The sequence below is a fragment of the Coptis chinensis genome, chromosome 8 (genome assembly GCF_015680905.1).
Source record: "Coptis chinensis isolate HL-2020 chromosome 8, ASM1568090v1, whole genome shotgun sequence".
Classification (NCBI taxonomy): Eukaryota; Viridiplantae; Streptophyta; class Magnoliopsida; order Ranunculales; family Ranunculaceae; genus Coptis; species Coptis chinensis.
In genome coordinates, this window is record NC_141463.1 from 5,204,940 (window position 1) to 5,349,118 (window position 144,179).

Sequence of the window (144,179 nt, forward strand, 5' to 3'; positions counted from 1 at the left end):
GGAAAAGCTTTTGAAACTGAATTTAGGACTTTACTGCTTTTAGTAAAACATGATTCCAACAAAAGAGAATCAATAGTACTATGTGGCCGGGGCATGATATGTTGCAAAGAAATCTGCTACGTTAACATTTTAAATGATACAATTGATTTAGTAAAAATAGAGTAAATTAAGTTGTATATCTTGAAATAAAGCAATATGAATTGAATACTTTGATGGTGAATTTAATCATGTATATTTGTTACTAGGAGAGTGAACAAGTAGTCCCAGACCTAGTATGCCTATGTAAAATGCGAACAGCTTCTTCCAGCTTCAAAGCACTTTTTTTGTGGAAAACTTGTTCTTGAATGTCTTTTTTCAACAATGGAAAGCAACCATTATTATAAAAGGAAGATGCCAACATATGATAAGTTCTTAGCTTCAATTCTTGCACTAATATCAAGGGCATTGTGAAGGTCGTGCAGTATGGAGGGGCATCATCTCATGGCAGAGCTATACAAGGCCTTGATGAAACGTGACAAAGATGAGGTTATTAGGCTCTATAGGTCCAGAAATCTCTCTGGAGAGTACCCACAAACACCGCACCAAGACAATGTCCTTCACATTGCTACCGTTTTGGAACAAAAAAAATTGGTGATGGACCTGCTAACAGAAATCTCTGAGGACGATCCGACGATACTGAAGAAAGTTAATATAATTGGAGATACCATTCTTCATGAAGCCACTGGCACTAATATGACCGATGTGGTGGATAAGATGCTGGAAGCAGTGCCAGAGTTGCTAACAACGCGCAATAGTTTTGGTGAGACACCTCTGTTTCGCGCAGTTCATTTCAAACAGACGAAGATGTTAAAGCATCTAGCTAAGACCTACGGGTGTAGTTTATACAATGATCTCCAGAGAAGGGGAGATGATGCTACTCTTCTTCACATTGCTGTCCTGAATGAATCCTTTGGTGAGTTTCTCATTGCAGAATCCTTTTATTAATTCTTATTATTTATAATTGAATAATGTTTTGATCGATTGGAATTATTTCACTGTAATTGAATGGTTCTGTTTCTCGTTTGGTCCTCCCCCGAGGAGTTTAAAAAAAAACCGTTGACCCATCATCTGGTAGGGTACCCGGTTTTCACCCGCCACCCAAACCCGCACCGACCCAAAAATGGACCCGCCCCGCCCCGCCACCGTTTTTACGCGGTCGGGCTATGGGTGTAGGTTCTATACTCAAACCCGACCCGTCAAGCCGCCCGACCCGTACCGTGTCAAAAGTTGTTGACCCAACCCCGTTGACCCACATAATTTCAAAACTCTAACTCTAATATTTTTGTATTTTGTTTATATTTTCTTTTAACTTTTGTAGAAATTTGGGAGATATGAACACAAACTTATGAGTTCAACATCAATTTCAAATACTCAAGTTTGAACATTGGGCAAATATCAAAAGCTCAAATTCAACTTTCGAATTTTGGAGAAGATGAATCATTCATCCTTGTATTAATTTCGAATTCTTTTAGTTTATATTTTATTGTTTTGTACCATAGATCCTCACTCTCATCTTCATTTTATCATGCTATGGAAAATAATCAATTTACAAATAAATCACGAGAAAGAAGTTTCAAATTTGCAGATATGATTTTGGGTTCAAGTTCAAGTTTTTTTATTTTTATTTATTTTTTATTGATTGATTCCATTTTTTTCTCTATATTGGGAATTGGAAATATATTACTTGCAGAATTAGAAAGTTTTTTTTAGGTGAAATTGGGATAAAATGATAATTTCCACCCGACCCGGATGACCCAAAAATCCGCCAGTAAGTTTGACCAACAGTAGGGTGATAGTACTAAGACATGACACTTCAACCCGCCCCGTCGAAGACCACTGGATTTGTATCCCCTAGCCGCCCCGCCCCGCCCCATCACTAGTTGACCCGACCTGCCCGTATTACACCCCTACCTCCCCCAATGAAACCAGAATCTACCTTCTGCCATCTTACCTAGATTACTCTTCATGTCATTTTTGCTCCCACCATTATGGATACATTATGGACGACTCTTGAGCTTGTAATCCACCAGACCACCAGGGATCACGAGGTGTCTCATTTATTTTGTTTGTTTCATAGTCAAGAATGTAAGAAGTAGATGGTCTCGATCAAGCCAAGAAATATTGCGATATTGGGCTGCAAGTCTTTCCTATTCTAGAGATTTGTAATTATAGGAAGTGCTATATTGTAGGATCTACTCTAAGGATCCTACACTATATATGTAAGTGTTCTCAGTGTAAATATTACTATGAATGAATGAATAAAAGAACCCTAATATTCAACATGGTATCAAGAGTGAGGTTTTAAAACTCCTAGCCGCACTCTCGAATCAGTGTTGCTAGGGTTTGATTACCAATATCCCACTGCTATAGAGATATGGGATGCCCTCTCAAAGGCATTCTATGATGGAAGCGATGAATTGCAGGTTTATACCTTGAATCAAAAGGCCTTTACGGCCAAACAAAATTGAAAAACTCTCTGTTTATTATGGAGAGTTAACTGAGATTTTTCTTGAGTTGGATCACCATGATAAGGTGGTTATGAGGCATCCCGATGATGTTGCAGCATATCGGAAGGCGATTGAATGGCTAAGAGTGCATATATTCCTTGCCGGATTGGATGGTGAGTTCGAACAAATTCGTGGCGAAATTTTGCGCAAGGAGCCTATGCCTGAATTAGAAGAATGTTATGCACTGAATCGCCGTGAGTCTGTTCGACGCGCAACAATGAATGGAGAGGCTGAAAATACTGAAGCTTCAGCCATGGTATCCCGCAACCGCCCTCCTCAAAAGCAACAAGACCGCACCAAGCTGAGCAATTCTAATGGTGCCGACAAGTCCACCTACAAATGCACTCATTGTGAACAAATTGATCACACCAAAAGTCGATGTTTTGAACTTGTGGGGTGTCCAGAATGGTGGGATCATAACCGTGATCCACGGAAGCCAAAGTCCACGCAGATCTCCACTGCTGCAATTGTTGAAACAAAGACAGAGGAGGCGAATGTCACTGGAAAGGCCTCTTCTCTTATAGCAGCTGCAGGTAATGGTGGTAAGGTTTTACATACGTCTGCATCTATTTCTAATAGTGCGTGGATAATTGATTCTGGTGCCATAAACCACATGACATTTGATTCTAGACAGGTCTCATTTTTTAAACCATCCTCCCAAAAGTTTGTTTCCACTGCCAATGGTACTCCAACCCCGATTATTGGGGAAGGATCCTTGCCTCTCACCAACACTTTAAACTTAGATTCTGTTTTAGTTGTTCCATCTTTGGATTATAATCTCTTGTCAGTTTCCCAACTAACCACTGCCTTACATTGTGTTGTAATTTTTTGGCCTGAATTTTGTGTGTTTAAGGACATCCGAACGAGTCAAACGATTGGTTGTGGTGTTAGGCGAGGGAAGTTGTATTACTTAGACTTGGTGTCAATTAGTTCAAACAAGTTGCGTCAAGCCTTAATAGTGGAGAGCTCTGAGGGGAAGAAGAAGCAATCTGACATCTGGTTATGGCATCGACATCTGGGTCATGCTTCCTTTGGTTACCTGAAGAAATTATTTCCTAGTTTATTTGAAAAAATTGATGTTTCTAGTTTCCGTTGCAATGTTTGTGAACTTGCAAAGAGCCATCGTGCTTCATTTCCATTAACTTTGAATAAAAGTCCAGTTCCTTTTATGGTCATACATTCTGATCTTTGGGGTCCATCCAAAGTGCGTAGCTTGAGTGGATCAAGATGGTTTGTTACTTTCATTGATGACTGTACTAGGATGACGTGGGTGTGCTTGATGAAGTCCAAAAGCGAGGTGAACTTGTTATTTCAAAAATTTCATAAAATGGTTTGTACTCAGTACAATGCACTGGTTCAAGTTCTCCGTAGTGACAATGGAGGTGAATACTTAAGTTCTGAGTTTCAGCAGTATTTGGAAGCCCACGGAACTATCCATCAAACTAGTTGTTCCACTACACCTCAACAGAATGGGGTGGCCGAGAGAAAAAATCGACACCTATTGGAGGTTGTCCGGGCTTCGTTGATAGAAGCCCATATGCCCTCATCTTACTGGGGAGAAGCTCTTACCTCTGCAGCGTATTTGATCAACCGAAAATACCCTCCAAAGACTATTGATTTCCAGACACCATCCCACGCTCTCACTGAAGCTGTTGTTGCTCCAGCTATCCCAAACTTACCACCTCGAGTCTTTGGTTGTGTAGCCTTCGTACACCTTCATAAACATCAACGCAACAAGTTAACTCCTTGAGCAGTGCGATGTGTCTTTCTAGGATATGCGACTTGTCAAAAGGCGTACCGATGCTATCATCCTCCAACCCAAAAAATGTTTATTACATTGGATGTAGTTTTTCATGAAGATTCGATGTATTTTTCCTCTGAGCCTGAACGTCAGGGGGAGTACCAGAAGGAAGTTCAGACTCTAGACTATGAGGTTCGCATCTCTGAAGAAAGTGAATGAATTAGATTTGAATAGTAGAACTAGTGCTGATGAGGTTCAAGCTACTGAAGTTGAACATCCATCTCTGTCCGACTCCTTCACACCGCATGCAGCTGATACACCAAACTAATCGCTTACCGAGGATGTTCCTGAACCATCTATAAAACAACTACCACAACATCACAACAGAGGTATCCCTAAATCCACATATGAACCCGAAATCTCTAGTAAAGTTAAATATCCCATGAGTCATTATGTGTCTACCCATCGTTTGTCAGAATCAAACCAGTCATTTGTAAATCAATTATCTACTATATCTATTCCTAACAATGTCGCCTTAGCTGACCCAAGGTGGAAAGCCGTTATGAATGAAGAGATGAAATCCTTGCAGAAAAATAACACTTGGGAACTCGTTGACCGTCCACCAGGCAAGAAACCAGTTGGATGTCGGTGGGTTTATACTGTGAAGTACAAAGTTGATGGTACAATTGAACGCTTTAAAGCGAGACTGGTGGCAAAAGGGTACACTCAAACCTATGGGATCGATTATACAGAGACATTTGCACCTGTAGCTAAAATGAACACAGTTCGAGTCTTATTGTCTCTTGTTGTGAACTTGGATTGGCCATTGCAACAGTTTGATGTGAAAAACGCCTTTCTACATGGCGAGTTATCAGAAGAAGTTTACATGGATCTCCCGCCAGGATGCATGATAGCATAAATGCATAGTCGGAAGGTGTGCAAATTGAAAAAATCATTGTATGGATTGAAACAATCTCCGAGAGCTTGGTTCGGAAGGTTCACGAAATCTATGATAGCCTTCGGTTACTATCAGAGCAATTCAGACCACACTTTATTTCTGAAGAAATAACATGGTAAGATCACTGCACTTATTGTCTATGTAGATGACATGGTGGTTACAGGGAATGATCCTGAGGAAAGGCAGGCCTTACAGAGTTACTTGTCCAGTGAATTAGAAATGAAAGACCTCGGTTCCTTGAAATATTTTCTTGGAATCGAAGTGTCGAGATCTGATAAAGGGATCTTCCTGTCTCAAAGAAAATATGCCTTAGATTTGTTACAGGAAACTGGTATGTCGGCATGTTAACCAGCTGATACACCAATGGAAGAAGGATTGAAGTTATGTGTTAAATCTAATCAAGTACCGGTTGATAAAGGACGATACCAGAGACTCGTAGGGAGACTGATGTACTTAGCACATACATGACCGGAACTTGCTTATGCATTGAGTATTGTCAGCCAGTTTATGCATAATCCTGGTGAGCAACATATGAATGCAGTTATGCGACTTTTGCGATATTTGAAGTCTGCTCCTGGAAAGGGACTCTTGTTCACTAAACATGGAGATCATCAAATCGTGGATGCATATACTGATGCTGATTGGGCTGGAGCAGTCGATGATAAGCGATCTACTTCAGGTTACTTCACCTTCGTAGGTGGTAATCTTGTTACATGGAGAAGTAAAAAACAGAATGTTGTTGCACGTTCAAGTGCAGAAGCTGAATATAGAGGTATGGCATTTGGAGTTTGTGAAGTTCTATAGCTAAGCCTTATCTTGAGGGATTTGGGCTATCCGCCTAAGCAGCCGATTCGATTATATTATGACAATAAAGCAGCACTTGATATTGCTTATAATCCGGTTCAACATGATCGTACCAAGCATGTGGAAGTAGATAGATTCTTCATCAAGGAGAAGTTGGATGAGAACATTGTGGAATTGCCTACGATTCGATCAGAGGATCAGTTGGCCCATATTCTCACCAAAGCAGTTTCAAGTCAAGTATTCTCCAAGTTGGGCATGTGTGACATCTATGCACCAACTTGAGGGGGAGTATTGCGATATTGGGCTGCAAGTCTTTCCTATTCTAGAGATTTGTAATTATAGGAAGTGCTATATTGTAGGATCTACTCTAAGGATCCTACACTATATATGTAGGTGTTCTCAGTGTAAATATTACTATGAATGAATGAATAAAAGAACCCTAATATTCAACAAGAAAGAGTCCATGGTAGAGAAAATATCTTCTTAACACATTATTTTGAAAATGTTCTATGGTTTCCCAAAATGCAGAAACAGCTATAGAGTTGTTGAAGCTGAACCTTGCTAAACCTGAATCGATAGATGGGAGTGGCTTGACTTGTCTTCAGCTCTTAGCCAACATGCCTCTGGCCTTTAAAAGCCGAAGCAACTTGGGCTTATTGAAGAAGCTCATCTATTTCTGTATGTACCCCCATCTTCTTTATTGATTTTATAGCTAGCTTTCCATTACTTAATGGTCGTTCTTTCCAAATCATTATGCTGAATAATATAACAATGAACTGGTTTAAAATGTTCTTAACATATCTTCTCTTTTATTTCTGAAATGGTTACCACACTTATTTATTGTTAGATATTGTAGTATAGGATAATTAGTGTCTTAATATAATCGATTTCCTTTTACCTTTTTACAATGTTGGCGCCTTGTTAGTTACTTTAGCCAGAGCTTCGTCCAGATTAAAAGTACACTATGTTTGCACTCCAATAGAAGCCCACCACAAAATCAAAGAGGAAAAAATTTCTTCCACCGGGAAACTCTTAATAGAGACGAAAAATTTGATGTCTTGCATTGATTGGGGAACGTTTTTTGCGTTTTAAACCATTGTACTGGTATCATGCTGCCGCTGCTAATCAGATACATCAATGATTTTTTTTTTCAAATATTATATTTAGCCAACTCCGTAAAAATGCTCTAACGCAACTTTTAATTATGTGAAAAGGCAACGGGATCGGACATGAGGTCGTGAATGAGTCAGTGCTTAGTTCTGCCTTTGTGTAGTAATCCTGGCTGAAGAGCTTGGCCACAATCCAACTTTAAGTGTAAAAAAGAATCTTAGAGGTGGATTTGGCGGCCAAGATAGACCACAAACATACAGTACATAACTGTAATCTGCACACATAAAAGGCAATGCCAATGCTATCAGATTGCACACCTGGTCCTCAACTTCTAACCGAGAAATCCACAGAGAAAAGTGTTGTAATTGTTCATCTTTGTACAGGTCTTCCTTATTGTGAAAGGGATGAAGCTCCACATAACAACTATGTGGCCAGAGACGAGGAGACTGGAATAACTATACCAACCTCAACAACATGTTACGTTCGCTTTTCTTCTCAACTGAGACAGGGTCAGTAACTGTCTGAAAACTATAACCATTGCTTATTATTTCTATTAATTATTCTTATCAACTACAAGTACGTAGTGCTTATAAAGCCAACAACTAGTTAGAAATGTAATGATAAATTGATATATCCTCTCCTTTTGCATGTCGATCAAATAGAATTTTTCTCTAACTGTGAGCTGTGAATTACTTGATATGGCAGTCATTTTAAAGATTAACATCCAGCTTCTGCGTTTTCTCTCACAAGGTGAGACTCTTCCCTGTTTCTACCCCCTGGCATTAGGCTCACTTGTTATCTGCCTATTATAATTGAAAATTGGATGTTTTATGAATGATATTGAAATTTGCTTTGAATAGGATGATTATATAGTTAAGACTCGTTTTTAATGTTTTTTTCTTTTCCGAACATTATTTGATTTAAAAAGTCTATGTTTTCTTTGGTAGGCTGGCCAGTCATTCAAGTTGTGAGGGACTTGAGGCAAAAGCATGAATCAGCATTAGAACTAGTAAAAACTTTAGTGAAAACAGACAAATCATGGATGGTCCCCTCTCACCACCATGGGATGTACCCTGGAGACATTTCAATCTTTCGAGATGATGAATTTGTGCAACAAAGCCTAACTGGTGCAGAAAGTCGAAATAATCACTCTAAGCAAGAAGAATGTGAACATTATCTAACACAAAAGAAAGAGATTCCACTACTTTCAGCCGCGAGACATGGAATCACAGAGATTGTTGAAGTGATTCTGGGAGAGTATCCACAAGCAATTGAATATGTAAATGACAATGGTGCCAATGTAGTGCATTTAGCGGTAAGACACCGCAGAACCGAAGTTTTTGATATTTTACTGCCTTTCACAGAATGTCTGCCAAGGTGTATGATGGGGATGGATAGCAGTGGGAATACTCTCTTACATCAAGTGGCAGTTGTCGGAGACTATCAAGCCAAAGAGAGGCCAGGGGAAGCTCTTCATATGCAATGGGAAATCCAATGGTTCAAGGTGCTTTAATAAACTCTCATTTTATGTTAATTTTTTTTGTTTTATCCTACCTTCAACATGGATATTAGTCTTTAAGTACCTCCCCTGATTCATTAATAAAACACAAGCCAAACTAATGCATCGTGTCTTCATCATATCCCATGAGAACTGGAACAAACTAAACATTTCAATGCACAATACATGCATGTTGTACACAGAAGGGCTTCCGACCAGTTTCAATCAAAATTGCAATCTTGTTCTGAATGCTTACCTCATTCAGTTTCTTATCTTGCAGAAAGTTAAGAGAGTTCTGCCTCATCATTTCTTAAACCATCTTAACGGAGAGAGTCTGACATCACAGGAGTTTTTCACGAAAACTCACAAAGAATTGGTTAAGAAAGGCCGAGAGTGGTTAATGCGAACCTCTGAGTCATGTTCAGTAGTTGCAGCCCTCATTGCGACCGTCGCTTTTACCTCAGCCTACACTGTTCCTGGTGGTACTAAAAAAAAGACTGGAGAACCCGTATATCTCAACAGACGTCCATTTATTGTCTTCACCATTGCAGACACCATATCGCTCTCCTTTGCCTTAACATCATTAGTAGTATTTTTGTCCATTATGACAGCACGATTTCATGAGCAGGACTTCCACCGTTCACTTCCTTTAAGGCTGGTTCTTGGCCTCACTACTCTCCTTTTTGCCGTTGCATCAATGATGGTGGCCTTTTCTGCTACTCTTGTGCTTACAGTTCAAGAGAAGTTACACTGGGCTGCTATTCCCATTTTCTTGACTGCTTGTTTTCCAGTCACTGTTTTCCTTGTGCTCCAGCTTCCTCTATATGTTCGTGTTGGTTGGTATACTCTACGAGACTTGTCGAGAACAATGAAGCACTCACTCCCAAATCGAAAACTTATCACAAATATTACGTCTTACTTTGGTGGCAAAAAGTAGTACTACGACTTATTAGGTTATACACATTAGTCTGTGTATGATAATTCATTGATATTATTCACTTTCAGTAATTATTTGGCCTTGATTATTTTATGTTGTAATAAATATAATTTGAATTAAGATAAATTGGAACATAACTCAGTTGTTAAAATACATTTAGTCATGTTACCTATTTGAATTACATTTGGAATGAAATAAAGATGTAGCTAGGATATATAGTTGCAGGACAATTCCTTTGGGAAGCGTGTATAGTTTAATCTGCGTAGTTACAGGTTGGGTTCTTCCTTGACCCCAGCAAACTTGTCAATAACAGAGAAAAAAAAACTGCTGGTGAAGTTGATCGAATCTGAAACACCAACAGATGATTATGGTTCTGAAGGTAGGTATATGTAGAATCTAAACAAGAAAAATATAACACTAGCATAAGAAGGTAAGGTGATTGTCTAATGATCATACCCATAACCATTGCTGGACTAACAACTGATGGCATTCTAAAATGGAACGATGGTGATAGAGACACTTATTTGGTGCCCCGACCTCAAAGGGAAATTCAGTGTTGACTCGGCATTTCAAGAAATCCGCAGGAAAAGAAATGTGAATAGTTGGCACAAGCATATGTGGAACTCACACACTCATCCTAGAACTACAGCTATAGCATGGAGAATTTGTCAAAGGGGCATATCAACTGATGAAGCAGTCAAAAGAAGGGGCGTCAAGCTAGTTTCTTACTGCCGACTTTGTGGAAATAATGAAGAAACAAATTCTCACCTTATATGGGAATGCTCCTTCTCATTACAGATATGGAGCTAGCTCAGACAAAAGTTTAAGATGAGAGGAAATTTCAACAAGATAAATGATGCCATCAAACTCTCTCAGTTCAGAAGTCCACTAATGAAACAGCTATGGACCTCGGCAGTGGTGGGCACTATGACCATCATTTGGAAACATAGGAACATGGTTGTGTTTGAAGACAAGAATCTAGACATCTTAAAATGCTTTAGACAAGTCAGAAGACAAATTCATTGTTCTTCCCACTTATCCAAGGCTGTCATGTACTCAGAAGACACTCAAATTCTCAGCAATTGGGGCATTCAAGGGAAACTAAGAACTGCTCCCCGAATAGAGAGTGTTAACTAGGTTGCACCAAATGCTCCAACCATCAAAGTCAACACTGATGGGGCATCTAGGGGTAATCCAGGACTTGCCGGGATTGGATCTACTTTCAGAGATCATAACGGAGATTTTCTCTTAACTTACTTGCAAAGGCGGGGAGTAACTACGAAGTTCTTGGGTGAGTGTTTGGCAATCATTGAAGCCCTTGAACCGCAGCCCACTAAGGGGTGGTCTGACATTTGGGTTGAAACAGACTCTGAAGCAACAGTCCAGGCTTTTCGATCTTCACAGTTGCCACAGGCCTTTATGCACAGATGAAAACATGTCCAAAATATGCTACAAAAGTTTGTCATCACTTCAATTTGGAGAGAAGCAAACTTCTCTGTTGATGCTACTACAAGAAAGGGAGTCACACTTACATTCAACATGGGAAGAACATATCTTGGTAGACCTTCATGGATTACAAGATGGGAGCATCCTGATAGTACCTATTATAGATTTAGATAGTGCTTTGCACTTTTTTGAATCTTTGTAACGACCTAGTGCTGATTCTGAGTGAGATGTGAACTTGTCACAATCCACTCACACCATTTTGTTGTTCTTTTTTTCCTTTTAATACAATTGAACGAGCTTACCCAGCAAAAAAAATATTAAGCCAAAGAAGATAAAAATCATAAAAATATTTGAAGTAACAGAGGGAGACTGCTAGAGAGATAATGATGTGCGGTAGATCATGAGTAGAACTGATAAGGAAGTAATATGATTTTTTGTTTCTAGTAGTAATCCTCCTTGAACGCAATTATTTTACAAAAGATCCATTTTACCGTCTTCTAAACCGTTGCATGTACTAATAAGAGGGATTTTAACAAAAAAAAGATAGGTTGCATACTTTCTACTAAAGATCGGATATATCGACCCTTGCTTTCTCAATACGTATCGTGGATATATCACTCTCTCTGTTGATATTTTACATTGAACCATGAGATTGAACCATCTGCAAGTATTGTTGACATCTAATTGACGATATATCACTTTATATTTACTATAAATGTAATAGTAAATAATAAATGAAATTAATACTGTCAATCAAAATCGGTTGATATCATCTATATGTCGCTATATATCCCAAATATTGTCAGCATCATCGATATATTATAATATATCAACAAATATCACCGCCATTTATAGTGGAATACATCAAATAGCGTATCATGATATTTATTTATTGTTGGCTGATTTCTAGATAGATATTTTTTTACTATGGTCAAATTAGCCTGCCCTCTATTGTTAATCAAGTCCGTATATGTATTGTCTGTGAGTAAGCTATATATATTGGTAAACTGGTCATTAAATTAATTTTTATAACGGCAATGCAAATTTAGTAAGCTTGTTTCTGAGAGACTCGGTAGAAATCATAATCGATATGATTTGCTCAATTTTAGAAATGTTTTAATTAGCACTTAATTTCTGAAATATCGTTAGAAATTTTGATTGAATTTATGAAAGTTTTAATTAATACATTTGAAATGACGGTATAAATTCCTTACTTGGATTCTTGAAATAATAACAGTAGAAGCTTTAATTGATTTGCAAAATTTTATTGAAAGTTTAAAGTACATTTAAAAAAAAAAAAAATTTTGCTATATTATTAGACAGTTTTAGTTACCATTTAGTTCTAACACAAGTTTCAAGTTTCAATATCCAAAATGATATGATTATATGTTTAATGTGAGAAGATATGATTATAAGAGTGAATCGGCCATCACACAAATACATGCTATTGAAGACCTTTTTGGGATATTCACTACGATTAAAACACCTAGAAGCGTAATATTTCTTATTATAACAAAGACAATGGAAATCATTATGAGTACCATCAGAGTCATGCTCATTGTCTTGGTTGTAGCTTTCGCTCCCATGTTCAACCAACAACTTACGAAGTGTTGCTATGAGGGAGTTGACAGTCCATGTTGTCTTGAAGAATATTAATACGGTTAAGTGGTTTTATCAAATTGTGTCCCTATATTGTTTTAATTTAGGACTGAAAATTATGTTATTTTCTTTTATTCAATTCGGTGGGAAAAAAGAATAAAGTAACTAACACGAAATACTTATTTAAATAGATCTTATACACATCTTTTTTCCTGCATAGTGAGATAATTTTATCACGCCAAGCTAGTTATATTAGACTATAATTGAAATGTGTACTATTGCAATTTACACGTGTAAAATAAAACAAGTTAAAAAGTGTCTTTTACATAACACAAATTACCTTGTTATCCACTAGAAATTACTCAAGACTTCATTACGATTCGGTCGACAAGAAAAATACATAATTCCATAACAACAAGTACTGTGTAAACCAATTATCTCAGCTGTAATGTAATGATTGTATAAATCCCGTATCTTAACGCCTCGCTTAGTTTTTGGTGGGCCTACCTATCCAGGTGTATTATAAGTTTGATCCCACTTTTTTCATTAATTCATTTATTAACCTCATTTAATGAAGGCTTAAAGCCCTTTTGAAGCTTCAAGAAAGGCCTTTAGCAAATAATGAACAAGGAGATCAAAACAAAAGAAGCTTCAAAAAGGATATCAAAGCTCTCTAAACTGATTTTTTATATCCGCAGTCTCACCCTCACTGAAATGAATGACGACAAGCTCTTGAAGTCCTTAATTGGTGAAGAAGAAGTTTTCTCTTTCACTTGGTTTAATCGAATTTCGGTTGTAGTTTATTTATTTTGTTAGGGGGGGGGGGGGCGGTTCTTTTTGGACCAAGGCCCAAAATATCGCCGATATATCCGATATATATCGTTTTTTTAGTACACCGACATGGATATATTCGATATATATCCACCGAATATTGAATCTTTTTTTTTCGATATATATCGGAATTTTCGATATAATGATATATATATATATATATCTACCAATATATCCGATATAAATTGTTGACTTTGACCGATATTATTGACTTTGACCAAATATTGTTGACTTTGACCGAAATATTTCCGATATAATCGACGATATTTCCGATATATCGACATACAAAACAAAATTTTGACTGGTCAACAAAAAAATAGATATCTCCGATATATATCGGTTTTGGATACATCGAAATATTCACCGAATTCGATATTTTAGGCCTTACTTTGGACTAGTGATTTGGAATTGATAAATTTAATCTATAAAATTATTTTATTCAATCACCACTGGTTTTACAACGATTAAACTATTAATTCCAAGTCTTATCTTTGCTACACCTATAAGCTAAAGTTACATTTGCGATATCTATTTTGCAATGTTATTTGGAGAATGTTATTGATGAAGCATGCATGCATGGCTTTAAAAGAGAAGGTTGTTCAATGGAAGAAACATGTGTGGTTTTTGTAATGTATATGGATTCCTATATGGCGTGTTGAAAGCAGAATTGAATCTGCGCAAGCATCCCCAAATCTGAACCCCGAAGAATTGAACCTTCGTCTTTGAAAGGGAGGAGGAAAGTTAGAGATCTCCTTAGATAGCTTTTACATAGTTTTCGTCATTTTTGTTTGAGAGGGAGGATAAGGTGAACACATTCGTATAAATATCAAGACAGAGATAATAAGCAAAAGGTAAGAACTATCTTTTTCGAGAGGGGAGAAAGAGAAGGAGATGGAGAATGTTATTATTATTATTATTTATTCAGTTGAGTTAGGAAGGAGATAGATAGAATAAGAGATGTGGAAAATAAATATGGTTAGAGGAGAGAATGAGAGGAGAAAGGAATCGTGTGATTTTCGGGTTCAATTTGAGAAAAGAATATGAAAATTACTTGTCTACCATTTTCTTTGTTATTTAGAATGTAGACGTGTCCGTTGATTTCATTTGATCAGGATGGTTGAGATTTGAGAGAGGTTGTAAATTTGAGCTTTCAAGGTCATAGTTCAAAATATCGCAAATAAAGGGATATATTGATAAGAGCCCAAAACTGTAGTTTTAACCCCTTAATAATCATACTGTTAGACCAATTATATGAATAATAAGTAAGAGTTAATACTGATTAAGTGTTTTTATGCATTTCAGGCTTCAAAGTCCATTATGTGCAGAAATGTGTCACTTTAGCGAGATAAATGAGCAAAAAAGTCGTGAGAACTTCCAATGCCATATCTTTGGACTCAGACCTCGGATTGAGGCCTACCTTATGTCAAAACGACCGGCTCGGAAAGAGCTTTGCAATGGTCCAAGCCTTGAGCCAATAAGAGAAGCAGAAGTGGACGAAAAGTCTGTGGAAGCCAACTGCAGCTGAAGAGGCCTTTTTTTGATCGAAGAATTGGGTTTTGGGCCGATTCTCTGGCCCAAAACATGGCTCCAAGCCCATGCACGATTTTTGGATCTGGATGTATAAAAACAAAAGCTTGACTCAGTGTTAATGGCAGAAAATGGCAGTTAGGTTAGGTAGATAGCTTAGAATAGAAAGTAGCCATTAAAATAGCTTCTAGATCTAGATTTAATTGTTTTATTTAATTAGTTTCAAATCCTGTATTAGATTAAACCTTTGAATCTTGCTCTTCAATTTGATTAGATCAATAAAGTAGTATTCTTTATCAATTTCGATTTTTGTCATTTCCATTTCTAGATCTAATTTCAATTCTTGTTCTTATTTCATTTTAGTCATTAAATTAGATTTCATTATTGTTTAAATTAGTAAATTTTAATGCTTATTATTATGTGTAGTTTTAATTTAAATGGAAATGATTGCGGAATGATTCAAGGCTAACCTCCATTAGAGGGGGTTGAGAAGCCTTGATGAAAGCTTGATTCCGTTTATCGTAGAGTCGTCGTAATTTCTATTCCACGCCAGAAATAATTAGTTCACCATGAGAATGGGTTTAATTGTTCACATGCTAGTTATAAATTGGTAGAAATGCCATGTGTAATTAGGGATTGGAAGAACCGATTGTTACGTGTAGCAGTTCAATTCGGATTACTTAACGACTTCGTCGTTAGTGGATTAAGTTGAGTTAAGGTGGAATCAATCCCCCCTCTAACTCCTTATCATCGAATCAACGTAGCATTCCCTTAGTTGTCTGATAATCGACTAGTTGCATCTTGTGGGTAGTTGCACCGTAGTTTAGTTGCCCCTTCGTAAAGCTCTCATTGACTTTAAGTAGAGTATTGAGACTAGAAAACAAGCATACGGAAGGACTAAGAGTGGAACGAATCACTCTACTCCACTATATCTCATAGGATTGAGAGTAGAAGAATTATTGATAATTGAGACTAGTAAAAAGACATAGTTTTAGTTTACTTACGTTGTGAAAGCATCGTTCATGTCGTAGGTAAACTATTCATCATTTCACTCTTATCATATATCGACCCTTGATTTTTTGGTATGTAACATGGATATATCACTCTCTTTAGTGATATTTAATATTGGAGCATCTGCAAATATCGTGGATAGATAAACAAATATCGAGAAATATCATCTAATGTAATGGCTTGGCATGATATATCATATATCTTGATATTTCACTTATATTTATTATAAATATAATGTCGAATAGTAAATGAAATTATTACCGTCAACCAAAACCGGTTGATATCATTGATATATTGCCATATATCTCTAATATATATCGTCGATATATTGTAATATCTCAACAAATATCACAGCTATTTAAAGTGGAATACATCAAATAGTATATCATGATATTTATTTATCGTTTGCCAATTTCTCGATAGATATCATAATATATCGTGAGTGGTGTGAGTGTGTGTGCTGCTGTGGTGTGTGCTAAGCAGTTAAAATCGGATTTAAGCGGTGAGTAATCGTATATCGGGACTGGAGCGAGATGTTTTCGACCGATTTATCATTTAGTACTCAGTTAGCGATATATTCGGTCGTATCGACCGATATGACAGCACCGATTTATCGGGCCAATTGAGAATAAAACAGCGCCGATATTATCGGAACCCAACTAGAATTAGAAAAATAAAATAAAAAAAACCCATGAACTCACGAAATAGTGAAGTACTGAACACTTCCAATTCCAAAGCTTGTCTTCATCTCGATCTTCTGTCCTCTCTCCCCTCTTCAACTATGAAGTGATCAAGTAAATAAACAGGTATTATTTTTTGTTCTTCTTTATTCTTTGACTCTTTGTTTCCCCTTCTCCTTTCTCCCCTATTTTCTTTTGTCTTTTCCATTGTTGTTTGTTTGTTGTAAGGTAGTGTTGTTTGTTTGTAGAGTAGATATTATTATATTTGGATCGATGGAACAAACAACTTAGCACTTAGCAGAACGCCATAAAGTATTAACCTTTTAATAAAATAAAATCTCAAACAAATTCTTTAAGTTTGGTTAGAGAAAACTAATTTTTTTAATTCATTTAAAGAAGTCCTTGTTTGATAATTGAATGACACAGCCACATGACCAAATGTATGCATATTGATGGTTTCTCTGCCCACAATTTAAATATTTATGAATGTTTAAAAATTAATGAAATGTGCTTCTAAATGTTGATATGGCTTATGCATATACAGATTACAGAATGAGTACTTTGGGACCTTCAACCATTCCAATTAGTACTCCAGTAGACTCTACAAATCCAATGAATTCTTTTGGAGCTTATGCAAATCCCATTAGAGGTGCGAACTCTAGAATGTCCGATGATCCGGCATGGGACTACATGTTTTGTCCTAATTCCAACAATAAAAATAACATAACATGTAGGCTATGTCTTAAGAACTTTTATAGAGGGATTTCAAGAGCGAAAGAACATCTTTTGCATAAGTCAGGTCAAGTTACGGCATGTCCTAAGGTTACGATTGAGATAATGAAAAGAATTAGTGAGTTTGTACAATGTAAGACCAAGAAAAAGTCTGACAAGAGTAGACTTAATAGTATTTTAGAAGGGCATGAAAGGTTTCTGGATGCGGAGATAACGAATGAAGAAGAAATCCAAATTTTAGGAGGGAGTGGGAGTGGGGGTCCATTGCCCACTACTAGTAAGAAGAGGAAGACGGTTAGCACTCATAGAGGTCCAATGGATTCCATTTTGATACCGGATCACGATAAAATGAAGCAAAAGCAAATGGAGCGTTGTAATCCATACAAAGAAAAAGAGAAAAAGGATGCTTGGAAGGCTATTGCTGAATGGGCATATGAAGTTGGCTTATCTTTTAATGTCGTGCGTGTTCCTAGTTTTCAAACCATGATTTATGCAATTGGAAAATATGGAAAATGTATTGTTCAAGCTTACTACTCATTTTTTTTATACGGTACTATAAATGGTATTGCATTTTATTTTGTATCTACTTTAGTTTTCGCTTGATAGTTGATATATCATTTGTTATCTTATGATTGTCTCTTTTACCTTTTAGGTATGGAAGCACCTTCCTGCTATCATATGCGGACTACATTGTTGAAAGATGTATATGATGATACAACTAAGTTTGTTGAAAGCTTTAGAGTTCATTGGAAGAAGTAGTATGGATGCTCTATTATGTCAGATTTTTGGACTGATTGTAAAGGGCGAAGTCTGATAAATTTTCTTGTGAGTTGTCCAAAAGGAATTGTCTTCTTAAAGTCTATTGATGCTTCAGAGCATATTAAAGATGCAAATTTAATTGTGGGAATGATTGAAGAGGTGATTAAGGATGTAGGAGCAGAGAATATTGTTCAGGTAAGTGGTCTCTTATTAATTAATTAGTTATTTTTTTAATATCCAAGCTAAGAGACTATATATATATATATATATATATATATATACTAGTAAACGGGCACGTGCGTTGCACGTGCTAGGAATGAAAAATGGGACGGAAAAAATGAGAAATGAAATATGTGTCACGGAGCCAAATCTTTAATATTCATCTGACTCACGGTGAGGGTAACAAATTATTTCATTATTGTCACCTTCTAATTTCATTTCTAAATAGTGCTCATCCAATGTTTCTAAATTTGTATGAATGAAACTTCAATAAGCGAAAAAAAAAAACACTTGAATACGTTAGTTTTATTTTTTGTTCGATACGATTTTTGCTGCTTTGCCATGCTGCGAATAAATATATTTGAAGACATGGACCCTCCTGTAATTTAGTTAGTATGTAATTAGTATTGTATATGCCACAAACTAATTTACCTAAAAAATAGATATTATGTTGAGGAAATTCACCTTTGTGCTGCTAGTTGTGTAATTCTCTTGTCGAGCATTTATATGTGATGGAGGAACATTGTTGGATTCATATGAGTGTACTACCTGTAAGATATAAGAATACTACATCATGTTGTGCAACATAATGTGTATTCTTAACTGAAGATTAAAATATCTAAAGAAAAATGCAAGAAGAATAACATTTTTCTTATTATTGTCTTCAAAATGATCTAGCGAATCCATTAGCAATTGTTTTTTTGTCGTTGAATATTTTGGTCTGATTAAATAAGTAAGTAGGTTGGACAGAGAAAGAAAATGTTGCTAGCTAAAAAAAGCCATTTTTTTTTTTAAATTTAGAAACGTTCACATTTAAGTCGGATATAATATGTGAACTAAATTGAATGATTTTCAGGATTTAGTCACTATTTTAATGATTTTCATATATAAATGTAAAATATAAATTAATTTTTAGACATCAAAATATAAATCTTGTTAAAATGATTTGGGTTTTCAGATATTCGGGTCGGATTCTAATCACAAACATAGAAACCATATCCGTTAAAATGGATTCGGATATGGTCGGATTCGGGTCGCATCTTGTACCATTTCCAGCCCTACTAAAAAGGCTACACACGCCAGAAAGTAAATAAAGACAGAATCAAAGACACCATCTAAAACGGGACCATCCCTTTCTTCCTCAATTTGTTATTCCTGCTCTAGCAACGCTGCAACATCACGATTGCTCACCACCAATTAAACTTCATCTTCTAAATTCTTCACTTCTACTGCATGTATAAATGAAAGGAGTTGATTGAAATAATGTTTAACAAAACATATAAGTGGAGGTAAAGTCCAATTGCCATTTTTGCAAACATTTGAAATCCTAAACGACCTCCAAATCTTGTTCACTCACCTTTCGGCATATCTTTGGTTTGAACAACCAATTTAGCATCATCTTTCCATGTTCTTTTGAATTTTTTCAGTATTGAAGATGGTACGTAGGCGTTGGAAATTGTTGGGTTCCGATATTAACGGTGACTTTTTGTTCCTCGTTTGTCCGAGATGTAAAATACTTAAAATACTGAATGGCTTTATGTCCGGCTTATATTCTTATCTAGAGAGGAATAAAGAGCTGAGTCCACTGCTCAAATCCAACTTTGTAAATAAGACATGCTGAAGCCCAATGATATTACTTGCAAGAGTTAGAAAAAGTTCAGTATGGGAGAAATGAGGAAACGATTTACACTGAAGGCAATCCAAAAAAAAAAAGGAGAAAAACCTTCATCAATCAGGATTCAGGACTGCTTAATGGAAAAGTTAGTAGTAAAAACCATCAAAACAGCTTTAGAGCATTATTTTGCAAGTGCAAAATGCACAAACCCAAGAGGTCATCACTCGTGTAGTTCATTAAAATAAAAGCCTAATTAAACACTGGCCTCTGCAAGGTGTGGCTACCAAGAGGCGCTGCTTTTCGTGGATTTGCTTTCACAAAGACGAAGTTTGCAGCGTGGGGAATTCTCTTGAGGGAAATTAACCTTAGCTTTGTTTCCACGGATCCTCGTGGTGCCTCAAAGATCATAAGCTCTTGCGGCTTCTTCGCCAGTGTTGAAGGTTCCAAGCCACACCCCTCGACATCAAGACTCTTCCCCGGTCCCTGATCTCTATTGCCCATTTCCCCATGGACGCTGTATGATACCTCTATAGTCTGTACTAATACGTCCTTTTTCTCTTTGCGGACTTCTCAACATATCCATTGAATTCCACATTTTTCAGAGCAGCAGATGTTTCTACAAAATCGAATAAAAGCAAACAAATTCATATACCAGGCACCTTTCTTACAAAACCACGGCTAGCCATAACAATGAAACCACCCATAACTGTTTCAGGATATAATATGATTCCAATCACATTATATCCCAAATATTTCCGGATATAATATGATTCCTCACATACGGAAAAACTGCAATATGCATTATATTTTGTTTGTTTTATGTAATATATGTTTCCTAGGGGAAATGGGAAAAAGTTATTCATAACTGTCAATATTTCATAGACGTCAGGATAAAAAAAATTCATAGTGCTCCTCACGACTGGTGAACCTTCGTATTCGTTCAGACAAAGCAGGAGCATCCAATCCACACACGTGGTATAGTCCATATATGCACTGGAGAAAAAGTGGGAATACTGTGATAGACTGATAGTGGGTGCACATTTGTTATTGGCACTGTGTTGCTCTCCTCGTACTACATGGGATGATGGGAAATGGAATTTGAATCTTGATGGCATGATGATGATTGCGTTTATAACGACCTGAGGAGACACCAATGATTGGACACTAATTAGGCAATTCGATAGTCACTTCCCAAGTTCTAATTAAAAGGTCGAGAACATGCTATAAGGGCATAAGTTAAAACAGATTTAACGCTGATTATGTGCGGCAGAAAGCGGCTATTCAGAGAGGAAACACTCATACCTGCGCAGAGATACACTGCATGATAATAAAATGAAAGAATAAAAAACATGATATTAACTCAAACAATGATTTTGAACAAAATTTTCAGCTGTGTGCAGTCAAAGAAGCTAGATAGAAACGAGCTATAACGCAAAGCGAAGGGACTAATTTCCCCAATATTATCTAAGTTAAAGGATTCGGCCAAAGGGAGCATCTAAAGCACAGCTGAAGTGCATCGTCGTATTAAAGCGTTGCAATGGTAGACTGTTCCTTGTATTTTGTTTAGTCTGAAGCACAATCCATATCCCATACTCTGCGACACCAATGATTCTATTGGCCTCGTCAGAGTCGCAATCCATTGTTAAGGGAAAAAAAGTCAGGCGGACTGACCTGCTTATTTTGAACAAACTGCGCAAAGTTTAAAAGAAAGAGATTAAGACGTGGAGAATATAAGGAAAGCTGGTCAGATGATGTGCCAATAGAACTATACTAATTTGGACTCCAAAAGAGGTCAGTCCACATTTCGAAGGGAATCTGCATAGATCAATTTAAAAAAAAAAAGTCTTGTACAGAGTTAAATTCTTAATTAAAATTTGATCAAAGGGTAAAGGGTTTTCTCTTTCCTCTTCTGTGAACCAAAACTGGTTAAATTGACATATTCACTACTTCATCTAACTGAGTTTTCCATTTCCAATGTGAACTCCTTAGTTGAGTTATTTTTACCCCCAATTACTCTATATTATCGAAGCAAAATCTAAATATTTGTTGCTCCACCATTAAACAATGTTGATAACTTAAGGCAATATATTTTGATATATTCAATAGAACAGTAACAGACTAAGAAGTGCATCCCCCAAACTTGAAATAATTTATATATGTAGCCCAAGTAAATGGGCACATGCGTTGCACGTGCTAGGAAAGAAAATAGGGGTGTAGAAAATTAAAGGAATGAATTCATGTAAATTAGAACTTGTACCATAGTGGATGTCCCTGGAATCCAGTGCTCTTCCTTCTTTCCTTGCCATGTGTTCAGAAAGCTAAGGCAGACCTTTCCGCAATCATATAAGTTTGGATTTAATCGAAGGTAACCTGAATAGTAGAATACTTGCTAGAAGCAAATATTGCATGCCTATCGCTAATATTATAATTAATACAACAAAATGAAAAAGCATACCGGTGGTACATCAGGATAGGCAGATGGGAAAAGAATATCGAAGAAGAAGAGACCATCGTGATTAGGAGTGCCTGGAGTACCAATAATGGCAGCTCTAAAAAGCTGATCCATTCTCTCTTCATAAACTCTAACAAATATTGTAGCTGCCAAAGAAAAAAAATGTGTCAACCCCAGCCAGTATCAGCAAGGAAACATGATTTTAGTTATTTACCACGAACCCAACAGTAGTGGGGAAGCTTGAATAAAAAAAAAATAGCCATTAAAGAAAAATGAAGAGAATGCGTACAATCTTGTTCAACTGTCAATTAAATGGTTTATTTTGTCCATGTAGAATCATATGATTGTCACTCGCTTCCTACTTTGGTTAACCAATTCTAAACAATATTAAATATGTTGCCAGACCAAGATACAGAACAGGGTTTTGTGTACTTACTATCATACACCTAGTAACATACTAACATGTCAAACTTTTTTGTCCTAAAAATAAGGAAATTGGATAATTAAATGGTTTATTTTGTCCATATAGAATCACATGATTGTCACTCGCTTCCTACTTTGGTAAACCAATTCTGAACAATATTAAATATGTTGCCAGACCAAGATACAGAACAGGACTTTGCGTACGTACACCTAGTAACATACTAACATGTCAAATTTTTTTGTCCTAAAAAAAGGAAATTGGATATTCAATAGATGAAAGAAATGATGGTAGAAATAAAAATAAATTAAATGAAATAACTAAACGAACGTGTCAAAGTTCTAGGACAAAAAGAAAAACAGAATTATAGTAGTGCTTCTAGGTTTATAACATTTTATCCGTTTACACTCTTGCCATACCAAATGTCTGATTCACACATCTTACATCTATGAACCTCTAAAGAAAAAAAATTGAAGAAGAAATTGTGAAAAGAACAAACTCATTGACAGGCCGCATATTCCTTATTAATCGTATGTCATGGAAATGTAAGTGACCTTATAACAATGTAAGTAACCTAAAGCAAATCCGGCAGCAATTGTCAATGTGTAGCAACCTGGGGGAGAAAACATTATGAGTATGTGAGGGATTAGAAATGAAATCTGAAATCAGTCAATGAAGAATCCATACCTGGAAGAATTGTTGAAGATGGAGCCGCTACAGAAGAGTTAGAAGAAGAAGAAGGAAGTTAGAAGTTGAATAAATTGATGATGCATCATCTTAATGGTGAGGGGAGTTTAGGAGTTACAAAATTAATCAAGGAGAGAAGTTAATGCACTTTAATGGTGAAATGGGGAGAGTGAGGAGTTCACACTGAATTGGGGAGCAAAGCCATTTCTTTATTTTTTCGTTAAATAATTTATAATGGAATTAAGTTATTTTAGTGTTTTAAGTTTTAACACGTATGGAGGGAGAAGCTTTGGGTTTCAAAATGTAACTGATTTAATTAATTTAGCAAACAATTAATACAATGGCGAATACCACTCTAGATAGCTAGTAAAGTAATTAATTGGCAAATTCAAAACGATCCCAACCGCACACGTGTCCCCATCCAACTCAGATCTCCACGTAATCCCCACCAGCCTTTGTCCATCCATTTTGTTTTGTTATAATAGATGTGCTTAAGGACACAAATAAAGTCATACAAATAATTGAGCAATATTTATAGCCATTACCCATTTCATTGTATTGTACTAAATTCAACAAAGAAATTTTGAAAATTATATCTGGCAACATCGAAGGCTTGAAATAAGATGAAAAACAAATAGATAAAATGGTATGGAACCACAATCCTTCAATAAATCATAAAAAAGTTTTAGCTGTTTTTTTCTTGTATACAGTAGAATTTTAATAAATAGGCACAGATGTGAAATTTTAAGAATGTGAAAATCAAAATTCATTCTAAACATACCTTTTAGAGTGGCCCCTAATCCCAATCAACAGATATATACCCTACCAAAAGAAATAAAGTTTTGGATCAACCCCAAGAAAATAGAATACCATAAAAAAGAAGTCCTCGAGGATTGCTAAGTGAAATTATATCCAAAGAAGTTTTAGAGCAATCTAATCATACTAATGCAGTGGTGTTCAAACGACTACTAAAGTAACGTGTAAAAAAAAATGTGCTCAAGGACAAACATCTCCATTTAGTACGACTTAAGTAGCTGATGCAATGTGAAGAAGGAATTCAAGGGATGCGTTTAAGCTAGCCCAAATTAAGCCTAAAACACAACTTTCTTAACACTACTTTCAATATATATTGAATGCAACTCAATATATATACCATGAAAAACAAATTGTTCAACTCATCAACGAAAGACTCCCAAAATGTGACATTTTATATAACTGTGTACACCATCTCTACCATGAATTTACCAGTAGTAAACTTACCTCTACCAGTAATGGTGAAATAATGTGCTTTTCGACAGCAAGCACAACACCTTCTTTCGTTTTCAAACCAATTACACAAAAGACGCATAAAAATCAAAGTTTGACACAACCCTAAACAATGAAAATAAAGTACGTTACCTTGATTGATTGCGCTCCATCCATTGATCAGTAAAATGTAAAAAATCTTTTAACCTTTTTTCAATCTTTTGAATGTTAGTAATCTATTAAGGTTAGTAATAATAAATAGGTGGATTAAACAAAATCGAAGTGGAAGAAGATGGGTGTAAAACCCAGAGAGGAGTGGAAGTAGCAGTGGGGGGAAAAAAGACGTAGGATTTAATACCTATAAAATTAGATCGAACCCAAAGCAAGATAGATAAGAAATTTTCACGCTAATTGCTTGCTTATTCGTTGTTCAGAAATGAGAATTGAGGGGTGGGGGAAACCGGGAGAGAGAACGAATGGGTCTTCACAATTATGACTCCCAATTAAACTGAGAGGTGGAAGGAGAGAGAACCAAGAGGTTTTCACTATTAAGTTTCAAGCATACCACATTTGCCGTTAAGTCATTGGTGGAAGGGGTCGCTGAAGGGACCTAGTTGGTTTATCTGAGTGTATCTCTTGATCGCGACTTCGTTTCCAGATTTGAGGGGTCCTTCATATACAACGCCTGACGCTTCTTCACCGATAATTCTTTTTCGGTAGAATCCTCCTGCAGCTTCTTTTATCTCAGTAAGTGAGAGTCTTGATGGTAAAGTTCTGACAATTTATCGAGTTCTATTGCGTCCTTCAGTGCTCCTATGCCACCTGATATTCACTTATCTTTCATTAGATGATAGATAGAATTTGACAAATAAAATTTTCGAATATTATAAATAGAATTCCAACAGATACTACCTGAACCAAAATCCTACGACAACAATGGAGACCAAGAGAAATGATGTAGCTCCTCCCCCCAAACCAAGACCAAAGTCTCCTGCCTTACTTGTTTTTCTTTTTTGTTGGACATGAAAACCTGTATGTATGAGATCAATATCTGCTAAGCAAGTCAAGCATTCATCATCTTCTTCTTCCCCTCTATCATAGTTAAATGGCGATGAATGAAACCCGTACGTCTTGAATTGCCAACTTTGTAGAAGATGACGTGCATAACCCAATTGTTGATTCGAATTGAAGCAGAGAAACCAATGTGCATAAATTCTATCACTACAGGCTCCGAAAGATCAATATAAACAGAAAAAATTGGATCAGAAGGCTTGAATGGTGAGTAATTAACCCGCACACTCATCATCTTTTTCTTATCTTTATATTCGATCCAAGATATAATGTACTTCCCACTTTTAAGATCAATCCTCACTGAATTCATTGAATTTGCTTAAACAGACATAGTGTATTTTCTTCAGCTTTTATATATATAAATGGTGACTATTTCCAATAGTCAGAAAACACTCACACACATATGTCAGACAACAATATCTCAACTCAACCTAGAAATGGAAATGATTAAACCTCAAATAGTCTTGACCCATTTGCATTTTACCTTCTATTAATATTATCAGCAATACTCAAATGCTTAATGCGCCTAATAAAATATTCATCTGTCAGAAAATAGTAAAATTTACGTCCACAACAATATCTCTGACAATATTTCTACTCAACTTAGAAATGAAAATCATACAACCACAAATTGTCTTCTAAATTCGACACAACTTAAAGTGTATTTATAACAGACAACACAAAATAATCATTGATATTCCCAATACTCAATGAAAAGAGATTGGTTGCATCAGGTACGCAACTGGGTAACCTTTAGGAGTTTTAAAGAAGTAAGAGATAAAGGCATTTTACAAACCTTGTAAGAGACCATATATAGGATAGTTTCTCATTGGGAATAGATACATATTGCTTCATAACATCTGTTGGCTACAGAACAGCTTAAGTCATGGTATCACTTTGTGTGTGCTTACAATGATGTTGTATGTGGTTTGGCTTGGGCTCTTAGCTACTTCCGCTCATAGATGACAATATGCATAGTACATAAAAGAAACGAATACCTAATTGAGTATTGCAAACAGCTTATTGAGTTGAAAGGGCAACAATGTAGATAGTTCATAGAAGCGGTTTCCATTTGTGCATGCCACTCACCTTAGATTAAGTGAGCAGAGTTCCGAATATTAGCAATTAGACATGTCAAGTACTCTCTGATTGCGGTGAAATTGTAATGGTTACCTGTGACAAATTAGAGAAGGGGGGGAGGGTCTTTCAACCATGTCTTCTTTTCCTCAAAGACCCTACAATGATTTTTTTTTTTCCAAATCAATGGCAAATGGTAAAAAAAAAAACCTATTTTTCATGCACTGTATAATATCCACAAACATGTGTAAAGCTTTACATTAGTAACAAAGTTTTTCATTAAAAAGATTGAAATCCAGATATGGACATACGGTTAATGCAATATGAGAAGAAGTCCCAAAAAAAGGTTGGCGGGCGGAAACTACAATGCAGTTAATGGAGAAACAAAGATAGAAAGATTGGAAATTTGCTTAACAAACAAAAATGGTTTAGAAACTACAGGGCTTCTAATAGCAAAACAAAGACAAATAAGATTAGAAACTGGCTAAAAAAAACAGGTATGGTTCGATGGTCAGAAACTGCAGTGATTTTTGTTGCAAAAGAAAAGATTGAAATAGTTGAACATAAAGGAACTGAATAAGTGGAATCTGTCATTGCACCTCCAATGTAGTTGGTCGATAGTTGGCCAGGCTTAACAATTGATAGCTCAATGCAGTTGCATATGTAGTTGGACTATCATTAATAACAATACAGAATTGACGTTTAACGTCATTCTCAAAATCTTTTTAGTAGAGTTGAACTAAGGTCTCATGAAACAGGCCAAAGGACAAAGAGGTGTTCCTGCAGCTATCATTTATGCATGTGTGAAATCATTTTGCACCTGCAGTCACTTCCTGCGATTTCGTTTAAAAGATAATGTACACAGGTAGAGAAGCTTAAGCAGAATATTAGGGCAACTATAAAAATAAGAAACACGTCTAACACGATTGAAAAGGAAATCAGTTTGAAAAGGAAAAATATCATAATAAATGTTAACGTTCTCCAAACCTGAGGTACTTTCACCACCTTGTGAATATCCACCGACACCATTGGCTTCGTTGTTTCCAAAAGTGCTAGCAAGCATGTGGACCGCGTGTTGTTTATCATTGTGATTTATCTCCATGTTAAAATCTAGACACGGATAACTGTTTAATGTAGTTATGGTCGTCGTAGATGTACCATCCTTATAAACAACGGTATGAGAATGTACAGAAATTGCAAGTGCCGAGTTATTAGAACTTGACAAACTTGTTGTGGTCCTTTTTCCTCAAAAACTGATCACACACACAATGACTCTGCCTTTTGTTGAGTTTCAACCCAAGGATATTTTTTCAAAGGAAACTTGACTTCCTGGCCTCCTCCCTTGTAACATAGACCATTGTTGCTTGAAGCAATCTGGATCCAGAACAAATATTGAAACAGAAATATCGAATGATAAGATTGACACAAATATTGGAACTAAGGAAACGACCATTATTTAAAGGGATAAGAAGTCAGAGTATAGACAAAAGAAAATAATTTGTAGTCTGAGTATAACATTAGAAAATAAATAGAAAAGGCGGGAGGGGGCATTTACTGTTCTTCTGCTAAGAAATCTAACGATGGGAAAAGGCCAATGAGTACACAGTATTTGCAGAGAATGGAACACAAAATGATTTAAAAAGCAGAGAATGGAACACAAAATGATTTAAAAATACTGATTAGCATTTCACCGAACAGAGAGAATGCGAAACTATAATCTAAGAAAAAAATTAATAAATTAAAATGTAAATAGAGTGAGAGGGGAGGATGATATAGACATTTTAATTTATACCGTTCTATGAGGAAAAGAGTGCGGGAATGTTGAACTAATGGTGAATATAGACTTTTGAAGAGGGAGTGATAAAGGTTAGGAGCGATTGAAAATAGTAGACAAATGACAAAAGGAGGTAAAACTGGAAAGGCACGAATGAAATAACTGCAAAGTGGAAGAAGGGATCGACGTTTCGATAGTCGCCTTCGAGAGCCGAACGCATTTTACATTTTCTTAACAACCTCGTACTATAGCCAATGTTTCAGTTTTCCCGATTAATATGAATGGAGAAGACGACCGAACGATTTACTTTTTTTTTATTTGGGAAACTGAAACGATGTCTCAGTTTTGTGAAGACCCATTGAGTTTTATAGTCTGGGGAATTGTTTTAAATTACCAATTTACCTTTTCAATGAAGAACAAAAAATAAGTGGCTGTCTAACTTCCCGGTACCCTTTCCATTTAAAACTTTAGCATAAAACCGGGAATACGGAAACTAATTGAGAAATCTGGTATCCGCTTTATATATAAGATATATATATATATATAATTAATAATGCTCAGGTCCGGACCTCCGTATAAAAAAAGATCAGGACTTCTTGAATTCACGTGACTTTTTTTGTTCTGACTCTCCTCTCTCCATTTTTACTCTTACATTTTTCTCACGACCTCTTTTCTTTCTCTTTCCCCCTCTATTCAGTTACAAATTTTGTTTTTTCCTTTGAAAACAATCCAATTCCATATAAATTCGGAATTCTTCATCACCATCAGACATCAATCATCAATGTTCCATTTATCAAAAAATAAAATAAAATAAATACATCAAATGTTCTTATAAATAAAATAAAAATAGTGCAACCGATAAATCATAATTTAATTCCCAAGTACTTTCCTTCTATTCTCATACTTAAGTAACAAACATAATTTAGTTCCTGCTTTTCTAGCCAAGGAAATCCAGTGACAACACGACTTCGATCGCTCTGAGGGAGACCAGGAAGACAAGCAAAGGGAACAGCCGAAACTTCAATCACAACAATTTCATTGCCTCAGGTTAAACAACCGAATCTCGCTAGCTCCACTAATGGGTAGTATGAACAAGAATCAAAGTCAGGAACTCACAACTTCATAGCCGAGCCTGAGCAAAGAGACTTAGCTTGAGACTAGAGAAGAACTCAAGCAAGATGAAGGTAGTGAATTCACTAGGATTGCAACAAGCACCTCACTTCACCGATCAGTCCATATTGGACTTAAAATCTATTTGCTTGGTTTAGCACTTCACCTCATTCAAACCATGCATGGGCAAAGTAAATAAATGTGGGATCAGCATAACCCTCCTTGTAGTTAGCCAAAACGACACTAGCATCATCAGTCATGCTCTCCCCACAAAGAATTGCATTGGAACTCCTTCAGCTTTGACAGTAGAGACTTGATTGCTCCCTCAATATGTTTATGAAGTTTAACGTCACTTACAACTTGTTTAACTCGAACAACAATTAGAACTTTTATTTACCCTTCAATGAACTGCACCATACAACCTGCAGAATAACTTGTTGATGAATTAAATCCACCAAAACACATAGTTTTCAAATACCTAGAGTTTCTTCAAGTATATGTTTCGTTGACTGCTGATTTGGAAGCCGTTCTAGTATTCACTTGTACAAATTAGGTTTCAAGAAAGATATCAATGGGAGATTTGGGAGAGAAGACAGAGAGATTAGGTTGCAGAGATCCAAAGAATGATTGAGATAAATTGTTGGAGAGAAAGTGTGTAGGAGAGAGATGAGAGAGGATGTGAGAAAAAATAGGAGTAAAAGTGGAGAGAGAGAGAGAAAAAAAAGTCACGTGAATTCAAGAAGTCCTGATCTTTTTTCATACGGGAAGTCCGGACCTGAGCATTATTGTGTGTGTATATATATATATATATATTTTTTTTTTTTTTTCTTTTCTTTCCAGTGGAAATTTTATTGATACTAATAAGAAATTTTACAAATAATTAAAACAAACGTGCAAGAAGCTGCGCCGCAAGTCCTTTCTGAATAGCAAATCCTATTCTTCTAAAAACAAACTCGTTAAAACCAGCTGTCATAACATTATAGTCCATAACAATTTTTATTTATTTATTTATTTATTTATTTATATTTTTTATGTAGTTTATCACCGGCAATGCTTCCAATTATAAGCTTGCTGGAACTATTTTAGAGCACAAGTATCCGAAGTTGTTCTGGACTCCCTGTGCTGCCCATTGTGTGAATCTGATTTTGCAAGAGCTTGGAAAGGATATAGCTAACATTAAAAAGGTTATGAGAGAAGCAAGGACTATTGTTGTTTACATATATAACCATAATCAAGTTCTAAATTGGATGCGTAAGTGCACAAGGTGGTTGCATGACTCAATTTGCAACTCAATTCTACACCTTAGAAAGCATTGCCAAAAGCAAGAGTGCATTGAGAATTATGTTTGTTTCTGGGAAGTGGACTACTAGTAGATTTGCAAAAAAGGTTGAAGGAAAGAATGTCAAAAATATTATTGGCAAAAATTCCTTTTGGTCACGTGTAAATTTTGCTTGTGGAATTCTGGGTCCATTAGTTGAAGTGCTTAGATTGGTTGATGCTGAAAAGCCTTGCATGGGCAATATATATGAAACAATGAGCAAGGCAAAGAAGCAAATAAAAATTAACATTGGTGAGGATACATCACCAACACAAGTTGTAAGGATGGAACGATACCAGTTGAGGAAAGAAGTGTTCAAGATTATCGATGATAGATGGGTGGATCAACTCCATCGTCCTTTACATGCAGGTATTTTTTTTAGATTGTACATATGAAGCTTTTAGATTATTTCATTTGTGTCTTAGTTGTTATATTTCCTAATGCTTTAAATGCATGTTTTTTTTTTTGCTTTCTAGCTGGTTTGTACCTGAATCCCGAGTTCTATTACAAGCAATCGGAAGCTAGTAATGCATTGGCTGTTGAGGGATATCAATATAGTAAGGCAAGGCTTACAAAAGTTTTTGATAAGCTTGTTCCTGATTTTGATGAGAACTTTAAGCTTGTTATGGAAGTGGAGCTTTATAGAGATGCATTGTTGAGTTTTGGAGAGCAAATGGCTAAAAGGTGTCGAGGGACGTCACCTGGTAAAAGCTAAACTCCATTAACAAGTACCTTCTATGTAAATATCCGTTTAGGTGTTTTCTTTCTAACCTTTTATGTGTGCTGCATAGTGCAATGGTGGATAACATTTGGAAGCTCAGCGCCGACTCTCCAAAAGCTGGCAGTAAGGGTTTTGAGTCAAACTTGTATTGCCTCACCGTGCGAACGCAATTGGAGTGCTTTTGACAATGTAATTAAGTGCTATAATAATTAAGTTGCATTATTGCATCATGTTACCTCATACTGCTTTTCATATCTATGATTGAGAAAGTTAACTTCCTATTGAACATTGTTTATATCTTAACATTCTACCTGTGAAGCTATAACATGAGGTTGTTGTTAAAATGTTTTAGGTAGTCTTTGGTCTGCGAAATTATGGAACATAGTTCCCTGAATATTCTCAAGTTTGTTACCTCCAGACTTCTTACTTTTGCAAACATTTGGGGCATTAAGGTGGAGAAAATGGAAGGTGGCTAATAGTTTTAAGAAGACATTCACGTTTATCACACTTTTCAAGTGGGATAACTCTTTAGGGAGTTAGCATTCTTTCAAGTATTTCTTGTTTCATTGAGAGTTCTATTTATAATTTTTCAAGTGCACCTTTACTTGTTCAGGTTCTTTGGTTTTTTTCTAATTGTTAATTACCTCTTTAGTATACTTCATTTTTTGAATTCAATCTTTTATAAAGTCTAATTTATATTTCTTTTGTTCTTTATATCTATTGTAGGTACACTCAAAGAAGAGGAATTGTTTGTTGCAAAAGATGTTGAATGATCTCGTCTACATCCAGTACAATAAAAAATTGGAGCGACGATATAATGTCCAAGTGGACGCTCAAGTGAACAAGGCTACACCAAATCCAATGATTCACTGAAACGGATATGGATGACAATGATGATTGGGTCATTCCAACAGACGAGGAGCTCCATGGTTTTGTAAGAGATGTTGACAATGTTACTTGGAGTCAAGTTGAGGCGGCAATGGAACCACCAATTCAATAGTCAAACACCAACGTGTCGCGGTCGTATTCCTTACATGATGATGCACCAGATTTACAAGATCATATAGAAGATTTGACACTTGAAAGGGAGGGAGATTTAGAAGGCCACATAGAAGATTTGACACTTGGAAGGGAGGGTGAAGTTGAAGGGAATGTGCTGAATGAAGATTTCGACATTGATGATAGGAGCGCCTTTTAAGTATTTTAGTCTCATATGAACATATGACATGTTCCTAATCTTTGTCTTAGTCTCCATGATTTCATGTTTTGATTGTTTGATGTAATATGTCAAGTATGGAGACATGTTTTTGTTATTTTGTACTTGTAAATTGCTACCTTTACTTTTGATTTTTGAATGTATATAAGATATTAACATTAATAACTTGTGTTTTATTAAAATGTTTCTTATTTATTGGACCTAATATTGTTGTTTATATTATATATTTCAAAGGTATAATTGAAATTTTGTATATAATAATATATACTGATTCAACCAATTAAATCACTGATTAACCGATTAATCGCATATCGCTCATAGACCGATTACTACTGAAAACCGATTTTAACTGCTTAGGGTGTGTGTTTGGTAGATATTTCTTTGAGGTGTTTGACGTTTTCCTCAAACTCTATTAGTTTTTTATCTAGACAATTGACATGTTTCAACAAATGAGTCAAACTGACGATTTCCTCAAACTCTATTAGTTTTTTATCAGGACAATTGACATGTTCAACAAAGGAGTCAAACTGCTCATGACAAATAAATTCAAACTGTTTAATCCCGAACTTCTCAAGCCAATCAAACTCCATAGGCCGGTTTAATCATTTGGTCAGACAAGCAGCGGCGGCAGTGCAGCGCTGCATCTTTGCTGGAATCTCTTGATTGGTATTTCAAATTACTATTCCCAGTAGGTTTCTTTCTCTGATTTGGAAACCGGGTTTGGGACTTCTATTCCTAGTAAGATTCCTTATTTGTTTTGGGAAACCGATCGACCTTACCTCTATATAAACAGGACTGTGCGTCCATACTAGAGATTACTTTACTCATACAGAGAAACAGAACTCGCACACCACAAAATACCTACTGCTTCTTCTTCTCTTCTTCCTATTAGCCGCCAGAGAGAGTTATATCACCATTCTAGAGAGAAGTCTGATTAGTGCAAAATCAGCCTTCTGTAACTATTGAATCCTGTGAGGAGAAGACGCCATTGTAGCATTTCTGCACCAGTGGAAGGGTGCGAAATCTTTCCTTAAGGATAGTCTTATCGACGCCTTGGTTGTCCACTGTTCGTCTACTTAAGCACGTGGCATATAGAATGACGTCGTTAAGGTATGGCTAATATAGATGATTCATTTTTATAATGTAGTGCAACCAATGACAGGACCTAAAGTAATAGACCTTAAATTGACAAGCCTGGCTGCATGGCTAGTATATCTAGTAATACACACCTATACTACAAGAAATGAAGAAAATTATTTACCATAACTCAAAAAATAAATACAAACAAATATATTTATTACAAAAATGCGTAATAGTTGAAGAATATCGACTTTATATAAAAACATACTCTTTGTTATAGCGGCATATAATTTACATTAGACTTTAGTCTTTTAAACTCATTCAAATTTTAAGCCTACATGGGCCTTTAATTTTCGATATTTAATCATTCAAAAAAAAAAAAAAAAAAAAAAAAAAAAAAAAAAAAAAAAAAAAATTGACTGGACCACCTAGAGGCCACCTAGCCCGCCTAATTAGTCTACTGATTTTTTAAATGACTTGGGCCTAGGTGAGTCAGTTGGGCACCGCCTAGCACCTAGAGACTGCCTAGGCGGTCACCCAGACCGATTTTGAGAACAGTATGGCAAGGAATCGAAATTCCTTATGGAAGGAAGGCCAGGCCGGCAACTATGGCGGTGATATACACAGCTTGGTGGCCCGTCATGTGTACTCCATGGATAGGTATAGTTGGTGCCCAAAATTCTAGGAAATGTGTCTTTTGAAGTCTTGCATACTTTGGGGGTGATAAATCACTCAGCACTCTTGAAGAATCATATTGTAGTTATAGTTGACTCAAAGAATGAGTATCGAAATGATATACGTGCTTTTAATTATAATTTGGAGAATCATATTGTAGCTTAAAGATTGCTCTACCCAAGAAATAATCCTTTTGCTTTTGTTGTTTTTAACTGGCAACCATCGCAGGAATACCATTTTTTTGCTTGATTAAAACAAGCAATAGAGACGATTGAGTATTTGGAAAAGTTATTGCGAATAAACTACCCTACTTTTATGTACACAATGTGATGCAAAGAAAGTAACCTATTCGCCTCTGGAAGTTTTGCTACCACATGAAAAAGTCTTGAGCTGAGTAACTCTGTTTTATCAACCAAAAATACGATTGAGTGTCGCTGCCAGCCGAACTCCACCTTGAGCCAGCCGCAAATACACTACCGGAAGACGAGATAAGAAATAGTCGTCTGCAGAAAGTACATGGTTAGTTCTCTGTCTAAAAGACAACAAAAAGAATATGCATATGGATATATGGCCATCAGACCATGAGTGCATGATACGCTAAGTTTGTGCCTGTGGGCAGTGGTACCACGTCTTATTCCTCCACCTAAATTAGATGTATTTTAGTTTACCTTCTAAGGTCGAGCCTTCATTAACGTCTTTGTATGCCCATGCACAAGCAGCTTTGATACTTTCTGAAGCATATCTGAAGAGAAGACCAAAGTTCATTTAATGCTTTAAGAATATATTACACTATTATTCTGAAGCAGGGTTGTAAATGAAATTTTGTTTTCTAATAACGTGAGGTAAGGAAACATACATGTCTGGGCACGTTGTTTCATTACGACTACATTTTTCCCAGTCCGGCACCTCATCTGCCCATGCGCCCTGTCATTTAGAAAAATCAAGCAGACAGGTTGAGATAGATACAAGAAGAGTATTAATTTTTCTCTGCATCGGTAGGAAGTTTGGAGTATGTAGCACACCGTAATATTTTGTTGGATGGCATCTATGAATTCGTCTACATTTGTATCGTAAAATCTTTCTTCTGATGTCTCAATTATGTTGGCATCCCATACCTGTATGTGTTACGTCAATGGAGATATATCAGAGATTTTTACTCGATTAAATGTAAACAATAGAATAACTAAAGCCGCAGTCAATCTCTTGGACAAATTGCTTTACTGTACGATGATTATATCCGTGCACTATATCATGAATCTTGCATCTTATTATACCAGGTTTAGCAAAACAATGAGCTTCAGTTGGTCATTCTGCTCATTCTTTCCCTTTCACCTCAGCTCATCATTCAAAAGATAGCTGCTAGTTCATATGAGTGAACTGTCTGCACATTACTGAAGCTTACTGTATGCCAATCTAAACCAGGTGGTGTTGTATAATTAGGGTCAATATCAAAATCACTATTCCATGATATTTTATTACCCGCATCAGTTTTAATTGTATCTTGTGGTAACCACTATTAAACATGTACCTTTGAGTTCTTTTTCCCAACCATTTAAACTTCACTATAACTTGTAAAATAATTGTAGGACAGATAATGCTCACATGGTGAAGAACTTGTTTCCTCCTATACCAGTGGACATCAATGGTATTGCCACCCCTGTCAGTTGTGAAACCTACATGCAGCGGCTGCAATTGGAAACATGCATGTCATTAGTGGAAACATAGGATATAAAACACACATACACAGTGCTCAGCTTTGTACCTGGTGAATGTCTCCAATATAATGAGAGAGGAAAAGAAGAGCCTCTGTGAGATTATCTGGTGATTTAGACAAAGTGGAAGATTTTTAGTTAATTCTTAACAATGTAAGAACATTGACAAACTGCCTATCCATTTCACTAAATACTCAAAAAACCGGGTTAAGTATATACATTATGGAACATCATTTTGGTAGTTCAAAACAGCTACATGACAGAATATTGTTAAACGGTGAAAGTATTATAGGAAAAGGAAAGTTCAAATAACATTGTAATAAATTTGCTCACATTCAGAAGATGAACTCGAATAGGTGAGAAGCTGATTGGTGTAGTTGTTTATTGCCCCTGCAACACACCTTCCTTTTTCTCCAGTTTCGTCCTTGCAATCCCCTGATGAAATTTCTACTCTTTAAATTTATTTCTGTAGGCATAACATCTATAACACAACGACAAAGCTTTGCTTCAAATATCAAATCTTTTCTCATGGTCGTGGTGGTAGATACGAATAGTTGTTAGTAGCTCTTAATCGATGTATTGAACCTTACCTTACCTCTCAATGAGCCTTTTTTCTCGATCGACATTCTATACAATCTCAACAACTTTCCCAGGTTCAATTAAATGAGCTAATTTCGAATTTCTTTCTTAAGTAGTAAATTTGCTACTGAATCGTTCATACCGATGATATTATTGTTAAACACAGTTGTGCATGCATCCAACTTAATAGACTATGTAGTTTTAGCTTTTCGCTAGTCTTATAGCTTCTCAAGTTGATTACTACCATCCAATTAGATAATCATTTAGGATAAATTTTCCAATTGCACAAATATACAATAACTTTGTATCTTTCTCATTGATTCTTGTTTCTTACACTTGAATGCATGGTAACTGCTTTCTGGCATATCAAGTCCATCAATCCGCAGATACCAATCAACAAATTGTGTCATTACTCCATAATAATGCTTATATTCAAGAAATTTTACATTGCAGATATTATTAGAAATAAAATATGAGCACTCCAGTAGTGGTCATTACAGGTTAAGTCAAGGGATGAGTTTTGGTGAGAAAACTTACAATGAGAAAATCTCTGATCAGCTAAATTGTGTCGTTCACCTTAAGACAGGGGATGGGCACAAAGATAAAATTTGTCTATTATGAAAGTTTAAGTGTTGTAATGAGCAAATATTTTACGAGGAATTATTCAACAGTTTATAATATGGTCTACAAAGATCTATCCCGTGACGGATTCTGTCATTTGATTAACATTTTGTGGTCTCTTCATGCCAGTGTGAAAAGGAAATAAACTCACTGTTATATTGGTAGGTACAGAGTGAGTCTGGTGTGTCTATGTAATGAAGGGCAGAAGACCAATGATACCGGAACTTCATATGATCTGCCCATGAGCATACACTTCCCAAATCATTATCAGCATATGCAGGAAGCAAATCCTGAACAGCGGCTTTCGCAGCATCACTTAACAAAGGCTGAAACAATTTAAAATCAAAGAACAACAAGAATCTTGATCAACAAAAAGTGAACAAGAAAAATATTGCTCAAAGTGAAGAAATGACTAGTATATTGTTTCCTCAGCAAAACGCATACACATACCAAGAGAGCATTCGGACTTAGAAGTTTATAACAGTATGTAAGTAATATGGCGTAGAGGAGAAATACCAACCTGAGCGATTCTGCAAACGGTGAGGTGACCATCTTCTCCCCACCCATGAATTATTGGAAGCAGAGCTAGCAATGAAACAAAACCAAGAAGAACATTTTCAGTTGAAAACTCCATTTCTATGATTCTTGTTGGAAATATAGACTGGTTATGTTTACAAATATATAGTCATAGAGATTACAGTGGTGTCTAAAACAGAAAGTTTAGCTTGGGAAATAAAACAGAGCAGGCCATATAATTGGTTCATTGATAGGGTGGTTAGTCGTTAACTGTGATTGCAAAGTACTCACTTCAATACTCTTGCATCATCAAATTAACTTCTATAAGGCCATTGCTTGTAATGACACGTGGCTTATTTCTTTAGCCTTGCTTACTAACCCTGGCCCACTAGTGGTCGTAGTCCACATGGCTTCTCTTTGGAGTGGAGTTTATCAAATAAAATGATACATAGGGTGTATAGAATGAATATTACTATTTAGAAATTCAGAATGGTAAGATATAGAAAGGGATCATCAGAATATTGCAAATTTGGAATGGTATCATTGTGAAAGAACGTTCACACTACGCTTTCCTAGATGACTGAAATGCCCTTAACAGTGGAATAAAATGTGACTGATCATTGTTCTCATTTGTGGGTAATTAGTTATTTTCTGTGGAGACACAGGATGTTGTGGTGTGATTGGAAAGGAAATGAAGTGAAAATTGTCTCATTTAACGGCTGGAACTGGAAGTGTGATCTGCGTGCCTTACCTTGGGTGGTGTCTGAATTCTGAAATAACAGATTACCCACACAATCTGTTAAGGAGTCGTTGGCGTTTCGACGTTTTACACACAAATAAACTAATTAAGAGGTAAATTGGTAACAACTTTTTTATGTAATAAAGAAAAGAGCCATTCAGATATATAGAACAATCCCTACTTGAAAGATGTCAATTACCAAAGACAGTAAGACAAAAGGATGAACAGGTGTAGTAGTCCGTGGTTTTTCTATGGTAGAGATTAGAAATCATTCAAATCCTTGAAATAGATCGTAGAAATAAAAGGGACAGAACAAACACTCTTCCAAGAACAAAATATTAAGTACACAGACGAGCTACCCAAAATGTACCCAATAGTCTTTTGCTTGAAGTTCCCAAAGTTTCTTCCCGGTGTTCACAACGTAGAATCCTTCCATCTTTTTCACAACGCAGCCATGATTGCTCAAGCAAAGAAGTAGCGAATCCGCCTTGACTCCTTCTCCCTTATCATAAAACCAATAACATCGTACGTGTCAAAAAAGCAAATCAAGTTCCTAGAATCAACTGTAGCTAGAGCTGTCAACGGGCCGGACCTAAATAGGACACACCTAGGTCCAGGCCCGGTCCAAATCATATTTGATATTTTGAGTACAAGTCCGGTCTAAGTCCTATTGGGATTTTTGTCTAAAATTTAATCAAATTTGTAAGTGGGAAGAATCAAACCCACAACTTTTGTGTGGCAAGCACAATACTAACTAATATGGCTTCCAATTTTCTATGTCAATTTCTAGTAAATATAATAGATATATTAATAATATTAAATATAAAACACATAAACTATTATAAATTTCAGGCCGGGCCATTATCGGATCGGACATAGGTATGTCTAGACCTGGCCCAATAATCTTATCAGGCTAAATTTAAAGTCTAATTCCTTATCTTATCGGTTCGAATTCAATTGGGCTTTGGGCTTGTCCCGGCCCATTGACAGCCCTAACTGTAGCCCAGTCCACAGTAAGACGGTCAAATTTATACATTTTTTTTTGGGTTGGGTTGACTAGTATACCCCCTACTAGATGAGCCAATTAGGAGTTCCCCCAACTAAACGGAGAATTTAGGGTCTCATCCCGAGTACACACAACAAAAACACGATCAACCTAAATTGATTTTTTTTGTGTGTGTACTTAGGGAGAAGACCCTAATTTCCCCATCTAGTTGGGGGCAATCCTAATTGGCTCATCTAGTATGGGGTAATACTAGTTAACCCTCTCTTTTTTTGATTGGCAAAGGAGGTTGTTAGAGCATCTCTAGGAGTCATATCAACCTAGCATCAAACACCAATTTGGTGTTTTTTCAACTTCAGGAGAGTCACATGTTGATGAAAACATAAAAAAAAACCAAACCAAACACCAAATTAGCCAATATTTGGTTCCAGGTTTGATGCTGTATCAAATCACTCACGCGGTTTTGCCAAAACTGCGCGGTTTTTCCAACACCGCGTGGGCTTAGGCTGCTAAATGGGCTTCTATGGCCAAAACCGCGTGGGTTTGGGCTTTTATTGGCACGGTTTTGCCAACACCGCGTGCGTTTTTTCTGAAAATTAGAACTGTGGTGCATAGAACTTGAAAAATTATGAATTGTGCATAGAAGTTACGAAATTAATAATTGTGCACTTGAAGAAATTAAGAATTGTGATTCAAAATACAAAAAATTAAAGAAATTAAAAACCTATGATTATGATTATGATTATGATTATGATTATGCAGTCCAAAATCTATGATTATGATATAATCATATAATATCAAAATGATCCAAAACCTATCATATTACATCAAATTTATTTAGCTCTTCTTATGCCCCTTACCACTCCCTCCCTCTCCTCTCTATTTGGATATTCCTAAGCTTCCTCCTCGTAAGTTCCTAACCCGAGAATCAAGATATTCTTCTCGTCACCATCTAAAGTTAACTACCCTCACCAAGTTCCTCATATCCCTAATGTTGTTGAGTGTACACCTGTTGAATATCCTCATATGTTTTTCGAAGTCTCACATAATGCGACGCTTTGGGATTGCTAATATATCTGAGAATATGCCTCCTCCCTTTCTTGGCTATAATGATACACGGCAGTCCTCATCCCATCAAACATACAAATCTGGTTCTCATATATTTCCCGAATCTCAGCCTGAAAATCCAAGAAAATACATTATGAGTACATATTATATATATAATGAATAAGAAAAATAAAATAACTAAACTCACCGTGGTATACTGATCAATCTGCGGCTCTAACTCATGGCAACGAGCACGAGGCACCTCAGGAATGGAAATGTAAGTAGCCTCCCCATAAGGTCCACACATGGCAAACATCTGAGGATTACTGGTAGACACAGGAGCTGGATGATATGCATTTAGAGGTTGTGGGTTGTAAATAGGCTGTGGCGGATGAGGAATACGTAGCTCACGTCTCATCCTTTCCAAGCCCACAAACTCGAAGTTGCTAACCCGACCAACAGGGGGCAACAACGGACCCATGGAGACACGGTTCTACCATCTATAATACCGACGGCCCGATGCTTTCCGAACAACAAAATATGACGCATCTGGCCAAGGACCACCACTGGCATGAACTTCATGAACTTGAATTCTACCCCACGACTTCGCATCACTAACATCTGGCATGGGAGCACATGGAACTCCATAATGTCCAAATATCCGCCTCCAACATCCGCCGCCACGCATTAAAACCATACAAATCCGCGTGTGACAAAACAACTCGCGGACGTGACAACACACAAGCCTGCTGCACAACTGGATCGTCAAAGGCAGTAGTCAAACGCCAAGGTCTCCACTCAATAGATGACAATGATCTAATATCAATCTGAGCACGAGCCATACAGACATTATTTCTAATCTGCCCCCTGTTATAAGTCAAGTGAGGCTCTGACCAACTACCAAATCTAGGGCGAGTATCAGCAATCATCACTACTACAGAATTACTCATTTACCACGGTAGGTGAGAAGTTTTATACTACTGTTCTGCCAAACACAGTGACAAAAACACGTATACCATGGTAGAAATTTCTATTGTTATTTGTTTATTAATATATGCCATGCTTTCATAAAAACCGTGGGATCTAGTTCGCCATATGCCACGGTTTAAATTATTAATGTTTTTTAAACTAGAGTACCCCACTGTTTCCCTCAGATAGTGGTTTATAACTTTTTTTTTTATTTTATATTTTGGCAGAAAAAGTCTTATCTACCGTGGCCTTTGAAATTTTATGCCAAAAGCGCTCACTCTATCAGGAGGAAAAAGGTCCATGAACTGACTCAAACCGTCTCATGTTATTTGCTCTTGAACTTCTTCACAACCTTGTGAGCTTCTCGGTTCGTATTTTAATTCAGGTAAGGGTTTCTCGTTTCCAATTTTAGAAGCAAGATTTATTAATATGGTTTGATTTGTTCGATTTTCACTATGCTTCTTATGAGGGTTTTCAAGTTACCGAAATGAGGACCCGAAGTTGAATGAGTTTGTAGATTATTCACAAAAATTGAACAATTATGAGAAATCTGGTGTGCCAAAAGGTGTTGGGACTAATTCAGATGATGGGTTTGATTTGGGGAGAATGAATGGTTTGTTGGAAAGGCTTGGAAACCCTCAGTCCAAATTCAAGGTTTGAGCTCATTTTAAAGTATTTCTTTTTACACATTTTTTTGTTTTTCATTAAATTTGAGTTGGGAACTTTAAAGTGACACACTTATTGTTTGATGAAAGTTCCAAGTGAGTGGTATTTTGTTGGTTATGGGACCAAAAGGAAACTTTTGCTGGAGCATTCTGAATGTATTTGAATATAGTGTAGATGAAGGGAAATTTCAAATGGAACTTGTTAACGTTCACGTCGACGTGAAGGAAACTCTGCATCGTGGAGCCTCAAAAAAATAAGGTACTTCTTTTGGGGTACCCTTCTTTTTGAGCTGATATTTAGAAATGTGAAAATGTTTTACTCTCTGAATGTTGATTGATTCTTAAAGTTAAAAGTAATCTGCTTTAAGATGCATTGCCAAGGTTTTTTTAGTTTTGATTGAAATTAATAATCTTGATAATAACTCCGGTGTTGAGGATCACCTACGAAACACACAACCAAAGCCCTTTAAACACCATTGTTTCACTCTGTTGTTTTCCAGTATCTTTTCTACAAAGTGGTCAAGAGGTCAAGAGGATGCTCAATTTTAACACAAAGTGGAATGGTTTTCACACTCATTTGTAAATGCTTGCGGGAGATCATTTGTAAATCATTTGAGTAGCCACATTGTTCCATAATTGAAGTCACTCTCTTTGTATGCAGTCTCATATTGTTCCATTTTTTCTCTTCATATATGTTTTCAATCTTCATGGTTCATTTGTATGATTTTTTCCTGTGCATTACACTTGAATGCTCAAGTGGTTCTCCATGCTAATATATTATCTCCTTTAAGATGTTTACTTTCATGTCTGCAATGTCGTGGTATAATTTAATGTTTTCATGCAATTCATCACCTTATCTTTAGTACAAACCTTTTATCATTATTGTTGCCACCCCTGGTTGTTTTTTATTTTTAAATGCTTCTGAGGGGGCCTGCTGTGCTATGAAATGTTTCGCTGTTTTGTTGTGTTTCTATGTAGATTATGAAAACTATTCCTTTAGAAGTGATGGAATCTGACACAATACGGAAACTGAATTATACTAGGTATGATCAATGATGTCTTCTTCTTTTGCAAGAAAGCTACATGGTTTGTTTACATAATAAATTTGGGTTGTTTTATAATTAGATAGCAGCTTTGGAGTATACGGGAACGAATTTAATTAGGAAGAGAGGGAAATATTCTAACATGAGGCATTGAGTTTCCTTTTTCGTCAAGTTAAGAACACTTGTTGATGATGTAAGAAAATTTAAGGCTAAGGAATTTTCAGTTGGTGTATGCTTAGTATCTTTGCACTTTTGAGAACTTACGTTATTTTTCTTTTTGTGAATTTGTTGAAGGGTTTACTTAGGTTATAGCTTGCCTGGTAGTGGCCTGACGGTGACCTGTAGTGGCCTAGTAGTGGCCTGGCGATGACCTTTAGTGCCCTGGCATGGTTGTAACAAGCGAGACACGCACACTCCCATTCGCTTGTATTGGGCAAGGTATTTGTTTTACGGTTTTTCTTAGTGGCTTAAAAAAAAATTGTACTGAAGGAATAAGATATGGAGACTGTACATAAATCGGTTTTAGAAGTTTAGTCACTTACGCTTTATTTCGAATACGAGCCTTCGTTAAGTAAAAGAATCAAACACTACAACAAATATGACATATGATATCACTAATTTTACATCACTTTCAGCAAAGTGATGTCATAAGAAAACTATAACATCATTTTTTTCAGTATGTGATGTAATAATTATCACAATTTTTTTAACATCACTTATTTCAAAAGCTGATGTTGTAGAGATGTACAACATTATTTTAATAAGTGATGTCGTGATAGTGATGTAGTAACACTTTTTTACGTCACTCGCCGTGTCACTTATAAAGTGATGTAATATCTATGTATTCAACATCACTTTAAAGGTGTTGTCACTCACGGTGTCACTTATAAAGTGATGTAATATCTATATATTAAACATCATTTTAAAAGTGACTTTGCCAAGTTTTCGAAATCACTTATATAATATGACTTCTAGAAGTGTTATTATTAATATACTTCTTAATTAAGTTAATTAGTTAGAAAAAGACCATCGAAAAAATTAGGTTAAATTGAAATGAAACAGGGGCACGCTTGGTTTTTAGAAAGTAAAAAACCGCGATTAGCTTATATAATTGTAAACCGTAGTTTCACTGTGTTCATTTAAATTTTTTGGAACTGAACAAAGTTTAAAGCGTCAAGCCTTTAATAGTTTAACTAATTGTCCTCGAATACAAAAATAAGCCCGAGTCAACTAAACATGGTCAACTAAAACTAAAAGAAAAAGTCACGACCCCATTCTATTTTTCTCAACAAGGGTTTTGGCTCGAGTAGCTTCCTCTTCCTCTCAATCTCATTCTCTCATCTCTCAGGTAACCACAATATATTACTCAATATTTTCCATCTTTATCATGGTTTCCCCAAAAAGAAGAATACTTTTCTGTTGATTTCAAGAGAGAGCGACTACTCTTAAACCCTAGCCATGTCTTACATGATCTATTTGAGGAGTCAGAAGATGTTTGCTAAGAAGATCCGATTTTTACAGAACATATTGTAAACAAGTAAGATTATTTTTCTATATTCCATTATTTTCAATCTTGTTTGATGTTTTTAAGGAAAAAAATTACTCTTTTGAATCTAGCTTCCCCCAATTTAAACTTTTTGAGTGAACAATGTTGTCTTTCGATTGAAAACAACTACTCTGGTATTAAACTAAGCAAGTAAAAGTCTGTAGTGAACTAGATTTTGCTTGTACACCAATCATCTTAGATGCTCGATTTATCAGTTCATTCTTGTTCTTTTAGTTTTGTTTATCGACATCATAAAGTTCTGCGTAGAAGCTGTTTTTTTCCGTTATAAAACAAGGATGTCTCAGTTGATGATGATGAACTTGTCAGCTTCAACCTCTTCAGCTTCATCCTCTTTTTTAGCTCCAAACACCATCTTGACCACCAACGGGTATCCACTCATAACTCAACAGTACAAAATCCTTGCTAATTTTATCTCTTATCTGTTTGTTGTTTAATCATTTTTTTATTCCATCGATGGCTAGCAGCACTTGCTAGTGCCATACTAGCTACCATCTAATTTTGATATTTCCATCTGTGTATGGGATGAAAATAAAGGTGGATTTTTGAGTTTTAGTGAAGATTATCAGCCTTGGGTATATATTTCAACTTTTGCAATTCATGTTGCTTGGGGTTCTTTGATCTTTTAAGATATGCATGCTGTAGCTATAATGAACAACATGCTAAGGAATAGTTAGTTTGTCCACGTTAATGGTTTATCTTATTATGGTGATCCTGTTGGTTTTCTTTGCTTGGAGTTTCCAGGTATAAGTTTGCTTTAATGGTTTAACTTTGGAAAAAAATAAATTGACTTAGGAATTAAATGTGTCATTAAGGGTTTTAATTAACAAGAAAGCGTGCATGTGGTGGTTTGGTACTGCCTTTTGGTTTTTGGGTATGGACTAAGGAGTAGGGACCTCACCACTCTCTTTTATTGGTTTAATATTTTAAAATTTTGCCAATTTTGAGCTTATTGCAATGGAAATTAAGTTGTGATGGGCACGCGATTTTAAGAGCTTGTCTTACGATGTTTTAAGTTTTAACACACTTCCTAAACTGTTAAAGTTGTGTTAGTTTTTGTTTGGGATGGTATATTTAGTTGGAATTGAACTCAATGAATGGTGAATGCTTTAAATTCAACTACTTGGTGTTATATCTATGTTATTGAATATATTGTTAACTTTGTTATTGATATGTTTACAGGTTCTAGAACTGATCATTATTCGTATATCCATACTGATTGTTTTTTATTGTTTCTTGCAAGCCAAAACTTTTTAACTCCGCCTTTGTAAAGTTGTCGCTAGCTTTATGCCGGTCCCAAGCCCGGATAAAGGAGGGGAAAAGGAAAGAGTCTTAGACTCTTCAGATATGTAAATCAATCTGGACGTGCTTCTTATACTTTTTTTAATGTCAAATGGTTGATTATAAACTTGGCTTGTGTTTCCTTACTTGTGCTTTCATTCCATACAAAACAATAGCTTACATGAAGCGTGCCTAAGAGAATACACCATAGACGGGCACGCAGTGAGTTTCATACTTATTCCTTTGTTCCCTTTGCTCCTGAAATTGATTTTTTTTTCCATAAGATGTGCTACGAAATTGGGCTTTTTACCTTCTATGCAGATACCTAATGGACAATCAAAATCAAGGTCAGAAAGTTCATGGTATCCGACCATCTCAAAACCAGGTTATTGTGCTCCATCTTTTCCATTATATGCTCTTTCTTGGGTTGTTGTTGGGAATCTGCAATAAGTACATTCAGTTGGGTTACTATTACATGCACTTCTTGTTTTTGTACATGATTTATGCCAAATTGGGAGCTTGTACATGACTTGGGTCCAATTGCTTATAGTGTGCATGTTCTCATGTTCTTGCATATATTATTACCTTTTCTCTTTGTTTGTTTATTTTTGCATACATTTGAGGGTGGTTGTCATGGTATAATACGTAGGAGCTCTATTGGATGGATTGATGAGTTTTCTTCTGTAAATGAATTATGATAGATTACCTCTCTTTCTCATAGCCAAAGGTCTGACCAAATTAAAATATGACTTGTTGATATCAAGTGAGGAACTGTGCTGCCCTATCTATATCCTTGTGTGGATCTGTTCCAGGCATCCATTAGTAATAGTTGAACCGACTTTTTCTTTCTCTAGTTGTCTCAACTTTCTCAATAATCTAGTTTTTGTCATTGTTGTAGTTGAATGGTCTAAGGATGAGATTGTTTCTTGATCAATTAGATTTTGTAGTAATGTAGGTTAACTAGTCATTAATGATTCTTGATTTTGTAATATCTGATTAGTGTGTTTGGTGAGGCCTGTATATATAAGATTCCACCATCATGTACGTACGCTTACACGAAATTTTTGTCTTGTTGTTGGCATGTGTGCAGATATACAAGTGTTAGTATTTTATGTCTTGGAGACTTGTGAAGGAGTTTGGGATGTGCCTAATTAGCTTATATTGAACAAGCAAGGATATCAGTAAAAGGCATAGCTACGAGACTAGCATGCAGCCTGATGATTGCACATATTGTGTCGTGATTAGTTACGCTCTAGTTTTATTATACCCTATCGTTGTACGTCTTCAAAGCTAGTTAGCTTGTATTTTGACAATGTGTATGGATTAAATTTCAACATTGTCCATGTACCATTCTAAATAAATGAGTATTTTGGTGTTTCAAGCATACTAGTTAGTACTAATGACAATATAATGGTATATTTCTTCTATATTTGATGACCAATGGTTTTATTAGGGTTTCTATTGGCAAACGTAAAAATTCTTTTTAATTTTTTTTTTTTTTTGGTTACTATGACATCACTTTTATAGTGACTTAAAATATATGTGAGATCATTTTTTAGGTGTTGTTTAATTGGTTTTTAACATCACTTCTTGAGTGATGTCTATGTTCTATTCTCACATAACAACTATTATATCACCTAAAAAGTGATCTATATTTGAATAACGTCACTTTGGGTCATCACTTCTTAAAGTGATGCATCTTTACCAGATCACCAAAAAAATGATGTAAAAGACCTATCAAATCACTTGCTGTCATCACCGAAAAAGTGACTTTAAAAACCTTTAGTTTTCACGTTGCCACCATTTACATCACTTTCAAAAGTGATGTGGTATATTTTTGACATCACTTATAGAGTGATTTTAAATGTCATTTTTGTTGTAGTGAAAAGGGGAAAATCTAGATGAATATGTGAGAGTAATCCGACAAGGGATTTAAAAATGAAATTTCATTAGTTTCGGCTCAATGTCTTGACTTATTTTTTTTTAGCGAGCACATGAATACATGAATGACATACACATTCACCATGAATGATGTCATAATTCTTTGTTACTATGTTTCTTGTCTGACGCTTGTTTTTACATAACAATGTGTACAAGGCAACACTATTCCTCCATTGTGTTGGTCGGCTTGGATGCACAAGGCAAGTATAGATCAATGCCATGACATAAGAGTTATGTTTATTTTTATGTTCTTTCTTTGCTAATTTAATTGAAATTTATGAAGGAAGAAAAACCAAAAGCATATATGCTACTTGTTTCGACCCCCACCTACGTGGCGAACGTCCATTGGTAGGAATCTCCACTTTATTCGTTTAATCGACAGGGCTAAAGCCCAATTCGCAATACCATGAATCGATGTACAGGCCCATTAACTCATGTGTCTAAGGCTGAACCTTAGCCACATGGCTTGCCACTAATGTACATTGATTTATGTCCAGATCCATTTCTTATCAAAGGATAATTATCCGTTGGGAGGTTATATTCTATCACATGACTCCAGCTACAAGAATACTTGAGCTACAAGGATTCTCTACTCTACCTATATAAATACCAAATTATTTTTCATTCAGAACTACGTTCTTGAGACTTGATCCCACCGATAATTTGGGTACGTAGGCAACCGAAAGGTACAATCTCATCATTCTCCCGATTACCATCACTTTTCTAACTACTTTTCTACGTTCTTCGTCTCTTTCGTCACCACTTAGTGTTTTGATCATATTTGGTCGAAACATAATTGGCACTGTCTGCGGTTCTTATGCAAAACCGACGATCACGTTCTATAAAAGTTATGACGAATACTCGACGAGCCTAAGTTCTCGATGCACTTACTGACGATCATCACGAATGTGCGGTTCCAGGTCAACCTGGCGGTATCGAACTACTCCCTCCTATTCCTTTTCAACATCCGATTGCATACCGGCTACCGTTCCACCGATGCGCCAAATTATTTAGCACGAAGTTATTGCCTCTGACGATTCTTCGTCATCTGTTGCGGATAATATCCGTCATATGTCTCGAGGCATTCTTGTATTGAAAATATTACACTGGCCTTGTTTCATGCTGTCAGACGTCTTAAGCTTATTTCAAAGAAGGAATAGTCGAAGTTTATACTTGTCGAATATCCACTGCGCAAGTTTTTTCGCAACGTCTACGGATCGAGTCGCAGAATGGAAAAGTTACCTTAGCGTTTACAACATTGTCTCTGACACTTATACAATTAAACAGAGACAAACTTTGGTTTCACTAATGACTGATTTTCTTATTGATGATATTCCTATGTCGAAAGCATTACTCGATGAGGAAAACGTCAATCTCTAATTGTTATTACCTCCCGGGGGCGATAACTTGAAATATTTATTGGATATATCAGCTACTTGCTAGATTTACACCGAAAGTTTGCATAATAAGTCTGCCTCCGGTCTTGTTTGTGTCATCTTGAAGCTGAATGAAGACATAATTGAGAGGTCTCTACATAGGGGATTTGACGAGTCAAATAATATGGCCGAAGTCGACAAATCGCCATTTGTGGTATCGCGACAACTCTTTCGGTTTGGGGCGACTAAGTTACAATTAATTATTCTAAGTTAGTCGCTAGCCAATTTGAATGATAATATGCGGCTCGCAATGATAGAATGGACGTTTATTTAGACTTCGTTCAACGAATTATATAAAATTTTACATCTATCATTACTGTACAGTATCCGCGTTATGATGTAAGGCATCCTGATTCTATCGTATACTTATCCGTGGAAAATCAAGTCGTCACTATTATGACAACACTGGATTAACCACTTATGTTGTAAGATGATTCCAACGAGCTTGGCACTGATAATATCTCGGTATCTATCGACGACGATCATGCAGCTGACAATGCTCAGGAATTCCTGATGACTAAAAAACTCTATCACAGCAGCACAAGTCTCAATCCTATCATTCATTGTTTGGGCAGAACGAACAATTTACTAGGCCTCGAAGGAATTCATTCAGGACTATGTGAACACCACTCCTAGGGGCGAAGTCTCGCTCACATAGCAATGACCTAATGGTATTGGTGGCCATACATGCCAAAGGATTTTAAGCGTTTGTCTGAGAAGTGTGTGCCTTGTCAAACACATGATATATGATATGGGTCAACTTCCCGCGACGAAGGTCATCCAATCCATAAACCTTGGTCATTTTAAGAAATGGGGGCCTTGACATTGTTGGTTTATTTCCGATAGCCCCCGCGGTGTTTTTGTTTTTACGGCTAGTCGCGACAAATTATTTTACTAAATGAGCGGACAAAATTAACAAGTTGAACGAAAAACCGAGTTTTAATGTTATAATTTTGTTTCCATCGCGAACGTTACTATCGCCCGACAAAATCGGAAAATTACCACGTTTAATTTCGGTCCTAAGATTGAACGCTTTTTAAACCGCTTTAGTCGTTACTATTGCTACAACAAAATCTGGCGAAATTACCACGTTTAATTTCGTCAGTCTAAGTTGAACGCTTTTACGCTCGCTTAGTCGTTATTATCATTACGACAAAATCTGACGAAGTTACCGCGTTTAGCTTCGTCAGTCTAAGTTTGAACGCTTTTACGCTCGCTTAGTCGTTACTATCACTACAACAAAATCTGGCGAAATTACCACGTTTAATTTCGTCAATCTAAGTTGAACGCTTTTACGCTCGCTTAGTCGTTATTATCATTACGATAAAATCTGACGAAGTTACCGCGTTTAGCTTCGTCACTCTAAGTTTGAATGCTTTTACGCTCGCTTAGTCATTACTATCGCTACAACAAAATATGGCAAAATTACCACGTTTAATTTCGTCAGTCTAAGTTGAACGCTTTTACGCTCGCTTAGTCGTTATTATCATTACGACAAAATCTGACGAAGTTACCGCGTTTAGCTTCGTCAGTCTAAGTTTGAACGCTTTTACGCTTGCTTAGTCGTTACTATCGCTCCGACAAAATCTGACGAAATTACCACGTTTAATTTCGGCAGTCTAAGTTGAACGCTGTTACGCTCGTTTAGTCGTATTATCGCTACGACAAAATTTGACGAACTTACCACATTTAATTTCGTCAGTCTAAATTGAACGATTTTACGCCACGCCGTCGTTACTCACGCTATGCCAACCGATGAAGTTACCCGTTCGTTTAAATGGGTTCAAGGCGTCGAACATTTTTTCGCTCAATCTAATTTTGCAAGCTTAAAGTTAGCATTGGGGGCGTTTCGTTCTATTTCATTTCAACTACATAAATCTACAACATTGTCAGTTTTCTGCAGGTATGTTATCTGAGACAACAACAATATTCAATAACAAACTCATACTTTATTTTTATTTTTCATCAAAAAAAGTTTTAGCTCTATGGTATTACATTCACACAATTACCTAATCAATTATCTTTGTCAATTGTCTTACAGTCGCTCGATTAAATCTTCGTTTTCTTCTTCGAAATCTGCATTTGCTTCGCTTAGCACTTTCGGTTGACTATCTTCCACATTCATTATTTTTTCTAAGGCATTGTGCCGCTCTTTCTCAACGAAACTTCTGTCAGCTTCTTTAATTCTTCTACGACATTTATTGACGTTATTTCTGTGCTAAACTTTTCTCCGTCGACTCTTTATGAATATAATTTGCTCGTAATACTGTCGTTTCTCCGTGCGGCGAGAATTCACATTACGTCAACTGTTTTCGCGAAAACTTTATCCAGCTTCATTATTTTTTCTAAGGTATTAAGTCAAACTTTCGAAATGTGACTTTTCCGAAAGTTAATCTTTCCAATCGACTTCATTATTTTTTTCTAGGCATTGTGCTAATCTTTCTACGATAAATTTTCCCTAGCGATAATTTTAGTCGACCGTTATTTTTTTCTAAGGCGATACGCTAATCTTTCTACTAGAAATTTTCCGAGCGAAAATTTTCGACAACTTTGTTATTTTTTCTAAGGCATTGTGCCAATCTTTCTACGATAAATTTTCCTAGCGATAATTTTAGTCAGCTTCGTTATTTTTTCTAAGGCATTCTGCTAATCTTTCTACGAGAAATTTTCCGAGCGAAAATTTTCGACAGCTTTGTTATTTTTTCTAAGGCATTGTGCCAATCTTTCTACGATAAATTTTCCTAGCGATAATTTTAGTCAGCTTCGTTATTTTTTCTAAGTCATTCTGCTTATCTTTATACGAAAAAATTTCCGAGCGAAAATTTTTAAGAGCTTCATTATTTTTTCGAAGGCATTGTGCCGATCATTTTACGAGAAATTTTCTGAGTGAATTTTTTTTGACAGCTTCATTATTTTTTTTAAGGTATTATACTGATCTTCTAAGCGAAATTTTCCGATCGAAAATTTTCGACGTTCAAACAGATGATTCCCGACAACTTCGTTCCATCACCACTCATCAACAACAAACCACCTCCACTCCTCAATTTCATGCCACCACCACTAATTTCCAACCCCATCTCCAACATCAAGTTATTCCACAAACTCAACAACTCACTGAATTCCAGCAACAAGTCATCCTTACCGACACTTTTGGTCGGTTTTCGTCAGTTTTTCTGAACCAAAATTCCGTTGGTTTCTATTTTTTTTTTCTTCTAAAGGCATTACCCAATTTCTCTTTATGTGTTACGCCTTTTATTTTCAATAGTGATCCAAGAACTTCTTTTCTTTATTGCTTTCTATTTTACTGCGTTTAAATGCCGTGTCCTTGGTATTTCGATTGTCACCGGGCGCTTAAGTCTCTTCGTCTTTCCGTATTGAGCATATCAATTTCACCTACAAACTTAGTTCGATTAATGTCGGATACAAAACACCCAAGGAAAATTCGCACTTTAGAAATAGAAAGAAATACATATAAGTTATCGTCATCTTACTTTTAACAAGCCTCGCGGTTTTCCTCTGTGACCGGTATATATTACACCTGCCAGACTAGCTAGCCAGTACTTATCAATGGTCGTTGGATACCTTTCTCTGGCAATTGGTTTTTCTGTACCTAGGTTCCTGTGTCATGTACAGGGATTCCCCGACCCTTTCTACTCTCATCTATTAAGCTCATTAAAAATGAAAAGCAACTTAACATGCCTCAATATTCAAATTCATTATTTTTTTTCCTTCACGTTTTCTGTTTTTAACTTCTTCCAATTACAACATGTTACTTTTCTCACCGACCTTCCATGACTGCCCCTCCCCTAATTTGGTGGTATTTTGTCCCCGTTCAATCCGTATTATTAAGCTAATCTTAGTGGCAATGTGGCATATCAATTTTGAGTGGGTGATGATATGTGGACATGAACTACCAATCTTATATAGGGTCGAGCTGTTTTTCAGTTCTGATGGGATTCTTTGCTAATCCAACTTCATCTCTATTCTCAATTCTTATCTCCTCCACATTCTTATCTCATCTGAACACTTTAAGTCCAGTATGTATTTCACATCCTTTTATTACTATTATTACTAAACTGCCCCTACGTTTAATTTTCAACGGTATAATCCAAGTATCGCTATTCCGTTGGCACGCATCGTCGAATTCAAATTTCGTATTATTACGTGACGCGTTCGGTACAGTTTTCGCCAATCGAATTTTTTTTTGCAATTTTATTTCTGTGCATATTTTATTTTTTTCTGTGCATTTTCGGCTATCTTTTATTTAAATACATTGCGTCCTGTATACGTTAATTTGACATTATGTCGTTTCTGATAAATTCACAAATTTTTTCCGATTGTCATTTTCCTATCGTTTACGTTCACACGACACTTTCGTATACGTTAATTTGACATTATTTCGTTTCCGATAATTCACGAATTTTTTCCGATTGTCCATTTTCCTATCGTTTACGTTCACACGACACTTTGTTATACATTCTGCTTACTCTTTTCTTATTCCAAGTTTTCCTTGATTTTTCTTCTCTTCTTTGCCATGTGAACTTTATTCGCATGACAAAGAGGGGGCGGTGTTTCGACCCCCACCTATGTGGCGAACGTCCATTAGTAGGAATCTCCACTTTATTCGTTTAATCGATAGGGCTAAAGCCCAATTCGCAATACCATGAATCGATGTACAGGCCCATTAACTCATGTGTCTAAGGCTGAACCTTAGCCACATGGCTTGCCACTAATGTACATTGATTTATGTCAAGATTCATTTCTTATCAAAGAGATAATTATCAGTTGAGAGTTATATTCTATCATAATGACTCAAGCTACAAGAATACTTGAGCTACAAGGATTCTCTACTCTACCTATATAAATACCAAATTATTTTTCATTCAGAACTACGTTCTTGAGAGTTGATCCCACCGATAATTTGGGTACGTAGGCAACCGAAAGGTACACTCTCATCATTCTCCCGATTACCATCACTTTTCTAACTACTTTTCTACGTTCTTCGTCTCTTTCGTCACCTACTTATTTTGTCAAAACGTGGTTACTGGTTGGATTTAAGCAAATATTTTTACATACAGAAACCTCTGTTCTCTTTTTTCTGCATTCAAGTTTAATTGTTAGAAGTGTTTGCTTAGGTGCTTAGGAAAGTGTTTGTTTCTTACGTATGAGTTTTCACTCAGTTTTCTTCATTTCTTGCATTCCTCGACTCTGAATAGCGAGGTTGTGGGAATGGGTGGAAGCGACTCTTTTAGTCCCCCAAACTTTTATCTCTTCCCTTTCTTTTGTATCTTACTCTCCTCCAAACACTCAATTTTAAATTCTTTCTCATCTGTCTAGCATGTTTTCACCATTCCACAAGCTTTTGACTGTAGCCCCTCACTATCTAGCATCTATTTTATTAGATTAATTATGATGAATTTCATACTCATTTTCTGTAAGCAAGTTTAGTATTCATTTTGACTTCATAGAATATATTAGAGTTTATTAGTAACGTTGTTTCTTTTCTTTCTTTTTTTTTTTTGTGTAGACTTGAGTAGACCCTAAAGAGATATATGTGAATGGGAATCAGATTTCTAAGAAGCTACCTCCAAAGGTATATTTGGCCTTGAATAAACCAAAAGGGTTTGTACTGATTGTACTGATGCTTGATTTATTTAGCCTTTATTTGACAAATGGTTTTTGTACTCATTGCTCTAGAATGGTTTCTAACACTTACCATTAATTGTGCATGTACAAATGTTCAAGTGGGGAGAAAGAGAACAAGTTTGTTATGTCACTACTTGATGATTATTTAAAGAGGTGGGTATGTACTTTCAATAAATTTTACTGAAGTAAATAAGATCCTATATAAGCTTATAGCACTACGCCATATTTTTAGCTTTTTTCTTATTTGGCATATAATAATTACATTGATACCAAAAGGTGCTACTTAAAAAAGAGATAGGTGGCAACTCACTGTTTGTTGGTTCCCTTAGAGAATATGATGTGTCCTACCAAATAGCGAGAGACAGTCTAAAGTTATTTCACTCATCAATATGGTTACTGTTATAGGGCTAGGTTTTGCACTGAGTTTTCTGCCCCTATGATACCACTAAGTCACTCTTAGTCTGAGACAAGATCATGGAAACAAGTGCTTACATTCCAGCAAACATACACACGACTATATGAGTACTTGCTTTATAGCGCACACACACAAGAACACTAGAGAATTAATGGGATGCACTCACACTAGTTTGCTTAGAATTAATGGGATGCACTTACGCCTCCCGTTGTGTTTTTGCTTTCCAAACATTGAGTAGTCTCCTTGACAAAAACTATGTTTCAAGTAAGGTGGATACTTTTCTTCCTTTTTTTTTTGGCTTGGTATTTTTCTTCATATTGCTTGATTTGTAAAACAAGAGTAGTACATGTGTTGGAAACTTTTGTTATACCCGACCTATTAGATAATGCTTCTGATTTGTATGTCCCTCTTGGTAGTATTACTTTGTTTGTAGTATCTAAGTTGATAGTTGACTCATATCGGATAGGTACAAGTATTTGAGGTACATGTATTTGTCCCAGTCTCATGCAGGTGTGGTGAGTGAGAAAAAAAATAGTATTCAGGAATGAAGACTAGATGTGTATGCATGTTGTAGTTATTCAACTGAAACTTTATATAATTACAGTTAATCTGTTTGATGTGAGAACAATGTAACTATGTAGGTGAGAATATTTGATTGGTTCACACGAACTCATTATTGGATACGTACTAATTGAATTCCAGTCAACTTGTGGAGATAAGATGCTTACACTTTTTTAGAAGTACTTCTGACTTTGTATTTTTATAAAGGTTTGGAAATTATTTCTTTCCTAAAATGTATTAAAGTTGTAAAGAGTAACTCTGATTCTACTTTCTTCAATCATAAATGCAACCTCATCTAGATATAGGATTGATTAAAGAATGAGAGCTTCTTGTTTTTATATAATGTTTTTGATTGTTTCTATTTCTTATTCATATATTTTTCATAGGATGCTTCTTCACGAGTAAGTAACAGTGGCGTTGCAACCGACTAATAATATTTTAAGAATCTTAAAGAACCAATTACTTAACAAGGTATCCCAAGTGGTTATAGTTATACAATTTCTTAACTGTTTTACTTCTACTTTGTTTCTTTTTTTTAATCACAATTATTTCTTACATAGGGTGATCAAACTTTGCTTATTCTTGGGACGAGAATGTCAATGCAAAATAGAATGTTCTTGGTGAATTATATAGATTTACATTTTTTTTTCTTTTGTTATTCTTTCAATGCAATTTGGAATATAGAACAAGATTGAATAAGTTGGTTTGGAGGTTCTTTATTATATGTATTTGGATTTTTGATAGAGAATTGATTATGGTGTTTTGAGTTTGTGATGAGGTGGAATTTGTGATATGCATAATTATTTTATGAAGTTAGTATGTGGGGTGATTAGAATATTTAAATAACCAGGGATTTTTTTTTTTAAATAAAAAAAATTATATACTACGGTTTTGGAAGAACAGTGGCAAATATGGTGACTTTATACCACGGTTTCTGCAAAATACCAGTACTTCATATGGTCATATACCACGATTTTTAAAACTTTATTACCACAGTTATAGGATAAACCGTGGTAAATAAGTACAAATTTATACCACGGTTTTGTTAAAAGTATTTACCAGCCCAGCTGATACCATGGTTTAGAAACAGTGGTTAAAGGCCTTTTACCACTCTAAAAAGCAGTGGTATATGACCTTTTCTATAGTAGTGCATGTCTATGTTAGGACAAAGAGTTCAAAAATACTCATAAAACCAAATCTCTAAAAGTCCTGTGAATCCTGCAATCTGAGGACTTCTACTTCCGAATGTCTGTGAAGATTTATCTAACGCCACTATCAATGTGGCATATACTGAGTTACCCAGGTCATAATCTCATAGCATGCAAATCAGATACATAAGCATAATATCCGAGTCGTACTGTAGAATGACCATTGGGAAACAGAACATGCCCAATAAAAAACATAAAAAAAGCCCTAACATATACATCAGCACCCTCACTACCAGGTAGAACAGTCAAAGCTAACTCCGCTCGTGTATCAGGATCTAAGATGGGTTCTATATATGCAGTCTTAATATGAGATATCTTAATACTAGAAGAATCATAAGCATCCGCATCTAAGCGAGGAAAACTCATAAGCATACCATCCATATTCTCATAATTTGTATGAAAAAATATTGATTGGCTTATACCGATACTCAACCCAGAAATCATAGTGAAGTCTAGTGGTGTGAACCCTAACTCCACACAAGGGAAATGGAATGTATGAATTCTACTCCACCATCTTTCTACTAAAGCTATGACCACTGCCCAATCAGCCTTCTCATAATCCACATCAACCAAAAGACCCAAAAGTGTATACAAAATACTATCTCTAATATGTCCAAACTCTTAATAACCTTCTACCACTCTCTAACTCGGTAGTCAATAACATGCTGATATTATGAAAAAAATAATAATGCGTATAAAATAAATAATTAATTTGTCCAACTCAACTAATTAATGCATAATATTCAAAATATTTAATCAAAACTAAATAATTACCTTAGTATTAGCCACTGCACTCGACACGTGTTTTGTATCACGTGTAGAAGACACAACTTCCATATCAAGTATTTCACCGAGTGCAAATTGCCAATCGAAGTCGTTCATCTGATACTCTCGTACATATGAATGTCTATCAGTCGGCGCGACATCCTCGGGTTCTTCTCCCTCAACGTCAATGTTGTCTGTGTACTGCCAATCATCACCGACGAAAGGCTAAAAAAAATCCATATAAAATTTCAAGAGTTTAGGTAGGTTTTTTTTTTTTAACTAGGAGAGGGTTTATAATTGAGAGAAAAGTTGAAAGTGATTGAACCGCGCGGCTTTGGTCCTGATTATATAGAAGTAGCACGCGGTGTTCTGAACACCGCGCGGTTTCTGGAAAACCGCGTGGGCTTGGGCCTGTCAATTGGGCTTTAGTGGCATAGTGTTGGAAAAACCGCATGGGCTATATGGCGCGGTTTATCCAAAACCACATAATTTGATGTCGAAAATTTGATGTTGTTCCTAAAGTTGTTTGGTGTTTTTTTAGTTCAAAAATTTGGTGTTTTTTTTGGTAGCTCTGGGTCAAATTTATACATGTCACATCACATTCTTCGTCTGAGATAGCAAAAAGCTCATTCTCACATACTGCCATGGGGCCAAACGTAGTCTGCTTACTCAAAACACCTTTTCGTTTAATATTTAAATTCAAATCGAAAGCATAACAACACGTCCCTCCACGGCCCATAGTGAAGCAATGGAATTGATCATCGCTTAACCAGATTCCAGATATATGGTCTTGTACCTGGCACCTGTTCCAAATAGCATCTCCTCTTTTCCAATGATTTATTATTGCAGTATTATGATGACCATAGTTATATTCGGAAATAACCACACAATACGGATACTTCATACGGGTTGAGAAATTTCCTCTGCACATAGTATCTAGATTTATATCCCTTGGCAGGTCAATTTTCTCCCTTGTAAAAATATTAAATAAAAATAACTCGTCACTTGTGTACACAGACAGCAGTAATAACCATCCATCCTTGGAAGAGATGCAAAAAGTAAAAGAAAGCTCACGAGGTATATCAATCTTGTAAGTTTTGTTAGTCAATGGTCGATACAGTTCTTGCTCTGAAGAAGGTATGGATCCTACTGTCATTACCGGGATTCGATCACATGGCATTGGGAAACTACTAATCATGCAGTACTTGTCACAAGCCAATTTCCAATTTCTACAAACCGCTGATACAGAATGGCAATCTATAAAGTCAAGTTGCTCTATGATCAACCATAGAATTTCCTGTGGAAGTAGAGACCAAAGAGACGAATCCTTTTCTTTCCCACATAGGTTCAATGTATTGGCCATAGTCCTTATCTTTTTACATGGATGCTCGGATACGAAGTCTTCTGAACGGATCATTCTTCAAATATATTGGTTAAATATGAAGGAGCTACGTAAGTATGTTACCGGCCTGTTTAATTCTAATGGTTTGTTGAAGCAAACATCGATCGTGACTCCTCCCTGTAGTTCACAAGAAACTTTGTTCAATATGTCGTTGAATAATAATGAACAAGTTCTTGTTCCTGTATCCCGTCCCTATTATTTATACTGCTTACCTAGCAAAAGTATAAAAGAAAAGTTTCTTATTCTTGGTATGTTTTCTGTTTCTAAATTGAATGAAGTTTAAATAAACTCTCAAACTGCCCCGGGTTGGTCCAATGAATATCACTCGGATTTTCAACAAATAATGAAATGGGTCGGGTCAAGTAGGATTTGGGGCGGATCGGGTGACAGGCTTCTAGCAAAACTAAACCCACTGCACCCGTTAAATAACCGAGTTGGCTGTGTTAGGTTTTGTGACCCTAACCCAACTCATTTGGCAAGTTTGGCACTTTGACCTACCCAAACCCGCTAATTTCGTGGGTCGGACTCGAACCGAAGAGATGGAAGTTTGGAACCGCTTCAAAATGCTTAACAATATCAAAATTATTGATTGAAAGTTATCATGGCTGAAAAGAATAATCGCATCACTACATGTCTACATGTGTTACACGTACAACTTGCAAACTCAACTCCCAAGTGTTTTTTACTCAATTTAACTCAGCTAAGATTTCTACATCGGTCGAACTTTGAGAACAGTGGTTCGAACTTCAAACCAGTCTAATTTACAAGATCAGAAACCACACCACTATGTGGGCTTTCTAAAGCCAAGCACTTCACATGTTCACATGCCAAACAGCAAGAAACTAGGCTATGCACACAGCACACCATTCCACCAAACTTTTTAGATCTCTAGTTATATAGTACAAGTACCCGTCCATGTGCTCCAACTTCTCCACCACACACACAAGAAACATTTTTCATACAAAAAAACCAAGTGCACTTTTATGGGCAATAAACATTGTCGGACTGAACTAAGAATAGAGGCTAAGTGCTGTGCTGACTTTACAATACAAGTGCGCACCTCACTTAGTCATAGCGAATTGCGTGTCTCCTTTTGGTTACCTTTGAGTGGGAACTCCTCTTAACTGGGTGCGTCTTCTTGTGTATTTTAAGGTAGAATGGAAGCTACTAATATGCCAATGAAGAATCCATTATTGTTATATTACGTTTACCACTTCATTCTTCTCTCCATCAAACATGGCTACTTCTACTTTCTGCTTGCAGTCTCACTTCTCACTCAAGGTATTCAGCTCATTATTTACTTGGGCATTAATTTATTGGATGTATTCTTGCTTGATATGAAATGGGTATCTGGTATTTTATGGAATTGAGCTGTTGTTAATATTAACTGAATATGTTTATCTGTAGTTTTGATGGTTTGGAATTTAGTTTATTTCATGTGGTGTTCTAAAATAGACTTCAAAAAGTAATCTATGCACTCCAGAAAGTTAAGCTAGCTGTCTGTAAGTGTTAAATTGTTTTTTCTTTTGCATAAATTCTTGCTTGATCTGAAATAGGAGATTTGCGACTTTTTGGATATAGCCACTTTAAAATGGCCTTATGTGTGCACAATTTGGATAAGATTCTATCTTCTCTAAACTATTTCTCAGTTATGTTTTGAAATTTCCATCCCGTTTCAGTGTTTTATAACTTGTAAAGCTCGCCAATTAAATTTCTTATTTATACGAACAAGGTTTTCGCACTTTGGTTATGTACCTTGGAGTTATACACCTTTCACTGCATTAGTTTTCGTGTATACTCTTTGAGCTAGGCCATTTGTACTTTCTCAACTTCGAGCATGGTGCATATGATATTTGAGTTTGACTTACTACATTCTCCATGGATGAGTTTATAATTCATGTGATATTTGTAAGTATAGCAGTCTTTTGTTTGTGCTTTTTATCTTCATAACTTGGTCAGATGTTTAGGATTTTTTCTTCTTCTAGAGTTAATGAAACATGTAATTGGAAAATCTAAATTTTGTTTGACACTTCCATTGTATCTGATTTAATTTGCATGAAAATGACACTTCATTAACGTTGTCTTGTAATACATGTTATACATGTAGATTAGTCAGTCATGGAAAGCTATGCCGGCGGATTTTACTCTTCGGCAAGAGCAGAGATCCATTTCTAATCTTGGAGGTACAAGAGCTGAAGTTTTCGGTCAAAGGGTGGCAAGATTAGGAACTGTTGTAAGCAACGAATGGAGCTTTTTGGGAGGTTCAAGAATTATTCTTCATCAGAAAGTAGCAAGATCGGTGCCCAATGGCAAAGCCTCTGGAGTAAATGCATCATGTAAGATTGTAATCCTTTTGCTCGCTGAATGTTCCTTTTGTAGTTTCGTGCATTGGTAGGAAGTTTAAATCTTAGGGGTATGTGTAGCTGTTTCTTTTTCTCACTGATATGCTTGATTTTTATAATGGCTTTTGTTTAGTTTCTTTATCGATTTCCTTTTACAGAATTAAATGACCTACAAACAACTTTTACTGATCCAAAAAAGAATAAAAGCTTCAAATACCATATGCATTTTTGGCATGTAGGAATGGACACACACAAAAATGGGATTTTATTGTTATCTGAACTAGATTATATTATTAGATGGTATTTGTCGCTTTTGTATATAGAATTCTCAGTTTTCTAGTGTGGACATTTTTGACAATAAGTTTGACTTTCCTTTCTGAACTTGTAATTCGAAACCGCGCTCTTTTTCAATGTCATGGATATGTATTACAACTTAAATAGTACGTTAAATATTTCATTATGGATATGTATTATCAATAATGTGTATCTGCAGAAAGATAGGGATCTTTAGCTTTCATGTTTAGGAGACAGAGATATTTCATCCTCCACTAAGTTATTCTTTTAGAAGCGGTTAAACTGAAGAATAAACATAGGGTAACTTCCCCTCCTCAGGGAGACCAACAGGGCTGCAGATTTATTAGCTAAGTGTGTTAAAGACTCTCTCGAGACTCTTGTGCATTTTATACCCCCTCTAGATGAACAATTGTCTAAAATCATTGAGGAGGATACAAGAGGAGCAATCTATGTAAGATTTTGATTAAGGAATGCAAGTAGGGGTCTGCCTAACCCCATAGCTATCATTCAAAAAAAACTTTCCCTCCTCATCCCGCAAACAACGTAAGACACGATGTAGAGTAGATCTTACATATACTTTATGGCGCGGGACTATGATGATAGTGATAACTATCAAACAGAGTGTGGACTACCAACTCCGAGTACAGAGGGAAAAATATGAGTTAATTCATAGTAGTTAGACGCCTAGACCTACTATGCCTAATATCTAGCATTGATATAGTGGGGCAGAGACCTTCATCTCTTCAAAAGTTGATCTCTACTTTCAAACAAAAACTCTTCCTTTCAGCCATACTGCTGAAGCTGCCTTTAGGTTAGCCTGTCTGTGATGTGCAGCATGTATTCAAAGCTTTATAACTACAGCAGAGGAAACAGTTGAATTCTATTAATTTACAAATACAGACTGCTTTTTCTCCATCCTCTCGAGTCTTTGATACACCCTCAAAACCTTACTCGTCTATAAGAATAAACTTTTTCCTACAGGGTTTACCAGTTCTCAAATTGCTAACAATGCCTTCACCCTCGGAACGGTTGCTGTGCTTCCATTCTATACCTTCATGGTTCTGGCTCCTAAAGCTGAGCTGGTAAGCTGTTAATTGTTCAGCTCTTTACTTAAAGGATTGGATTTGAGATAAGTGACGCTCTGTATGACCGTATCTGGAAGTTATGTAGTTGAGTTGGGTGCTTCTGTGCAGACAAAAAAGTCAATGGAGAGTGTCATACCATATATTGTTCTTGGACTTCTATATGGATATCTTCTGTACCTCTCATGGGCGCCTGATACTTTACAGATGATGTTTGCTAGTAAATACTGGCTGCCAGAGGTGAGTACATAACAGAGATCTACAGATCCCATCCTTTTGCTTTTTATTTTTGGCGAATGCAAATTACTGAATTCTCAATTTCTACTTCTACATTTGTTTAACCATCTTCTGCATTATTACCCTCCTTTTTATTCCATTAATTTGTGGAATTAATATTCTCTGCAGTTGCCTGGTATAGCCAAGATGTTTTCTCATGAGATGACCATGGCTTCAGCCTGGATTCACTTGTTGGCTGTAGATCTCTTTGCTGCAAGGTGTATCTCCTCACTCTTTTGCTTGAATTATTTGGATATAGATATCCATAGTATGGGCTCAAGAAACAACTATAATATACTGATATTTCATGTTGGTATTTATCCAGGCAGGTATTCCGTGATGGGCTTGCGAACAACATTGAAACTAGGCATTCAGTTTCATTGTGCCTGCTTTTCTGTCCTATTGGTATAGTGACTCATGTAATCACCAAAGCACTAACAAAAACTGTTGGGAGTTGACATATTCGTGGCAAGAATAATTGGTATGATGAACAGATCAACAAATAGATTGGATTGATTTATGTATGGTGAAAGCCATCAGAATTTGCTGAAACATTTTGTTGGTACAAGCACGTCTTTTCATACTTCCACATTTTTAATTACGAAATCAGCAACGTGTACTTCATCAGCCCTTACTCGTTAAACACTAAAACTATCATTTCGATTGGAAATGAGGCCATTACATGCACTGACATACTTTACTTCTTCCTTGAGTTCTATCCCAAACTTTGAGTTTACCTTAACTTTAACCAAGTTAATGAGTTCAAGCATGTCTGTTGAGGTAGCGCTGCCACAATTAATGAAGAAATTTGCATGGATCTCAGAAACTTTCGCACCTCCCCGTCTAAAACCTTTCAGACCGGCCTTCTCAATAAATTCTGCCGCTGAAAATCCTGAAGGATTCTGAAACACTGATCCAGCACTTCGTTCCCCACTGGCTGAGATAATCTCCGCCTGGATCGAGGACAAAACTGTTTTCGTATTAGTTATCTATTAGGTTAAGTCACATAAGATCAGTAAAAGCATGAGTCTGTACTTTGCCAAGAACTCCTGTTGTTGCTCCCTCGCTGACGCTAAAGGTTTCAGACGGAATGTAACGGCAAGAACTGCTGCTAAGTCTTTCATATCTTGGAAGCACGATCTACGATAACCAAAAGTGAGATCGTTTCTGTTCAATGTATGACATCGTCCATCACTTATAAAAATCTCCACACTATCAATTGCATCTGCAGTCTCCTGTAAGAGAAGTGATACCATCGTCTTCAATATGAAATGGCTAAATTACAGCACTAGCAGCAACAAGAAGAAGCAAATGATAAACCTCTTACCTGTCCATTTGCCCCTGCATTCATGTACGCTGCTCCTCCAACTGTCCCTGGAATCCCACCTGCGAATTCAAGACCACTGAATCCTTCATTACAGCATTGCAAACCCAATCGATTAAACGGGTAACCACTGCCCACTCTATAGACACCTGGTTCAATCCTCTCAATGAATTCAATTCGGTTCAGAATAACGCAACCATCAAAACCATTGTCATCAAAGAGACAATTGGATCCTTTACCAACTATAAGAAACCTGATGGAATGCTCACAACAATATCTGCAACAGGCCAACAGCATAGTGAACCAATTCGGAAAGTTATTTAGTTCAGCAAACATGATAATAATACTACGCAAAATCAAATTCAAGAAAAGCTGATCAATCTATTAGTCATTGATATGTCAAGAAGAAATGTCACGTACCTGACAGCAGAAATAAGTTGGGTGTGATTGAAAACTTGGATAAAATAATTACAAGGGCCACCAATACCCCATGTACTTAGCTCACTAAGTAGCTTCTTGTGGCGGACAAAGTGCAAATCATTTGAATCATTCTCCTTTCTTACTTGATGTTTTTTATCTTCTTTGTTATTGTAACAGTTTTGTATAGTTTTGTGTTGTGGTAATTGGTTGACATGATGGGGAAGGGAATAGGAAATGTGAGGTTTGTTTCTTTGTGGAGTAAGTTTGAAAGTTTTTTGATTGAATTTAGAAGAGGAAATAGGTACAATAAGAAGAGAATAAGATGCAGAGGTTTTTGAGCTTAATTCTATAGCCATTGTGTTTCTGTTCTACTGCAACTGTGCATGAGTGCATGTGCATCTATGCAAGTGCTCCCTCTTTCTTACGGAGTAGGCTCAACGGTTGAGCCCCCAGCCAGCAGTTGTATCACTTGTATGATGAGTGACGAGATCTCTGGGGAGTATGTGTGGGCCTGAGGTTCGCATTGGCATTGCAATCGCTCCACAGTCCACATCAATTTCTAAAAATAAAAAATAATTAAATATATAACATAATTTATTTTTAACAGATTTATCTTGTCATTGGCGTCTTGGCGACAAAGATAATAAAGGAAAATCCTAATCTCGTTCATTTAACAGTCGGTTGCCGAGAAAAGTCTACACTTAATATTAAAATCACGGTCACCGACACCAACTTAAGAAATCATCTTTCTCATCCATACAGAAAAGACAGCCTAAAAAACCAATTAATTTTGTTTAAGACTGTATTTCTGTATCCGAGTTTATTGTCTGAAAACAGAGTCTAGGTGCGAATACAACATGGTGTTGCTTACTAACACCCTCTCTTCCTGTATTCGATTCTTTCTTTAGCCATTAGTGATTAATCTCCTATTACTTGAGCAACATATCACATATGCAAAAGACTAGTTATTTAACTGTTGAAGAGAAATTATTTGAAGAAAGCAATTGGTATCCATCATCCCAAGAGTTCCAAACATAGAGTTTAAACAGTCGTTATCAATATATATCTTGACAAAAATTGGTATTTGGAGATATATAATTCTTGTCATAAACTAACAAGCATAAATCTCACTCCAAATACAATCAAACTCAAATAGTTGAAGAAGCCAGAAGGTGGAATACCAAACTGCAGCGTCAAGACAAAATTTGTTGCACAACAGCTCTTATTTGAGTTTGTTGAAAACTTGATTTGAGGGTACATGTTTCTAGAGTTGCCCCGTAAAATAAATAAATAATAAACTATAACTGACGTCAAAAATATATATATACAAGTAACAGGTGTTTAAAAAAGCTTCTATCTAAAGGAGTAAGCAAATGTCCAAAGAATTATTCGACCACTTTTGCTTTTCGCCCCCTATAAACAAAAACCTTTCCTCCTCATCCTCAAATTTTTAATAATAATAATAATGGTGAAAAAACAACAACAACAACTGTTTATTTCTCTCTTCTTCTTATCCAAAACCCCATCAAACAATAAAATCTCTTGACTCAATCATTTTTTTTTACTGTACCTCAAAACTCTTTAAATTTTTTTTTTTTTTTTTTGCATTAAAGGGAGAGAGTTTTAACTTTTTAGTGAGTGAGAAGTAATCAATGGTTAGTATAACTAGAAATATGTTGGAGGGGTTTGTAAGGGAAGGATCTTTTAAATGGTTACTTGGAAATCGTAGTTTATTTGATGACGAATTCGAAGAAATGGCGAAATCTCCGAATTCGAGAAAGAATTGGATAACTGAACTCTCACCTGTTGCTAATGTAGTTGTTAGGAGGTGTTCAAGGTATGTGTGTTTCTGTTTGTTTATTTGTACTATTAATTATGATTGAGATTGAGATTAAAAATAAAATGATTGCAGAATTCTTGAGATTCCTTCGCATGAGCTAAGGTCAAATTTCGATGAAGAGGCTTCTGATTCTTTAAAGCATCCGTTGAAATATGCAAGGAATTTTTTGGAATACTGTTGTTTTAGAGCACTTGCACTGTCTACACAAGTAATTGGACATCTTTCTGATAAAGCATTCCGACGACTAACCTATGACATGATGCTGGCATGGGAACTGCCTGCTGCGTCCAGCCAACCTTTAGTTAAGGTAAGACTGCCATGCTACTGCTGTGTGATGATATTCTTCAGTAAGGTTCTTGTGTGCGAAAAATGAATAAAATATGTTGTCTAAATTTGGGCTTCCTAACAAATTGTGTACAGTTGGATGATGAATGTTCAGTTGGTGGAGAGGCGTTTTCTCGAATAGCACCAGCAATTCCCACCATTGCTGATGTGATTATCTGTGACAATCTTTTTGACGTACTTACAGCTTCGACAGGAGGCCGACTTCGATTTTCTATGTATGAGAAGTATCTTGTTAGCTTGGAAAGGTTTGCTTCCAACTGGTGTTATTTACTTGTACTTAAAAAAATAATTTAAGCATTCAGTGGGTTTCCCGAGCTTCAGTTCTCTTCTGTTTAAAATTAACCTACATAGATTTGTGCCAAGCTCTGAATTATTAAGTTATAAACCAAAGAAATTTTAGTCGAAAAAATGTGCTCGTGGATATATGCTACTCTCTGCATCGTGAAATTGAAACACAATCTAAAACTTGGTGGCTGGCCTTGTCTTGCCCTTCTATTTAAGGTTTGATTCTTGAAAAAACATGAGCAAGAGTGGTATTAGAGCATGACCATCTATCTGGAAGGTTATATGGAGGTGTGGATGTAAGTGTACTGTGTGCAAAAGGGAAGACAGATGTAGAATTTTCTTGATTAAATGAGTCATCAGGAGGTTCTATTGAGAAAATATTACTCTTGACTCTTGAGACTTTCTTCATTGCTAATGGATAGAAAATGATAGGGTGCCCAGATGACACAAAACTTCTTCTAGTTGGATTGGACTTTTTCCGCTTGGAGGGGTGTTGTTGAGTGTCTGTGTGTTATACGCATGACAGTAAGTAATTTGCCCCCTGTAATAGCTCAGATTTTAGGAGTTAACACGATGTAAAGCAGTAGGTTTTGTAAGTGTCATGGGTTTGGTCTTCCTTGTTTTGATAGAAGATATGAAGTGGCTTTCAAGTTGGGTGTTATATCTCTAAAGAACAAAAACAAAATTGGAGATATATCCAATTTCCTAACCGCAACTTAACATAGCATAACACCAAACAAAAACTTACTTGATTGATTCATGATCATACAATTTGTTAGTTACTTACACACCTACTTAATCTTTACACCACAAACCCTTTTGTAGATGTAGAGTAAACATCTTCTTATGACCATGTTAACACCTTATACAATTGACTAGACAAGCATACATATAGCCAAGGTTGAACAAATCATTGTTCCTATTACCTTTAGATTCTCTAGACACCTTTAGAGGCCAGAGTACACACATTACTCAAAATTACTATCTCCAACATGTTTCATTATAGATTTTCCGTTTGAATAATTTGACTTAACTTTTATTCTTCTCATGTGAGCTCAGTTGAGGTCTTCTTTGACTTATCCAAATGCTCTTTGGTGGTATTTATCTTATAAAACTTGTTTCTGAAGTAGATTTTCTGTCATTTCTTGTTCAAAGAGAATGTTTTAGTTGGGCAAGATGTGCATTTAGTTTCTGATCTTGAAATATTTTGTACAGAGCTATAAGAAAATACAAGAGCCAATCAGAGTCATCGCTTCTTTCAGATATTCGATCAAAAACAGGGGAGAAGATCCTTGAAGTGGATGGAACAGTCACCACTCAACCTGTACTACAACATGTAGGAGTGTCAACTTGGCCTGGTAGGTTCCTGAGTCAAATTGGCTGCTATACTTGTAACTATGGTTTTTGTGTACTTGTATTGTTGGAAAGATACTGTAATGAACTTGAGTTAGTTTTTATGGGTCCAGGCCGGATGCAATATGGAATATCCCCAGCCTGGTTCAATTGAGTATATTTCCTTATGTGGGCTCTGTTGGTTTTTTAACTGTAGGTCGATTGATTCTGACGGATCACGCTCTTTACTTCGAAGATCTGCGAGTTGTTGTATCTTACGATAAGGCAAAAATATATGACTTATCTGGCGAGTTAAAACAGGTTGTGAAACCCGTGTTAACTGGACCTTGGGGTACTAAACTTTTTGACAAGGCAGTCATGTATAATTCCTTGTTATTGTAAGTCACATGGAAACCTGTTTGTTGTATACCTGAATTCAGTTTCCATATGTTCTGTGGTTCCATGTCATTGTCTTTTGCAGCATTTGAATAATCTTTGCTGATTTGTTGAAACCTTTCAGTGATTGACCTTTTTTACAATTTTATATGTAGATCAGAACCAGTGGTAATGGAATTTCCAGAGCTGAAAGGTCATTCTCGTCGTGATTATTGGTTAGCTATTATTCGGGAAATTTTGTATGCACATAAGTTCGTTCGGAAGTTCCAAATAAAGGGTGTTGAAAGAGATGATGCTCTTTTGAAAGCTGTACTTGGAATCTTGCGGTTACAAGCTCTTCAAGAAATGCCTGTTTTGAAGCCTCTTCGATATGAGGCACTTCTTCTGTTCAATCTTTGTGATCAACTTCCTGGAGGTGACTTGATTCTGGAAACACTTGCTAGGATGTTAGCCTCCCAAGTTTATGATAGGGCGAATAATTTAAGTGACCGAAGCACGATGTATTCAGTTTCAGCTTTGGCAATGATGTCCAATTTAGGGCTAGCATTTGGAAGGAGTTCAACTGTTCCTAGTGAAGCGGGACTTTTTGTTGGTGACATAGTTGTTGGCGAGTTGTCTGCACTGGAAAGTGCTGTCAGGGAGTCCAGAAATAGCTTCAAAAAGGTGGAACTAGCACAAGCATCAATAGATGGAGCTAAAATGGAGGGCCTTGATATCAATCTGGCTGTGATGGAGGTATTCTATCTATTCTATTTTCTTTGATCCATGTTTAGTCCGCCCACCCTGAAAATCCTAGCCAAAAAAGAAGAAGCAAAGACAGTAAAATTTGTAGCTACTGAGGTTACTCACCTCCTAACTTTTCTGAAGCTTTTGAACTGTTAGATACCCCTAATTCTGCGAAATCATACAAGGTTTAGCGTAATAAAAAGTTAAAAACGTCAAATCTCTGGTTGATTCTCTTTATGATGAATTCTTTATAAGAGCAGATTTTTCCCTTGTACCTAAGCACGTTAAAAAATGTATATTGCAGTTTTTACTTATCAATAGATATTAGATTATATATTTATATGTCAACAATTCTCGCTAAATCGATCAAATCTGTACTCTTGAACCCAGAATAAATATTTGATAAAAAAAATATAAACAAATAAAAAATAAAAAACACACACACCCTGTAAAGCGAGTTAATTGGTGAATCGGTTTTAGCTCAGACCGGCCAACTAGGCTGATGTTCTGTTGTGACTAGTGAGTACTCGATGATTAATCAAAGATAACTGGTCAGTACAGAAGACCATGATTTCTTTTTGCGTAGAATTGAAAGGTAAATCTTAGATGTCGTAACTTTGCAACGAAGTCTAATAGTCTTTCCTGCAGTAATTAGGTCTTGCTTTTGCTTTGCAGGAGTTACTGTTTCCTATCATAAAACTTGGGAAGTCCATACTCTTTTTGGAATCTTGGGATGATCCTGTCAAGTCTATGGTGTTCTGCTCTGTTACCTCGTACATTATCTACAAGTAATACTCTGTCATAGACCCAATCCAGTTTGATGTCCAGTGTTGGTCATATACGTAGTGTGAAATCTATATATTTTGCATATGCTGCTCAATCTTGCATGTGATTCTGTTTAGCTAAGAACTAAACTAGAATGAAAGTTGTTTGCTGGTGATGCAAAATAGATAAACTATCTCACAATGTAGAAAGAGGTTATTTGGGATAATGGTAATATTATGTTTACTAATATATTAAGTACTGCAATCGTCAGTTAGGTACTATAGAGTCTATTCATGCTTACTCGTTCTGTGAATCAGATAAAAGGAAGAGGCAAAAGAAAGCCCCACTCTTTGGGGCTATTAGATTCTTGATTAATATGTTGCATTTTGTTGGTCCCTGATTTGTAGTTTAGAGGCCTGATCTGGCAGTCTATATATCAGATTCAATCATGGATCTCACAGCCAACTGTTTAGAGATGTGTGGTCAATGCTCCTTATAGTTACTTAATCTTGATGCCCTCTGCTTAAGCTAGATTGCTACATGTGATGAATAGCAGTGAGTGTATTATATCTTCTTGATATTTTCTTCTCTATAGGTTTTGTATTTTCCTCTTCAATGTCATATTTTCTGCTATCTTGTGAGTTCTTTCATTTTATTTCGAACAAGCCTACTGATATATTCTTAAAGATTTGTTTTCATCTGTCATTTACTCATTTTTTGGCCTTTTCTATTATTTCAATTATCAAGTTAGCCTATTGTAGTGAGTATCTCTGAAGAAGCTTGGGTTTACCCTTATTTCATTTATAGTCAAGGCGTCATATATCTGATAGTCTCTGCTTTACTAATGGTTTTGCGCAGGGGATGGATGGGTCTCTCATTTGCCCTACTGATTCTGTTTATTGCAATTTTTATGCTGCTTAATCGATGGTTTAACAAAGGAAGACCTATATATGAGCTCAAGGTAATGGCGCCTCCAGCAATGAACACGATGGAACAGCTTTTGAAACTTCAGAATGCGATTTCACAACTTGAAGAGCTTGTGCAGGATGGGAATGTGGTGCTCCTTAAGCTGCGAGCCTTATCCTTGTCAGTTTTCCCTAAGGTCTTGCCTTCTTTTCTTTTACATATCTAGCATATGTAGTTTCCTACTTTATGTTATCCTTGCCATCAATCATTGGTTGTTGCAACTTGTTTACCACCGCTGTATTCTACCTTGTTTCAAACTTTGGGAGGGAAGGGGCCGGTCCTATTCCGGTTCCTCCCTGTGACAATATGATGTTTGTTTATTAAAAGTTATGTATGAAACTACTCACCATAAGGGGTTGGTAGTTTTTGCACTTGACAATGTTGTCTGTCCGATTGAGAGCGTCACATCTCCCTGGTGACCTTTTCAATCAAGCCATCAAGATGCATGAATCACTAGAGGCTTAGATTTATTTATTAGATGTAACATCTTATGTGCATGTTAGCATCAATTAAATAGACTGTCAGCTTGAAACATTTAATTAGTTACCTTTGTTACTCATGTGTGCTTCTGGATTCAGTCTGTACATTGTATGACTTGCAGGCAAGTGAGAAGTTAGCGTTGGGACTGGTGGCAATAGCCTTGGTACTGGCTTTCTTACCTTGTAAGTATATTATTCTTCTGACCTTTCTCGATACGTTTACAAGAAACTCACCTCCAAGGATAGCAAGTACTGAGAAATGGAATAGGAGACTAAGAGAGTGGTGGTTTAGTATACCAGCTGCTCCAGTTTTGCTTGAAAGACCCCTAGAACAGAAAAAGAAAAAGTGATGTAATGGCTATTAATTGTGTTTTTGTATATAAATATGTAAAGTTTAGTTTCTTTTTTCTTTTCGCTCTTCTATAAGCACGTGGAGTGATTGTAAACGAATGATAGCCCCACTTAAAGGGAATGAAATCAATCTGAAATGAGAAACGTAAACCAAATAAAGAGGGGAAGAGATGGCTAGTTTCTCACAGTAAAAACCCATTTGCTCTCCTTTATTTAGTTTAATAGATAAATTAAACTCTCTTTGCTCACCCATTGCGAATGTCCTAATTGAAAAAAAATTGAGTCACAAAATGTGTAATTAGCATTTAAGGGTGTCAGTTGGGTACTCGGGCTGGGTCCGGATTGTTTTATAGCTGGTTGGGCGAAGCGGGAAAGAATACCACCCTCTGAAAAACTTTGCCCACACTGGACTGGGTTATGCATGGAGCCATGGAGGGGTAGCTCGGGATCCGTTGATTTTATGAAACAGGGACTTGAGCTTGGGCGTTTGACTGCGGAGCTTGTGTCTGAGACTTTGAGCTCTGGTGGTGCTGCCGTGCTGGGCTGGGTTAAAGAAGGGTAACCTTAAAAAATGAGGCTCTAACATCGCAGAAATGCATGGGTCATGCATCTCATACCATGTTTGTAGCGTGAATCTTTTTTTTTTTTTGGTGCAATTCATACTATTATATATATATATGCCATCAAACGACTAAAGGTACACAGTTTGACTGAATCATACAACTTGGCAGCTCGGACTTCCTTAGCTGGTGGTAAGCCTAAGCTGCCAGAGAATCTGCATCCCCGTTCAAAAGCCTACTAATCTATCTAAAAACAGAAGAGTTAAAACTAGATATCAAGGAGTTAATATTAGCTATTAAAGCTATCCATCCCCAACAGTCCCCATGAGTTGTTGCCTTGTAAGGCTTTGATCACTTCAGCATTGTCTCTTTCAAAAACAAAATGTTTCACTTTGAGATGTTGTGCCAGCAAAACCGCAACTTCAAATTTGCTTCAAGCTCAAACTCACTTTGCATCCAAGGCCCTCAACCTTCTAACACCGCCTCCCACTATACTTTCCTCACTATCTATCGCTATAGCTCCAAATTCCCCTCCACCATGCAACGCGTGATATGACACATCAAATCTAATGATTATACTATCATTTGGTATATTTGGAAAAACTTCCTCAAAACATTTGTCTAATAAACTTAAAGATGGGTTAGAATTGAGATGTTCTTCTCTGTGAGCCTGAAGGCAAGTGTCCGCCAGTTTTCTGCTGTCTCTGAGCATCCTTTCTCTGTTTGGTTTCCTATTCTCAAACTTGCACTCATTCCTAGCCTTCCAGATCTGATTTAGCAAGAATGCAGAGTGTATGCCTACCATACTCTGGTCTGTGTTGGAGCTGCAACTCTCAGGCTACAAAGGTGTCCATTCTTTCTCTCAAAGTTTGGCCTTGTAGCTTCTGCATCCTCATACCTATATGTGAGCTGAACCACAGAGTTCTAATCCAAATACAAACCGAAAAATGTGTGTTCGGAGACTCAATTTCCTCAGAGCGAAAGGGCATGAAAACTCTCCCCTGCAACTTCCTCTCACAAAGACATCCCCCATGGAAGCATCCGCATATACATCTTCTAGAGAAACATTTGGATGTGTGCGGGGAATGGGAGTCTTCCAAATGTGCTTCCCGAGTGAGGGGGTTGCAACTTGAGCTTTGTCCCAGCCCTCTTTCGGACTTAAGAAAACTATAAGTAGATTTGACAGCTTAGGACTCCGTGCTTGTCCTTATACCATCTCATCTTATCAGCTGGAGCATTCTCAGGCCCACCTTGATCTCCAAGATGGATTTACATATGAGAGGGTTAAAAAAAGCTTTGATCTTAGCCTCATCCCACCCACTCTTATCTGGCAAGAACAGATCTGACACCATCGATTTTTGCGGGGAGTGGATCAATCACCCCCAGCTCTGTCAAGGTCATTGGGTGCTCATTGCATTTGAGCCAAGGATCTTGAAGAACAGAGGTGGTATCCCCAGTCCCAATGCCCCAGATCAGGCCCTTACTAATGGCATTAAAGGTCTTATGAATACCTTTCCAAAAGAAAGAAGCATTGTCTGGTGGTTTCTTCACATCACCAATCTAGTATTTCCCATATATGCTGTACAGAGTTCTAGTCCAAAGTGATTGGACATCGGTTGCAGCTTTCCATGGTAGCTTAGCTAACATGGCCAAATTCATATCTCTAGTCTTTCTCAATCCCAACCCTCCAACTTGTTTGGGTTGACAGATGTGATCCCACCCTTTGGTATGGATCCCTTTCTTTTTTTCTGATCCAGACCACCAGAAATCTCTACAGGCCATGTCAATCTTATTGCATGTAGAGACAGGAAGCAAATAGGTTGACATAGCATATAGAGGGCTGGCCTGGATCACAACTTGGATCATAGTGGTTCTCCCAGCCTGGGATAGCACCTTAGCTTTCCAGCCCTTAATCTTTTGATGTATCTTATCCACTAAGTAGTCAAAGTTCTCAGACTTCTTCCTAGATAGCATGATAGGGATAGGGACACCAAGATACTTTTCCTTAGGAGCAAAGTTCCTAATCCTCCAGAACCTCTTTAGCTTAAGCTTTTGTCTGTAATTGACATTCCTACTGAAGAAGACACTGGATTTTTCATAATTTATCTTTTGACGACCGAGGCCTCACAAAGAATCATCCAAGATCTTTTTTTAATGTTGCCCACTTTCCCCCACATTAGCTTTGGTAAAAAGAATGAGGTCATCAGCATAAAGCAAGTGGGTTAGAGTAGGGGAATTCCTTTTGATCTTAATGCCATGCACTTGACCTTCTTGCTCAGCTCTAGCCACCATCCTTGACAAGGCCTCTGAGACCAAGATGAACAGGTAGGGGGATATGGGGTCCCCTTGTCTGATCCCTCTTTTAGGGACAAGCTTGTCCAGAGGAGATCCATTCAACATAACTTGAAAGGAGACAGTAGAGACACATTGGTGGATCATCTGTCTCCACTTGGCATTGAAACCAAGTTTCTCAAAGATATTATCCAAAAAAAACCATTCCACCCTGTCATAAGCTTTTGCCATGTCCAGCTTAAGGGCTATCCATCCCTCATTCTTACTTTTCATGTTCTTCATATTATGGAAAACTTCACAGGGCCAAGCCCACATTGTCTCCTATGCTCCCGCCTCTTAATAAAGACCCTTTGAAAGGGGAAATAATCTTATTTATGAGGCCTTTAAGTCTATTGGCCAAGAGCTTGGATATAATCTTATACCCAAAATTGCATAAGCTTTCGTGGGCCCTGAACTTAGAAGCATGATCGGGGTTATCCACCTTGGGGATCAAAGCTAAATGAGTCTCATTAAGCTCGAGGTGCGGGATCCCTAGGTGAAAAAAAAGCTTAAACAAAAGCTATCACCGCCACTGCCCAATGATACCCCAAAGATTTCGGTAAAAATACCCCGGAAACCATCCGCCCATGGAGCCTTTAAACTCCCCCATCTTCCTCACCACTTTCCGGATATCCTCTTTTGTGGGAATAGCATTGAGGATCTCATTTTCTCTTTGGGAGACACAAGGTTGGAACTAAATGTTTCTCGAGGATGTGTTCATTTCTCCTTCCACGGGGGCCTATTCTGCGAGGTGAAGATCTCCTTGAAGTAATGATTTAAGGAGACCCCCACCTTTGGAGAATCCTCCCCTTGGTTGCCCCTTCTTTCGCTTCCTTTGCTAACACTCTCTCCATTAACCCGCATTCCCAATCGTATCCACTAGACAAACTTCCTTTATTCTTATACCTTCCCCTTACCTTGTTGCTTTCCTTTCCCAAATGTTCCATTCCTTTTTATGCATTGTTGAGTCATCGATGGCCAAAGGTCGTGGTTCGAAGCATGATATAGCGAGCACCACTTTTTCAAACTCATAACCATCTTCCTCCCGGCTTCCTTGTTTCAGTCCAAAGGTGCATTACCCACCGAGACCTCCTCTTGGGACTCCATGTTAAACACCGCCATATCCGGATCTTCCTCTTGGATGATCATCCTCTTCCTCATCGCGAACGATCCGGAAGAATCTCCTCCTCCGGTATTTCTCGGTCCCCACCTCCCTCCGAATGAACACCGAGTCCATAGATTGGGTTGAGAAAGTTGGTTCTTCCCGATTCCAACGCATCACCGGATATCGATATGGCGGTCGTCTTCCGAATTAGCAAGTGTCCCAAGCCCTTTGCCCTTAGGTCATCAGCCTCTCTCTTCACTTTTTTTGACTGTCTTGCCGCCTGTCTCCAACTCTGTCTACTCTCTCTATCATCGTCCATGCTTGTGCCTTTGCCGACCACCAAATTTGAAATCTTTCTTTTGTTGCCCACTTGAAGCCCTTGTTTATCTTGTTGGCTTCTCCTTGCTTTCCTTTTCCTTGATCCTCTGAACATAATTGTTTTGTAGCCTCTGCCATGCGTCGATATCCCCTTAAATTGAAATTCAGAAGACGCAATCTCTCCTGCTGGATGCGCATGCTCTCTCCCATCACTCTCGGTATTTTCAAGGATAGTAATGATAGCGTTGGTCGTTGGGAGTCCAAGAAACGGCGAGGCGTGATCCACCACAAGATCTCCCCTAGTCCCCAAGCAACCACCCGCCACAGCTATCATCTCTAGCTCTCCAGCGCAGCATCCTACCCTTTCCTTTATCTTATCTTGATCTATTCCCGAAACAATATTTTGTGACGGGCCTTGCCTTTCGTCCAAGGCCCTTGGTCTATCATCCAACACCATGCCCACAGGATCTGTTTCTAAGGTCCAAACCACCATTGCCCCCACATGGGCCTCGTGCCCAAAGACCGCATCCGATCGATTCCTATGGGGTCAGATCCTGGCTTGGGCTTTATTCCTCCGTTCCTCGCGACCCTTCTAGATAACCCAAATTCTCTAGCGTCAATTTTGAATTTCCAACGGTCACTGAGCCACTGTCCCCATCCTCTGCATTAGCCGTTCTGAACTCTGACACATAGCCCTCTCTTTCCTCCGTACCCCTAGGCCTGTTGCCGGCTCCACTCTCCCCAGCCTCACTCAGCAGTGTAGCCACCAATCCTGCCCCTTTCCATACCCTTTTTATCGGTGATCTCCTGTTTTTGGCTGGAATTTGGTCAGGCCGGGGTTTTTTTGGGGTGCCCAAAAAGTTACTGTGTCTGGTCCGGAACTGGCAACTCCATTGAAGAACACCGTGGCTCTTAAAGTGAAGGAAAAGTTGTTTTTGATGGTATTGGGGGATCCTCCACACTTGGGCATCTCTAAGATGTAAGCTTCTCTCTGGTTGCAGTAGTGGATATCGTGGCCTATGCACCCACAAAAATAACAAAAAATGTCCAATTTTTCGTATTTGAAAGTAACTGGGATCATTTCCCCTACCTCAGTTCGGAGCTCGATTCCTTTCAATAACCTTTCTTTTATATCCATTCTAACTCTTGCCCTGGCTACTGGAACTCTAAACTCCGTTTTGCAACAGAGATCGACCATAGTGACTTTGCCTAGGCTAGTCCCCACTCTTCGAATGTTTTCCTCATTTATGCGTTCTCGTGGGATTCCATATATTTGAATCCAGAAGTCTACCAAGTCGAACTTCTGCGTTGTGTTCACTTCGGTTGGCTTAATCCCTTTCTTCACAGAGAAAATAAACCCCTGTATTACCCATGGGCCATTTTTTCTAACATGCTCGTATTCCTCCATTAATTCAAATTCCAGTCTGTAGTATCCCCTTGAGATCAGTTCTACTTTTGTGTTGCCCCTCGTTTGCCAGCATCAGTGTAGTTCGTCTGCAAGATCTTGCAGTGCTATGGCTTTGCTCCCATACAACTTACCCATCAGAGTAGTTTTATCATGGGTATTTACTTCCATATTTTTACCTTCAATGGTCACCACCCTTTTCTCTTTGGTGCAGAACAGATTCTGCATTTCAGCTTGTAATTTTTCTACTCTTGCTCTAATAGACCCACCTTGTTCAAAGGGGCTCTCCCTTTCTACTTGTGGAGACCCCATATGTCCTCCCCGGCTAGGACAAGATACACAACTAAATTAAACAGGAATTAACAGGGATTCAAGAACCCCGCTCTACTCGAAAGCAGACAAAAGGCAAATGAGCCCTATATGGGAAACTTCAAGAAGAAGGAACCAGAAAAAGAAGGGTGGAAAGGGTTGGGAGACAGGAGAGAGAAAAGAGCTGCTTTTAGCCGCAGTAGAGCTCCATAGTATTGTTGGGGTCACAATGTTTGTAGCGTGCATATTAGCATGGGCATTGGACAATACTATTTCACACCCCCGAATAACATAATTCCGTGAAGTTACAGAACATTAAAACAGTGTATCAAGTCTCAACTTGCTAGATGCATGGATAGCGGAATAGTGCATAGCCTCATTTAAGAGTAGAGAATGTTCCTGGCAAGCATGAGAAGAGTGCTGGGTAGCCTCAGTACCACGGAACTAGCATCAATAACGTCACAATATTTGGCGCTGCTCCTCACTCAAATACTTAAATACGTCAAATGCTGCAAATTCAATTCTTCTTTGAATTCCCAACAACAATTGTTTTATGGTCCTTTGAAACGCACTGCATCAGCTAACTCTGTGTCAAATTTTGAATGTGTGGCTTAGAAAAATTGTTTAAACTTTTGTGGTCTCACGAATATTTTGAGTTCAGTACCGTGAATTTATCGAATCATGAGCTAAATCGCATGTTTGAGCAGGGTATCAAAATACAATATGTATGAAACAATGAGAAAATGCTCTTCGAATGTCTTGCAAAAGCAAAATCTTCCCATTAACTTGTATAAACCAAAGGTAGTAGGTATTTGTTGGGGAAAAAAAAAGATATATCAAATAAAAATAAAATAAATCAATTTTCCCAAACTTTAAAATTAATTTTATGTGATTGTAAACATAAAACCATTGTAGTCATTTAAAATAAACACATCTTCAACTCAACTTTAATAAACTAAAATAATGAACCCGATTTAAAATATTTTTCATAAAATAGAACACGCGATTCAATTTTAGAATCCCGTACTTCATTTAAAATTTAATCCATCTTTGTGTTTTCTCAATCCATACAACTTAAATAAACAACAAAATTAAGTTTAAAGTGTACTATTTACTAAATTTGTAAATTTATTATATAATAATGTAAATGTGTCACGATAGCAAAAATTGTAAAAAAAAAACGAAAAAAAAGTAAAAATTGATAAAGTAGCGCCACAAAACAAAAAAGATTTATATTACCTCTGGGTTCACCAAAAGTGATGCCTACTTCCATAAACACACTTCAACTCCGGACAAATTCTAAATATAAACTACCTATACTAACATGTCCAAGGAAGATTATAATCAAATCTTTTGTTTCGGTCTCTTCCACCTTCTTTATAAAGTGGGAAGATCATTCTTTTCGGTCTCTTTACTTAGATCACTTTATCTCTTTCAGATTGTATCTCCAGAAAGTTATCTCTCAATCTTGATAGCTTTCAAGATTGGTTTCTCTTTTGTTTTTGTCCGGTTCTTAGTCTTCCGACTTGGTTAGTTAGGTTTTCCAAAACCTTGATTTTGGTTTTATCTCCAAAACCAAATTTCGCGAAGCATTCTGTAATAAGCCCCACGAAAATTAGACACCCTCGAGGTGTGCCCTTTTGAGCAAACCGGAGCTATGGCTACCAAACATCGGAGAGCTATGAGCTGGTCGCTACGAAGCGTGAACTTTGGAACTTTGACCGATTCAAAGGCACGAGCGAGGGTGCCTACTACCTCTCGAAAAGTGCACGCCTCGACATCTCCAACACCGAATCAGCTCCGTTTCTCTCCATTTCTCTCCTCATGTGAGGGATAACACCAACAGTAATATCAGGGTGAACCTTTCAAGTTTATAGAGTTGGTGTTCATTTTCCGAAAGTACCTATCCCTTTTGAAATACTTTGTGGCCACGATTTGGCAATGAAGAATTTTTTGTGTACTTCACTACTACCTAAGAATCTATCTGAATAAGAGATTATCAAGCATTGGTTTTAACTTTTAAGAGATGTTTGTGCCATGCTTTCGTGCCTGTTAAGAACTTCTATTTAACCTGGACGGTGACTTTTTACTCTATCTGCTTCTTGATTCTTATGGCAACGGAGAGATCCAATTATCTTCTAGACCGATCTATATTTTAATATATGACTTTGTAACAAAACTTAAAATATACATTATTGTATTCCTGATTATAGATAACTTAAATATATATTCTTGTATTCCTGATTATTGGTTTTTATGTAACGAAAATTAATACAACACACCAGGAATAATGTAAAATGAAATAACCTGCACGTAGCATTTTAAATTTGGATCATTCGAGCATTCGACTTATGAGTGGAGTACGTCTGGTCGGTCTGGAGCGTCCGCTTGAATTTATATACAAGACAATGAAATGGAAAAATAAAAGGAAAATGAAACAAAGACAGTTATTTACGTGCTTTGGAAGACCATATCACAATCGTTTTACACACGTTTTTCAGAAGCGGATCGGTAATTAAGATAGTTATATAGGTGCTTTTGAATTGCATATCACAATCGCTTTACGCACGTTTTTCAGCATTCAGCAGTGGATCAGTAAGTACTGCGAAATCTCATCAGGAACCATTCAACTAGATTGACCTCGTTATGTAAAACTCTGCGCTAATATTAACACAATCTGGATGCTGCTGAATGCTTTGACATTTTAACAACGATTTGACATTGAGTTTGATCATAATCTCTAGAGTCAATGATTATAATCCATCACAACTACTGATGTGAATTGGGAAAGCTCTCACCGGTTCTTTCATTGACAATGTTAAACTAACAAAATTTCTTTATTGTGATGCTTCCGTCTACACGTAAGGGGTCTATTTTCACCAATCATGCTTACAATAAAACCGACCAAAGTGCAAAGAATGCATGCCAATGGTTGGAATTGGTTTATAACCATTTAATCGGTATACATGTGGACTGTAGGAGGCGGTGATAATAAAACAACTCAAAAACATGGTGGCTGCTTTTCTGTACAATCGGTATTGGAACAAATAAAGAGAAAAAAATTACTTCATCAATATGGGAATCTAGCTTGTGACATTTTGTACTATTTTAATTTTATTAGGGGTGGTTGCTAATCAGCAATATGCATTCATAGTACGATCAGACCAACTGAGTTGGATATAACTCATATAAGTAAGCGTCAACAGAGACAACAAATATAACAAAGTACCAGTTTTAATAGTAATCTGTGTTTTAAAATTTAATAAAAGAACTGACAGAAAATAAGTAGTTTAATTAGAGTGTAATTAAGATATGAGTGTTCCAAAATACGAATAATAATCTATATTTTTAAGCTTAATTTAGCCACCTAACCTTCACACCAATACTATTGTATAAGCTATGGAATCCCAAAACCCTATAGAAAATTTGAGATCTCAGACCCTTGCTTTTAAAGATAGATCCTGTGGAATCAGTTCACAGTTTAAGTAGTTGAGCAATGTGAACAAAGAACAGTCTAGGCAGAAAATGCTCCAACTCTTTTAAAGTTCTAAGTTCCGCAACGACAAATAATGGTATGAACACTCTGGAATAGACCATGACCTTAGCTAGTTAGTTCTGTAATGCTTAAGCAGGTGGGCTCCATTTCCGACTTTCAGCTTGCAACTACTCATGTTGATTGTTTTTAAGCTTACAGGAGCACCACCGCCGGCCAATAAAATAATTGCAATCATGTATTAGTCTGTTAATGAGCTCAATTCCAAGAAGAAAATTGAAATGAAAAAGAAGCAGCGATAGATAGTGACAATATTTTTAGAATTTGCTATCTTCGGATTAGCTAAAAACTCAATTAATATATTTGTGAATTTTTGTAAATCAAGTCAATATGGAAATGGTCTATGATTATTACTGCAAATCGGATATTTATTATCACTCTTGCATATCCATTTTACACCTTGATGAATCTGGATTCCAAACAACAGTATTCATGGTATATGAGTATATCCATTTGCAAAATTGTAGTCGCACATTCCCACAGTCCACAGGACGAACATAATGTAGAGAATTTATTCAGTTCCTAAAGCATATACCTCTTCAAACTTAAAAGAGACGACTCTTTTTGAGTCCACACACAAAATACAGTGCCAAAAAACAAAGTAAAATAAATAGTTGCGCATTGACAGTTTGCCACACCAGAAATAACGAGAACCTAAATGGAAAAAGAGGGCATGAATAAAACACTTGTCAACATCTAAATGAAGAAAACCGCCTAGTCCTAGTCCACCACACGTTACTAATTTTTTGTACATTCCAGATGAGTCACCATTCACGTGCTGACTCAAAGCACCAATCCGATCTATTCTCACTCTTGAACTTTTCTGACCTGGAAAACTCCACGTCATCACAACAAATCCCTTTATTTCCCACTATATAAACCCCCACATATCTGCTTCATTTCTCTTCCCATTTTATTCTCTTATACATTTTATTCACCCAAAGCCTCTTTTCTCATATTTTGTTCTTGGCAATGGAAATACCAGTTCTTAGTAGAATAAGTGGTTTCGAAGCTGAAATAAACCGTTTACAAAACCCATCTTTGATTTCCCGCTATTTCCATCTTTCCGCCATCGAAGAAACCATCAAAATACAAAGTTTTTGGACTTGGGGTGCTCTGATTATTGCTTTAATCGCTACTTTCACTAGTTTTATTAGTAGACTCAAGCTTGTGGTTTATAGATTCCAAAGGGGTAATTCAGTCATTACACAACCTCTTCTGCAACAACTCTACGACGACGAGGAATACGAGGATGAAACTTGCTCTTCGTGTTCTTCATCGTACTCATCGGACGATGAAGATGAATCCACGTCAGCTTATGAGAGTAGGTATGATGAAGATTTTACAGTTGCTGGTAATTATGAAGAAACACAAGGGCATAATAGTAAATTCAAGCTAACGCGACGGAACAGTTGTAGCTTTGATAATTTTTCTTGGTCTGATTTTGTTAATGGAAAAAGTGTAGTTAAGTCATGGGACGGATTAGGACTAGGATTAAATTTCGAAAAGGCTTCGGAAAGTCTCATTTCGTTATGGGATTTAAACAAGAACGAAATCACTAGCTCGTTTTCCAGCGGAATGTGTCAAATTCCGGCATTATCAATGCCTTCGCCAGCGGTGATTGTCGCGGCTGGATTAGAAACTAGTCGAAATGTGGCCTTACAGGTGTTTGATACCCGCGTGGGTCGTCAGATTCCGCAAATTTTTGCAGAATGGCAACCCAGGCGAAAATTTGAGAAACTTTACATCCAGAACGATGTAAGCGTCAATAATCGTGCCGTGGTAGTTAGAGATATAAGGAAGGTGGATTTGCTTTTAGAAAATTTAACGGAGTCTGATGTTAATACATGGTGGGATTCTGATGCCGTTATTGTTGATGGTAACCAACAAGTTTGTTATTCGGGTAACGGTTGTGGATCAGTTGTAACACGCTGCCGTAACGCTGTTTTTTCTTACTTGTTTTAACGTTAGAGGCGTAGAGCAACTTGCTTGTATTGTATATATTGTTTACTTGTTATTTGTAGTTTGGTTGCGTGCAGTGATAATGCAGCCAACTTATTTTGATTGTTCTTAATTAATTTATCTAGAAAAGTTTCCAAGGTGTTATATAGTTCAATCATTAAGTCCAATTTTGTTTTTTGTTGTATGAATAATAATTTGAATGGTCAAGAGTCAAAACTACGCGTAAAATGAAATTAATTGTGAATTAAGCCGCCTTCTTTTCTTTTATAAGCTGGCAATCCAGCTAGAGAAATTAACTGGGAATGTTCTTCTGGACCTACATTCCAGGAAATTGTTGTGTGACTTGTGAACTTATCTCCTTATAGCAAGTCCAATGGAGGGCTGCTAAAAGGTGTTACATAGGCCTTATAACCACTGTTCTAAAAATCGGTCTAGGCGCTAGGTGGTGCCCAACCGACTCGCCTAGGTCCTAGTCGTTTAAAAAATCGGTGGACCGACTAGACGGATCTAAACGGACCGATTAGACGGATCTAAACGGACCGATTAGACGGGCTAGGCGCCTCTCTAGCGTCCAAATAAGTTTTTTTTTTTTAATAATTAAATGTTGAAAAATAAAGGCCCCTGTAGACTTAAGATTTGAATGAGTTTAAAAGACTTAAGTCTAATATAAATTATACGTCACTGTAACAAAGAGTATGTTTTTATATGAAATCAATATTCCTCAACTATTACACATTTTTGGAATAAGTATTTTTGTTTGTGTTTATTTTTTGAGTTATGGTAAATGATTTTCTTCATTTCTTGTAGTATATGCGTATATTATTATATATATTAGGAAAAAAAAACCACTTAGTGCCTAACCCATCTAGGCACTAAACGCTCTCCCACCGCTCGACTACTGCCTAGCGTTTTTTAGAACACTGTTTTTAACAGCTCCAATCAAATTTGACACCCGAAAATCCAAAAACCAGTCCAATGAGATTTTTTAGTAGTCTGGGAAAAATCGAAAATTTCTTCCGTTTCTTCCGTCTGTTGCCAACAGATGGCAAAACTCTGCCGTCCGTATAGTCCAGACACTAAAACACACAATGCTCTTCTCTTCAGGTATAGACAGCAGAGTTTTCTGCTGTCCGTCTATTTAATTAAAATATGAGATAAACGGCAAATTTTCTACAGTCTGTTCACAAATTACCAACAGACGACAGAAACTATGTCGTCCGTCTCCTAAAACTCATTATAGCAGCTACTAGCGAAGGTCTTAACTTTGGCTGGGTTTATAGCTCATTCCAAATTTAAGAGCCTTTTATCTGCCCCATTGTAAACACATTTTGGTGGTTGGGTGCTATATTTGCCTTTAACATCCCATATATCACTCCATTAGACTTGCTCTTAAAGATTTGCATTATCAAACCCCCACACAGAAAAACGTATGTGAGTTCGATTTCGAATTGTATAATAGTAGGTCACGTCTTAGTTGGCATATAGATCCACCAATAGTTGAAAATTGCACTTTACAAATTGTAGGAAATGAATCTAAGTATCTAACCCGTCTATCATATATATTGTGCACATTGTGACTCTTTAAAATTGCATGCATAAATCAACAACAGTGCGAATTGACAATTTCTTTTCCCAGGAAATATCCAACAGGCAGAACTATTTTTTGGATCTCGTATTCTTTCCAAAATTTCACTACAGTTGAAGATAGCATAAATTGACAATGTGGGTTACCGCTATCATATTTTCGGAATTAGAACTGACTCATTGACAACTTTGATTGAATATGTTAAACGTTTACTTAATATGCTGAATTGAATTTTGCACTCTCAAATAGTTGTATAATCGGTAGAGATTAGAAATATGAATGTGTTTCATATTTGCTCATTGGTTACTTTTGTTTTAAGTCTCCCAAGAAAACAGAAATTCAGGTTATTAGGCTGGTTTTAGACTCCGTTTGGCAACCATTATGGTAATCCATTTTATGACATATAATCTATTATGAGTCCCATAATTGATTTTAGACTTTAAAAAAATGGTTTGATAAAAAAATTTAGAAACTATTATCTCAAAATAAGATAATTCATTAAAACATAAACAAAAAAAAAAAAAATGTACTGTAAAAAATGAAAAACAAAATTTATAGAGCTTTCCTTTATAAACAAGTTACCATATTTTATTTTATTTTTTTGTTTTTGGTAATTTTTTTTTCTATTTTTGGTTTAGTCATAAAATAAAAAATTGATTTGTATTTGATTATTTGATATCATTTATCCCATAAAAGATTATCTTAAAAATATTTTCGTTAGAATTGAAAAAACACCATTCTTTTTACTAATAATGGTTGCCAAACTACCCTCAGTGTCCCAACTACGGCTTAAGTGATAATATGAGAGTTTTTTTTATTCATATTTTTTCTTTTCCTTTTTTTTTATTTGGAAAAAACCTGCGTTGGTTTGCTGCATTGTTTTGGACTTTTGGTGACACTGAGCTCCATTAAATTTGATATTCCATGTTAATGTTGGGACATTTTTATTCCAAATAAAGACTTTACTGATTGCAGGGGATAAATGGTGGTTAGAACGAATCACATTAAAAGATGGTGGAGCACAACAAACGCATATGTTACAGCTTTCTATTTTCTCTAATAATTATGTTTCTTTTAATACTTTTCGGTACAAAGTTAAGGGTTTATCATAGCATTGTTGTTGCAAGTTGCAAGAATAAACGCGAAGTTTTCTTCTAAACTAAAAGTTTGGTTGTACCTAATTAGGGGCTTTGAGGTAAGCGGATGGATAGTGGCTGATAATCACTAGACTAGAACAAAGTGGCTGGTATTCAAAAATTAAAAAAGGGCATACGCAGTCTTACGCATAAAAATTTCGGTCACGTAGGAGCCAGTGTGATTCCCAGTTGGCAATGTTCGATGACAAACTATTGATGTCTCAAAACAAAAGCAGGTGGAAGTCTTGAAAGTTGAAACAACTCAATGGAATACCCCTAAAGGACGTTTTTAAAGCCCAGAATCGTCGATAGCTTGGGCCCATCCATGGGCTTACCCTTTGAGAAGATGGACATGATATGTCCAATTGTACATATAAAATTCAATGAAATCTAACGGTTCAGAAATATCGAGGTTTTGCAATTATATTTTATCTAGGTTAGAGGTTTTCAAATGAGCTGAAATTTTGTGAAGGTGATCTTTATGGTGAATATATCATATCTATAAAATATTACGTTTGAATTCATTATCTAAGTGAAATTTTACTTATTTACGTACTTACTTTTAACTTAAAATAAGTATGTAATTCTAAGATCGGCTATATATATATATATATAATCTCGTGCATATTGATGATAGCACTTTTGTGGGGTAAAGAATTGAAGTTTATTTATTCGTTTTGAGTACTAACTCAAATTCTTTACTCACGTTCTTCGTGTGTATTGTTAGAGTAAGGGTTTCGTTTGAATTTAAGACTAGGATAGCATTACAATTAGAGTTTGTTTAAGGGAAACTAGTGAGAATGATTTTTTTATGGTTGAGTAATATTAAAACTATTTAGCTTGATTTTAGATATCTTAATTTAAAAGTTATGTAAACATGCACCCACTAAAAAGAGAAATGGATGGAAAGGTGTGGAGAGTTAAATCCACTTATGTGAAGAAAAACCTTTATTGTTTGAATCTAGTTTATTGTATCTCCAATCTTTCTTAGAATTTATAGACAAATCTTAATAAAGATTAGAATTTGATCCCTAACAATATGTTCTTATCTCTAATATTATATTGCTAGTATGAGAAAAAAAAAAGTAATGACTTATCTCTAAGAAATCACGTAAATTCCTAACTAGACTCTACACCAACTACCATTTTGGGGTAAGATAGTTTATTTGCCCTAAACAAATAACTAGAAATCAATAACAAAAGTTGTTCCTCACATGAACATCATCAACCTTCCACAAAGGAAGGTTTTAGCTCATGATCATGGGATGTATATATCATATGATAATTATGCTATGCTAATATAAGAATGAAAGAAGAAGAAAAATAGAATAAGACCTGATTTTGCTTAAGAAAATGATAATTTATTTATTAGAACACAAGTGTTGCCACCATTAAAGATGTTACATGAACTTACAAAAATAAAGATATGAAACATGCATGAATGAGAAAGTGAATGCTCCCAAATCCAAAAACAATACATATCAGAGCATTCTTTCATTTCCCAAGTGAAATCACCTTCCCCCCCAACTACTCACATTAAATTCTATCTTATCCCCAAATCATACAAAGCCAAAATTAAACACTATTTGACACAAAAAATCTAGTCAAGGTAATTAATACATGCAAGGTGTCAATTTGTGCCAATAATTTGTATTTTGTCTTGACTTGCTCCATGATTGATGACTCATCCAATCTTGTGGGCTGCAGAGTGGGTCCACGTGCTGCGTCTAGTGGTGGGCCAGGATTTTGGCATTTTTACAACTTCTCACATTTTAATGAAAGCATTGCGAAAATCGAAGTCTGGTGTTTACACCCGTTTCGGCTGCATTGAAAAACAATATTTGTTCCCTCGACTCTTCGATCTTGAGGTGTGACGCACTCTCAACTCCCAAAAACCCATAAACAGTTTAAATATGCGGATAATTAAAAACCAATAAATTTTGTTTACTTAAACAAAAGTCCTCTTCATTACAAAACTATACAAATAATATTATGTTACAAATCTCTTTTCAATAACTCTTTATTTAAATTTACAAATGAAAATACAAATAACCTTGTCTCAACTGAAAATCTATATCACCTCAAAGGAAAACAAAGCCTATCTTGAAATGCGACGTTAACGCAAACCACAAGCAAAGAACCAACCTTCTTCAACATGAAACCTCTCAAGACTTATCAACTATGTTCATTTAATGAATACACCCGATAAGCAAACATGCAAATCGGGTCAGCATTATAAAAATGATGGTGTGAGTAGCCCTAAAATAAAACATATACTTATACATATATATACACAATCCATAAGGCAGTTAGTTTCTCCACCGAGGCGCCTTAACTTCCAACAACTAATACGACATCCTTAAGTACTATAATTAAAGGCGGATAGTTCTCCATCGAGGCTCAGCTTTCCTCGACAATAATACAAAGGTATTTAGTTTCTCCACGAGGCGCCTTAATTAAGTTCTAACTAAACTAACAACCAGCCAAGCATATTCTATACTTACCGCATTTCATGCTCAATTCTGAGTGGTCGTCTCGCCCAAGTAATTAGTCCGACCCACCCTTCTGCAAAGCCATATACAATCATATATTTAAAGATATATAGTTAACCAACATATTACCATAATTATATTATTTACGGCTTTCTTTGCGTGTCCCTAAAATCGTGTCGTATCTATGTATTACCTAGTTTCCCCTGGCTACCAAATGAAACATGTACATCCACATGCCTCCCCATATAATGAACCACTTTCGTCATGTAACTACCCTGAACGGGATGCCGCACACCGGGTAACCCTCACACGAAAGCCATTATGTTTTGCCACTATTCGCATAAAATATCGCAGATCTCATTCTAATTTTTGAACGGAATAATCAAGCCACCATTAAACTCGTCCGGAAAGGGCCATTTAGCTTTACCAAATGCCGGAAGGGCCAATCACATTACTTACGCCCGGAAAAATTCAGATTCACTAAAACGCCGGAAGGGCCAAATCACATTAGTTGTGGTAGCTAGGTTCTAGGATTTTCGATTCACGTAATTTATTCAAGTGTCATACATTTATGACTCATAATAATTCCATCAGATCCGCGTGCATGTCAAATACCTTATTGCACTAAGCCACAATAGTTAGAAATATCTCAATTATATCTCATAACCACTTTCATCCTTTCACGTACCAATATATTATTGCACTTTCCACACTCCATTAAGGGTAATATCCACAAATACTCTACTACCTCCTAGTAACATCTCACAGATAAAATAATGGAGCGTGTATACATTTATTTCTCCAAAACTATTGCATTTAATATATATATCCCAACATATTATATAACGTCACAATTGTTTCAAACGTATCGCATAACATTTTTATAGCGTTTTAGGAATATAATATCTCCTAAAGTTTCTATCTCGTCACGTGTCAAAATATACACAATATCAACGTCAAATCTTTCCTAGATAATGACAACCAAATTTATACAAGCTTCCACAGCATTTTAGCATTTGATTTGTCCATACAATTTAATATATAAAAACGTAACACAATTAAACAGTCAACAATCCACAATCAAAGTCCATGAATCTAAGTCCGTATATAATTTAATACTCATAAAAACATATATATCTAATTCTTATTATCAGAATTCTCTTCTTGTTACGTGCCAATATATTATAGGTTTTACACACTACCCACGTCAAATCTTAATTAGATAAAGACAAACAAAATTATACAATTTCCGACAATATTTTATTACTATATTTGTCCATATTCTTAAATATGTGAAAAACTTGAAAAAGTCAACGGTCAAAGTCAAAGTCAACACGTCAAAGTCAAAGTCAAACTGTCGTTTCCATGTTCGACAGGTTCAGGGTCATAGCCATGGTTCATGGCTAAGGGGAATGTGCATGGCTCATGGGCTCATGACCAAGATAATGGTTCGGACCTTTTCAAACCTTTAACTTCGAAAGTCTAAATGTTGAAAGACCCATTTGGATCTCTATTTTTAAGTCCTCTAGACTGGCCCCAAACAATCAAGCTAAACTGGCCCAACAACTTAAAACAAAACCGGGCCCAATCAAAACAAATGAAACCGCCCATAGAACTTAATCTAGAACTTTAAAACTTTAATTTTTAATATTAGCCCACGACTAAACCCAATCTCGCCCAAACCCAACTAACTTAACTCCGCCCAACTAACAAACCTAAAGGCTTTGGCCCAAGGCCCAAAGCCCAAATCGGTCATCTTCCATTCCACCACCACCACCACCAAATCGCCACCAACTCTCCTCTTCATCATATCGGTTTTAATCCCCATAAAACCCAAACAACATTAATGAAAACAAAAAAACCAAATCATTCAATCCCTATACTTCTTCAAAAAACTAGATCTATAAATTTTAATCCATTAAAGCTTCTTCAAGCTTCAATCATACCTCTTTCCAAAGACCCATTCAACCATCAATACCCAAACCTCAACCCCTTTCTACCCCAATCTTCAATCAATACAAAAACCACAACAATCATAGGTTCCATACTTTTATGGCGATTCTCGGTCGCCATTAACAAGTATTGAGCTTCAACAAATCTTCTTCCGCCAACCCCAACCACCGGCTTCATGACCCATCATCATCAAATAACAACTTATAACAAAACCACCCAACAAGGTTACATAAAATTGTATCGGCGATTTCTTGGTGCAAATTAATGTTTTCTTGAGAGCTTGAATGCGACTCATCCAAACCACAATAACCAACATCAAACCTATAACCCCCGACATCAATCAACAAATTCCAAGCCACATTCCAAGCCACAAGAAAGAAAAAAATGAGTTCAAACAGAGAAACAAAGAAAAAAAATGACGATTTCTATAGATTGGGCTTTAAACGCCCTTAACCGCCATAAAGCGTCAACAAAGAAATTCGAAGTTTCGATGTAACAATTTATCAATACAACAAGAGGAAAAATTAATGACAATAAGCGTGCATATAAAAAAATACGCTAATGGAAGCAAAACTCGGCAATGATTTTCATTCCGTAGATTTGGGGAAATAGATAAAAAGTAGTTACTCACCTTAATAAAAATCTCCATGAATCCTTATCGTCCGATTCGTTGTGCTCCCACGCTCGAGCAAACGAGTTTCTATCTCTGCCTCCATTTTTATTATATTTTATTATCTAAAAAACCCTATTCTCTAGAACAAGGTGATTATATACTTGGGTTTGAAACCCAAGCCATTACAGACTCGGGCCCAAAAACTAGGCCCACATATCCCAAATCCAATCTAGCGAATTTTAAATTAATAACTAAATACGTATTTTAAATACGGGCGTTACACCTGGTTCAAGAGATATAAACTTCGGAAGTTTGATGCTTCTGTGCATGTAATCCTATTTTGACTTGATTATGTCTTGTTTGAGTATCCAGGCTTTAGTCCGACTTTGTTGGGCTTCACAATGGCTAGGAAGACTTAGATTTATATTCTATTCCCGTGCTTTTATACAGGTTTATCATCATTTTCACGTTAACTGCAAAAACCTCAAAAATACAAAAATCTAATTATTTCATGCTTATTAAACACATAATTAACCAAATGGTTATGTCTCTATGGGTTTTAATATTACAGTTTTGGGTGCTTATCACATATAAAAATTGGCATAGAGAGCCTCGTTTAAAAAAAAAACTTAAAAGCCGGACCAATAATTTTTTTGGGTTTTAATACTCCCTAATTTCTTTTCATCGGCATAAGTATTGTTTTATAGAAAATCATTAGAATTTGGGCTTTTGACTTGAGACCGCCCACCACCTGTGATTTTTTTGAGATAATTTCTTTACTTTTTCGCCATTGCAAAATAACTACTTGTCAGATAAATAACCGCCCTTAATTTATTTTTTATTTTTCTTCTTTACATAACTTTTTTTAGTTTATGCAATCATCATTCTTTTAATCTCCTCTCAATTTAATCTCTTCTTAAAAGCGCATGATGCTACTCCATGAGCCAAAACAATTCCTGGTCATCTAATGAGCAAGACACTGTTTGGAGAGCAATGAACAAATCTCTGCAATAGAGGCAGCAGTGAAACCCACAATGATATCTCATATCCTAATTTTTCTTTGGGTTCACATCAATCAACAAGTTCGGGCTCGCTGATACAGATTTAATGGTTTGTAGGAGCGATCGAGAATCATGAATGGGAAAACATTGTTGGAAAAACTACATTTGTGTGTGTGAGTTTATTAAATTCCTTTGCATTACCCTTTGTTTAGGTATATAATTATACAGAGTTATAAAATGTGAATTTACTTTGACAAAGTTGTGGGAGTGTGTAATTTTTTAGGGAATGTGTAGGAGAACACCTTACTTTTACCTAGTTGATGTTCAATAGTTTCGGTTTATGATTATCAATAGTATTAATGGTGTATTCTTTTCTTTTACTTGACTGTACTTCTTCCTCAACACCTCGTATCTCTGATGTTTGCCATGTTAGTTTTGATGCACATGACTCTCCCCTTATTTTATAGGTCCCCCATCTTAAATCTTAAAATCAGTGATTTTGAATTGTATGGATACACTTGCAGATTCTATGAAAAACGTTTTACTAAATGCAAACATTTTAAAATGCAGAAGCACCACGTTATAAACTTATACGTTTTAAAATGCAAATGCACTATGTTATAAACTTATATATTTTAAAATATAGATGCACCACGTTATAAACTTATACATTTTAAAATGCATACACACCACGCATTTTAAAATGCAGATACAAAATGCATTTGATTATTTATTTTGTGGGTTTGATTAACTACTATTAAATGCAACGGGTTGGTTTAGGGTTTAATGTTTAGAAATTTATGATATAAGGGTTAGGGTTTAGTGTCTTAAAGTTTAGGGTTTAGGCTTAGGGTCTAGTTTATAGGGGTTAGGGTTTAGGCTTAGGGTCTAGTTTATAGGGGTTAGGGTTTAGTGTCTTAAGGTTTAGGGTTTAGGCTTAGGGTCTAGTTTATAAAGATTTTGGGTTTAGTGTCTAGTGGTTTGGGGTTTAGACTTAACGACTAGTGTCAAATGAAATGCCTCCACAAAATATTGGAGGCATAATATTTTTAGTTTTTTCATTATATGTATTTTTAAATGTAAAGGTAGGTATAAGTGAAATTTTTGTGTGAAATTCAAATTTTTGTTTTGCATCCCACTATGTTACTAGGTAGATAGTTGGTTATGCTTGTTTCCAAGTGAGGATATTTTCGTCTATTCCTGGTAAAGTTGGGTAACAGGTGGTCAGTTCCATATTCTGGTCAAATTGGAGTATTAAATTCTAAAAAAATTTAAGAGGAGTCTTAGGACTACTAAATATTCTTAACTAACCCCTCTAGCCTAATTTTCTGTTATCACATATTCTCTCTTCTCACCATATTGATCTATTTTCCAAACCGAGCAATATTAGAAACTCCTAAAAAAACAAAGAGGTGCTAATAATTAGGAACACCTCCCTGTATTTGCTTAATCCTCCTTCGTCTATTCTCAAATTATAATCGCCTCCCCATCACATGGAAATTTCGCCCAATTTCAAAACTATCAGATGAAATATTAGAAGTTTTTGAATTTTTTTTTGGAAATAACCCCCCCCCCCCTAACGTAACACACCAAACAAAAAAAACCCATCGTGAGTGCGTGAGTGAAGCAAGAGAAAATATGGGTTTTTGCAGAAGAAAAAAAAACGTCAAACCATCTTTGATTCTTCAATCGTCACCAATCTAATTTCTATTGACACCATATATGGTCACATTTTTCATCATCAATTTAAGAACGAGAAGCTCAATAAGGTATGCTTCTTCTTTTCCTCTATGAATCATTCTCTCAAATCAATGACTACATACAGTTTTGTAGATGATTCTCTCAAATCATTCTCTAATAATCCTATTCTTTTTTACTTCGTATCTGATGGTTAAATGGAATATTTTGATTTATTTAATTGGATTATTGAGTTGAAAGCGATTAGACTCTGTTCAATGGAGTTGGCGAATTAATTTTTTTTATTAGATGTCTTCTTAGTTTTTATATTCCCTTACAATTTGATGGTTTGGAATTAAAGTTTTTTGCCGGGTATGTTTAATGCAAAAGATTTTTGGTTCAATAATCTAAAGTGTCGTCGAAGATGGAAATGAATAGAGGATCTTCTAGGAAGAAATTACTTTGATCAGCTAAGTCCTAGAAACAACTAGATACATTGTTTTCTCAGCTCTTACCTATTTTTTTTTATGAGAAGTTGTTTTTTGTATTTGTTTGTGGACTTATAATCATGGTTGGTTAAGTAAAACAAATATGTATACTGTTCAAATGTATATGGTTTGAAGAAATGTTGATATTGAATTGCTAGAAAACAACTGCATCCATGGGTATATATTAAACGTGAGATATTACTACCTATAATTTATTAATGGGTATCAGAAGACTCTTTCACATGTCAAAGTCTCTTAATTGAAGTTGTATAGCTTCTCTGTTCATAGCTATTGGTGGTAATGATGAAACCACAATAGTCCTGCCCTCACTTTGGAGTTCTGCCTTTGAACTTCTTTGTTTATAAGATTAACTCTCACTCCTCAATTACAGTGTACTTAAGATAGTTCAATTCTCTAACTCATTTTACATTATTTAATTTTCTTCTTCTTTCATGAATCTTTGGATCCATTCTTCAAATCTATTCTTCTACGCCATTAGAATTCCTTTTGATAGGAATACTTTGTGGCGTGATTGCTATTAAACCATGTTTTGACAATACACTATACGTATAATTGATAAAAACAAGCCATCTGACATGGGTTTGGATCAGGAGGCTTTGTTCAACATAAAAAATAATTCAGGATCACAATTTCTGTAAAAGTTATATTGCTATAGTTAGTACATTATGTTAGAACTTTTCTCTTTAAGGTGTACCTACATAGATCATACACATTACACAATTGTTAATTGTCGAACTACGTCCGAGTGACATTGAGAAGACTCACTAAACTGTGATCTTAAAGTAACATGACTGGTCATTTACATATTCTCAAACCACACGTGTCAAGTCATGACACGTGTATAAAGTGAGTATGGGCTTAACGATATGTGCGATACTTTTTTTCGCTAAGCCGTATTTCTATTATCATGATGGGCTATAATAGAAATACACCTATAATATATAAGTTGAGGTCCCCACCCCAAACCCTATTCTCGATTCTCATAAGTTTTCCATCCACCGTGAGAACACAAGAAGGGTTTTGAGAGGAAGACAACAACGTTCAATTCTTATAGGACTTGCTTGATAATAACGCTATGGCTTCGTGTATGTCCTATTATTATTTGGTTTTCTTTATTGATTGACATGTATTCCGGGTATTGGAGAAATCCTCACAATTGGTATCACGCCTAGATGTTAATCATGAAGAAAACATACTGTTTAATTTTATTACTGTGTAACATTGAGTAAAAATCGAGTTTTTTTTTTAAGTTATGCGGTTAAGTTTGCGAAATAATTTTTTTCGTTTTTTATCGGATCACCGAATCTGTTCCGGTAAAAGGGTTTCATAGGGTCACAAGTTCGTTATCCAAGAATCATGTTCATAAGGTGGATGACGGATTTCGATTAATATGCCTTTGATTCGTTGCCGATAATCCGTTAAAAACTCGTTTTTTCTCGACTTTAAATCCATGGATCTTTGTAATCTATCTTTGGATTGTGCTGAAATTTGGTGGGTAGGGTCGTACTACACTCTAGATTACATCTGTACGGTTGGATTTGTGTTTGCATCATCTGGTTGTGGCGTTCAGGGGTGGCAGTAAGGTTGCCGAAGCATCAAGGGTTTATATTCCATTACTGTTGCTTCAGACTCGAGGAAGGTGACGATGAGAAACACAAACTTTTTTTTGGGCCTTTTGTTTTATTCTAAAGCCCACTAAAAGAGAGATTGTGTTTTATTAAAATATGCCCCATAGCCCAAAGTCCAACTCGACCCATAAACTAGATTGGGCTTGGGTCTGGCCCATGTATGCAAGGTCTGAGTTTGAAAACAAAGTTTGACTTGTGCTGACCGGGTCCGACTCATGCTGACTGGATCTAGTTTGACCCGGTTTTGGGCCTATTTGGTATTTTTTGGGCCCAATTACCTTATTTCAGTTGTATATACCTTGTTTTAAGTCCGTTTTGGGCATATGAATAGTCAAATCGAAGAGTTTTTCGAGCCCAATAAAGTAGACGGACTTAAATTTCAGTTTGATCATGTTTGGATTTCTTAAGTTTGCTATTGGAATTTTCTTTTCTACTATTTTCATGTTAATTAATAGAATTGAATAATAGCATGTTCCAAACATTTGAAAATTAGCAATCTAAACCATGAAATTTGGGTAAGTTCAACGTGATACGCTGCCTAAGTGGCCTCTTTCATGAAATTTTTTTTTGGGTTTAATGGTAAAGTTTATTAGATTGTATATAGTTGCGTCTTAATCCATGCAAGTAATAATCGGCCCAAAGGAAGTTTACTATTTTAGCCGGATTAGTGACGGTATAAGGTAATTAATATATGTAAAATAATTTTAGGAGTTACTTATGCATTCAATAGTCGACCCTAAGGAAGACTTATTGTTTGGCCAAGCCTAATTTTGTTTTACATATGTCGATTAGCCTTATGTGTTTAGAGGAAACCACTTACACGTTAAATGCTTGTCCAAAGACTTGAATTATAACGGTGTGTTAGGTTTCTCATTAAGGTCCCATACTAAAGTTTTATAAATGTTTTCTATCTGGTCATTTGTCTACTTGATTATTACTTTTCATTTAGACTAATGAATGCATGATAATATTCAAGTTTATTATTGTCAATGCATTATAGTAGATGACATATATAGTAATGTGAGATATCTTTTGTGTTATGCTTCAGTGAATACATCTTCTATATCACGCCAATTTAACTAGTAGTATTCCAGTTCTTACTGGTTCCAACTTTACAAAATGGATAGAGCATGTTCTAATCGTTCTTGGATGTATGGATTTGGATTATGCATTACGTGTTGATGAGCCTGCTAACCTTAAGGCTGATAGTGGAGCTGAGGAAAAGGCTACCTACGAAAAGTGGGAGCGCTTCAATCGCCTTAGTCTTAGTATAATGAAGCACTCTATTTCAAAACTTTTCGGTGGTGCAATGCCTAAGGAAGAAAATGCCAAGAAATTCCTAAACCAAGTTGCAGACCAATTTGTTGCATCGGAAAAGGTGGAGGCAAGTACGCTCCTTAGCAAACTTGTCACCATGCGGTATACTGGCAAAGGAAATGTTAGAGAGTACATTATGGAAATATCTAATCTTGTTGCCAAAATGAGGGCACTAAAGTTGGAGTTCTCTGATGATCTCCTTGTGCACCTCATTCTTATTTCTCTTCCTGCATAATTTGGTCCCTTTAAGATCAATTATAATACTCAAAGGGAGAAATGGACTCTTAATGAGCTCATTGCTCAGTGTGTGCAAGAAGAGGAAAGGCTGAAACAAGAGAAGACAGAAAGTGCTCACTTGGCCACTTCCTCTATTGGCAATTCAGGCACTAAGAAAAGAAAATGGAATAATAAGGGTAAAGGAACTGCAGATAATGCGACACCACAGTGAATCACGAAAAGATAAAATCGTGTTCAAAGCTACTTTTTACATTACTTTTGTAAGAAACCCCGCAGTCACATTAAGAAAGAATGTCCAAAGTATATAAAGTGGAAAGCAAAGCAAGCAAGTAATGAATTTAGTTTTGTTTGTTCCGAATTAAATCTTGCCGGTACCTTCTAATTCTTGGTGGATAGATAACGGGAGCAACTATTCACATTAGTGTTTCCATGCAGGGTTGTCTAAGGAGCCGCAAGCCAAGTGATACCGAAAGGTTCATTTACATGGGTGATGGCAATAAGGCATGTGTTGAGGCCATTGGAGTCTTTAGATTAAAATTAGAGTCTGGTTTTTATTTGGATTTAGATGAGACTGTTTATGTACCGTCTTTTAGACGGAATTTAATTTCTATTTCCTGTTTGGACAAATCCGGTTATACTTGTTCAGTTGGAAAAGGAATATTTAGTCTCTTTCAAAATTCAAATCTTATCGGTACAGGCTCTTTGATTGATAATCTATACAAGTTAGACTTGGATGCCTCTCACTTAAGGTTAAATGAAACTTTGCATGTTAATAACTATGGTACGAAGCGTAGATTAATTAATGAGAACTCCTCTACATTGTGGCACAAGCGTTTGGGTCATATCTCTAAACAGAGAATTGAAAGGCTTGTGTCAAATGGAGTTCTTAGTGCCCTTGATTTTTCAGACTTTAAAGTTTGTATTGAATGTATAAAGGGTAAACAAACAAATATAAGGAAGTTTGGTGCTAGCAGGAGTTCAAGTGTCTTAGACTTTATATATACTGATATTTGTGGTCCATTTCCTACGGCTTCTTGGAATGGTCAACGGTATTTTATCACGTTTACAGATGACTATTCTCGTTATGGGTATCTATACTTAATTCATGAAAAATCACAGTCACTGGATGTATTTAAGGCCTATAAAGCTGAAGTTGAAAATCAACATTCTAAGAAAATTAAAGCTATCAGATCCGACCGTGGTGGTGAATACTATGGTAGGTATGATGGAAAAGGCCAACATCCAGGACCATTTGCAAGATACTTGGAGGAATGTGGCATCGTTCCTCAATACACCATGCCAGGGACTCCACGTCAAAATGGTGTATCTGAGAGACGAAATCGGACTCTAAAGGACATGGTTAGGAGTATGATTTGTCATTCTACCTTACCAGAGTCTCTTTGGGGTGAAGCCTTAAAGATCAGATTATATATCCTTAACCGAAAATACCTAGTAAAGCAAAGAACTAAAACCCCATATGAATTATGGACCGGAAAGAAACCCGAAGATAAGGCATTTACATATTTGGGGTTGTCCAACAGGCTAGGCCATATAGGCCAAATGAAAGAAAACTGGACTCAAGAACAGTTAGTTGCTACTTTATTGGTTATTCGGAAAGGTCAAGGGGTTTCAAGTTTTATTGCCCCTCTTCCAATACCCTAATTGAGACGGATAATGCCAAATTTATTGAAGATGTTGAGGATAGTGGGAGCACACAACAAAGGAATATTGCTTTTGAAGAAGAGCATGTTGATATTCCTTTAATGGATATCCACAGAGATGAGTTGATCACACCTGTCATTAGGCAGGATGCGGTTGTAGATCAACCAAATATTCCTGAGTTGGCCCCTGCTATTATAGAAGAACCTCAACAAATTCAATTAGAAGTGCCAATACGGAGATCAACTAGGGAGCGGAGAGCAGCTATTAATTCAGATGAATATATAGTTTATCTCCAAGAGCATGAGTTTGATATAGGAATGGAAAATGATCCTACTACCTTCATTCAAGCCAAACAAAGTGCTCACTCCTTAGATTGGATGAATGCCATGATAGAGGAGTTAAGGTCTATGAAAGACAATGACGTTTGGGATCTTGTCGAGTTGCCTAATGGAGTCAAACCCATTGCTAACAAATGGATTTTCAAAACCAAAAGAGACTCAAAAGGCAGTATTGACAGATATAAAGCACGTCTTGTTGCAAAAGGCTTTACTCAAAAGGCGGGCATTGACTATAAAGAGACTTTCTCTCGGTTTCATCGAAAGACTCTTTAGACTTATTATGGCACTTGTAGCTCATTATGATTTAGAGTTACACCAGATGGATGTTAAGACAGCTTTTCTGAATGGTGACATTCAGGAGACTATCTATATGAGGCAACCTCATGGTTTTGAGTCCAAAGGCTCTGAACATTTGGTTTGTAAATTAAAGAAATCCATCTATGGCTTAAAGCAGGCATCTCGTCAGTGGTATTTGAAGTTTGATCACATCATTTCCTCTTTTGGTTTTAAGGAAAATGATGTGGATCAATGTGTTTATCACAAGATCAGTGGGAGTAAATTTATTTTTCTAGTGTTATATGTTGATGACATCCTACTAGCGAGCAGTGACATAGGCCTTTTGCATGAAACCAAGCGATTTCTTTCAAAGAATTTTGAGATGAAAGATCTTGGTGAAGCATCTTTTGTGCTAGGCATTGAAATTCATCGTGATAGATCACGTGGCATTCTAGGCTTATCACAAAAGGCTTATGTTGAAAGGGTGCTAAGTAGGTTTGGCATGCAAAACTGTGCACTAGGTGATGCGCCCATTGCTAAGGGTGATAAATTGAGTTTGCTTCAATGTCCAAAGAACGATTTAGAGAAAGAACAAATGCAAGATATTCCTTATGCATCAATAGTAGGAGTCTTATGTATGCTCAAGTTTGCAGCGTCGGATATTATGCATCGTGGTTGGAATGCTAGGCGATACTTAAGTAATCCAGGAATGGATCATTGGAAAGCGGCTAAAAAGGTGATGCGGTATTTGCAAAGGACAAAAGATTTTATGCTCACATACCGAAAAACCGATCATTTTGAGTTGATTGGGTATTCGGATTCAGATTTTGCTGGTTGCTTGGATAGTAGAAAATCCACGTCTGGTTATGTTTTCATGTTAGCTGGAGGTGCTGTATCATGGAAAAGTGTCAAACAAACACTAATAGCCTCCTCCACTATGGAAGCAGAATTTATTGCTTGTTTTGAAGCATCAAATCAAGTAAAGTGGTATAGAAATTTCACTTCTGGGCTTCATGCAATGGGTTTCATTGAGAAACCATTAACGGTTTATTGTGATAATAAAGCCGCAGAACTTTATTCCAAGAACAACAAGAGTTCGTCAAACTCTAGGCACATTGACATCAAGTTTCTTATTGTGAAAGAGAGGGTTAAAGATCATCATATGATAATTGAGTATGTTAATACAAATCTCCGTGATAGTCGATCCGCTAACTAAGGGCTTACCACCTAAGGCATTTAAGGAGCATGTAGCTCGTATGGGGGTGGTTAGTCCTTCTGATGTTTCATTTTAGTGGGAGTTTGTATTAATATTTTGTTTACTATTGATGATTATTTTTTTGAAATAAAGTTATCTACTTATTCATTTATGGTTGCGCATATAAAGTTTGATTAAGTAGAATAAAGACATCATTATAAATCATAAGGTTGGACCAATTGAAAATGAACATGTTCAGGGATCACATTACATGTTATTTTCATGCTACACATCCATACTTAATCTATGTCGTTGGAGATATTAGTATTGTGACCACAGATGGGTCTAGTCATGCTAAATGTGGCAAAGGCCGCTGTGATCCTATATTTTTATTTTCAATGGACCAGATTGTGTTTTTTGAGACGTCACTCATTATTTCGACAATAAAATTTAGAGCTCTTAAGGTCACCATTGTTTAATATCAGGTTATGACCTATGTGGTACAAGTGGGAGATTGTTAGAACTTTTCTCTTTAAGGTGTACCTACATAGATCATACACATTACACAATTGTTAATTGTCGAACTACGTCCGAGTGACATTGAGAAGACTCACTAAACTGTGATCTTAAAGTAACATGACTGGGTCATTTACATGTCTCAAACCACACGTGTCAAGTCATGACACGTGTATAAAGTGAGTATGGGCTTAACGATATGTGCAGATACTTTTTTGGGCTTAAGCGTATTTCTATTATCATGATGGGCTATAATAGAAATACACCTATAATATATAAGTTGAGGTCCCCACCCCAAACCCTATTCTGATTCTCATAAGTTTTCCATCCACTGTGAGAGAACACAAGAAGGGTTTTGGAGTGGAAGACAACAACGTTCCGCTGCTGCTTATAGGACTTGCTTGATAACGCTATGGCTTCAGGTATGTCCTATTATTATTTGGTTTTCTTTATTGATTGACATGTATTCTGGGTATTGGAGAAATCCTCACACATTAATCATAGTTGACCCCTTTTACAGTGGAGATACTGATGGTCACGTACGCTCCAGTTACATATAACATCGAGGTACTCAATCAACACTTTTAGGCTTCCCATTGAGACCGCTTGGCACACATGGTACACTAACAAAGAGGTAAAATACGCGAGTCATGGTCATATATACTTCCACTACTAATACTACTACGATGATGTTCTGACATTGAATTTGATGGTTATGGTATGATGGCTTGGTAGGTTGGAGGATATGGGATTGATTTTTAACAACAAAACACAAGATGGCTGGCTTTGGGAGTTTCCAGTGGCTTTGCCTTTGTATATAATATATTATTGAAGTTAAGGTAAGTTATTAAGTGAACAGTCTACAATTTTTTTTTAAGAATGCATATAACCCTTTGAAAGTTCAATACACAACAGGTATTACCAGCCTATTACCTATTTCCATCTAACAACATGTATTATTAATTTATTACATATTAAGGAAATTATAGAAAAGACATAATAGGGCAAGCACTCCCTGAACTGATTATTTTAGCGATGTCAAAGTTGTCGAGAAACAGTGAATATGTTGTTTCCTACATCTGATTTCCAAAAAAGAATGTTACAAGATTTTATATATTGATACAATATAGTTGCTCTTTTCAGTAGACCGGTTGTATGTGTGCGCTTTCTGGAAATTAAGCAATGCAAATTTTTATTTACTAGGAGCTAGTAGTTGCACGTGTTTGGCCAGTCACAGATTCCTATACGGCATTTTTGCAGTGCTTCTGGTTTGGTACCATCAACTACTCTCAGTTAGCGTTTAATCCTACAATGTTGGAAAATAATAGATTATTTCTTGAATTGGGTGCCATTTTTTGTCATGTGTTATTGCGTTAGGGGGCAAAGGATGAATGGCTGCTTGGTCACCAATCTTCTATTAATTGCACTTAAGTCACTGCATATACCATTACCAGGAGACACCAACCTTCACCCATATTCTCAAATGGTTCTTCCACGCCATGGTAAATCTTTCCTCATTTGTTCATGAATTACATGCATTTTTTAGTTTATTGGAAATTCTATCTGTTCATATGAATATATTTCTTTGGTGATTTCACAAGATGGTTTCATTGGAATTAATTTGTCTCACAAGAAAGATATAACGTTAACGGCATTTCGTGCAATAACTTGAAACACTAAATGACAATTGAAGCACTATAAAACCTTGCCCTATCAAGTAAGCTAAAGAACCCAAGCAATTGAATTTTGGAAGCAGCCATGTCCAAACTATGCACTGCATCATTGACTCTACTTAATTGACGTTATATTGAGACCAAATGAGAAGCTGAAATGCAATAGAAATAAAGTCATAGTAAGAGTAGTTTAATACTTTATATTAATGTATCTTGCTTTTAAGGTATTCGAATATTTACTCGAAAGGTTATACTTTTACTCATTAAGCCTTTAAGATGTATGTGGTGCTCTTTATTTATTTGTACTGCTCAACATATACTTTTTTTTAGATTGATTCATATCATACTAAACTCTACATTACAATATTTGTTGCATTTTTCCTGCCTTCAAAAGCATAATGGGTGTTATATACTTGCAGAACATTGTGTTCGACGGTTAAGGTGATACGACACTCTCAATGGTCCATACGTTATGTGCTCATGTGTACAAGTCTAGAAGTAAGCAGTGGAATAGTATTATATAGAAACAATGCCACAAAGGAAGAATGAGTACGTGAATGACTGCATGTGTTTCAAAAAATGAATGAAGATAGTCATGCAACAAGTATTACTGTAAGTATACAATTAACTTTAATACCAAGGCAGATTGAGTCGCCTACGCAGATTAAATTATCATAATTGGTTGGAGAAGCTTGAATTTATGACACATAAATTACTTCTATTACTTTAGAAAATTTGAGCGCTCTCCTGAAAAATATTAATTTGTCTCTACGTTAAGACACATAGATAAATTCTTATTTATCTAAGAGTAGATTCTACAAGGTATTATGTAGTATAATAGATTGATTTTTTCTTTTCCTTCATAATTTTAATTTTCTTGTATGAGCTTGATTGGACACCAGTAAGTGATGCCATTTCGATATACCACTTATCCTTACGTATGGTTGTATAGTACTCTTCAAATGGCTTATTTGCTTCTAGAAATGATCTCCTGCCAGTAGTTTGGCAGTAGTTTACGTGTGTTTTTATTTGAATTATATGGATCTTTTATATTAATTTCAGACATTCTATTGAATTTAAAAGATAATTTCATGAATTGTTTTTATATAGTATAGTAATGCATGCCCCTTATTTGTGTCACAATTCTATGGGAAACCGTATATATATTATGTCCTCTCTGCGTCACAATTGTTGTAGTATTGAGTTTAATGAAATTTAATACTTAAAATATCTATTTTCTGGAAAACTTTAAAGAAATTTTATAGGTCCAAGACTTTAAATTTCTATGCAATTTTAAAAGTTGGAGTTCTGTATCATAGCATATTGTTAGAAGCTTCTTACAATTTTATTTTTATGCAATTTTAAAAGTTGGGGTTCTGTTTTTTCTTTTTCTTTTTCTTTTTTTTTTTAAATTTGGTATCTGGACTCAAGTTTGTGTAGATTGTTTAATTTCGTTGGCACTCATAGGCCACGTTATTATCCATGAGCATGGTTTTCAACACGTAAAAGATTATATAATGAAAATTTAGTGTTATAATATATTATGAGTATTATGAGCTTCAAATGGTATATAATATAATGGTGCATTTAGATTTTTTTTTTTTAAGGGATCGCTACCATAACTCTTCTAGCTCTCTCTTCTCAACCATGTCTAAAGCCCTCGTTGCCTTCATATCAAAGAATTGGGGAATGCAAAATGCAAGTGTTTGGTGATTGGCTAACTGCTTATCTGAATGACTCAAAGGTTAGGTACTTGCGTTCTTAAAGATGCTTTTTTTTTTGAATGATAGCTATGGGGTTAGGCGGACCCCTACCTGCATTCCTTAATCAAAATCTTACATAGATTGTTCCTCTTGTATCCTCCTCAATGATTTTAGTCAATTGTTCATCTAGAGGGGGTATAAAATACAAAAGAGTCTCGAGAGAGTCTTTTACACACTTAGCTAATAAATTTGCAGCCTTGTTGGTCTCCCTATAGCAATGGTTGACACTACTATAACTGAGTTTCTTCCTTTTGCTCCCGATAGATAGTACAATATTCTGACAATACCATGGTGATGTAGTCAAGCCATTAACTATACTCATAGCAATCATAGAGTCGAGTACACCCTATTACTTTGGTAATTCCATGTTTCGGACACCCCTCTAGCCCCCCGTGATCAATAGCCATTAGCTCCTCGTTGAAGTATAGACCTCTTTGGGTTAGAGCCCATGTAGGCAAAATGCACTGTGCCATCTTCTTTTTTGCAATACCACCACGAATCCTTGGTCCGAAGGAGTCAAAGACCCATCCGTGTTTAACTTAACATGGCTCGGATCGGTTTTACGCCATTGGCAAGAAATAGGTTCCTTTGCATGGTAGTTTGCATCTATACCAAGGTTTTGAAGAAGGACTCTCACTGATGTGGAATCTGGTATATCCTTTACAACCCTTTGTATGTATAGCTTCATATCTTCTAGTATTCTCACCATGACCAGCTGAGGGGGACGATACTTTTTCTGAAAGATTCTAGTGTTCCTCTCAGCCCAAATAGCACTTACGGTAGCACAGATATATGCTCCTCTGATATCACCTTCCATAGAACTATTTCTGCTAGTCTGCAAGATACTATGCCACTCATTGTTAGAGTCTGCTACTCTGAAACCCATACCAATCTTTGCTTTGACCCCACTCCACACTCTCTTTGTGTAAGAACACTCAAAAAATAAGTGTTTGGAGTTTTCTCTTGCTGTTGTTCCACACAAACTACATTTTGAATGATTGATTATACCTTTGTTAACCAACCTGTCTTGAGTGGAGAGACTACCAGAGAATAGTTGCCAAGTGCAAAAGGAATGTTTAGGGATCACCAATTTTCCCCAAACAAACTTGGACCATTTGACTTTGTTCTTAACCTTCTTTAGTGCTATATAAGCAGATCGAGTACTGAATTTTCCTGAATGAGTTAGAGACCAAACTACTTGATCCTTGTTCATGAGATCATATATATCCGTTCTTAGTATCTTGGTCTTCAAGTCACACTCTGGAAGAGAAAGAACTATGTCATTCCACCTGCCATTTGAGATCAGTTCACTAACTTTGGCTTCCTCACCAAGCTGTAGCATTTGTCTAGCATTGTTATCCCATAGGAGGGGTGTCTCTGTACACCACAAGTCATGCCAGATGAAAGTGTCATCTCCATTAGCAATGATGTTTCTCGTAAACTTCATAGCAGTCTTCCTATGCTCTAAGATGCCTCTCCATACCCATGAGCAGTCCTTAGGAGCTTCCATAGTCCAGAAATGTTTGTTTTTGATGCTATGAGTCCACACCCAGTTACTCCATAAAGAATTCTCTCTTGATGCTAGTTTGAACACTAGTCCACAATACGCAGCTATATTCCATGTGTGGAGATCAATTATGTTCAACCCCCCTTCATCCTTAGAGAATCGGAGTAGCTCATGACTAGCCTTGTGTAAACACTTAGTTAGAGATGGGCCAGACCAGAGGAATCTGTTGCAAATTTTACTAACCTTGTCGAGCACAGTTTTAGGCAGTACAAAAGTCCTAGACCAATAAGTGTGGAAGGAAGAAAGAACAGAGTGAATCAGCTGTAGTCTTCCGGCATGAGAGAGAACTCTATTCTTCCAATTAGAGATTCTACTTGTGATACTCTCAATGAGAGGTAAGCAGTCCAATTAAAGATGTTATGACAAGCTAAAGCTGGCTTTTAGAATCCACCACTTTGATTACTGAAACATCTTTATTGTATATCATCTTCGTTGTATTTTGTGCTATTTTGGTCACCAAATTAAATCCTGCTACTTTGAGCAAATATGTTTTTTTTAGGGCTTTATGTTGGTTTACCAGAGAAGATGAGGTTATTTGTTATTTTCATTGTTGAATTTGGGTGAATATACAACAATTCCTTATAACAACTATTGAAGCAACTGTGATGACACGGAGCAACCATCAAAGTTTTTGTTATTATCCTAAACTTGAATATACTAAATCTAAACATTATTGGTTTGATTTAATATCCTAAGACATACATGGACCAGGTTAGTGTGCATTCCTTTTCTGACTTTTCTTTAAGTGATGGATTTCAGCCTTAAAATAGAACCAATACATTCAACCTCTGCAAGTGTTTGAAGGCATGACTCTATGTCACTAATTTTATTGTTTCTCTGTCAGTGTAGTTTGTTTGGGTTTGTCAAAAAGAACCAGACAAGTGAAGATTTATCTATAAAAAAAAATGTTTGATTTGTGAAGAATAAATGGTTTTTAATTCTATTTACTGTGTAAAGTTTTCTGTCGAGAATGGTCGTTGTATGACTGTTTAATAACCCACATTTATTTTTTGGAAGCCTCCGAGTTCTGTAGCTCTACCAATAAGTTTAGCTAGGTCAATGTAGCTAATCTATAGACATGTTGATCTCTTCTGCATTACCAAACCGTTGTTTTCCCTAATTCTTAACTGAAGTTGATAGTTTGAGAATGCATGAGGTATGAGGCCATGATGAAGGTTACATGCATATGGGCCATTCGAGGAGGTGAGTTGGAAAAAATTTATGTACGAGCAAATGGTATTTTATAGCACTATCGTAGCCAAGTAAAATACAATTTTTTGAGATTGTAGGTTGCACTCTTCAAGTTGTTTATGGTGTGTTCTTTAGGCACAATTATCATGTCCCACTATGATGAAAAAGATGTTTTAGCACCTCGAGTTGGACCCTGAGGTGGCCTCTTGGGAATGATAATGGGGATAGCCTTAATGCGATGGAAAACCTCAAAATTTCCACGAAAAATCCTTTGTTCACCTCCATTCTATACAACCGGTCATCTTTTGACAATATTGAATATCTCTGTTTATTCTTCTCATATGCTGGCTTTGAACACTCGAGACATATACAATAGTTATCTTTTTTATTTTATTTTAAATAAGGGAAAAATGAACGCTTCGATTACTCTGCCTAGATTAAAACCGATTGCGGCTTCTCGATCATTTGTGAAAATATCATTTTAATGTCAGGTCTGAGTATAAGTGGAAGCAAAAAAGATGTATAATTAATTGCTTTCTTTATCGGGTTTTCTTTCCATATCTTTATTTAATCAATTTCGATGCATAAGCTCTATTAGCTACATGTAAGATTTCAACAAAATTTTGTTTTGTGCTTAATTTTATTTGATGATATGAGTATTCTGAGGTTAAATACTAAAAAATAAGTATTTTAAAGTTGGTTTTTTTTTTTAAGTTTTTTTGGAATAAGGAAAAAACAAACTTAGATTAGACCCTTAGATTAAAACCAATTGAAAACAATTGTGGCTTCTCATATATGAAAATATAATTTTAATATGTCGTTTACAAGTACAAGAGGAAGCAAAGAGGTATAATTAATTACGTTCTTTAGTGGGTCCAAATGTTGCAGTTATTGGGGTTAGAAGCAACAAGTGCTATAAGGAAATGTCAGTGGAGCACTTTCGTGCCAGTCTTCCCCCACACTGATGACCAACAACGTAAGTTTTTACTTTTTAATGGATTTTGTTCAACGCTCTATCTTTGTAACTTTGTTTAATAGTCATAATAAATTATTGGCACTGGGAACTTTGATAAATTAATTTACTGTATGAGTTTCAATATAGTTTGGAAGTAAGATTTTTGATACATAATAATAAAATAAAAAAAAATTATATAAAAATGATCTCGCTCATTAAACGGGTCCAAAAATCTAGTGTTTTAAAAAACGCTAGGCAGTAGTCGGGCGGTGGGAGAGCACCTAGCACCTAGGCTTTCTAGGCAGTGCCTAGACGAGCTAGGCGCTAGGCGGTTTTTTTTCCTAATATATCTTATAATATATATAGTAATATACACTTATACTACAAGAAATGAAGAAAATCATTTATCATAACTGAAAAAATAAACACAAACAAAGATACTAGCTAGCTTAGTACAAAAATGCGTAATGGTTGAAGAAGACCGACTTCATATAAAAACATACTCTTTCTTATAGTGGCATATAATTTACATTGGTCAGACTTTAGTCTTTTAAAGTCATCCAAATCTTAAGCTTGCACGGGTTTTTAATTTTCGATATTTAATCACTAAAAAAAAAAAAAAAAAAAAAAAACTTGACTAGACCGCCTAGAGGCCGATTAGTCCGCCTAGACCGGCTTACCTAATCAGTCCACCGATTTTTTAAATGACTTGGGCCTAGGCGAGTCGGTTGGGCACCACCTAGCGCTTAGAGACCGCCTAGGTGGCAGCCTAGACCGTTCGTTACTATTGAAACACGATCCCATGTAGATTTAATTTTATTAGGATATATTGGCGTAGCACATGATTAAAAATGGGTTTGGCACTAGTTGAGTTGAAATAAAATCCACATTAATTACTGACACAAATGGTCGTTATATGATAATAACAAATTTACGTTAACTAACTATCTATGCGCAAACACAAATAATCAATTAACTAAATAAGTGCTTAAATCAATAATCTTACTCTCAATTCATTATGCAATATATAAAGAGTATGGATTCGTTTCACTCTTAACTCTCTAGACTTAAACGAATTCAACTAATCAAACACAAAGAAACAATAGTGAGAGTAATGTGTGATGTGAAATTTCTATTCTACGATTATATTATGGATTCAAATAAATCTAAATTAACTAAACTAATAAAAATAGGGTTTTGATGGAAGAGAAAGTTATAGAGAAGAGTAATCAATCCACCTAATAACTAGTTCATGCAAGAATCGAATTATTCATTGAAAAGAGATCATATTTAGGTTTTCACGCAACGATTCAACCTAAAGCCTCAACCTTTATCATCTCTAGCAACAACCTACATCTCTATAGTCATTATTACTAGCATGTAGGATTATTACAACCAAGTCTCTCGACTTAATTACAACAATATCTAGTTTAATTTATCATATGTTTATTTTGGAAGTCATACAATAAACTAAACTCATTGAAATACATACATATGAAATAATTCTACTAAGCAATCTATTCCTCATTAGGTTTCATAAGCACTCCCTCTAATGAGGGGGATTAGCCTAATATTATTATACTATCATTTCTAAAACAAGAGCAATAAGAACAAGTCATGATTGAATAAGTGATTTTACTTATAAATATAATTGAACAATAAGATAATATTCAAAATGAATTAAAACTGAAATTAAAACTAATATAGAACTAAGATTATGAATAACTAATTATAAATTTAAGACAAACTAAATCTATGAATTCAATATTGAATTAGAAATTAAAACTTGAAATATAAACTAAGTATTTTATTCTAAAACTCAAATCTTGTTCTAACAACTAATTGGATTAATCTATAAAAACTAATTTAATGCAATAAACTAAGTATTTTTCATCATTTACTAAATAAAAACTAACTAAAAAAACTAATTAACTAAGTGTAAACTAAGTTTAAAACTAATTTTCTGAGCTAGAACTAGGTAACTTAAGAGCTAAGCTTTTGTCTCTTGATATAGAAGAGACAAGATCCACAATTTCGTGTATGGGCTTGGAGCCATGTTTTGGGCCGGAAAATCGAGTCCAAAGCCTCAGTACTTCAGTCCACAAAAGCCTTTTCAGCTACAAATGATTTCAACAGCCCTTTTCATCCACTTTTGCTCATCTGATTGGGTCAAGGCTTGGATCATTAGAAATCTCTTTCCGAGCTGGTCATTTTGACATAAGGTAGGCCCAATTCCGAGGTCTGAGTCCAAAGATACGACCTTCGAAAGTTCAACTGACTTTTGTGCGCTACTTTTGCCCACGTTGACTTTGACTTTTCAGCTTTGACCAGGCTTTAAAAAGGTTTTTTCTCCTTGAATCTTGGCCTTTAATCATAGAACTTCTTAGCAACCAACCTTTGCTTATTTATCTCGCAAAAGGGACGCGTTTCTGCACGTATTCGACTCCAATGCCTGAAATACATAAGAACACGATAACAATATTAACTCTTACTTATTAATCACATAATTGGTCTAAAAGTAATATTGGTAAGGGGTTAAAACTACAGTTTTGGGCTCTTATCAAACCACCCCCAAATAGCATTTTGCTTGTCCTCAAGCAAATATGAGAAATTAGAATAAGTGACCAAAAATGGAGTTCTAACTAATCTCGTTTCGCTGAGTGCGATTGCATTGACTATATGCAACAAGGCCTTAAACCACTAGGAATTCCCTAGTGGATGAGCTTTAGCCTCGTGAGAGTTTTCCAGTGAAGTTACTCACAAACTTCATCTATAGTACAACGACTAAGAAATAAAACTATTGTTTCCTTATTTATGTCTCAATTATCTATATATCTCATTAGCAATGAATACAGAATAATCAAGTCGAAACCTAAGCTAATATATGAATAATAATCAAATCATCTTAAGACAAACAACTATACAATGAACTATAATATGAAATGTAATGGCAGGTCCGTTTCTGAAACTTTTGGGTAGCATGCCTAAGTAGGTTCTCATAAGGAATGTGTCAAAACACATAACACTCTGATTTTTCCACTCAAGTTTGCTAACTCCAGTGTGCAGTGGGCACATGTTTCCTCACAATCTCAATGACAATCCAAAGAAGCCGAGGTCGATCAAACACATCTACCATTTACTATCACACCAACCTATTCCTAATTGAGCTAGAGGTCTTTATTAGGTGATACGGGGCATAGGTATTGGTTAAAGAAAGAAGGAAATGGATATTCAAAAAGACAAGTCTGAGAAAATAGGGTATTCATATTATGTACCTAGAGAAAACCTTGTTATTTTGTTTCTACACTTTGTTTCCATCCTTAGCCTTTTTATTTTGGCTTTTTGACTCATTTTATTCTATTTTTGGAGTTTTTATTTTATTTTATTTTCTTTGGATGGAAATTTCTTTTCTTTTTCCTTTCTGAAGCAACTAACTAATTTTTGTTTACACTGGTTTTTCTCTTTTCTTTTCTTCACTCATCCTATATCTCATACTTATCTAGATAGGTAGGCTGTTTTTTTTTTTTTTTGGGTGAAGGATTTGTGGTTTGTGGAAAGGCTAATGAAAGACTCAGTGGAGCGACTAGCGGATAATAAATTTCATATAGGTGTGAATTTCTGGCTATATCGATCCAAAGAGGGCATAAATTCTCGCTTAGGATATGGTATGGTGATCAAGCAACTGGATGTGTGATTTCTATACTCGGAATTTACTTCTCCCTTGTGTCATCACTCAGATATTTCACTCTTCTGAGGTTTTTAGGCTAGATGATCACAGGATATGTATTAAGTACTCTAACCTAGGTCTCAGAAAAATCCTGCCAAGTACAATCAAAGATGCTCATGCAAGATGTTCGTGAAAAGATGCAATGACTATTACCTACGTATTAATCTATGTTTTAAAAATTAAATCCTTATTCAAGTACTACGTGAGATTTCTAGACTAATATTATCATGGAGAAGGGAACAATACTATTGTCACTAAGTGTATAGTATAAACAATATTTATGATTTTTAAATTTTTATAAAGAAAAGTGTGTAATTTATATCCTAAAAGTGACTAATTTTTGCAAATGTTTCTATCTCACCCCCAAACAATCGAACGCTTTGTCCTCAAAGTGTAAATAGATAAGAAAAGAATTTACCATAGAAACGTGGCAAAAATTGATAGTACTTGTAACAGAAATATTGTAAAGATGATATGATAATATGAAGCACAATTAAACTGTTACATGCTAACTAACACAAACTTTACTGGAGTAAACATGACAGTCAAAGGGTGGCAAAAAGATTTGAAATGAAATACCAAAATACGCCACCCCCAAACAAAATTGGAAAACTCTTTTTAAGTTTGAAAATTTTTGTTTGGCATATACTCCAGAAAGTTGGTATTGTACAAAAACTTGGGTCTTTTAAAGTCAAATTCCCTAGACTTAATGTGTATATATGTATTAACATGCAGTTTCTCATATATCAATAATATAAATAATTGTGGATCTTTCCATAAATAGTTAACACGGAATGCACCATCAAACAAAATTAAGCACCAAGATTTCATATGGCATGACTTAGTAGAATGGGAGTGAACTCTGATGGATCTAGGACCTAATCGAGCATAAAATTTCTTCTTTTTCTTTGAATGAAAAGGTGTCCAAGTGAATGATCGTGAGAAAATGGATGGTTGTGGAAGATATATAGGGTATAGATAAGTTTTAGATTGAAGGAATGGAAAAAATGAGTGCGTGGCTTTAGCATAAAACTTATTGGTGGCATAGGTTGGTATTAACACACATCTGAAAATGAAGGTATCAGGTGGCTCTTTAGGTAGTTCTTGAGAGGGTGGATCATCACAGGCTCTTAGAAACTCGTCGAATTCCTCATCTAGGTTGTTCGCATGTATATAATTATGGTATTCATCTCCATCTTTGAGGAATTCATCTATCTCGTCTATTGTGAGGTTTACTCCATCTCTTGTAGTGTCAAAAGGCAGGGTGGAAAATTCTTTCACTAATTCAGTTATGTTCAAGGGGTCAAAATTGTGATCTTTGTCTTATTCTATAAGAGGGGTATCTACTAGTGTGGGGACAAGATCGTCGGAAGCAGTAATGTGATATACAAAATTCTCAATAGACTTAACTTCACCTTCTACAGGAAAACCTAGTTGTCCCTGCTTTTGTCTAAACATGTTAACTTCCACAGAAAGATTTCCAAAAGAAAGAGTCATTGAGCCATCCCGGCAATTGATTTAGGCATTGGCGGTTGCCAAGAAAGGACACCCTAAGATGATGGGAATAGAATCACAAGCAGCTTCTGTGTCGAGAATAACAAAGTCAACGGGGTAGTAAAAATCTTGAACCTTAACGAGAATGTTTTCAACTCACGCCTTTGGGATACTTAATAAAACGATCGATCAATTTACCTAACTGCAAGTCATTTTGGTTGGTTGAAGTTTTGTTAGACCTAGTTGTTTATATAAATAAAAAGGGAGTAAGTTAACACTTTCGCCCCGTGTCTAATAAAGTAGTTGTTATGAAGGTATCACCTAAGGTGCATTGTACAGTAGGACGACCAGGGTCCTTGTACTTAACAATTCCATTATGTTTAGATAAAGAGGGATATTGTTCAGTTAAGAAGGCTTCGTGGGGTATGTTGGTTTTCCTCTTCTTGGTGCACAACTCTTTTAGAAGCTTAGCGTGTCCAGGTAGACTCTTTATAACATCTAGAAAAGGTAGGTTTATAGTCAGATTTTTAAACACTTCCCTAATCTCATCAAAATTTTCGTCCTTTTTAGACACAATTAGTCTCTCGGGATACGGTCGTTTATCTCCATATTGAGCATAAGGTTCCAAAGTATTATTAGTCTTTGCTTTATCTTTAGCCATTTTCCATCTAGGTGTCCATATTGGAACCTCTACAGATGTAGGATCATCAATTTCTATGACAATATTCGATATGGTTTTATTTTCAGCTTCTGTTTGCGGGTGGTCTTTAGGCATAGTTACTTTGTTATCAACTACTCTCCTTAAACGAAGGGTAGTGACTGCCTGTAGGTCCCCTGGGGTTATATTACCATTACACTGAATACTTTTTATTTCAAAGGCGGTGTTTGTTGACTTAGGATTAGGCCTTTGCTTGACTGGAAACACTGTAGGTTTTGGCTATTATTTTGGTTTAGGAGACATGTCAATAACCTTTTGGCACAAAGACTGCATCATTTGCATCATTTGTTTCATCATATTAGAGTTTTGATCATGCTGATCTTTCATCAAGTTGGAGTTTTGTTGCATAATTTGATTTTGTTTCTCCAACAAGGTCACTACTACTTTGTCTATAGATGGTTGGACTGGAATTAAAGCTTGTTGAGCGTTCATGTCTTGATGTTGATAGTTCTGGGTCATAGGCACTCAACTTCTATTCTGGTCACCTAAGTTTCCTTGTCCTTGATGTTGAGTTAACTAGTTAAAGTGTGATGGTTGTGGTGGTGGTTGTACATAGACAAGAGGACAATAGAAGTCGAAATGCTCAATACTAAAACAGACATTACAACGAGTAGAGTTAATCTTCATGACTGGAGTGAGTTGTTGTTGAACAGAGAGGGCATCTACCTTTTTAGTGAGGGCATCGATAAGAGTTTTAAGCTCGGGATCATTTTTAACCTCAAAAGAAGAAGGAGTGGAGCGGGAAGATTCGTTACCTCCCTAATTGTTATTCCTCTTAGATTGATCTTCTAAGAATTTATAAGCCTCCAAGGCTCCTTTACTAAGAAAACTACCCCCAGTCATGATATCTAGAACCTCCTTATGACAATGTAAAAGCCCCTTGAAGGATTCATGAGGATTCTGGCGGAAGAAATGAATCTTTTGAAGCATTTCATCTGTCTTCAGTGGTGGGTAAAACTGGTCCATGAACAATTAAACAAGATTAGCCCATGAGCCCACCGAGTTTGGCATTTGGGCAGTTAACCAAGACGTCGCCTTGTCGGCTAGGGTGAAAGGAAACACCCTAAGTTTAACTTGATCGGATTTACGCTGGGATGATGGAATGTAGTGAGAACTTGTTTTATCCTATGCATATGCTGGTAAGGCTTCTCGTGGTCTAAACCATGAAAAACCGGTAACAAGTTAAATATATTAGGGGGAATTCAAAAATCCCCCACTAGGTCTACAAGAACTATACACGACTTAGGGCCATCGTTTAGGGTTTTATAAAAATCAGAGAGAGGAGTCTCTTGTTCTTTAGCCATTGATGTAGGTGTAGTGTGTGAAATTCTAGATAGGCGTGTGGTATTTATGTCTGCTAAAAACAAGCCTGATTATACTAGAATTAAACTCCTCGGACAGAAGAAACGAGGAGTAAAAGGAGTACCTGAATGCCTTATTGCTACGCTTATGAATATCGACTTATATATGCGAGCTCAGTGTATTTAACAAGTTAAAGCATCAATAACTTGAAGAATTGAAATTTGGACTAACTTTTGTGAAAATCGGTCGCCGGTAAGAGGGCTGTGTCGCTACGAAATAGCCTAGATAGGGCGTGGGTCGCACTCAAGTCCAACTCGAGTTCCAGGCGCTTCAGCATGGGGGGCGCTCGAAATTTGCCTTGTTAAAGTGCGGGTCCTGCTCAGGTCGAACTTGAGTTCCAGGCGTTTCAGCGCTAGGCGCGCTCAGAAGTAGCCTTTTATGGGCGCGGGTCGCGCTCAGGCTATTCTTGCAAATTATTTTTTAGTTTATAAACCAAACGATCACAGTTATAACCAAACAAGGGTGGGTGGCTTGAGAATGCGGGATTGCCCCTTGGATTCAAGCAATTGAATTCTTGTCCTGAAAGAGTTTAAGATGACAGCGGAGCCATTTGATAATAACAAATTTACGTTAACTAACTATCTATACGTAAACACAAATAATCAATTAACTAAATAAGTGCTTAAATCAATATTCCTACTCCCAATTCATTATGCAATATATAAAGAGTACGGATTCATTCCACTCTTAACTCTCTAGACTTAAACGAATTCAACTATAATCAAACACAAAGAAACAATGGTGAGAGTAATGTGTGATGTGAAATTTCTATTCTACGATTATACTGTGGATTCAAATAAATCTAAATTAACTAAACTAATAAAAATAGGGTTTTGATGTAAGAGAAAGTTATAGAGAAAAGTAATCAATCCACCTAATAACTAGTTCATGCAAGAATCGAATTATTCATTGAAAAGAGATCATATTTAGGTTTTCACGCAACGATTCAACCTAAAGCCTCAACCTTTATCATCCCTAGCAACAACCTACATCTCTATAGTCATTATTACTAGCATGTAGGATTATTACAACCAAGTCTCTCGACTTAATTACAACAATCCCTAGTTTAATTTATCATATGCTTATTTTGGAAGTCATACAATAAACTAAACTCATTGAAATACATACACATGAAATAATTCTACTAAGCAATCTATTCCTCATTAGGTTTCATAATCACTCCCTCTAATGAGGGGGATTAGCCTAATATCATTATACTATCATTTCTAAAACAAGAGCAATAAGAACAAGTCATGATTGAATAAGTGATTTTACTTATAAATCTAATTGAACAATAAGATAATATTCAAAATGAATTAAAACTGAAATTAAAACTAATGTAGAACTAAGATTATGAATAACTAATTATAAATTTAAGACAAACTAAATCTATGAATTTAATATTGAATTAGAAATTAAAACTTGAAATATAAACTAAGTATTTTATTCTAAAACTCAAATCTTGTTCTAACAACTAATTAGATTAATCTATAAAAACTAATTTAATGCAATAAACTAAGTATTTTTCATCATTTACTAATTAAAAACTAACTAAAAAAACGAATTAACTAAGTCAAAACTAAGTTTAAAACTAATTTTTTGAGTTAGAACTAGGTAACTTAAGAGCTAAGCTTTTGTCTCTTGATATAGAAGAGACAAGATCCACAATTTCATGCATAGGCTTGGAGCAATATTTTGGGCCGGAAAATCGAGCCCAAAACCTCAGTACTTCAGTCTACAAAGGGCTTTTTAGCTGGAAATGATTTCAACAGCCCTTTTCGTCTACTTTTACTCCTCTGATTGGGTCAAGGCTTGGACCATTAGAAATCTCTTTCCGAGCCGGTCGTTTTGACATAAGGTAGGCCCGATTCTGAGGTCTGTGTCCAAAGATACGGCCTTCGGAAGTTCAGATGACTTTTGTGCGCTATTTCTGTCCGCGTTGACTTTGACTTTTCAGCTTTGACCGGGATTTAAAAAGGTTTTTTCTCCTTGAATCTTGACCTTTAATCATAGAACTTCTTAGCAACCAATCTTTGCTTCTTTATCTCGCAAAAGGGACGCGTTTCTGTACGTATTCAACTCCAATGTCTGAAATACATTTGAACACTATAACAGTACTAACTCTTACTTATTAATCACATAATTGGTCTAAAAGTAATATTGTTAAGGGGTTAAAACTACAGTTTTGGGCTCTTATCATTATATTATATATATTAAACTGGTCATATATGATGTGGTTTTTATGTTTGGATCTTTGGGATTTTTTTTTTTTTTTGATAATAAACTTTTCATTTATCTCTAAACTTTATACATACGGGTTACTGAATCATAAATCCAGCTTGGTGGGGGGCTTATCCCTGCATATTTGTTTGCCTACTTGGCAATTTTGTGTGTCTCCCTATTACAATTTCTTGGAATCCAAAAAAACTTTACATTGAAGGTATCTTTTTCCTCCTGACATACTCTAAATAAAAGCTTCTTTTGTTCTGCTGAAGTGTTCTTCTGAAATCCACGCCAAGCTAGAATCTTCAGTTAGTGCTTTCATGAGGACTTGATTGTCTCCCAATATCACTATGCTAGACACTTCTAGTTTCTATGCTAGCATTGCTGACAGAGTCGCTCCTACACATTCTGCTTGTATTGCATCTTGGCACTTGAATTTGGTATATACTGCTCCTTGTATTCTTCCTCTCTGACACTTACATATCGCAGCTGCAGCTCCTCTGTTTGTTCCTCTATCATTTGCTCCATCAAAATATATTGTATGCCTATCCTTGTATAACTCCTTCTCTCTGTTACCAAATTCTATAGTATGTGCAAGAGGCTCAGGGATCCTATTGGCCATAAAGAGTTCTTCATTGGGTTTGTAGGCTTCAAGAACTTGACTGGTGCGGAAAGAAGCTTGTCAATATAATTCTGAGTAAGATGGGGGTTTCTTCTCAAATTTGATGCTATTCCTTCCTTTCCAAATCTCCATCAGCAGTTTCATGCTGTATAGTTTGGCAAACTCTCCTTCAGTGTCATTCTTCTTGATTCCCCAGTTCAGCATAATATCTAGTATTATTCTAACATCTTTTTGTGTATTCTATATCCCTCTTAACCCAAGTTCTGATCTCATCCATGCTGCTATACTCCATTCACAGCCAAAGAAGCAGTGCTAATCTATTTCTAGATCTCTACCACAGAAAGCACAACTTGCATCTCCTTTGAATTTTTCTTTTCAACAAGACATCCCCAGTTGGAAGCCCTCCAACATACAATTTCCATATGAATTGCTGAGTTCCTGCGTTTATGTTTAACTCCCATATTTTCCGAATAGTTTTGAGATTTATCTTCGAGCATTCTCCCTGCTCAGTTGCTTTAGAAACATGTTTATAAGTTGATTTTACTGTAAAAACACCTTTTGTATCTCTCCACCAAATGATCTTATCCTAAGAGTCTTGTCTTACTCCTTTGAGCTTGATGCTTTCTAATATTGGTTCGGGAAACAATTCTCCCAACCTTTCTTGATTCCAGTCAATATGATTTGATTGCAGTAGATCACTAACTTTTTTACTACCATCCACTGCTGAGAAAGAGAATTCTTCCTTCATGTATTCTGACAAAAGGATAGATTTACTGTTAAGGGTGATCCATGGTTCAGTAAAGGTTTTTATACTTGCTCCATTTCCCAATCTCCACATGTATCCTTTCTCAACTGCTTGTTTACTATTCATGACTTCTCTCCATAAAAAAGACCTTGGTGTTTTCTTTGCTTGTGCCTCTTGAGAAAATGAATCCCACTTATAAATGCTTATAAAAGTTTGGGTCCAAATTGAATCACTGTCATTTATCAACCTCCAGCTATGCTTTGCAAGCATAGTAGTATTCATGTCCTTTGCTTTTCGAAATCCAAGTCCTCCACGTGTCTTAGGTCTGCATAAGGTTTCCCACTTCAAAGTATGCCAAGCCTTGGCATCTTTTTTCCCACACCACTAGAAATCTCTATTTATTTGATCTAATTTTTTGTGGATTCTTCCTGGTAGTTGATACACCCCCATAGCATATATAGGGATTGTTTGCCCTATTGCTTTAACCATTGTTGTCCTGCTGGCTTGAGAAAGTACTTTGGCCTTCCAACCTGTTATATTTTTCTGCAAGTTTTCTATTAAGTACTCGAAATCTCTCCTTTCTTTTTACTCAGAAGTATTGGGACTCCTAAGTATTTTTCTTTCTCTTTAAAGCTTCTGACCTTCCATCTTCTCATCAATATTTTCTGATGCTTGTGATGCACATTGCTGCTGAAGAAGTCGCTAGATTTCTCCTAACCCGACCTCATCACGTAGGCAAATGCGGTACTTTACGAGGACATCCTTCATGTTGCTTGTTTCTTCGCTTGGAATTTAGTATGTCCTTTCGTTACACTGTTACAGTCACCAAGGCCAAATATTTCAATGTCGGGATGTTGGGCGATATATCGGACCTCCCTAAAACCGATATATATAGATGGATATATATATTTTTGTTGACTGGTCAAAATTTTATTTTGTATGGTCGATATATCAAAAAATATTAGAAATATATTTATAAAAATTGGTCAAAGTCAACAATCTATGTCGTATATATTGGTTGATATATATCAGATACAAAATGTGTCAATATATCCATCCAATATATCACAATATATTCATATTGGATACCTCAAAAATCGAGATATATCAGTGATATTTTGGTCTTTGACAGTCACTACAAAACGAGTAGTACTACACGGACCTACCTTTTAGACCTACTATTGCGACTCTCTATTTGGATACCGTTGGTTTGTATTTATATAGCTACCATTAAATGAAGGAAGTCAATGGCCCATCCAAAAAGAAGGGGGGACACGTATCTCTATAGTTCATCTCATGAAGCTGCTACAACTAGGGGTGGGAATTTGGCCCTAACGACCCTAACCCGACCTTGACCGACCCGACCCGACCCTAAGCCCTATAAAGCCCTTACAACTAAAGCCTTCACAGAGTTTAGGGCAGGGCCGACCCGGCCCTAATGCCTTCTAAGACAGGGTCAGGGATAAGATTCTGAAACATAGGCCCGACCCTAACCAAGCCCTCACTAAGCCCTAGTTATAATTTCACTATAAAATACACATACTATAACTATCCAACTCCTTGTTACATATTTTCAATTAAAATAACACTGTCCTTTGTAATTTATCACTTACTGTATGAGTACTTCTAATAACTTCTTATATCATAAAAACTTGTAAACCTAATTGTTTCTATCTCACAACTCACGTACACCTCACAACTCCCCATCTAACTTAGTTACCAAGAACAATAATGAGCACTGGGCACTAGCTTAATAAAAAATAAGTTGACGTCAATAAAAACTCATTCCAAACTCTTATTTATCTTTGTGTTCTTCAATGTTAAATGTAATTTTGGTGAGATTTGAGTACAAGAAATAACGGATTTAATTATATCAGTGAAAATTCCTTCCAAAATGTGTCTTGTGCATTTTAACTGTAATTTTGAAATATAAGTATGAGTCTCTATGTACTTCAGTTTATTAGATTGCAGATATGCATTTTAAATTGTTGGACTTATCAAGAATTATTACTAGATTTGTTGTTATTCAAATTTCAAAGTGGTGGGACTTTGAGTTTGCAAATCTTTGAAATTTTTTTGTATTATAAATGAGTTTTAAAATTGATGTAGTAAAAAGGAGAAAATATATAGGCCCGGCTCGGCCCGATCCTAAAACTTTTAAAAAGGGTTTAGGGTAGGGTCAAGGCTTGAGATTTAGACTTATGACCCGGCCCTATAGGGACTTTAGGGTCAGACTAGCCCGACCCTAATAACTGAAAGACTTTAAATATTTAGGGCCAGGCTAACCCGACCCGGCCCATTTCCCACCCCTAGCTTCAACCAACTTCATCTATATAAAATACGATTAATTTTTGGTAAGAAGAAAGTAGTTGGCAAGCTAAAACCATGTGCCTTAGATCACAGCGGCTATCATTCAGAAGGCATCATTCTCCACACGTTTGCAGCTATGGTCAAATTATATATTCATCCGATACGACATTCAAATAATTCCATCTAATACATCCTTCATTTATCAGAGTGCGTATATCGGTATATGTTATTTGGTTTTTCTACTTCCCGAGTATTTTGTCGCGAACATTATTTTGTCGAACTTGTTGGCACTCCCAAATGATTTGAAGAAAATATTTCGTTAAGGTGTTCTCGCAATCAACCTCTTATCTCAGACTAGACAAAATCTTTTAGATTTCAAAGAAAACGAAGTATGGTCAAACAAGAGAAACATTGCAAACCAATAGATTGGGATTTGGGAACATGCTTGTCCTTGAAGGCATGGCACCGTAATTTTTTTTTTTTTTTCAATAATACCTTATATATTCATAACTAAACCACTAAACCAGTACAGGGGTAATCTTGTTTGTCAGGATACATTGTGGTAGCTGATCCATTTGCTGCAGATGGGAGGCCCATTTTGCTAACAAATGTGCCTCACCATTAGATCTCCTGTTTATCCACTTAAACTTACAAAACACAAAATCAGAGCTTAACTTAACAACATAATCTCTCAAGCTCTCATACATCCATGAACAAGACTGGCTATTTAAAGCCTTTATAACCTCTAAACAGTCCCCTTCTATGTACACTGCATTCCACCCAAAGGCAAGAGCAAGTCCTATTGCCGCCTCAGCCGCAACCATCTCTGCTTTCTCTGTTGACATGGCTTGGAACTTTCTAGTGCCTACCCCTACCACTCTACCTTCCGAGTCCCAAGCTATTGTTCCAGCTGCTGCCTCTCCTGAGGTAACCTGAAAAGCAGTATCAAACCTTATATTAATACAATTATTAGGAATCTCAGGGAACATAGAGTCTAAATCATATTTAGACTTGTCAAAAGTAAACTCAGGGGGGTTAGAAGTCTCATTCTGAGTGTTGCTTTCTGTAAACCCATTGTTACATTTGCAGGCCTCCACCTCGCTTCTTCTAAGAGTTCTCTCTCTGTTTGGAACCCTGTGTTCAAACTTTGCTTCATTTCTTGTTTTCCAAATGTTGTGTAGCAGGTAGCAAGCCTGAACTCCTGCCTGAGATATATGTTGGCTCTTGCTATTGCACCAACTAAGAAATTTTGTAATCCATTCTTTTGCATTATTACTACCCTTGCTTTCCATTCTCAGACCTAAGCCTGATGAGAACCACAGAAGTCTGGACCATTCACAGTAAAAAAACAGATGACTATCTGTTTCCAAACATTTGTAGCATAAGGGACAGGAGAAGTCCCCCAACATCTTCTTAGAAGCCAGCCTTTCCCCCATTGGCAAATAATACATATACACTTTCCAAAGGAACATCTGGAGATTGGCTGGTATTCTAGCTTTCCAAAGGAGCTTCACAGTGTTTTTATTAAAGCTAGAACTCTGCCTTATACCATTATCCATTGATATGTGTTTGTAAGCAGATTTCACTGTGAATCTCCTTGACTTCTCCCCACTCCAAACCATCCTATCCTTCCCTAGACCCAAAGGTCTGATCATAACTTCCTTGATTCTTGCAACTAGGAAAGGAGGGAAGAAGGCTGTGACCTTGGCCTCATCCCATCCAGTCCTATCCTCTTGGAACAGGTCAACCACATGGAGATCTTCAAGTCTGGGATCCTCCATCCCTAGTTCTCTCTGAGTCTTGGGTTTCCCATTACAGATCACCCAAGGGTCATCCAGAACAGATGTGGAAGTACCACTATGGATCCCCCAGACCAATCCTCCATTAATAAGATTGAAAGTTTTGTGTATGCCTTTCCAAAAGAAGGAGGCATACCCAGGTGGTTTCCACACCTCCCCAATCCAGTTTTTTCCATATATACTAGCAAGGGTCTTTGTCCATATAGATTCTATATCAGTAGCAGCTTTCCAAGGAAGCTTGGCTAGCATAGCTACATTTATGTCTCTCATCTTTCTGAACCCCAATCCTCCTTCAGACTTGGGTTTACATAAGTTGTCTCACCCAATGGTATGGACACTTTTTGAATTTGCAGAACTATGTCAAAAAAACTCTCTACATGCTTTGTCTATTTTGTCACAGGTAGACTTGGGAAGCATATAAGTAGACATAGCATATAGAGGAGTGGCTTGTACCACAGACTGGATTAAGGTAGCCCTTCCAGCCTGTGAGAGTACCTTAGCCTTCCAGCCTTTAATCTTATTGTGGATCTTGTCCACTAAGAAGTCAAAATCCTTTGCCTTCCTTTGAGACAGCATAATAGGGATCCCTAAATACTTGTCCTTTGGGTTAAAAAGTCTCATCTTCCAGAACTTTTTTAACTTTATTTTGTTTCTAAACTTGATGTTTCTACTAAAAAACATGCTTGACTTATCAAAATTAATCAATTGCCCAGAAGCAGCACAGTAGTCTTGGAGGACGTCCTTAAGGTGACCCCCATCCTCAAGATTACCTCTAGTGAACAAGATTAAGTCATCAACATAGAGGAGGTGGGAGATGGGAGGAGAAGCTCTCCTGATCTTAATCCCATGGACTTTCTCCTCATCCTCAGCTTTGGCAATCATCCTTGATAGAGCCTCAGACATGATGATAAAGAGATAAGGTGATAGAGGATCACCCTGTCTAAGGCCTCTTTCAGGGATGATCTTATTAAGAGGACTCCCATTCAAAAGGACTTGGAACGAAACAGTAGATATACATTGCTTAATCAAACTCCTCCATCTTTGGCTAAACCCCAACCTCTCAAAGATGTTATCCACCAGAGACCATTCCACTCTATCATAGGATTTTGTCATATCCATCTTTAAAGCAACCCACCCATGATTCTTGTCTTTCATGTTTTTTATGTGATGAAAAAGTTCACAAGCCAACCCAGTATTATCCCCTATATTTCTCCCTTTTATGAAGGCCCCTTGAAAGGGAGAAACAATTTTATTAAGGTGCCTCTTTAACCTATTGGTTAAAATCTTAGAAATGACTTTATAACAGAAATTGCAGAGACTGATAGGCCTAAAATTTGCCACAGTCTCATGATTGTTTATCTTAGGAATAAGGGCAATATAAGTTTCATTAAGAGTGGGGTTAAGCTCCCCCTTACTAAAAAAATCCTTCACAAAAGCAACAATACTGTTGCCCACTATGTCCCATGTGTTTTGATAGAAACACCCTTGGAACCAATTAGGTCTAGGAGCCTTAAGGTTGCCCATCTTTTTAACAGTTCTCCAAATATCCTCATAAGTAGGGATGGCAGTAAGGCTCTCATTTTCCTTATCAGTGATACAGGGTTTGAACAAATTGAGGATGCTATCATTTCTTTGGGGATGGTCAGAGTTGAAGAGCTATCTAAAGTAGGAGTTTATATTCTCTCCTACTTCAGTTCTCCCCACACTCCATCCTCCCCCTTGCTTCTATAGCTTCTCAATGCTGTTTTTCCTTCTTCTGAAGATGGTTGAAAGGTGGAAAAACTTAGTGTTTTTTCCACCCTCCTTCAACCAATGAATAGTGGATTTCTGTTTCTAAAAACTTTCCTCCTTAACCAACCACTCAAACAGCCCAGTTTTTAAGTATTTTGCTTTTTCATAGTTGGTTAGGGAGAAATGTTTTTTCAACACATCTTCCAGCTCTTTATTAACTTTTTTAATATTAGTAAAGATGTTGCCAAACACCTTCTTATTCCAAATAGACAGATGTTGTGTCATCTTATGTTTAAGGATAACATTAATATCAGGCAAGTCATGAGAAATAGAATTCCAAGCAGTATCTATAACAGGCAAGCAAGTATTATCAGTGAACCACATATTGTAGAATCTAAAAGGTTTATCATGTTCAACTCTATTATCATCCTTAACATTAAGATTTATCATGATAGACAAGTGATCAGAGCTAGCATTAACAACATTGTACACATGCATGTTAGGAAAGAGGATAACCCAGGCATCAGTAGCCATGGCTCTATCTAGTCTCTCTATGATGTGACTTTGAGGGGCTCTGTTATTGCTCCAAGTATACTTTGGGCCCTTAAACCCGAGGTCAATCAACCCAAGGTCATTTATCAGCCCATTAAACTCCACCATACTCTTATCAAAAATACTCCTACCCCCAATTTTTTCATTGAGAGATGTAATGGCATTGAAATCCCCAAACATACACCAAGGTCCAGGAATCAGGGTAGCTACATCCCTGAGCTCAGACCAAACTTTATGTCTATTACATGCTAAGGGTTCCCCATAAACAAAAGAAAAAAACCAAGATTCAGTGCAATAATAATTATTCAGTTTACCTGTCACCTGGTTCCTAGTTGCCCCCAAGATTTCCAGGTCCACCCCTTCTTTCCAGAGAACAGCAAGTATAACACCCCGTGTTTTATTATTTCTTTTTCCTAATAATAATAATAATAGATAATAGATAAAATAAAATAGGATAAGTGTTAGTGGAAATAGGAGACATGGGCTTATGGGATAAACCTTCTTCCCTATTTTGGGGGTTTGTTTTTAAACCGAAAGGAAACAGAATAGGGTTGGTTAAAAAAAAACACAGCGAGAGTTTTATAGAGAGCGAGAAAAAAAAAGAGTTTTACTGACAACAGAAAAGGAAGATTTTTCCTGGTAGCTGGTTGATAGTCGGAGCGCGCTAAAGGTGAGTAGATATTTTATGGATTTTTAGTTTATAAAATCCTTGTTCTTGTCGATTTCTTTTAGGTTGAAATCATCGGGGTTTTAAAACTTAAAACTCGATTTGATATTTAACTGTTGACTGCGATATCGTGGCCTTAAAAGCTGCTTGAAACAAGAAACAAAATTTGTTAATGGCGCAAGCCCCACAACAAGATTTCGGATTGTGTTTCATTTAGACTCTTTTTGTTTGTGGTTTTGAAACTCTGAACTTAAACTGTCCAAGCTCTGTCAAAGCTTGGAGGCGTTAATAAGCGTCGACGTAAATCGTCTTTGCATTGTTTTTAACGTTTTGTTTTGTGGTGGTTTTTAAACTCCTATTGTTATGAAGTGTTGGGTATATTGTATGGATTGTGGATTTGTTGATTTGATGATTGGGTGGGCTGTTGGAGCTCGTAAGGGCGTTAATGGCCGCCAGAGAAATCGCCCAGTAGCTTAGATTATTTAAACCTTATTGTTGGGGTTTTGGTTGTGTACTGGAATGGATTGTTAGTGATGGGGTAGTGTAGTGTGTGTGTGAGGGCTGTTAATGGGTGGTGTGAGGCTTGAATGTCCAGTAATGGCGTCAAAACGCGTTTTTGAAGAGTGATGGAATTTCAATTGGGTGATATCGGCATGTAGGGTTTTTCGGGAGGAGTCAAACCGATATGATGGAATTGGAGGAGGAGGAGAAATACGGTGGTGGCTGGCGGTGGAGAGGAGCTGCTGGAGAGATGTTGGAGGAAGAGGATGACCTGTTGGGTCAGTTGGGCCTTGGGCCGAAACTAGTTGGTTTTGTTTGGGCCTTAACTTGTTTAGTTTTTGGGCCGAGTTATATATTTGTTTTGGGGCCAAACTAAATAGAGTGTTGGGACAGGTTCTATTTTATTTTGGGCCGACCCATTTGACTTAAAATGGGTTAAGGTGAGCCTTTAAGGATTTAGACTTTTGGGCCTCGATTTCGGGCCTTGGTTTTTGGGGCTGGTCCATAGTATTTTAAGTGGATCTTCAAGTTGGGCCAAACCAGTTTATGGGCCGGGTTAAGGCTTAAGTTATTGAACCTGGTTAGCTTAGATAAATCGGTTTAGGACTAGAGTTGACTTTTGACCAGTTGACCCAATTTGACCTTTTAACTCGGATTATGATTTGGGCTATTAAGATAGGTCTAGGGCTATTAGCATGCTTGGCTTTAGGCTAAGACCTTTATGTATACGTGTGTATGTGTATTAACTACTATGTGATGTTTCAGTTTTTATGATATGCAACGTTATGACACTTAGACATCAATCCAATTAATAACGCGTAAACCAAAAATACATGAAACAAGATACTCCTACGTTCTCTGAAATAATATATGCAATAAGGTTCAATAATGCGTAAACCAATTTACCGCACCCTTTTAGAACTTTCCACGCATCAAGTTTTGGATTTAGTTTTATGACTGTTGATGTCATATGTTAGGTGGGCATTTATTGAATGTGCCATAAATGGCCCGTTAGCGTTATATAGGGGTATTCATTGAATGTGCCATGAATGACCCGGGTATTCATTGAATGTGCTATGAATGACCGTGATTGTTTGGGGACCATACTAGAGAGGAACTAAGGTATTCGCCTTGCGAGTTAGTGGTATTGATTTGATTATGCGAGTGTTTGGGTTTACTTTTGAATACCTATAGGATATCTACATATATTATATAGAAGTTCTAACTTTCTTTTGCAGGAGGGTAGGGCTTAATAACATTTTGTGCAGGGACGCGGTCCTACCCTTATACAGCAGTGGATATCGGTAAGTTTTAATTCAATGATTTAGATATTAAAACGAGTTATTAGAATGAGTTAATATAACTGAAGTTTTGCTTGGGAAGAAACTATACCGGTTGAAATGACGGAACTACCTGTCTTCCAAGCTGAGAATGATTCAGTAATGGGAAAATATAAAGTGATTGTTTGGATAATTAAAGTATGATAATGTTTATATGTGGTTAGTCTACTCATACCAGCAAATTCTATTTTACTGACCCATGTTTGCTTTGTTTTGGCAACGTGGGTGTGTTCTTGGGAACATAGGTGGAAGGCAGTGGAACCGCGGCATGTGATTTGGATTCTTGCTTGGAGCAGTCCGAGAGGTTATTTTATTAGGTCTGATCTTTTGGAAGTATGTAATAACATAGTTTTCTTTTCATATGACATGAAAATACGATGTTGAAGACCTGTTATTCTTAGAGTGGTTTGATGTTTTATTGGGACGGAAGATAGACTTTTTTTATAAAGTAATAAAGAGAATTTTGGAGATTATTTTTGTTGGTAAGATTCTTTTATGATGTGGGTTTTCGGTTTTGGCATGTGTAGTATCCACCCGACCCGGCCATAGCCCTTGGGTTTTTAGACAATTGAATATAGTGATGTTTGAGATATTTATATTTCAAATATTCATTATTATTTTTTTGTTTAGAAATTTGGGCTATGACAATAAAACCATCCGACCCATATATTTGGAACAAAAAAAACATCCCCATGCTTAACCATCCTACTTATCCCTTGCATTCTTTCAATACCAACCTTTGTTTCAGACAGACATATAATATCTGGGTCAAACCTTCCTATTAAGTCCTTTAGATTTTGAACTGCCGTGGAGGAACTTATTCCCCGGCAATTCCAAGCTTGTATCATGGTTGACGAGGCAGCTATTGTGGGACAGCTGCCGCGAACCCTGGAGGAGACACCAGACCCCCACTGCTTCCAGACTCATCACTACCACAGATATTACTCTTACCAACCCCACTTCCCTCATTATCTCCACTGAACTTACCTGAACATTCCCCCTTATATGTTGTTTCTTATCTATATAGGATCTTTTTTTTATCACCAAGGAATCATCCACAGCTTTTGGCTTTGGTTGTGGGAAACTTATCTGAGTAATGCTGTCCTCAGAGTCATACCCACCTCCTTCCAAGCTTCCTTGAGCAAGATCCACAGGTATGTTCCCAATAGACACTTCCTCTTGCACCCCACCATTCTGAATCCCCAAATTATTACCAGCCTCTAGAGAGTTATACTCTTCCCCCCCATTCTGTAAACGCATCTGAGGGAATTTGATCTTTTGGGATGGAGTGTCCTGAGATGTCAGATGGGATGGTAGAATCTAGTGATCTATTCGAGATAGATGGTTCAGTTGATACCATAGAATCACTTGAAATGCTAATAACTGGTGCTTCTTCAAGAATGAGCAAGGCTCTCAGATCATCAGCCTCTCTTTTCGCTCTTTTTGATTGTTTTACTACCCTTCTAATACAATATCTTTCTCATTCACCATCATCCATATTTTCAAACTTTCTTCCAGAACTTACAAGGAGTTTTCGTTTTTCTCCCACACCAACCCCTTGTATTGATCTAGCTCTCCGTTTAACCGACCCTTTACCTTTTCCTCGAGACACCAACGTCTTAAAACCCCTTCCACGTGGAGGTATTCCAGAGAACCTGAAAGAGGGTTGTTCTGTTCCAGCTGATGGTTTGGTTTGAGGAATCCCATCTCGTTTAGTATTCTCAAGAAAAGGTATGAGTGTCTTGGAACAAGGTAAGAGATATTTCGGCGAGGCGTGATCATCTCCAGATCTGTTTTCTGTTCCTAAAGATCCTTTCCTCATAGCTAGATCCCCTAGGCCTCCATCTGTACCTTCCAGAGAAACCAACTTTTCCTCTTGGGCTTTATGTGCCCCATCCACCATAGTCACCTTTTGTATATCCAGATCCATCTCTGAAGAACCCGAGCCCCAGATAATTAAAGCTTGTTCCTTATGTGCTGGGCCATGGCCCAAACTAGGGGTGGGCAATGGGCCGGGTCGGGCTAGCCCGACCCTAAACATTTAAAGCCCTTCAGATATTAGGGCCGGGTCGGCCCTGCCCTAAAGTCAGCATAGGGCCGGGTCGGGCCGGGTCACAAGTCTAAATCTCAAGCCCTGACCCAAGCCCTCTTTAAGGGCTTTAGGGTCGGGCTTTAGGGCCGGGCCTATATATTTTCTTTTTTTTTACTACATCAGTTTTAAAACTCATTTATATTACAAAAATGTACAATAATCTACAAACTCAAAGTCCAACCAATCTAGTAATAATCCTGTATAAGTCCAAAAATTTAAAATGCACATCCACAATCTAATGAACCGAAGTACATCGAGGGAGTTGAATTTGTTCTTCCTTGTACTCAAACCTCACTAAAATTACATTTAACATTGAAATACATAGACAAATAATTATATTATCATTTTAAAGGAAGAAGTAATAGATATAAAGAAGAAACATAATAGTTTTGGTTAAGGGTCATGGAAGTTGTTAAACTATTTGTAATATCATAAATTATTTCTATAATAGATTCAAACAAATATAATATTACCTTTCTTCTAATTTAAAAGTGATTCAAGCTTTGTATATGGAAATGAAAATATTGGCTTTTGAACAAGTGATGGAGAAAGGTTTGAGATTATAAATGTCATTTTTCTGACAAAGGGTGTTTTTTGGTTTCTATGTTACAAATGTCTGCTCTGTATTTTGCTTTAATGGTGTGGAAGGAAACCTTTAGTTTTAGACTTGGCTTGGATGTGAATAAAAATATAATTTATAAGAAATAAGTGAGAAAAAGAAATTGAGAATAATAAGTTATGGACTTTGACTTGATGATCAAAGGAATAAAGTCTTATTTTTATTAGGCTAGTGCTCATTGTTCTTCATGGTGCTAAGTTGACAAGTTTTTTGTTATATAAAACAAGTTATTGGAAGTACCCTTGGGTGTAAGTGATAAATTACAAAGGACAATATTATTTTAATTGAAAATATTTAACAAAAAGTTGGACAATTATGGTATGTGTATTTATAGTGAAAGTATGAAACAGGGCCGGTTAGGGCTTGGTTAGGGCTTGGTTAGGGTCGGGCCTATGTTTTAGAATCTTAGCCCTAGCCCTGCCCTAGAAAGCATTAGGGCTGGGCCGGCCCGGCCCTAAACTCTGTGAGGGCTTTATAGGGCTTAGGGCCGGGTTAGGGTCGTTAGGGCCAAATTCCCACCCCTAGCCCAAACCCAGGAAATCCCCATGGAATTCTTCATTTCCAGACTCAAGGGCTTGGGCCCGACTTACCATTTGTTGATTTCCACCAACAACATTCTGACCCTCCATGTCAGCATCCCCAACGGCTACTGATTCAGAATTCTTCAATCCTGATCCATCCGTTCTGACTTCTGTCAGACCAGACCTGTCCTCCTCTGCGTCCCTTGTCCTGTTCCCCACCCCAACAGCCACATTGGCTACCCTTGGCGGTGTTGAGAAGAGCCCCGCCCCATGCCAGTGTCTTCTGCCTGGAGAAGCTCTGTTTCTGGCTGGGATCTGATCCAGTCTTAGTTTTTGAGGAGTTCCTGAGATAGTGACTGTTGCCAGGGAGGAGGAGGCCGCTCCATTGTAAAACACATTTGCCCTCAGCAAGAAAGAAAAGTTATTTTTTATATCCCTAGGGGAACCTCCCAGTTTCCTTAACTCCACACTGTGTTTCTCTCTTATGCTACAGAAATGCAGATCATGCCCAATACACCCGCAGAAGTAACAAAAAATTTCCAGTTTTTCATACTTAAAAGTCACTAGAATAACTTCCCCCAGCTCTGTGCATAGCTCTATACCTTTTAGTAACCTTTCTTTGATGTCCATTCGAACTCTCACCTTCGCAACAGGTCTTTTGAATTCAGATGAGCAACATATGTCAACCTCCTTTACTTTTCCTAGATTCAGCCCAATGATCTTAGTATTCTCCTCATTTATTCGATCTCGTGGAAGCCCATAGATTTGGACCCAGAAATCCACTCTGTCAAACTTTCGATCTGCTTCCAAGAGTTCTGAGTATTTACCTTTTTTGATGGACAGAATAAATCCTTGTATCACCCAAGGTCCATTCTGTTTGACATGATTGTACTCATCCACATTGTCGAACACCATCTTGTAAAAGCCTTTTGTAATCATTTCTATGTTTGTTTCTCCTTTAGTTTGCCAACACCTATGTACCTCCTCCATGAAATCTTGCAAAGCAATATGCTTGCCCCATACACTTCCCCTACTAAGGTTGTGTGTTCTTTTGGGTCTACTACCAAATTCTTGCAGCCGATTTTTACTAGCTTTTTTTCCTTTGAAGCGTAATGGTTACGCATATCGACTGAGTTTTTCTATATTTTCTTTCTTTGTATTTTCCCCTTGTTTCTCATCCCTCACACTTCTCCCTTGTACCACTTCCATCTACCGCCAGGTGAGCCCAGAATACAGCAGTCAGCCCAGGGATGGTAGGGTAAAAGAAGAAGAAAACCAAGGGGGTAGAGACCAGATACAGAGAGGAATTTTTTATCAGACGTGAGATGGAGAGATAGAAACAGTAAACAAGATATTATTCTCAGACTAGTATCCCTCTTGTATGCAGAGTCACCTAGACAACAATATTTAGCAAGAGCTACTTCAGATCACTAGAACCCCACCAGCCAATCTCTTTCCCTTTTTTGTTCCGAAAGAGATGAAAAAAGAAACCCCCAGCCAGATAAATCTAGGATACTCAAACAGCTAGGATTCACAGTTTGAAATTTGAAAAGAAAAGAGGGGGAAAAATTGAGGGAGTAAATCAAGGGAAGAAAATCTGCTTTTAGCCGCAGGAGAGCTCTCATTTACACAGTTGGATTATAATTACTCAACACATATTGATGGCACCGTAATTCGATATATTCATCATTCAAGCTTGTCTTTAGCATGTCCGAATAGACCTAATATATGATTTTGAAGCTTTGAACCAATTTTATAAGCATGTGGCGTAATATAAGATAATAAGATGCCTTTTACCAAAAGAAAAAAAAAATGTATTTGTTACTGACGGACTCCATATTGTGTTGGGCAGATCTAAAAAAAAATAATTATTACAAGTGTGTCATTGGTCCCAAAAAGTAAAAAAAAAAAACAATTATTACAAGTGTGTCATTGGTCCCAAAAAGTTGAATTCGAAAACTCCAAGCTTAAACGACCTAGAAGCTTAAACGACCTGGCTAGGTCGTTCGTTGTGCAAACCAAACGGTCTGGTCACACCGTCTGGACTAAGTCCAAAACGATGTGGCCATATCGTTTGGGATTTGGACTTAGAAACAAAACTTACCGGTGTGGTCACATCGTTTGGACTAACTCCCAAACGACTTGGCCATTTGGGACTTAGTCCAAACGATATACCCACACTGGTCAAGAGGCCAAAAAATAGAAGTTTATATTTTTTCAAAGTTCAAATCCCAAACGGTGTGGCCATATCGTTAGGGACTTAGTCCAAACGGTGTGGCCATATCGTTGGGGATTTTTCTAAGTCCAAATCCCAAACGACATGGCCACATCGTTTTGGACTCAGTCCAGACGGTGTGACCAGACCGTTTGGTGTAAGACAACGAATCCACTCCAGTCGGGTCGTTTAAGTTTGGGGTTTTCGAATTTTCTCATTCAGCCACTGTACACATGCATATTCAGCCCTAGTTACGTGCATATTCAGCCCTAGTGTTAAATGTTAGTGTTAGGATATAGTTTTCGTGGTTTAAAATTTAGGATGGTGGAAAAGAAGAGAAGAAAATAGAAGAGAAGGGTTGAAAAGGGAAAATTCGCGTTGGTTTGGGAGGTGCCCAACACAAAACAACTTTTTGAGAGCACTGACACACTTGTAATAATTTTTTTTTTTTTTGGAATTTTTGGGACCAATGACACACTTGTAATAATTGTTTTTTTTTCGTGGAGTCTGCCCAACACAACATGGGGTCGTCAGTAAGTAACAGGACCCAAAAAAAAAATGTAGAAGTTGGAACCTCCAGCTTAGAGTGTACGTAGTTGCTGTTATATTAGTCTTGCACACGGATTTGTTTGTCAACTCTTTCGCCCAGTATGTGTTTTTCAATTCTTTGGTTTGTAACTAGCGTTGTTGCACTCCTGTCAATTTACCAGCCAAATTTTCACCCTTAAAGACTTCAAAATAGTGCACCCATGAATTAATAAGCTTGACCGGCCTTCCCTTCTACGGCAGTAAGGCATTTGGTTCAATTACTCAAGTTATAAGTGTTATTTCATTGCTATCAACAAAATATCATTTAGTATAAATATATCCTTACACATTGATTATGTTTCCATGTTTAAATACTTAGTTAGCTGCATCTATAGTCAATGCATGTATACTGATGTACATAATTTACATTGTATACAAGGTACCCTCTTCAATGCTCATGGATTTCTAATGTGAATGAGACAAACCACGGTTCCTGTATATGATGACATTATATGCAGCAGCAGTGACATTTACATCGTTCTCCTCGATCAGTCCAAGATCATCTGAAGAAATGCACGTTACATATCTATTGTTTGTAAGGCCGACCACTTTTTGTATCCTCAGTTGCATATGAAACATGGATGAAACCAACTTTTGTTCTATTCTCAAATATATAGCAGAAAAAAAAACGAATTATTACCAATTTTATTGCCAATTAATGGAGATTAATTCATTGCGAGATGCCTTATTACAATCAGAATCAAAACTTTGTACAAACTAAAGTTACCAAAGGAAATCAATCTAGTCTCACCAACAAAGAGAACAAAATTCTCTTTGGTTGGCCAAAAAATGAATTGAATCTTATAATTTACATGCTAACCCAACGGATCTCTAGCTGACAAAAAGAGAAAAAAAAAAGAAGAATTTAATCATCTTTTGAACAAGAAAAAAAAAATCCAATGCTGCATACCAAATCAATTGCAATAATCTGGATAACCTTTCAAGACCTCAAAAACTGAAAGCGAAATCGCGCTACCCATGTTTGGAGAGGAAAACATGTGATCTGGATACCTATAAAATGGCCTAGATGAGCAGAAGAAATCCGACGAATTGGGTGTAAAGAGCGGGACATCTGATAAATAAGGATTAGATGGATCAAATGATGGAGAAATGGACGACGAATTCACTTGAACATCTGTAATGCCACCACAATTCTCATCGGTTACAACCGATGAGGATGTGGTGTCATCATGCCCAACAGCCTTCATACAATTACCTTTGCCCTCCGTTCGTGAAACACGCCTAGCATTGTTACCCTGGGGGTCACCAGCTTCATCCTCAGAATGCGATAGACCGGTTAGCTTTTGAACCAATGCCATAAAATCGCGTGCTTTGGTATGGATGATTTTCGGTGAATGCGTGTAAATGATAACCGGATGTCGTTGTTGATGAGCTGGTGGAGGGTGTTGTTTCCCTCCTGCAGCTGCAATACCTGTTAATGATGATGATGATGTTGAAGACGAGGACGACGATGATGATTTTTGAATAAAATGCGAGTCCTTATTGATCTTTAAAGGCGATGGACGTGCGCCATTGACACCATTCATCTCCTTCTTGGCTTGTACATCATCACAGAATTTGGAAGGACTCATGATTAGAGAACTCAATTAGATGTTAATTAATGTTTTTTGTTGCTGCTCTCTTAATGAACTAGATTGAATTGAACTAGGTATAATGATGGGAAGAGAGAAGGAGATATATATAAGGAGGTTGTTTTTAAGGTGATTTTGATCAGGTTTTTAATTATTAATCAAAGGTTGAAGAGCCAACCATTTAGACCGTTGACAAATGCTTTGGTGTTGAAATTTCAGGCATAAGCGGAGAAGCAGTTATGAAACGTCCCTCCGAATTTTTTGCTATGGGCTTTACTTTGAGTTTTGAAATGAATTCAGATCAACTGGTACAGGGAGTTCACATGGAATGTCAACCTATCTTTAACATGTGGAGTTTTAATCATACTTTTCGATTTATCAATTTCTAGTTTATGCCCAAGTTTGTCTTTTACGTCTCCTTTATATTTGAGTATGTGTAAGTAAAAGTATGCAAACCGTGGTAAGTATTGGTTTTTTCAAGTCTTGAAACCCGTCTCTCAATATGGATAGTATGGTTTTTTTGGATTCTAATTGTAAATAGTAATTGTAATTATATAAGAAAGACTCATCTATTTATTTATTTTTAAATAAAATAGAAGATAATTATGTTATTTAAGTGATATTAGAAAAGTTTCTTTAAATTATCAATAATAAATTAGGGTTTGTTTTAATTTCAATGTGGCAAATGGAGTAATTAGTTAATTGAAGTGACATTAGAGAGATGTTTCTAAATTATTAATAAAAAAGGGACATTGTTAATAAAAGTAGAGTTTATTCTAAATTTAGTGAGGGAGTGTTTTTAAATTAAATAAATAAGAAGATCTTAAATTGCCTACTCGATATTGGGAAGGGTATTACGGAAGACCCGGCTATCATATAGTGTACATATATGCTATTGCACATGGTCTCCTAACTTTTCTTTTGAGCTTATTTGTTCACAACAAAGTTTTGTTTTGCTCATATTGTAATATTAATTATCGAAAAAAAAAACATACTGTAATATTATTTGTATAGAATGAAACATGAGAACTTTAGTGTCCCGAGAATGCCTTGAATAACTTAAAACGCATGTGATGATATATAATCTCAAAAGTGTATTCGAAAAAGTACAAATTTTAAGCAAGAGATTAAACTATTGCCCCGGTCTCCATTTGGCCTAAGTAGAGTGGAAACTAAAGTTAGCTAAAAGGTTGTGAAATCAATTTTGATGTACTATGAAGATGAACACATGCACCTGTGAGAATGTGAGTTACGTACATACACCTTTTCGTGTTGCTTTCTGATTGTGACATTGAACACGTTTGTTCGTGGAAGAGTTGATTATTGTTGTTTAGTATACTCTATTCTAGTTCTCTATGGTCCGATGGAGACAAAAGTGAGCTCACAGTTTATTTATATGTACGTATTAACGACTATCTGGAACTCCAATGTCGTGCAGCTTTTATATTCCCAAAGTTTATTGTCAAAATGAATTCCCAAACCAACTCCTTAAAAGGGTGATGTGTGTTAGCAGACGAGTTTTTGTTCACACTTCGCACAATGAAATTCTTCTTTGCAAGAATGCTAATTAGCAACTTAATAATAATATTGCAATTGTCGCCATTCTTATTTCTTCGGAGAGGGTACCGCCGCGTGAGGTTGCACTTCTTACCTTCTAATTAAGATGAGATTGTTTATAAGCTTTGACAAGCTCTCCGTTCCAGACATTTATTTTAATGCCAAACGCCTTGCATCCTCACATGATTCTGCACAGGGCCGGCTCAACCCCCTAGCAAAATAGACAGCTGCTTAGGGCCCCGCAGCCCAAGGGGCCCCAATATAATTCGACCCGATTTTCTTTTTCAAAGATATCAATCGTTTTTCTTGACCCTTATTTAAGGGTTAGATAACGTACATTGGAATCTATGAAATAACGTTAGATAACCATTTGTTTCCCTCGCCTTCTCTAACGTTTCTCTCGTGTTCTCTGACCAAAAAAATTCCTCGCATCCATTGACATTTGGCATTCTCTGACCAAAAAAATTCCTCGCATCCATTGGCATTTGAAATTTGCCTAGGGCCCCTGATTGTCTTGAGCCGCCCCTGATTCTGCATGAGGGTACCCTCCAAAATTTTAGTTGTTTATAATATTGGAGGCGAAAAAGTAGATAAGTTTGTCGCTAAAATGGAAATAAAAAATGTATTGACTAGAAAATCTGATTAAAACGTCTTCTCAGTTCTCACACGGCCGCACCACCTATATTGTAAAAAAATAAGGTTTACAACTTTACATCATACCTCTGTCACTCTGTGGATCACCAAGCCACGTTTTAAAAGTGATTTTGTTGCATTTCTCTACCACATTGTTAAAACGTCACCAAATGACGTCGTTCGTTAGCACTTTGATGCGAAAGTCGTGTACTTATAGAGTTATGGAGTCATGGGATGCCTTGGTCAACGTATGAATATTGTTACATTTGGTTTGAAAAATATTACTATGTCAAATGACTGCAATGCGAAATTGTTTGCCGCCAATTCTCCAGCCCACCTCTTCCTATTTTCATTGAAGCAGAACTTTGTCTAATACCGGTCATAAAAATTGCAAAATGCAAGTGAGTTGGTGTTGGCTACTAGGCGTACCGTTCAAGCAACTCTAAGGTAATAGTCATCTTCTCTGTACAGAACAACTCAACTACTGGACATCAGATACAGTTACTTGGGTATCGACATGCAAAAGAAACACGTGCAAATTACAGATACGTATATTTTTACAGTACACTCACGCAAATTCAACAATGTGCAGGCAGCAAGCATCCCTTAAATACGAGAAAATGACTGATAATTAGTATTTATTTTGGTATTAATATAGCCAATGGCATAACGTGTCACGTTGCAATGCCATTGGCTATATTAATGCCAAAATAAATGCTAATTATCAGTGTCACATTGGTAATGCCATTAGCTATATTAATGCCAAAATGAATGCTAATTATCAGTCATTTTCTCGTATTTAAGGTACACTCAGATGATTAGTATGTGAAATTCTACTATAGATTTTATTTTAAGTTTTATACATATTACTTTCGATTATTACAGAAGTACACATGATTCTGATTTCTGACCATTAATTGAACATTTAGCTTCAGGGATTGAGGGGTTCAGATAAGTAGGATACAAACTCGAGAGTGACTTTCAGCAGTAATTTGACTTTGATTTTAACCACAATTTGTGGACAAATTGAAAGAGAAAGGGCAGAACAAAGTTGCCAGCCTGAATTGAAAGTGACCATCAAGAGTTTATACTCTTATATTAGACCAGATCTATTCATAAAGTGTTGCACTTTTATTAGACCAGATCTATTCGATATTGGCTTGAAAAAAATCTTGAGTTTGAAAAGTAGCTTTCTAATTTATTTGTACGAAGAAAATAGTTTCACGTGAGGAGAAAACGATTGAACATGATTATAATACTAATACGCACTCCACAGTCCACGAACCTGAAGAAAGAAAAATATGCAAAGGTTGTGGACTTGTGGTTGTTCTTCCTACAAATTGGTCAACTTTTCAAAGTAAAATTTGAATTAAACAAAGGATGAGCAAGGTGACTGAGCAACTATGGACTAAGAGTGGGATTGAATTATTTGTGACCAGCATACTTGGAGACCCAATATGCATGGACGATACTACATGCAAGAGGGAGAGGTTGAGCTACGCAAGAGCGCGTGCATTGTTGCAAATACTGATTTCTCCTTTCTTAGTTCAACAACTGTGGAGTTGGGCAAGGGTGTTAATGTTGATATAGCATTAGAGTACAAAGGGATACCAGCACAATGCAAAACGAGTATGCAAACCGTGTTACGCATCGGTGTTTTTTCAAATCTTTAAACATGTCGCTCTAACATTTCTCTGATAGTATGATTTTTTGAATTCTAGTTATAATCTAAAAAATAATATAAAAATATTAGGAGGGATAGATTGAATATAATTTGAGTGACGTGAATGAGGTTTTCTAAATTATTTTAAATAATATGAAGTTAATTCTAATTTCAATAAAATAAGAGAGTTTTTGGTAAAATATTTAAAAAGGAGGGAGCTGATTAGAATAATTAAGGGAGGTGGTTCTAAAATCATAAAATAGAGAGATTACAAATACACAGTTCGGTTTAGAAATTTTCCTCCTAAAGATCCGGCTATCATATAGTGTAGAGATATGCAATATTTTTGGCCATGATAATGCTAAATGTCCCTTGCAGCAAGGAGTCTCAACTGAAGGAGAGAAATGAAAAGTGCAACAAAATCCAGAACACAAAAAGAAGCAACCTTTAAAGCAAAAATGGACACCAAAGAAAAGTACCAATGCACAAGGTGTTACCACTATAGATTTGGATCCATCCTCTTCTGTCTCGGTTACAGATGGACAGATCCATGTGAGTGAGGAAACCCACGCCATGGCAGTGTCGAGAGGTAGTACTGAGGTCCAAGAGAATATAATTCAGCCATAAGAAAATGCAGAACACGAGGAAGGTGAGATTGCTGACACTCAACTACTCTCGGAAGACAGAACTCCAATTTGTACTCGAGAAATTAATCGTGGAGATGGGGATTGTGAGGTGACTCCAATTGTGGTAGCAAATAGCCAACATGTTGAGGTACAAGTTGAGCAGCATGAGGATGAGCCACCTCATCAAGATGTTGCTCTTGTACACATGAATTCTGAAATTTATAGTGTAGACTTGGATGTTGTGGTTCAAGTGGATCTTTCTACATGATAGTGGATGTTTTGTGGGGTACAAATGATTCTCATAACCTCTTGATTAGTGAGCAGTCTTGTGCTCCCATGGAACATCAGAAGAGATATAAAGCACAACCTATCTCTCCACCTGGTATAAGGTCGACATCTGATGAAAACTCGAAATGATGAGGAATGGACTACTGAAAAGTCAAAGAGAACTACCAAGAAACCCTCTCCTTGTGGTGGTCGGTGGGCTTTAGGCGGTGAAATTAGTCCTACCTTACCTATGATTGAGCAAGCTTCCAAGGTAAGATGTAAAGGTAAAAACCTTGATGGATATATCAAGGAAATTTCGGATGATACTCTTGGTCTAACATACGCTTGTGGTGAATGTGGGACCTTTTTCTATGACTTCGAGCACGCACAGAAACACCTAAGGAATGATCACCCGATCTTAAGGGATAAACTTTTGTTTGGTGGCAGACATTAGATGCAGTAGCGGAGCCAGGAAATTGAGTGAGGGTGAGCCAACCCCGACCCCACCCATTTACATCCCTTGTCCAACACAATCACACCTAGAGAACCATATATATGACTAAAAAAAAAATGGGAATTCTAATATGATCAATATTACCAACCCTTTAAAAAAATGATATTATTACTTCTCAAGACCAAATCTTAATTTGCTATACACAGATGCACAAAATCCTAATTTCAAAAGTTAAGTTTATGATACAGGTCATTGCATGTAGTATCTAATATACTTCACCTACATACACAAGCAATAGTAATGAAATTCAGTTCTGTTTTCCTTTAAATTAAAATAGCTTCAGTGTCTAAGCTGTATAGTAAGTACTTTGGAGGAATCTAAGTATCCAACTGGAAAGAAGAAACTGACATTAAGTAAGCTTGGATTAATACAAGCTGAGATTATATACACCAAACTTGAGATCATCTGAGAATAATAATCATACATATGGATTAAAAAAATTTATATATGAAACGTCACGACCAACACATCCAAATAAGATAGATTCTTATTAAAACAGACTTCAAAATCTAAAATTGTTTTCACAAACATAGTATATATGCTAATAGACTGTGGCCCTATTAGTTACTGTGGGCTTTAATGACTCTTTCAGTAAGAATATAATTCATGCTAGGAAAATCTTGACTGAGATGAAAGAAAACTGAAAATAAAACCGGATAAGGATGTTAATTATTGAAAAAAACACTTGAGTAGGCTAGTGGCTTAGTGGAAAAATCTAGAGTGATCAATGACAAATTGATGTGTGTGTGTGTGTTTTTGTTTGTTTGTTTACGTGGGCTTATTATTTGTTTGGGCCTTATTTTTTGGTTGAGTAGAGCTAGTGATTAAGTTTTTAAGTATAACTATTTATAATTTTTTTAATAGAATGTTGAGAATATGCTAGGGTGTACCCTGGGACCCCCTGGCTCCACCACTAATTAGATGTTTTTATGTTGTTAAGTCTTTGTGTATGTATATGAGTGGGTTATGTTCATGAGTTTATCATGATTGTAAGCCTTTGAGCTAGGCTATTATTATTGTAGTAAGGATTCTCTCTCCAATTATCATACTCTTAGGGAGGTATATGTAACTCTTTGAAGTTTAATCAACAGGTAGGGGTCTGCCTCAACCCTGTAACCAATTAAAAAAAAAAAAAATGACTAAGCACCTGGTGTCTTGGTACATGTTTTCATAGTCCAAAATCACTAATTAAAAAAAAAAAAAAAAAAAAAAAACTAAGCACCTGGTGTCTTGGTACATGTTTTCATAGTCCAAAATCTTGATGTGGACTAAAATGCCGACCACTGAGTTGTTCTCCGTATCTATATCAAAGCATGGACTAAAATATCGCCGATATATCCGATATATATCGGTATTTTGGTACACCGACATCGATATTTTCGACATATATCCACTGAATATAGAACTCTTTTTTTTTCCGATATATATCGGAATTTCCGATATAAAACTTTATATCGCCGATATAATCGATATATCCG

The 144,179-nt window shown here is 36.5% G+C and overlaps 11 protein-coding genes, 1 long non-coding RNA gene and 1 pseudogene across 16 annotated transcripts; 6 read left to right on the forward strand and 7 right to left on the reverse strand.

Moving 5' to 3' along the window:
- Positions 1-355: 355 nt before the first annotated feature.
- On the forward strand, positions 356-9,728 carry LOC147479503 (uncharacterized). The gene is made up of 6 exons (XM_086577077.1): positions 356-952; positions 6,578-6,727; positions 7,543-7,668; positions 7,865-7,909; positions 8,107-8,663; positions 8,938-9,728. Exons 1-6 carry the CDS (start codon positions 463-465, stop codon positions 9,592-9,594), a joined length of 2,025 nt encoding a protein of 674 aa, XP_086433203.1. The 5' UTR covers positions 356-462; the 3' UTR covers positions 9,595-9,728.
- A 7,442-nt stretch (positions 9,729-17,170) lies between these two features.
- LOC147479504 (uncharacterized) lies at positions 17,171-36,072 on the forward strand (annotated as a pseudogene). The gene is made up of 6 exons (XR_015205326.1): positions 17,171-17,934; positions 18,073-18,374; positions 30,888-31,537; positions 31,645-31,872; positions 31,960-32,078; positions 32,616-36,072. The product of XR_015205326.1 is annotated as an uncharacterized LOC147479504 (transcript).
- LOC147479505 (uncharacterized) lies at positions 20,488-29,155 on the reverse strand. Of its 4 annotated transcripts, XR_015206809.1 has the most exons (10): positions 27,954-29,155; positions 26,979-27,062; positions 25,731-26,039; positions 25,384-25,640; positions 24,355-24,395; positions 23,574-23,600; positions 23,441-23,499; positions 22,469-22,611; positions 22,271-22,342; positions 20,488-20,629 (listed from the first exon to the last, which is right to left on the reverse strand). XR_015206809.1 is itself a non-coding variant. In XM_086581284.1 (9 exons), exons 7-9 carry the CDS (start codon positions 22,577-22,579, stop codon positions 20,553-20,555), a joined length of 249 nt encoding a protein of 82 aa, XP_086437410.1. In that variant the 5' UTR covers positions 22,580-22,611; positions 23,441-23,499; positions 23,574-23,600; positions 24,355-25,640; positions 25,731-26,039; positions 26,979-27,062; positions 27,954-29,155; the 3' UTR covers positions 20,488-20,552. The 4 variants fall into 4 exon arrangements, 2 of the variants coding, with proteins under 2 accessions (XP_086437410.1, XP_086437411.1); XR_015206808.1 differs by having other exon boundaries at positions 24,355-25,640; XM_086581284.1 differs by having other exon boundaries at positions 22,271-22,331; positions 24,355-25,640.
- On the reverse strand, positions 35,015-38,464 carry ENDO2 (endonuclease 2). Its single transcript, XM_086578335.1, has 9 exons — positions 38,293-38,464; positions 37,924-38,098; positions 36,906-37,007; positions 36,623-36,678; positions 36,463-36,546; positions 35,883-35,975; positions 35,717-35,784; positions 35,529-35,602; positions 35,015-35,363 (listed from the first exon to the last, which is right to left on the reverse strand). Exons 1-9 carry the CDS (start codon positions 38,404-38,406, stop codon positions 35,269-35,271), a joined length of 861 nt encoding a protein of 286 aa, XP_086434461.1. The 5' UTR covers positions 38,407-38,464; the 3' UTR covers positions 35,015-35,268.
- A 22,440-nt stretch (positions 38,465-60,904) lies between these two features.
- ABA4 (abscisic acid (aba)-deficient 4) lies at positions 60,905-64,594 on the forward strand. The gene is made up of 6 exons (XM_086578159.1): positions 60,905-61,254; positions 62,081-62,309; positions 63,591-63,691; positions 63,803-63,931; positions 64,097-64,185; positions 64,293-64,594. Exons 1-6 carry the CDS (start codon positions 61,210-61,212, stop codon positions 64,423-64,425), a joined length of 726 nt encoding a protein of 241 aa, XP_086434285.1. The 5' UTR covers positions 60,905-61,209; the 3' UTR covers positions 64,426-64,594.
- On the reverse strand, positions 64,455-66,155 carry LOC147479508 (uncharacterized). Its single transcript, XM_086578158.1, is given in 5 exon segments — positions 64,455-64,901; positions 64,904-64,920; positions 65,003-65,202; positions 65,295-65,568; positions 65,712-66,155. Coding segments are annotated over 5 exon segments (1,143 nt in total). The 5' UTR covers positions 66,068-66,155; the 3' UTR covers positions 64,455-64,605.
- A 911-nt stretch (positions 66,156-67,066) lies between these two features.
- LOC147479509 (uncharacterized) lies at positions 67,067-73,390 on the forward strand. Its single transcript, XM_086576736.1, has 9 exons — positions 67,067-67,548; positions 67,624-67,858; positions 67,972-68,141; positions 69,397-69,539; positions 69,731-69,911; positions 70,065-70,644; positions 71,311-71,423; positions 72,259-72,502; positions 72,968-73,390. Exons 1-9 carry the CDS (start codon positions 67,364-67,366, stop codon positions 73,193-73,195), a joined length of 2,079 nt encoding a protein of 692 aa, XP_086432862.1. The 5' UTR covers positions 67,067-67,363; the 3' UTR covers positions 73,196-73,390.
- Positions 73,391-75,907: 2,517 nt separating this feature from the next.
- Positions 75,908-76,363, reverse strand: LOC147479510 (secreted RxLR effector protein 78-like). The gene has a single exon (XM_086578432.1). The coding sequence runs from the start codon at positions 76,361-76,363 to the stop codon at positions 75,908-75,910; it is 456 nt and encodes a 151-aa protein (XP_086434558.1).
- A 7,312-nt stretch (positions 76,364-83,675) lies between these two features.
- Positions 83,676-84,887, forward strand: LOC147479511 (uncharacterized). Its single transcript, XM_086577703.1, has one exon. The coding sequence runs from the start codon at positions 83,750-83,752 to the stop codon at positions 84,740-84,742; it is 993 nt and encodes a 330-aa protein (XP_086433829.1). The 5' UTR covers positions 83,676-83,749; the 3' UTR covers positions 84,743-84,887.
- A 10,216-nt stretch (positions 84,888-95,103) lies between these two features.
- Positions 95,104-105,952, forward strand: LOC147479512 (uncharacterized). Its single transcript, XR_015205417.1, has 6 exons — positions 95,104-95,288; positions 103,395-103,508; positions 103,610-103,713; positions 104,018-104,147; positions 104,252-104,376; positions 104,967-105,952. It is a non-coding gene; the product is annotated as an uncharacterized LOC147479512 (long non-coding RNA).
- Positions 105,953-106,749: 797 nt separating this feature from the next.
- LOC147479513 (uncharacterized) lies at positions 106,750-107,820 on the reverse strand. The gene has a single exon (XM_086578433.1). It carries the CDS (start codon positions 107,818-107,820, stop codon positions 106,750-106,752), a length of 1,071 nt encoding a protein of 356 aa, XP_086434559.1.
- A 19,036-nt stretch (positions 107,821-126,856) lies between these two features.
- On the reverse strand, positions 126,857-127,288 carry LOC147479514 (uncharacterized). The gene has a single exon (XM_086578434.1). The coding sequence runs from the start codon at positions 127,286-127,288 to the stop codon at positions 126,857-126,859; it is 432 nt and encodes a 143-aa protein (XP_086434560.1).
- Positions 127,289-136,763: 9,475 nt separating this feature from the next.
- Positions 136,764-137,441, reverse strand: LOC147479515 (VQ motif-containing protein 8, chloroplastic-like). Its single transcript, XM_086578435.1, has one exon. The coding sequence runs from the start codon at positions 137,439-137,441 to the stop codon at positions 136,764-136,766; it is 678 nt and encodes a 225-aa protein (XP_086434561.1).
- Between the last annotated feature and the right edge of the window lie 6,738 nt (positions 137,442-144,179).

Excerpts from the sequence above, each read along its gene's own strand:
- LOC147479511 (XM_086577703.1), top strand. The coding sequence starts at position 83,750 with ATGGAAATACCAGTTCTTAGTAGAATAAGTGGTTTCGAAGCTGAAATA.
- LOC147479503 (XM_086577077.1), top strand. The coding sequence starts at position 463 with ATGGAGGGGCATCATCTCATGGCAGAGCTATACAAGGCCTTGATGAAA. Across the intron at positions 6,728-7,542 it reads GAAGAAGCTCATCTATTTCT|GTCTTCCTTATTGTGAAAGG; the intron begins GTATGTACCCCC and ends ATCTTTGTACAG. Across the intron at positions 8,664-8,937 it reads GGGAAATCCAATGGTTCAAG|AAAGTTAAGAGAGTTCTGCC; the intron begins GTGCTTTAATAA and ends CTTATCTTGCAG.
- LOC147479510 (XM_086578432.1), bottom strand. The coding sequence starts at position 76,363 with ATGTGGGCTTGGCCCTGTGAAGTTTTCCATAATATGAAGAACATGAAA.
- ENDO2 (XM_086578335.1), bottom strand. The coding sequence starts at position 38,406 with ATGGAGTTTTCAACTGAAAATGTTCTTCTTGGTTTTGTTTCATTGCTA. Across the intron at positions 36,547-36,622 it reads ATATTGGAGACATTCACCAG|CCGCTGCATGTAGGTTTCAC; the intron begins GTACAAAGCTGA and ends TTCCAATTGCAG. Across the intron at positions 35,364-35,528 it reads TGAAGGCTCGACCTTAGAAG|ACGACTATTTCTTATCTCGT; the intron begins GTAAACTAAAAT and ends TACTTTCTGCAG.
- LOC147479515 (XM_086578435.1), bottom strand. The coding sequence starts at position 137,441 with ATGAGTCCTTCCAAATTCTGTGATGATGTACAAGCCAAGAAGGAGATG.
- LOC147479505 (XM_086581285.1), bottom strand. The coding sequence starts at position 22,579 with ATGGATCAGCTTTTTAGAGCTGCCATTATTGGTACTCCAGGCACTCCT. Across the intron at positions 22,332-22,468 it reads CCTATCCTGATGTACCACCG|CTTTCTGAACACATGGCAAG; the intron begins GTATGCTTTTTC and ends GGTCTGCCTTAG. Across the intron at positions 20,630-22,270 it reads TTCCAGGGACATCCACTATG|AAACATCTGCTGCTCTGAAA; the intron begins GTACAAGTTCTA and ends TCGATTTTGTAG.
- ABA4 (XM_086578159.1), top strand. The coding sequence starts at position 61,210 with ATGGCTACTTCTACTTTCTGCTTGCAGTCTCACTTCTCACTCAAG. Across the intron at positions 61,255-62,080 it reads AGTCTCACTTCTCACTCAAG|ATTAGTCAGTCATGGAAAGC; the intron begins GTATTCAGCTCA and ends TTATACATGTAG. Across the intron at positions 63,692-63,802 it reads TGGCTCCTAAAGCTGAGCTG|ACAAAAAAGTCAATGGAGAG; the intron begins GTAAGCTGTTAA and ends GCTTCTGTGCAG.
- LOC147479513 (XM_086578433.1), bottom strand. The coding sequence starts at position 107,820 with ATGGAAGCTCCTAAGGACTGCTCATGGGTATGGAGAGGCATCTTAGAG.
- LOC147479514 (XM_086578434.1), bottom strand. The coding sequence starts at position 127,288 with ATGGCTACTGATGCCTGGGTTATCCTCTTTCCTAACATGCATGTGTAC.
- LOC147479509 (XM_086576736.1), top strand. The coding sequence starts at position 67,364 with ATGGTTAGTATAACTAGAAATATGTTGGAGGGGTTTGTAAGGGAAGGA. Across the intron at positions 67,549-67,623 it reads GTTGTTAGGAGGTGTTCAAG|AATTCTTGAGATTCCTTCGC; the intron begins GTATGTGTGTTT and ends AAATGATTGCAG. Across the intron at positions 71,424-72,258 it reads ACCTCGTACATTATCTACAA|GGGATGGATGGGTCTCTCAT; the intron begins GTAATACTCTGT and ends GGTTTTGCGCAG.